This window comes from Zalophus californianus, chromosome 5 (genome assembly GCF_009762305.2).
Source record: "Zalophus californianus isolate mZalCal1 chromosome 5, mZalCal1.pri.v2, whole genome shotgun sequence".
Lineage (NCBI taxonomy): Eukaryota > Metazoa > Chordata > Mammalia > Carnivora > Otariidae > Zalophus > Zalophus californianus.
The window spans coordinates 18,352,244-18,496,422 of NC_045599.1; the positions used below are offsets into that span (position 1 = coordinate 18,352,244).

The window sequence follows — 144,179 nt, forward strand, 5'->3', positions numbered from 1 at the left end:
ACTGGAGACTTTTAAGTTTTTCCTGAGAGTGAGAGAGAGAGAGAGCGAGAGAGAGATGGAGAGACTCATGTCTCTTGATACAGTGTATCAAAACACAAATATGTTTGATAAATGAATTTTTAAACAACGCTGGGCTGTGATTGTTCTTCATGCACACCTTTAATGTCTGACTTTTGAAAGAACTTTAGACAATAAGTAATATTAGGTAATAACAATTAAAAACGTATTTTCGGAGTCCTCTGCAAATGCCTTCACGGTGGATCGATTTCCACAGCGGTTTTTCAAACTGACACATCTTCATCCCACTTAACCATCTGTAAAGACAGAGTATGGAATCTTCTGCCTTCTCTGTGTGGGCAGATGGGACTGCAAAGTGGAGTGAGAAAACACGGGTTCCACCTTGTGTTCTACAACTTGATAACCTGAGTGATGTTTGGCCTCTCGAAACTTCAGGAGGTTCATTTAAAACACTGAGATAGTAACTATCACGTTACACAGTTCCAAGGACTGATTACCTGAGCTCACAAATGGAGTTCTCTATAGACCGTAAATGGGATGCAAACGTGAGCCACAACTCAGAGTTCCAAGCGGCTGCATCCCTGCTGTAGCACTGAGGTCACAAAAAAGTCGGAAAATGTCAACCCGGTGAGGTCACTCCCTTAGCCAAGGGCCCCAAAATTCTGCACCTGGAGGGCTGTGCTCGGCAGATCCTCGAGAACCTGACTTGGCACAATGGCGCCCTTAGACTCTTTGCTCACCCAAGCCACGGAATTTTTGGTAGCTGTCCTTAATCACGGGAGCATTTTCTTCCAGTTCCCTCCCAGAGACCTCACCAAGCCTCTCCTCTCCTAGCCTCGCCCAGGGAAACATACCCGTATCCACTATTACTCCACGCTCCCCCTCACGCACCGCTCGTGCGGAGGTGGGGATGGAGGAGGGGCTTGGCTTTTATACGCCTTGCCAGCCAATGAACGTGCTGCCTTTCTTCCGGTCGGCGAGCCAGCCAATCCGAGCAGGTCGCTGTAATCTTCGGCTCTACTCGGCTCTTTTCGCTGATGCGGGAGCTTGGGGGCCGCCGCCGCTAGAGAGACGCTTTCCTTTTTTATTTTTTTTCCATGTGTTCACTTCCGGGTCCGGCGCCGATCCGGATGCCCGAGGCAGAAGGATGTTTGACCTCCGGATAAGCGAGGCGCCGCTGTGCATTCATTCCCGGCTGCATCGGTGGCGACAGCAGCGGCCCGGGCGGCGACTCTCCGGCCAGAGGCGGCGGTAGGAGGCACCGGCAGTAGTGCAGGGAGCGAGTCCGAGCCGAGCTGCGTTCCCTCCCTCGCTCGTTCCTTCCCCCCCCTACCTCGCTCGCTCCCTCCCTGCGTGGCTCGCTTTCCTCCTCCGGTCGCCGGCGGGTGTGATGTGCCGCCGCCGCTGCCCCCGCCGCCGCTGACTGACGGAGCAGGGGGCGCCGCCCGCGCCCGGGACCGACCCCGCAGCTCGCGGCCGCGCCTCTGAGGTAAAGCCTCCTCCGCGGTGGCGCGCGGCCGGGTGGTCCGGGCCCGGCGGCAGCCTCGGCGGGGCCGCTGCTCCCCTCTTCCCGGGTGGGGCTGGGTGGGCTGGGGTCCCGGGCTGGGAGGGCTGGGGTGCGACGGGGGCGGCGCCGCAGGCGGGGGCCGCGGAGGACGAGGGGTGGGCGAGGACCCCGGCGGGCGGGCGGCGCGGAGGGAGGGGCCGCGGCCGGGGGGGAGGGGGGAGGTGGTGAGGGCGCCGAGGGCTGGGCGGCCGGGGAGGGGGCCGCGGGCGGCGGGCGGGGCGGGTGCAGAAGTTGCCGAGCGGTGCGGCGCAAGTGGGGACGCGGGGGAGGTGGGCGAGCCGGGAGAAGGCGGGGGCTTCTGCGGGGAGGGGTTTTGAGGTCGGGAGCGCAGCCCCGGCGCTCCTGATTGTGTCCAGACAATTACCCTCGGAGTGGGGGTTTGGGCAGGAGGGAGGGAGGCGTCGGGCTGCTGGAAGGAGGTGTCAGGGGCCAGCATTCATTTCAGGGGTAAACTTCCCGCTGGGGTGTCTGTTGGGGGTGGGGGGCAGGGATTTACCTATTTGATAGAGCTTCTGACTTAGCTCAAAACTTAAGGCATTAGTCGGGGGTAACAAAATTTCTCTGCTGACTACTGTTAAGGTGCTGGTTTGTTTGTTTATCCCACATGCAGGGGAAGTGACACACCGAAGCGTCGGTGCTCTTGGTCCACAGCTCCTACATTTCTTTTCCGTGGGGTGGTGATGGAGATGTGTGTGTGCTTGTGGGGTGGGGGTAGTTAGGCCTGTATTAGGATCATTCCAGTTTTCCCAGGAAAGGAGGAAAAGTTAATGGGTGGGAGAGAAAGAGAGAGAGAGAGAGAGAGTCTGTGTGGGAGATGGCTACTGTTGCTATACTGTGGGAATTAGTTGTAACTCTGCTGTAATGAGTAGGGAGGCTGGCCAATAAGTGACCCCCTTTTTAACCTTTTGTTTTAGAACGTCGACTTTAATTGGAAAATTAAAAACCTGATTTTTTAATAAGTTAAGAAAATAAGTCAATAGTTCTTGGGCAGTTACTGGTGAATGACATTCGCTCACAGTAAACGATGTTGAACTACATCTGAGTTGGAATACTTTTTAAAATTAAAAATATTTAATTTTTAAACCCGTGGATTTATTTTTGAGCAATATTTGCTTTCTCTCTAAATAAAAAGTGGAGGAAAAATAACACAAATTATAAGAATGAGTTAGGGTTAGAAAGATAGGAGGCCAGTTTAGGAAACCATTTTCCACCAAAAATCAGATGCAGTTTGTGACATTCTTAATAACTTTTTTCGGGGTGGGGTGGAGAGTTCTGCCTAGTGTATTTCATAACTCTTTCCAAACTTTGCTCCAGCTGTATTCTGAGCTAAGATAAAGTATCTTTTGTATGTATTAGCCCTTATCATTGCACATTAAGGTGAAAATCATATTTATTGGCATTGAAAGGAAGATATTATCAAATCAACTGCATGGCTTTGGCATAGATTCTCTGGAATGTACAGACACTTTGGCTTCCAGGAGCTTGCATTTCTGCATATGCATCAGGTATTAGTACTTCTAATTAGAACGGGGACAGAAAGATTAATTTTAATATTGATATATATGAGACTTTTTGGGGGGATCTTAGAAAGTGATAATCTTCAGTGATGATTTATTGTGCTCTACTGCCATTCATCAACTCAGAAATTAATGCATTATGTAATTATTGTTTTCATTGTTAGATTTACAAAGGGTTAACTCTTACCGAAATCTTCAACACATGGTATTCATTTATTCCTTCAAATAAAAAGACTGGAATTAAAATCAAGGGATAGTTCAGTTCAGCCCAGACCTTTACTCTGTGGTGAGGATGGAAGAGTAGTTAGAATATGAAGATGAATCAGACCTAGTAGCTGTCTTAAAGGGAGAAGCAGACATGCACAGAAATAATGGCAACACAGGACACCTGTGGGATTTATTAGAGGTGCATGGAAGCATGGAGTGTGTGTGTGTGTGTGTGTGTGTGTGTGTGTGTGTGTGTGTGTGTGTGGTGTAGAGAGAGAGAGAGAGAGAGACTAATTTTTGACTGTGGAATTATGAATGACTTCAGAGCTGCTAGCACTCCATTTGGGCATTAAAATATTTTAACGGGCGAATGAGGGCTTGGTGTGTGTGTGGGGGGGGGGTGCTTAGTTTTCTAGGCAAAGAGAACAGCTGGAGCACAAGCATGTTGGTTGGGTATTATGGGGACTGTTGAGCTGCACATGAGGCTGCTGGGCCAGGAGGTCTTTATGGGAGAAGAAGCTGTGAAAATAGGTGGAGATCAGGCAGTGGAAGTCCAGAATGCCTTGTATTTAAAAAATGAGTCAGTTTGAGGTATAAAGGTCCAAATGTCCAGCTTTTATGCTTCTAGGAAGTAGGTAGGCAAATAAGGATAGTAAGTTCAAGGAAACAAACTATAACAGAATAATCAACTTGTTATTATTTATGGTAATGGAGGAAAGCAGAGAGGTATACAATCTACAACACTCCATACCTGGCTTTATTATATTTCTGTACTTGAATTTGAATATGGGTGTGTCTGGAAATCTGGTAAGTGGTTGTATATGAAATGAATCCAGGGTGTAAAAATGAACCTCTGGAAGAAATGGGAAGCTCTCTGTTTATTTCTCTGTCCCCTCTGTAACCCCCTCTGGACTGGCAATAGGCTATTTTTCTTGTGTAGTTTATTGATTCAGAGTTTTTCAGAAGGGAACAAGTGGTTGTTTAAGTTTTGGAGGGTTTCCCAAAAGGATATTTCAAACTAAATTGAGGGCATGCTGCACTGTTAAACAACAAAACAAAACACAGATCATTGGATAGTTATATTATTGTTAATGCATTTGAACGTGAGATTCACTATGGATAAAGTGAAATGTAAGGAATCTACATACAGGGAGAATTGACCATGACAGTGGGATGATGAAACGGGAAATGTTCACGGTTCCAGATAATATGTAAGGTTTTTAGTTATCTTAAATATTAAATGACCCTAAAATAATTTAACCCCAAACTTTATCTCTATTAAAGAAGTACTTAGAGGGTGCCTGGGTGGCTCAGTCGGTTAAGCGTCTGCCTTCGGCTCAGATCATGATCCCAGGGTCCTGGGATCGAGCCCCGCATCAGGCTCCTTGCTCTGCAGGGGAGCCCACTTCTCCCTCTCCTCCCCACTTGTGCTCTCTCTCACTATCTCTCTCTCTTTCAAATAAATAAATAATACTTAAAAAGAAGAAAAAAAGTACTTAGAAAAAGACCACCGTCACAATGACAGTGTTTAAGTCTATGTAGACTCACCTTTCTGGGAAGATTGTTTGGTGGATTTTACTAATTATTCCCCTCTAGGTATCCAGAAAGGGTATATATATTATAACTGAATTTGTGAACCTGCGTATAACTGAATTTTCATGAACCTTCCATTTAAAACACTAATACTTGTTACAATTTATTTATAACAAGATTTTATTTATTTATTTGAGAGAGAGAATGAAATAGCACATGAGAGGGGGGAGGGTCCGAGGGAGAAGCAGACTTCCCACTGAGCAGGGAGCCCGATGTGGGACTCGATCCCAGGACTCCAGGATCATGACCTGAGCTGAAGGCAGTCGCTTAACCAACTGAGCCACCCAGGGGCCCACTTGTTAAAATTTATTAACTGCCTACTTTGTATGGCGACAATAGATGATACTGTCAAGAGAACTCTTCCTGTTAGATGGTGTATAACTCTTGCTTTTGACAGTTGGAAATAGTCATCTAGAGTTTAAGCAACCTTTTTAAGGTATAGCACAGTGCTTATTTAATTCATTTTTTTCCTGACTTCAGAGTCTTAAACCACCGATAATCTGTTGTTTTCGAATCTTCCGTCCTCTTCCTTTGTTTGTGTTTTCTTGAGAGGTTGGCACTTAGTGGTATTGATTGGTATTGTTAGTATATGTTTGAGTGTTGCTTCTTCAGGATGGAACTTTTTTGGAAATGGCAATTTTGGGGGTATCCGTAGTTCTTTAATTGTAGAGATTGCGTAGGAGCGGACAGTATGGTTCTAGTGACTAAAGCTACCTCAGAGTGTCCTTTTGTGATGATCTATAGGGCAGAACCATATTTGGGATTCTTAATGTGTAGAAATCAAGTGTGTATTATCCATGAATGTGAAGTGACTTGGGAGATGCTCTGCATTACTCAGAAAATAAGGAATGAGAGAGAGATAAAAGGACAGATGAGTTTTACACATACATTACAGGCTGCTATTAGCCATGTTTTTTCTAGCTCCCTTCTCAAAGCTGGGATTTAGAAACCATAAATGTTTCCTAAACTATAGGGTTTCCTCCTCTTATGGGACCTTAGGAAGGTGTGTAGTGATTTGTTCTTAAACTATAGTAAGTGATTGGTTATATTCTCTCCTGCCACTCCCTGCCCATCATCTTTGTTATGAGAAAGAATTCTTAATCAGTGATCTTGAAGCGTTTATGTATTTGGTAGAGAAGACACACACTTTGGTCATTTTCTTGGCTAATGATGGATCACACGGTTATAATTTAATTTAATGAAAGTCTGATTGCCTTTAGGATATAGCTCAGTTATATCCACATATTCCTAAATCACATCCACATGTTTTATAGCTTTCACTGGAAGTAAGTAAAATCTTATGATACACTTTTTCTTAAGATAATGATGAATTGTTAGAAGGTTGATTGGTGGGTAGAATAAGTAAAGACTCTTGGGAACAGCCTATTTCAAGAGACCCTGTTTTAACTGACCTATTCGACCCATTCAAAAGATTGATACTCTTCATTCATTTGCTGCTCGATGCCCATGCTATACTAAATGGCAGTATACTCTCTATAGTTTGTTTTGGAATTTTTAATCCCACTAGTTATTTTATACTTACCAAGAATTATTTGTGTTTGCCCCCAACAAATTGTTGATGGCACTTGTACTTGATCTTGTAATTACACAGTTTAATGAAACATTATTTAGTGAAATATGGAGGCAAAAAGTTATTTGTGTAAGAACCTCTGGCTCCTTTGAAAACAGGTGAGTAGCTAAAATAATTATAGTTAAAATAGATGTGGGTGAGATAACTTTAAACAATGAGTGAAATCCTCATTAAACCCTAAAAATCTAAAAAGAATCTGCAGTAAGATTGCTTTTAAGTTTTGCAAGATACCTACCTATCCATGTTTAAAAAACAGAAACTGGAAATCACAGGTGATGTACAATAGGTGTGGTTTTGCAAGAAAGACAGTAGAACTGTGATCTGTAGACCAATACTTGAAGAAAAGGCCGTGGCTTTGCATTAAAAGATTGTCTTGGGAGTGTACATTTTTTATGTTTTAGTTGCAATAAAATGTTCAAGATATGTAGATATTTTTATGATTCCCATTTCATGTTTTTTTATTTTTTAAAGTTTTTTTTAACTTTATTTATTTGTGAGAGCGAAGGAGAGCGAGAGCGAGAGAGCGAGTATGAGAGAGCAGGGGGAGGGCAGAGGGAGAGGGAGAGAGAGAATCTCAATCAGACTCAGTGCTGAGTGCAGAGCCCGACTCAGGGCTCAATCTCACAGCCCTCAGATCATGACCTGAGCCGAAACCAGGAGTCAGAGGCTTAACTGACTGAGCCACCCAGGCACTCCATGATTCGCCTTTTAAACTAACTTAGGAACTCTTGGTTAATAATATGTTAAAGAGAGTATCTGCTTCTAAAATATCTATTTTATACCCTGTCTTAGAGATTGATTTAATAGCATCATCTTATAAAAAAGAAATTCTGGTGTTTCTGACTGTATTCATTCATACCTTAGGGTGAATTGTTTAATTATCTAGTGAGGTGATCAATCTGTGGTTTTCACATATTTCCCTGTATGGTCGTTGATCTGATTTCGTTTCTACCTTTCAGCTTTTATATAGAGAGGAGCCTTTGTAGAATCCCAGCATCTCCTCAACCTGAGTAGGGACTGCTGGAGTCAATTGGTAGAGGAAATTGTCCCTTGGAAGAGGAAATGCCATACCCTTGATGTGTACCAGGAGTGTTTGAGCTTGGTGCAAAGCATGCTGGTCTAGCAGCTTAGAGGAGCTGCCCTCCTGAGCCCTCCTAGCTCAGCTCAAGTGAAAAGGAAAACTTTTAGGTTATAGGAAAGGAGGTCCAGGCGGGGAAAGGAAAGATAGATAGGTTATGCTATTTATCTTGGTGTTGCTGCATTTTAATGCCTGAAATGCAGTAGTTTCTGGTATGGAACACTAAAGTATTGAGGTAGGGCTAGTTTTTCAGAGCTTTGGTCTGCCTCTCTGTGATTTTTTTTGGCTCTGCTCTCCTCTTTGTGTTGGATTCATCCTCAGGCTTGTAGCAAGATCACATCTAGACATGCATTGGCCAGGAAATGTTTTGCACAAGCTTACCAGCATACTTTTCCTTTCATGTTTTATTGACCAGAATTAGGTCATGTGTATTTCCTAACCAGTCATGACAAGGGGAATAGGGTTATCATGGTTGATTTCTGTTAAATCAGGGTATATCCCCCTGCAGTTGGGGATGGGGTCACATTTTCCTGAGTTACATTGTGGAGGGAGGATATTTTTAAAAATTGTGGGAAGGAAGAATATGGGGGAAATGGATGTTAGAGAGGCAATCAATAGTGACCACTATATCTACTTGTTTTGAGAATGAAAATAAATAATGCATATAAATGCACTTTGAACTTTAAAGGGTTGTACAGATGTAGCGGATGAAAGATTAGAAAGCTGCTTCTATGTTGCTATCTTAAATGTGCTCAGGTATGAATATTTTAGGAGCTTAAAACAGTGTCAGTTTTTTTATTGACTAACTTTGCCTCAACGAAATCAGTTATTCAAGTTGTAAGATCATATATATCTTTTTTCCACGAAACTCATAAAGCTATTATAACTTTAAATTAAGAATTTCTACCTGTCAACTTACTTAAATTTTTTTGAGTTGCTGCGCTCCCTCCTTTCCAAAAATTGCCCATATCTTTGATCTTGTCGGGTTTCTTTCTTCTTCACACTTAGAGGACTGAGTTGAGGAAATGGGAATTTGTCAGTCAGAGGAAGGGTTTATTTTGAATCACGGAATCCTAGTGAGATAGGAGGAAAGGACAGTTTTTACCTATCTTGAGAGAAGCAAAAAACTGGTGGGGGAATGGGGAGACAGGGGAGAATCCCAGAATTTTGGAATTGAAATGAAATGGATCATGGGAAGGTTGAGGGAAATGCTCATGTCACACACCTGGTGGGTAGACTCTTAGTGTGGCGCTCTTTCTGACCCAAGAGGCGGGAGGCCACGAAAAGATTTGCTGGCTTTGCAGTTTTGCTTGAGACCATGGGGTAGTTCTGTAAAGGAGTCGGCCAGCTGCTGTTAGAACGATATATGTTTCCAGGCTTTGGAAAATTTTAGCTAGAGATTTGGTCTTTTTTTTTTTAGTAAAGCAAACTGACAGATTTTTAAATCTTCCCTCAAGCACAGCAACACACGCAGACGGACAGACAGACAAGTAACCTCAAACCTGTCCTGCTTAAATGAAAATGCAGAGGCAGAATGAGTGCTTGGAACAGCTTATGTATGTTTAAATTCAAGAAAGTTGTTATCTTAAAGATTTCTGTGCCTGTAGTATATGTAAAAGAAGGCATGTGTATGTGTGTATTATACATATATATTGAGATACATGCATATATTATATATAAACACAGGATTTTAATTGTAATACTTCTCATTGTAATTGTGGTGCTTGTAAATATACAGAGTAAATCCAGCCACCCTCTGCAAGGGTATTTATGTTAATGACAGTTATTTATAAACAGTGAGATTTGGGGTGATTTTTATTTTTACACTTTTTATTCTCTATATTGTTTGGATTTTATGCTCTAATTAATCATTATTATTTACCGTTAGGAAAAATAGTAAAGTTTTTTTTAAAGAGGAAGAAAAAGTAGAATCCTGGGGTAGGATGTTTTTTATCAACTTAAATTTTGTCACACTTCTGCTTTTATTTGTATATTACCTTAAATAAAGTATGTCTGGAATGCGGGGCTACTTTGCAATTGTCTTTACTTTTAGAATTGTACTTTTTAAAATTATGTACCTTAAAATTTTAAGTTGAAATTGGCCATTTGATACCTTTTGATACGAGTGTACTGCATAAAAGTAGCGGACTTATGAATATTTTGTAGTTATTAATCGTGTTACCTATTTTTAAGATTTGTTTATTTTTGACTTCAGGTGGTATACTTGGCAGTGTATTAGAGGACGCTGTATTAAAGTCAAAGTTATAGTCAGAGTTTCCTCTAGTAAAAAAGGGAAGTGACAATGTTTTTTTCCCTTAGAGCCAGTCTGTGTCATGTTTATTTTCTATTTTTGTGAAATACTTATATTCTAGCAATGAATGCTTTCAAATGGCAGGCAAATATAGTAGGTAATGTCATAGGTATAGAAGAGAGAAAATTGTGTTATTCTTCTAGATTTATGGTGTGCAAATTTCTGGCTACAAGGCCTTTTAATAAAAATCTTGATTTGAAAAACTAATGATGTATGGTGATTAACATAACATAATAAAAAAAGTAGTGATATACATATATGCTACAATTGTATTATATATGTGTCTGTGTGCATACACAATGAAATATTATTCAGCCTTAAAAAAAAAAAGTCCTGATTTGAAGTGCAAATATAACCTTGTATTGTTTTGGAGGTGAAACTAGTAGATGTCAGTTGTTGGTGACATTTTTAGAAACTGGTATTTGTAGATGCATATTTTTATAAGACATTATTTTATATTCTTTTATTCTAGAGACCTGAAAACAGTGTGAATCAAAAAATGTATACATCTTAAAGATGTGGAATCTTGTAATGCCAATTTTCATTTAAAAAACTGTAGATTATTTACTGAGTTTTTTTTCCCTGACATATGAATGTCTGGGCATATTGTGGCTCATATTCTTTTATACATTTGAGGTTCTGAAAGTATTTGTGGTTAGTGACATATCAAAATGTAACCATTTTTTTTTTTAAAGATTTTATTTTATTTGAGAGAGCAAGAATGAGAGAGAAAGAGTACATGAGAGGGGAGAGGGTCAGAGGGAGAAGCAGACTCTCTGCTGAGCAGGGAGCCCCATGCGGGACTTGATCCCGGGACTCCAGGATCATGACCTGAGCCGAAGGCAGCCACTTAACCAACTGAGCCACCCAGGCGCCCTGTAATCAACTCTTTAAAATCATTCCTTTGAGTATTTTCTGATACTCTGTTAAACGTTGGTAACTGAGTATGTGTCATATGCATGTTTATTGTATGTTCTGCTGTTGATACACATTTTAGTTACCAACTACTGATGAAGTTGTTTCTGAAGTCCAGTTGAAAAATAAAGTCCTGAGAATTGGGAATGAGAATGTGAGATAAGTCAAAATGTCTTTTACTATAGGCACTTGTTTAGAATCTTCCAATTGAAAATTAGTAAATTTTTTTCTGTGACAGAGTAAATGAGAACAAAAAGGGGTAATTTTTTAAAAAAGATTTTTGTTTATTTGAGAGAGAGAGAATGAAAGAGAGAGAGAGAACACGAGAGGGGGGAGGGTCAAAGGGAGAAGCAGACTGCCTGCTGAGCAAGGAGTCTGATGCGGGACTCTGTCCCAGGACTCCAAGATCATAACCTGAGCCGAAGGCAATCGCGTAACCAAATGAGCCACCCAGGTGCCCCTAAAAAGGGCTAATTTTAAAGATAATCCTTGCTGTCCTTGCTGTAAGGCTGGGAGTGCTACCACTGACTAGAAATAAGAGAAAAGTGTTTGTGAAGAAGGCTGTGTGTACCAGTGGTTCTCAGCACTGACTTGACATTTACATTTTTGGGGGACCTTAAAAAACATGAATAAAGGGATTTTACCCCTGCTAATTGATATTTGAATCTGGGCCTGGGGCACTGATATATTTTAGGGTTTCTATAGGTGATTCTAGTGTGTGGTAGGGTTGAAAAGGACTGATTGCTCCTTCTCTTTTTACACATCTCTTAGCTCTTAACTTTAAAGTTCTCTTTTTAATTGGGACGGGGTGTGAAAGTGAGACAAGATATGCATAGGAAACATTTGCAAGAGGACCAGGTTAAAGAATCAACTTCTCTTCATAGTTTCGTACCCAGAATCCTTAGTGATGCCACTATATTCATTGCTTATTAGTTTTTCCTACACAGCACCAAAATTAGAGGATTTTTGAAGTTTGGAGTATTTGTTAAAGGGAAATTTATCAAGAATAAATTAAAGCATCATCTCAGATGCCCCTGAAAATCTTAAGAAACCTAAAGTGATAAAAACAGTTGTATCTTAATGTTATATAAACTATAAGAAGGTAAGAATTGTTGCTAATCAAAAGTTTATTAATCATAGCTTATATTTATCATATTTATAATATCATTGAGTTGTATTTTTCCTGGAACATAAGGTTGAAATAGGCCTTAATAGTTTAGTGTAACTGCACGTGTACTGCTTTACTCTCTTTAATACCATTGTTGATGAGGAATATCTCTGTTTTCCCCTAAGTGGAAATAATTTACTTCAGTTATAGTACATTGTGTATATAGTATGTTGTCTATATCCTGTGTAGTCAGTAATTGTATACATGTAAGTGCACTATGATAATACGGTTTTGTGGTTATTGTATCTTGTCATTTATGACAATCAGCGTCTTTTTTTTGTGTGGGTGCCGCATTTGGTGTAGCTTCCTAGGTCACAAACACCCTTACCAGTTACAGTCTTTTGTGATACAATGAGAACAAGCCATTTTATGATGAGTTCAATATGCTAAATTCCATTCAAGGAACATTGTTTGCCTGGTGGCAAAATTGGGTTTGGCAGTTCCTCTGTAAATTTCAAGGGTTAGACTTTTGTAAACTGCCCTAGAAGGACAATTTGTGGTAAAGAAATTTAAGAGCGGATAGAGAGTAGAGGACATGTTCTGTGTGAACTTGGAGAAGACTTTTAGAATTATTTTGTGTTTCACCAAAATTCCACAAGAAAATCAGCACATGATAACAAGGCTCCCAGTAACACTTTGCACACACAGTGATTGAGCAATGGGTACTGTTCTTTAGGACCATAATTTCTTATCAACACTGTTTACATCCAGAATGCTCTGAAAACCAAAAATATTTTCTTGTATGTTTGGCACAAATTGGTTTTTTTCATAAAACTTGTGTTGAACTGTTATGTCTTTATTTCATGGATTTGTTGGTTTCACTGCAGGAATAGTCAATGTTTGATTATAATATACTGTTCCAGACTTCTGTGTGTCGTCCCAGCCTTTTTACAAAATATGTGGTGTATATACACTGTGTCACCTGTCAAAAATCCCCTAAAATTCCATATTCCAAAACATGCTTGGCTGCAGGAACTTTGGAAAAGGGCTTGTGGAAACTGCATTAATTTGCTTCTACTTCTTGTTTCTTCATAGAAGCTACTCAGCATCTTATTCCTCTGAAATGGAGTTTCAGTAAGATGCTAGTAAATTTTAGTTTTTTTTTTTTCTCTTGTAAATACATACATACCAAGGGGCACTTTATTTTAATCTGTATTTGTTTAACAGTTGTTGAAACTTTTCTATTTTTTTTGGCACTAAGTTATTAACCCTGGTCCTGTGGGCCCCAGTGTGGTCCCAGGAGCATTGTGTAATTAGGATGCTCGGGATGGAAAATGTTTCGGGTAACTGGCATAGCCGAGTATTCATCACACAGTTTAGTCCTTGGGGTTATATAATTTTACCTCTGCACATGGTAACTTCATGCCAGAACACCTGCAGGCAGTCCTCTTTTCACATATCTTGGCTTCCTTTTTTCACAACAGAAAGAAGCAGGGGTGTGGTTGTAATGCCTCTGTTTTAGTTTCCTTAAACTTCCTTAATTTGTTTTTTAAGACTTCACTGCAAAAATCTATATACTTAACTCTGGCTTTTTTTTTTCTTCCCCTGGACCATCTTTTCTGTTTTTTTTTCTTTTCTCTCCTTTTCTTTATTACTCCACCCTCCTCTTCTTTAAAATATTTATCTCAACAAGAGAAGTTCATGGTTATGGTATTCTGAATCAGAAAAAAATGCCCTGCTGGTGGGAAAGGTGACATAAGTCTGCATATTCTGGTATCTCTCCCCCCCCGCCCCCCTAGGAGGACCTTACTATAGGGGAGTGATTATTGTACTGCTTGATAGTGTTCTGTGTACATGGTCTTTGCTTTCTTTGCCTGCCTAGACACTGAGGGGTGATGGGGTGGTGTGCACTGTGGTACACGCTTTTTCAGTTGTGTTTTTGAATTCACCAAGATAGTGGGTATTTTACTGTGTAGTTACTAATGGAAGATTTAGAGCTTACATAGTTAGGTTATGTGCACTTGCTGTGTGCACTGAAAAGTGCTGTAATTCTCTTGTACATAGCATACTTTATATTATTGTTTGTTTAAGCTGTGTGATGTCAGGGATTGCGATTGTCTTGTGTGCCATTTCATTTCCTGTATTTGGCACATGATAGACCTCTTATAATTACTTATTTGTTGAATGAATGGATTAATCATTTCATCTTTTTTGTTAGGGAGAATTAACATGGAAGAACCTTGATTAAATGCCTCCTGAGGCACTGTGCTCACTCCAAACCAATTTAGTGTGCATCATCATAGTTGTGTGAGGTATCTCAAACAAATAAATTGGCCCTACTTTAAATATGCTAATAAACACAAGCATCTGACATAGTTACTCAGGCTTAAAAGTAGAGAAAAACTTTATAGAAAGGTTTTCTTTTTTTAAATAGCAGAAGTCAAAATTAAAGGCATTTATGGGCTAGCCAGAAAATTTGAAGGAAGTATTCAATTTTTTGAACATTTCACTTAATTATGATTTTGTCGCAAGGTATTTTTTTATATTAGATAAATTTTTTCCTGTTTTTAAATTTTTGCACACTAAAGTTCACTCCCCCTACTATTAGTGCACGAAACAATTCCATTAGCTCCAGATATTTCCCTCCTGCTGCCCGTTTGTAGTCAACCCCTTCTCCTACTCCCAGCCCCTAGCAACCCCTGATCTGTTCTCAGTTTCTGTAATTTTGCCTTTTTCAGTTTCAGAATAGCATATCAATGGAACCATGTGGTATGCAGCCTTTTAAACCTAGCTCCTTTCCCTTTGCATGGGGTATTTGAGATTCATCCAGGGTGAAGAATGTGTCATTTCTTTTTGCTGCTGAGCAGTATTCCCTTAACTGAATGTACCTCAGCATGTTTATCCATTCACCGTTTGAAGCATTTGTTTCCCGTTTTTGGCAATTAGGAATAAAGCTGCCCCAAACATTTGTGTGCATTTTTCTTCTCTTTTTGGTAAATTGAAGTTTTCATTTCACTTGGTAAGTTCCTAGGATTGGAATTGTTGGTCATATGATAAATATATGTTTAACTTCATGAGAAACTGCCAAACTTTTCCTAAGCAGCTGTATACTGTTTTGCATTACCACCAGCAATGTCGAAGAGTTCTAGTAATAAGCAGTTCCTGAAATTTAAATTTGCTATCTTGAATTACTTTTTAATAATTAGCTTGTTAATTTGGTTGCACACCAAAATATCATGACCATAATATTTATTCTGAACATGATCTTTTCATTGCCATAGACCTATCAGATAGATAGTGATTTAGGGGAACCTCAATTTTTAGGGAATGCAGTCTTCATGATGTTTCAGGGCTTTTCTTTCTGGCTCAGGTGAGCCAGCCCTGATCTCTGTAAGAAAAACTAGGCGCCTGGGTGGTGTAGTCTGTTAAGCTTCCGACTGTTGGTTTTGGTTCAGGTCCTGATCTCAGGGTCCTGAGCTTGATCCCAACATCAGTTGGGTTCTGCACTCAGTGTGGTCTGCGTAGGACTCTCTCTCCCTTTCTCTCTGCCACTCCACCCTACTCTTTGTCTCTTTCTCAAATAAATAAATCTTAAAAAAAAAAAAAAAGAAAAGAAAAATTAGGCCTTAACCCTGGTGCCCGTATTGGGACTTAAATTGTTTTTCAGTTCTGTGTCTTTGTCTTCTGGCTACAGCATTTACTTGGAGAAGGATTTTCGTGGTTTGGTCTGGGCAGAAAGAAATCCATAGTCTGGAGAAGTGGTAGTTTAAGCTTTTCTATCAACTTATTGCAAGTTTCATTCTAGAATCTTATAGAAGTCAACTTGGTTATTCATGATTTATTGTCGGTTATAATATCAAGTTCTTTCTATGATGAGAATTGACAATATCAGCTTCCTAAGTAAATTCTCAAATGTCAAATTCTTTTTCTTTTTAAAGGTTTTATTTGTCAGAGAGAGAGAGAGCACAAGCAGGGGGAGGGGTAGAGGGAGAAGCAGGCTCCCCATTGAGCAAGGACTCCAGGATCATGACCTGAACCAAAGGCAGACACTTAACCAACTGAGCCACCCAGGCATCCCTCAGATGTTGATACTCTTGAGTGAACCTTTTAATTTTGTGCCTTTGCCTTGACGTGACGGTTATTTGTAAATATATATTTTTACAAATTTAGGGAATTAGCACTGTAGTTAAAAAAATGTAATTTCATTATGAGAACTGTGTATGAAGCAGCTACTGACTTTTCTGAAGTACTTTCTCATTTATCTGGCATAATCAGTCAGCGACCTGTTAGATAAATTAGGAGATTGAATCTATACTAAAATATTTTATTTTAGTATTCTTTTAAAATGATCAGCTTTATGAGGTAGTACTCTTCTCAGTGTTTTCTAAACATACTCAGATCTTGCTGAGTCAGGGTTCTCATTCTGCACATCAGTTATAAAGTGTGCTGTGATGTATAGATTGTCTGAATTTATCGAGGTGTAAAGGTTGTCTTTGTTCTCTGTCATATTTTTACTAGTTACTTCAATTGTTCCTACTATGTTTGATTTTCTAAAAATAAACTTACTAGAATTATTTTAAGATTAAAGTAAAATATAGTTTAGGGGCTCTTTTTGTTTAATGAGCAAAATATGCATTTTGTGACTTTTAGTGCATTTTTTTTCTTCTGGTTCATAGCTATGTTTTGGAGATTTGAAACTACAGTATAGGGGCACCTGGGTGGCTCAGTCTTTAAGCGTCTGCCTTCAGCTCAGGTCACGATCCCAGGGTCCTGGGATCGAGCCCCGCATTGGGCTCCCTGCTCCCCCGGAAGCCTGCTTCTCCCTCTCCCACTCCCCCTGCTTGTGTTCTTGCTCTCTTTGTCTCTCTGTCAAATAAATAAATAAAATCTTAAAAAAAAAAAGAAACTACAGTATAAATGACCTTTGATTCGTGAAGTGTTATTCCACTTGTTGTATCTTCTTAGAGCTGTAAATTGCCTGCCTGTCCATACCTTTTTTCCTTCTTTCTTTGAAAAAAACATGATCTTATAAATTAACATTCCTAAACTTCTAAGTGGTAGTTTGTTCACTCATTCATTCATTCACTCATTTATTCAACAAACTTTTAATAAACATCTGCTATGTATTATGTGTTATAATAGATAATGAGGAGATTGAGTTCAGTAAAATATCCTTGCCCTTCAGGACATCAGATAAAATAAATGGGCTATCTTAAGGTTGAAAAGTAAAAACATTGTGCCTTGTCTTTCCTGTAAATTGGTTGTAAAATGTAAAGGTTTCATCAGGTTCACTTTAAATTTTTTTTCTTCCATCAGGAAGCTCAAAGGTTATCTTTTTTTTTTGAAGTTGGCAGCAAGTGATACTTGCCTACTTCTATTAGTTCATTAGGAATTGCATAGTGACAATATTTGAATTCTATCATTTCTTACTTATTAGATGGGAATATATTTAAAGAGAAAATTCCTCTCATCAGTTAGGGTTGATCCTCATTATTAACAGATTCTATATTTGCAGATTTCTCTGCTTGCTAAAATTAATTTGTAACCCCCAAATCAGCATTCTTGGTGCTTTTCCAGGCATTCATGATATGCACATGTTCAGATCGGCAAAAAATGTGTATTACCCAACATGCATGTTCCCACCCAAAGCTGAACAAGGTGATGCTCTGCCTTCTTGTTTTGCTTTTTTGGGGTCTATTTAATGCTTTTTTGGGGGTGATTTTGCTTTTTGAAATGACCCCCAAATGTAGTATGGAAGTGCTGTCTAGCGTTCCTGAACTCAACCTGTATGATTTGCTTTATTGAAAAAAATGTGTGTTACGTGGGCTTAGTTCAGGCATGAGTTTTAGTGCTCTTGGCTCTGAGTTCAATGTTAATGACTCAACAATACATATTAAATAAGGCGTCTTTAAACAGAAACATCCGTGAACAAGACTGTATATTAATCGTTTGATGAAAATGTTGTGACCAAAGACTTGCAGGAACTGAACCCTTTATCTTCCCTAGGAGCATTGGTCCATTGTTCCTGTTTCAGAGTTTGCAACTTTATAGAACATAACTCCTGGGAACCAACTGTTTTTAGTTTTGCTCAGGTACAGAAGGATATCCTTTTTAATCAATATAAAAAATATACTTCAGCGCCATGGGAGTCATGAAGTCGATAGGCTTGAAAGGGCATGGTGAGACCTGTTCTGGGACAGGTTCATTGCTATATCCCCAGACCCTTGGACCGTGCTTGGTACAGGGTAGATATTCAGTAGGTATTTGTTGAATGCAAATGAGTGCCCCAAAACAGAATATGACTTTCCTTGACAGCGTGGAGTTAAAATTTAATACTGTTCCTGTGATTGGGATTTGCAGCCATATTTGTATTCTTATAGTGAGATGACCTGCTCATAGAGATTGATATTGTGAATTTTTCATTAATAGAAGTTTCCTGTGACCTCTACTTGATTTTTCATCCCCATCATGCTTAAAGGGGCAGGAGATGAGGGTGAGGTATGCTTCTCTGGCTGCACATGTAATAAATGTTTAGGGGGCTGGACATTTTCAAATTAAACATTCCTTCCTATTCCAACCATTGAGATTCCTTAGCTGCGGTAAGGGGTATTACCAATGAGAGTATAAATTTACCTGTGAAAGTAAAAAGAGGAGGCACAAAAGATATTTTGAAGACCTATGATATAGTTGTATCCTAGTTACTAGAAGAGAGTCAGACCTGGATAGTTAGAAAATTTACTTAATTAGATATTCAGTAATGTTTATGTTTATTAAGAAAATTTCTCATTAAAAATTGACTCAGTTATAACATTATAATTTAGCATGTTTTGATACTCCTATGCTGTCATGTATTTATTACATCTTTCAAACTGAGAAATACTTTTTGACCATAACTCATAGAAATCTGTTTATCACAACCTGTAAAAATGTATTTTACATTGTGACCCGTGGATACATATACATGATATAAAGAACAAAAACAAAATCTCATTGAACAAAACTATTCTTTTTTTTTAAAAAGATTTTATTTATTTATTTGAGGGAGAGAGAGAGAATGAGAGATAGAGAGCACGAGAGGGAAGAGGGTCAGAGGGAGAAACAGACTCACTGCTGAGCAGGGAGCTCGATGTGGGACTCGATCCCGGGACTCCAGGATCATGACCTGAGCCGAAGGCAGTCACTTAACCAACTGAGCCACCCAGGCACCCTGAACAAAACTATTCTTTATGACATATGTGTATTCCATTTTATTTTCTGTATAATACTATTTCATTTTAAAAAGTGCTGCTCAAGACTTCTTACATTAGTTTAACAACCCACTAATTTAGGGTCATGATCCACACTTTGGAGAACCCTGCTCTAATAGAACTGGTGGCAATTTTTAGACTAGAATTTCCTGGATCTTGATAGGAATATACAGGGGGCATCACTGAAGTCAGGTTTCAAAAATGTAAAGTACTTTTGACTATAGTTACTAAATGTTTCTGAGACAAAATAAGTTTCTGTAGTATGTAATTAGAGAAATTAATCTCCATTTTTGACATTACAGTTAATGATTTAGCTTTTAAAAATAAGTGTTGAGTCTTTTCTTAGACAACCACAGTTGAGCTCATGCCAGAAACCAGTAACTGGGACACTTGCTGCTAATAGAAACATGTGATATACCGGCTAGCCATCACATCACAAATATTCTTACTCATTTAAATTTCAGAGAAGCCTGGAGACATATATTGTAATGTAATTTTTAGAGACTGAATAAGGCATTTGACACACTGAATGGGTCATTTCATATACTAAATATGGATTTTTTCATTTAAGTTATAAAGCAGTGACAAGTTATTAAGATATCAATGCTGTGACATGTAACATGTGAAAAACAATTTTTAAAATTTACATTACTTCTAATTTTGTATTTGCAAAAAACATTGACTAACATATTGAATAGGAAAAGGTAACCATAGAACATTTTCACACTTAATATTACAGATACATGGAACAATTCTATATGTATTGCAGCAATATTTTAGAAGCTAGATGGAGTATTAATAAGCATTTTAAAAAATTTAGAACTGCTCATTAATATTTGAAAGCTTTCGCTAACTCTGGGTGGTTTTTTGAGGTAGAACATACTATACTGATATGTTCTCAGACTACTTACTCTGTTTTATGTAGTTGCAATCTAAAGAAGGTCAGTTGGCTCTGTAATGTATTAAATTATTGGCCCATGAAGATTAGAGAATCTGATTTTCTCTTTTATGTTTTGAAGATTCATCATTGATCATCAAATTAGAAGTATGCCAGTGGCCTACATTTCTGTTCATCTAATCAGATTATGTCTAATGTTTTCTGTATTTAGCAGCTCTTTTTTTAAAATCTTTATTAGTGGATGTTATGACATCAAAATTGTATTTGTTTATGAAAGCAAAACAATTGATTATTTGTATTTGTATGTCAATTCTTGAGGATAATTTAAAAATACATCCCTTTAATAAATTATGTCTTTTAAATGTAGGTATTTAAGTCAGTATGCTGAGAATAGTGATAGAATCAAACCTAATTTGTAAATATTTTGTTACTCTTTATGCACACTCATGTAGCTTTATGCACATTAACTATAAATCCATGTCCATTCTTTTGGTTATAGATGGTTTAGGGTTTTAGTTAAAAGGGTAGTATCTCTTAAATAAAAGTTAAAATATCCTTAAGCCATATAGATCATTATTTAATTTGCGTTATCAGGTGTATGCTAGACATATTTGTATGATACTTTGTTCTCTCAGTTTTTATTTCTCTAGATGCCTGATTTTTAAGTTTTCAAGCTGTGTTTTTCCATTCTCTTCCTTGTAGTTTTTGAATTTAAAATTTCTCAGAGAAATTTTCTGTTACTATTGACTGCCTCTGTAGGTATAATACAGTACTAGGATTATTTGTGGGCTTTTAGCAACCAGGGTAATTTTAATGGTCATTCTGAATCTTGTATCTGCTTATATTTCTGTTTTTGCTTGACTGTTAGAAGTCAGAAAAATAAATTTGTTAAGTATGGGTACTGAACTGCATGGTATACATTTTGTATTTAGTATTACATGGTTATATTTCCAACATGACCTAGCTTCTTGCCTGATTCCTTACTTGAAATTTTTCTCAGTTGTTTTGTAGTGTGTGTATTGTAAACTGCCCTAAATACTTTTCTCTAACAAGGTTGGCTTTTAAATAAAGTACAGATATTATTTAGTTTTTAGGATAGATTGTTGCTAAAAATGTATCTATAATTTCGTGAGAAAATGACACACTTTTCAGTGGTTCTTAACTTTTTTGGGTAATATAATCTTCTTACAATCTGTGGAAAGTTATGGATTCTGTCTTAAAAAAATGCTCAGGAGGTCCATGGATTTCAGGTTAAGAATTCCACAACTGTTTCCAGTGTTAGTGGATTGTATTTTCATTCAAAGTAAAGTAAACCAAACCAAAACAAAAACTATGATTTGTAGAGGCACTTACTACTTTACTTTTCAATAACTAGAAATATTCTTACTGGATTTTGATGGTGATTTTTAATTATTATAGGGTGAAGGCTACTTATTTATTCATGGTAGAATTAACATTTTTATTAAATTAATGACTGCTAGAATATTAAAATAATAGAGAAAGATGTAAAAGTAATAGTATCTTACTTCATATCTCTAGTATTTGAATTTTTCAGTAGATAAAACCACTTTTTTTTTTCCTTGAGGAAGAATTAAAAGCCTGTCGTTAGGTCATAAGAGGAGAAAAGATTCCTTTGTAAAGGATCGTTTAATTAGGATCATAGATAAAAAAAAATTTGGTATTTAAAGAATGGGTCATTTTGATATTTTTCAGGAAGGAATACTGGGAAGCTGAATAGCAGTTCAGTAAGTTTTCACAGACCTTAATATTTAAGTATATAGATTACAAACTTTCCCATGACTGGTTCTAGATTCCTCTCTCCCAAACCCCTTATGTTAATTAACTATCTCTGAATCTGAGGATGTATGAAAGAACTTTTAATTATTTCAGTTTTAAATGCTTTAGGAGTTATTTCTGTAATTTAAAATAATATGCATATACTGTTCTCTTTAATTCTATGTCAAATTATTTTAAGTAGGCTCCATGCCCAGCATGGAGCTCAATGCAGGGCTTGAACTCACTACCCTGAGATCAAGACCTGAGCTAGATCAAGAGTTGGACACTCAACCGACTGAGCCACACAGGTGGCTTTTGCCCCTATGTGAAATTAATAATTTTTTTCTAATTTTAATTTTTTTCCAGCTTTACTGAGGCATAGTTGACAAAATTGTATGTAAACTGTACAATATGCTGTTTTGTAGACATTGTAAAACGATTATGACAATCAAGTTATTTAAATTCATTACATAGTTACCTTTTTTTTTTTTTTGTGGGTAGTAAGGATAGTCATCTACTCCCAGCAAATTTTAAATATACAATACAGTTTTATTAAAATACAATACAGTATTACTAATTGAAGTCACCGCGCTGTACATTAGATCCTCAGAAGTTATGGATCATATAACTGAAAGCTTGCCCTTTGACCTACATCTCTCCATTTCTCCTAGCCCCTGGCATCCACCATTCTACTCTGTTTCTATGAGTTTGACTTTTTTTTAGAGTCTACAAATTAATGATTCCCTATAATATTTGTCTTTCAGTCTGGTGTATTTCACTTAGTTTAATGCCCTCGAGGTTTATCTATGGTGTCCCAGTGGCAGAACTTAGCTTCTTTTTTTATGGCTGAATAATGTTCCATTGAATATAGCCAGTTTCCTTTTTCCATTCATCGGTGACAGACACTTAGGTTGTTTCCATATCTTGGCTATTAGGAAGTAGTGCTTCAATGAACATGGCAGTGCAGATATCTCTCTCAGATACTTATTTTAGTTTCCTTTGGATAAATACCCAGAAGCAGGATTACTGGATCGTAGGGTAGTTCTATATTTGATTTTTTGAGGAACCTCCCTATTATTTTCCATAATGACTGTACTAATTTATATTCCCATTAACAAGTGTACAGTGGTTTGCTTTTCTCCATATCCTTGCCAACATTGGTTAATTCTTATCTTTTTGATAATAGCCGTCTTAATAGGTATAAAGTAATACCTGATTGTGGTTTTGATTTGCATTTGCATGATAACTAGTGATGTCGAGCACCTTTTTTGTATACCTGTTAGCTGTTTGTATATCTTCTTTGGAAAAATGACTATTCAGATCCTTTTCCTATTTCTTAATCACATTATTTACTATTGAGTTGTATGTGTTCCTTATATATTTTAGACATTAACCCCTTATTAGACATATGATTTGCAAATATTTTTTCCCATTCCATAGGTTGCCATTTTATTTCATTGGTAGTTTCCTTTTGCTACAGAAGCTTTTAGTTTGATGTAGTCCTACCTGTTCATTTTACTTTTGTTATCTATGCTTTTGGTATCATATCCAAAACAATCATTGCCGAGACCAGTGTCAGGAAGCTTTTTTTCTATGTTTTCTCTTAGGAGTTCTGGTTTCAGGTGTTATATTTAAGTCTTTGGCCCATTACGAGTTAATTTTTGTGAATGATGTGAAATAGGGATCCAGTTTCATTCTTTTGCATGTGGATGTCTAGTTGTCCCGACACCATTTATTGAAGAGGCTGTCCTTTCCCCATTTTATGTTTTGGTGCACTTGTCAAAGATTAGTTGATATGTATATGGATTGATTTCTGGGTTCTCTGTCCTGTTCTATTGATTTATGTGTCTTTTTTTTTTTTTAATGCCAATACCATATTGGTTTGATTTCTGTAGCTGTGTAATACAGATTGAAGTCAGGAAGTGTGATGCCTTCAGCCTTGTTCTTCCTCAGGATTGGTTTGGTATTTGGTCTTTTGTGGTTCTCTATGAATTTTAGGATTTTTTTTTCTTTTTTTTGTTCAGTGATAAAAGCCCTTGGAATTTTGGTAAGGATTGCATTGAATATGTAGATCACTTTGGGTTATTTAATCATAACAATACTAATTCTACCAATTTAAGAATATAGGCTGTCTTTGTTGTATTTGTGCCTCTTCAATATTTTTCATTAATGTCTTAACACATTTCAGTGTATAGGTCTTTCACCTTGGTTAAATTTATTTCTAAGTATTTAATTCTTTTTGATCCTATCATAAATGGGATTGCTTTCATAATTTCTTTTTCAGAGCATTCGTTGTTAGTATATGGAAGTTCAACTGATTTTTGTATGTTGATTTTTTGTGTCATGTAACTTTACTAAATTTGTTTATAATAGCTAACAGTTTTTGATAGAATTGTCAGAAATACATCATACCAAAACTAATGGGATATAGCAAAAACAGTTCTTGGTGGGAAATTTATGGTGATAAGTGCCTATATTAAGAATAAAAAAAGACCGCAAATAAAGGAATCTAAGTTTATACTTCAAGGTAAAAGAAAAAAAACTAGAAAAAGAACAAACTAAGTTCAAAGTTAGCAGAAGGAAGGAAATCATGAGATCAGAGCAGAACTAAGTGAAATAGAAACTAGAAGAACAAGAGAAAAATCACAAAATGAAGAGCTGTTTTTTTAAGGATAAAATTGATAAAGTCTTAGCTAGAGTAAGAAAAAAAGAGAAGACTCAAATAAAATTAGAAATAAAAGAGGAGATACTGCAGCTAATACTGCAGAAATACAAAGGCTCATAAGAGACTCTTGTAGGCAGTTATATGCCAACAAATTGTGTAATCTGAAGAAATAAAGTCATAGAAACAAACAACCTACCAAGACTGATTAAGGAAGAAATAGAAAATCTGAATAGACTTGTAAATACTAAGGAGATGGAATTAGCGATCATAAATCTCCCAACAGCAACAACAAACCCCAGGACCTGATGGCTTTACTGGTGAATTCTACTAAACATCTAAAGAAGAATTAATACCAGTTCTTCTGAAACTCTTCCAAAAAATTGAAGAGGAAGTAATGCTCCTAAAGTCATTTCACGAGGCCGACACTACCCTTATGCCAAAGCCAGATAAGAGCACTACAAGAAAAGAATATCACAGACCAGTATCCCTAATAAATATAGATGCAAAAATCCTCAACACAATACTAGCAAACTGAATTTACTAGAACATTTAAAGGATCATACACCATGATTAAGTGGGATTTAAGCCTGGAATGCAAGGATGCTTCAGTGTTTGCTAATCAATAAATGTAATACACCACATTAAGAGAATAAAGGATAAGAATTGTATGAGCACCTTAATAGGTTCAGAAAAAGACTTTGACAAAATTCAACATCCGTTCATGATAAAAGTCTTGAGAGATTCTGTATAGAAAGAATGTACCTCAACATAATAAAGGCACATGTGACAAGCCCATAGGTACCATCATATTCAATGGTGAAAAGTTGAAAGCTTTTCCTCTAATACCAAAAACAAGACAAGGATACTCCCTCTCACCACTTGTATTCCACATAGTACTGGAAGTCCTAGCCACAGCAGTCAGACAAAAAAACAATAAAAGGTATTCAAATTAAAGGGAAGAAGCAAAATTGTCTTTTTTTTTTTTTTTGCAGAGGCATTGTCTTAGAATTTTCTACTAAGAGTGATGAAATTTTAGCTCACACATTTCCACTTACCCTTCTGTCTTTAAATGTTTGGATAGTTATTATGTTTACTTCCTCTATTATTGCTTACCTTTGACACTTTAACAGTCTTAACATCTCTGTTTTGTTCTAGCAAATTTTACATTATTATCTTTTTACTCGGTACTTTGTAAGGTGCAGATATTCTTATTTCTCTTGTTTTTTTTTTACCACTTCTACTTCCCCTTAGCAGGTGAGCATTTGTCAATTGTATCAAGGTTGGAAAAATTTATATTCTCTTCTGTAACATTTATCTTGCGTTTTTGGGGTAAGATTGATTCTAAAAGCTGAAAATCAATTAACCATGCTTGCGCTGTTAGGACATGCAGGAGGACCAAGTAGTATGCTAGAGAGAGTGAGTGGGAGAGAGAGGGAGCATGAGTGGGGGAGGTAGAGGGAGAAGCAGGCTCTCCAAGCAGGGAGCCCAATGCAGGGCTCGATCCCAGGACCCTGGGATCATGACCTGAGCTGAAGGCAGACACTTAATTGACTGAGCCACCCAGGTGCCCCAGTTAACATACAGTTTTATATTAGTTCAGGTATACAATATAGTGATTCAGCAATGCAGTACATTACTCATTGCTCATTGTGATAAGTGTACTCTTTCATCCCCATCACCTGTTGCACCTATTTCACTCATCCTCACACCCACCTCCCATCTGGTAACTGTCAGTTCTCTATAGTTAAGAATCTCTTTCTTGGTTCGTCTCTCTCTCTCTTTTTTCCTTTGTTTTGTGTATTAAATTCCACATATGAGTGAAATCATGTGGGATTTGTCTTTCTCTGACTGACTTATTTCGCCTAGCCTTAAACTTTGTCACTTCATCTGTTATGCAAATGACAAAATTTTATTTTTTTATGGCTGAATAACATTCCATTGAATATACCATATCTTCTTTATTCATTCATCTGTCGATAGACACTTGGGCTACTTCCATAATTTGACTATTTTAAATAAATAATGGTGCCATAAACAGAGGATATATTTCCTGATTAGCGTTCTATTGGCCCTTTCTGCTCTAGCCCAGGAAAATTTTCTTTGAAAATTTTTCTTAATTTTCTCTGTCCTCCACAATACTTAAAATTATTAGTTGGAAATTGGAGGTGTTGGATTGCTTCATCCTATGTGTTTTCCTTTATTTGTTTTCTTATTTTTGTTTTACATATTAAGATTGCCTCCCCACTTGGTTTTTGCTTTTTCCATTTAATGTAGCATTATTTTATCATTGTCCCTCTGTATTACTGTTCTTCTCAGAAGCCTCTGAGGATGATTGTTTTTATTTTTTGTAGTTTTTCTTTTACTTTGTGTGAGTGATCTCCTTTTTCCAGATTTTTCATTTGCTTTTTTGTTTGTATTTTTCTTTTGCATAATTAGCTTTCTTCACAAATACTGTAATTCTGGATTGTTGGTTCATTAGTTTCTTGGTGTCATGACAGACATTCTTTCAGCTATACCCAACACCAATAGACATGAGTCACAAATCCAAATGCCCAAACAAGTAAGGCAGGTAATATGTATGAGTGAACCAAGCAGAGAAGAAGACAATAAGGAATTCTGGGGACTACAGCAAACTAGAAAGCAAATACCCCACTTGAAAGGGGCAGCTATTACTCAGCTGTAAACACTGTCATTCCCATTCAGGAATCTAGACATTCTACTACAGAAGCCTTTCTTTTGGTGAAATCTCTGTAGTTGATATTTGTTGAGCACTTACTATACTAAGTACTTTAAATAGATTAATTCATCAATTCTCAAAACTGTAAGGTACTGTTATAATGAATCCCTATTTTTACCAACAAGGAAACTAAAATTTAAAGAAATTACACTGCATGACCCGCATCATGAAGTTAGTAAGTGGTACAGTGGGAATATGATTAAAAGAATTCCTGAGTTCATATTTTTACCCACTTTACCTCCTAATATTGTTTTTGCTAACTGACTGACCTCTCAAAATACAGACTGTACCTTTCTGTACCAGAAAATACAACAGGTGAGTAAGGAGGTGATCTGCCAGAAAGAAGTCCACAAAGGCTTCCTAAAGGAAGTTAGGTGAAATAGTAAGCAGGAATGAAAAAGAGGGAGGCAGGGGCAAAATGGGGGAATGGGAAAATTGTTACTATTACTATTTCCTATGTAAAACAAAACAAAACAAAATAAAAACAAACCTCTAAAGAAGCCAAAGGAGGGTCCAAAGGAGAATATGGGGGGGAGGGGAAATTATACTCTGGCATCACAGAATAAAACCTGTCCCCATTTGGCATTCTGAAGAATTACTTGCCTAAAGACTGGTTCCCTGAGTACTTATTCTAATGTGGAAACTAACAGTCAATAAGTACCATGACAAAAGGTATTTGCTTTCTAGTTTCCTGTAGTCCCCAGTATTCCTTATTGTCTTCTCTGCTTGGTTCACTCATACATATTACCTGCTTTACTTGTTTGGGCATTTGGATTTGTGACTCATGGTCTATTGGTGTTAGGTAAAGCTGAAAGAATGTCCTCAATTTTCAGAACTGATTTTTCTTTGGTACTAGGATGAATCACTGCAGAAGGCAGAAATGCAGACAGTAATAACAGAGTAAATCAGGCAAGGGAACTCCGTCTCATCCAGGAAATTCTTGGGAGCACGGTAGCACATCGGTTGGCATATGTGAATAATGCTCACGGAGGTGTTTCAGGTGAATGAAGAGCCTGATGTTAGGAGGCTGGTGATAAGTAGCTGGGAGGGCTCTAAGTAGGAATCATACACCTAAAACCTGGAAATGTTTAGAGATAGAAATAACTAATTTATTAATCTACAATATCTATTGACTGCTCTACATGCCCAGTAGTGTACTAGGTTCAGAGATCATGAAGTTACATACAAGAGTCGTCATCAAATTTGACAGGAAATTTTAATACTGTGCATAATTTGTAAGAGTATCCTTAGAAATCTCCTCGTCTAATCCTATTTTATAATTATTAAAATAAGCATAGACATATTAATCGTTGCCCAAGTCTTTGCTATTAGTTGTGTTCCAAGACTTCTTTTTTCTAATCCTCCATAGGGAGGTGGCATCAAAGAGGTCTGGAAGCACATAGGGTCCCCAGACCTGGGAGAACTGTTACATTAGAGCCGGGTACAAAGATTGGAACTTAGGTATGAGAAGAGGTTATATTACCTTACATAAAACTCATTCTTAGGAAATGGGAGTTAGAGATTCTTTCTGGGGACTCGAAGAAGTAAGTGGCTATGTTGGAGAGGCCCACATGGCAATGAGCTATAGGCAGCTTCTAGGAACTATAGGCATTGTGTAGGACGTGAGGGTGGCCTCCATGCCAGAGCCAGCAGAAAGCGGGGGCAAAAATGTGAATTCTGCCCATAATCTGAAAGGGCTTGGAAGATTATTCTTCCCTACTTTAGTCTATAAATGAGAATGCAGCCTAGCTGATACCTTGAATGAAGCTGTGAAGTCCTGAGCAAATGACTCAGTTGAGCTGTGCCCAGACTTCTGATCCACGGTAACTGAACTAATACGTGTGTATTGCTATAAGCTGTTAACTTTTTGCTAGTTTGTTACACAGCAATAGAAAGCTAGTACTTTTGGTCGTGTCCAAGTATATTGTATTCTTTAGTGTTATAATGAACATAGCGCTTTACCATCTAATTTTGAAATACCTTGTCCACCCTGTCCTGTGATTTAAAAGCATGACAGTCATAGCAGTTTGTGGTGTGCTGTGCAACAGTGGGAAATGACAAGCGTGCCACATGTGTTCTCTCACAGCTACTCAACTCATGTAGCATGAAGCAGCCATAAATATATGTGAATTAACATGGCTTCATTCTTATAAAAATTTATGAACAATAAAATTTGAATTTCATCTAATTCTCATGTGTTACAAAATGCTATTATTATTTTAATTTTTTCCCCCCAACCAGGTAAAAATGTAAAGACCATTTTTAGTTTGCAGTGTATGAAACAAGCCACAGGCTGAATTTAGCCTGTAGGCCGGAATTTGTGGCTGTAGTGAGTAGCCAAACTTGTAGGCGATACTGATACTGTTAGTAGATAGTTGCTGTAATTGGGAAGGTACTAGCGCTGTTTGAAATCCTTAATAAGAAAATATTTTAATAAAAAATCTAGTTTATAAAAATATTCTGAAGACTAAAAAATCTATTATGGGTTTATGAAGAGTTTCTTGAGTGTGGTGAACTGGATGGGCTAAAACAGAAAGCAGCTTCATTTCTCACTAACCAGTATTATTATAAATCTACTTTGATTATTTCTACTTTTGTCACTCATGGATGATATCTTAGCTTCCATTGATTTCTTGTCACATATTTATAAGAATAAGTTCACTTTTGGTAATGGACTTATTTTCAGGTATTAAAAATACCCGTTCTGGTTTTGATGTTCAGTGTTAAGCTAATTCATTGCTTCTTTCAACCACTGTCTCCCCACCTCTCACTTTCAGGCCTGGCTCTTGGTTCTGGAACTTTGGGGAAGGGGTTTGGTTGTCTCCTGACTCTGTCCCCCATTCATTACGCTGGCCCTTAATCCTCTACAGTTCGAATTGGGTGGAGGGATATGAAAGCAAAAGGGCAGAACTCCTTCATTGCTGTACACAAGTATGTGTATGCATTACAAAAAAGGTCTGGAGCATACGCACCAAACTGAAAGTAATGGTTATTACCTCTCCATAGGCAAGTGGGATGGAGGACAAGGGGTGTGGGTATCCCAAGAGGTATTTTTACTTTATCTTTATTATTTGAATTCTTATTACATGTAGATTGTGTTTTGGGTATTTGATTAAATATAAACAAAAAACTACATATTGAAAATAACATGAAAAATTGCAAAAGGAAAATTACTTCTAGAAGTAATAGAAAAAGTATAGAAGTATATAGAAAGGCCCTTTAAGCTTCTAAAGTAAAGTACTAATATGTTCATTAACTCTACGAAAAGTAACATTTTCAGATAACTTATGATAATGTTATAGGATGGAAAAAACATGAGCTTTCAGATATAGCATGAAGTTTTTTGGATGTGGGTTATTTCTAAAAGTCAACATTTTGAAGTGTCGTTGACATACAATATACATAGGTTTTAAGTATCATTTTATGATTTTGGGCAAATGTATACACCTGTGTAATCCTTTCCCAGTTAAGATGTAGAACAGTTCCTTCCCCCAGAAAGTTTCCTCATGCTAACTCTTCACTCAGATATCCCAACACCCTAGGCAACACTGATGTAATTTCTATCACCACAGCTTATTTTTGCTGATTCTAGAACTTCACGTAACTAGAATCATATAATATGTACTCATTTGTTCCTGACTTCTTTCACTCAAATATCTGAGAGATTTTATTAAAAAAATTATGTTCTTTTAATATATACAGAGCTATTGATATTTTGTTTCATCTTGTAATCCTGTGTTGGATTTTTAAAAAAATTTGTCCATTTCCTTTTTTTTTTTTTTAAGATTTTAATTATTTTAGAGAGAGAGAGAGTGCACAGGAGGTGGGAGGAGGGAGAAAGACAAGCAGACTCTACACACTGAGCTTAGAGCCCGATGTGGGGCTGGATCTCATGACCCCAACATCATGACCTGAGCTGAAATCAAGTCAGTTGCTTACCCGCCTAAGCCACCCAGGTGCCCCAAGAAATTTGTCCATTTCATCTGAGTTATGAAATTATTGGCGTAAAGTTGCTCATAATTGTCCTTTATCCTTTTAAAATTTCTAAGATCTTCAGTGATGTCCTTTCTTTCAGTATTGTTATTGGTTATTTGTATATTTTCTCTTTTTATTTTTGATCATTTTTTGCTAGGAGTTACCAGTTTTATTGTCCATTTTCGGAGAATGAATATTTTGGCTTTATTTACTTTCTCTATTGTTTATTTTCTACTTACTGATTTTGTTCCTTGGATAATTTCTTTGGATTTCCTTTCAGGTTCATTGACACTTTATTCTGCTTTATACAATCTACTTTTTTTTTTTGAGAGAGAGAGAGAGTAAGAGAGAGAGCACGAGAGGAGGGAGGGTCAGAGGGAGAAGCAGACTCCCTGCTGAGCAGGGAGCCCAACGTGGGACTCGATCCCGGGATTCTGGGATCATGATCTGAGCCGAAGGCAGTTGCTTAACCAACTGAACCCACCCAGGCGCCCTCCAGTCTGTTTTTAAGTGTATCCAGTGAAGCTTTTCATTTCAGATATGAATCTTTTTATTCTAGAGTTCCCATTTTTTTGTATGATAGTTTGGCATTTATCTGCTGAGACTACTCCTGTTTTCACTCATTAAGACTAGATTTTCATATAAGTCCATGGGATATTAATAATAGCTCTATTAAAGTACTTCTTAAAGTGATGTCTAATTTGCTCTTTTCTAACTTTTTAAGAAGAAAACCTAGATCATTACCTAAAAGTGTTTTTAAATGTAGGCATTTTAAAGCTTCTGATTTTATTCTAAGCATTGATCTAGATACAGTTTACAAAATTGAATATTTCATTATTATTTTGTTTTTTTCTCATTTCTCGTGATTTTTCAACTCATTATTTAAAAGTGTAATTTTTTTTTAAAGATTTTACTTATTTGAGAGAGAGAAAGAGAATGCATGAGCAGGGGGAGGGGGGAGGGGGAGAAGCAGGCCTCCCGCTGAGCAGGGAGCCGGATCCGGGACTTGCTCCCAGGACTCCGGGATCATGACCTAAGCTGAAGGCAGACGCTTAATGACTGAGCCACCCAGGTACCCTAAAAGTGTATTTAATTTTCAAATATTTGGGGATTTTCTAGATCTCATATAATTTTTGATTCCTTTTTAAATTCTATTTTGATCAGCGAATGTGCTCTGTAATATTTCAGTTATATGAGACTTAAATTATGACACAGCATATGATCTTTCTTGGTGAACATTTAAGGGAAATAGTCTGTAGTTTTTGGATGTTGTATTTTATAAATGTCAGTTTAAGTGCAGGGTATTGATGGTATTAGTTTAGATCTACTGTATCAGTATACATCCTGATATTTTTGCCCCCTTTTTAATTTTTTTAAAGATTATTTATTTTAGAGAGAGAGAGCATGCGAGAGTGGGGAGGGGCAAAAGGGAGACGGAGAGAAATATCTCAAGCCGATTCCCTGCTGAGCGTGGAGCCTGATGTGATGGGGCTTGATCCTATGACTCTGAGATCATGACCTGAGTGAAAACCAGAGTCAGTCCCTCAACCATCTGAGCCACCCAGGCGCCCCTTGATATTTGGTCTTCTATTTTATCATTTATTGAAACATTGTTAACATTTTCAATTTCGATTGTCTTTTTTCCTTTGATTTTCTTAGTTTTGGTTTTGTTAATTTTAGTTTTTTTAGTTTTTTATTTTGCTCATATGTATTTATGATTTTTATGTTTTTCAGTTTCACTGGTATTTTTGGCATTATGAAATGGACCTCTGTATCTTTGGAGATATTTCTTTGTTTTGCTTTGTGTGATAATATTACTTTGTTTACTTTGTATGATAATATTATAGCTTCTCAAGCTTTCTTACACTTGCAATTTGCATAGTGTATCTTTGTCTCTTCTTTTACTTTCAGTCTCTTTGTGTCTTTGTATTTGAAATTGTTTTTAGAGATGAATCTAGTTGGATGTTTCTTTTTTATACAGCCTGACAGTTTTCCCTTTTGAGAATATGGTCCATTTTCATAGTCCTTTGTGTGTTTTTGACTGTAGTGTCTTGCTCTTTGTTTTCTTTTTGTCTCATATGTCTTCTTTCTTTTTTGTTTTAATCAGATGTTGTTTATTGTTTTTATATTTTGTCTTAGCTGTTTAGTTATTCCTATTGCAGTTAATTTTTTTTTGGCCTAAGTATTAAAATATACATTCTTTACTTGTCATTGGCTACTTAATATTGAACCACATCATTCTCCACAAATATAACAATCTTAAAATAATGCAGTTCCATATACTACCCCCCCATTTTTGTTGTAATATATTTTACTTCCATTTTTGTTATAAATGACACTAAAAATTTATTTGTGCTTTAATCAGTAATTTATCTTTTAAGGAAATGAATACCCATGCATTTCTGATTTCCAGTGCTCCTAATTTCTTTTTGAAGTTTCACAGTTCCTCAATTTGTAGGTTAATGTTTTTCACTGAATTTGGGACAGTTTGAACCATTGTTTATTTAAATATTTTTTTCTGCTCTATTCTGTTTATTCAGTTTAATAGGACTTTAACAGCTAGTTAGTAGTTTTAAAGTCCTGTTTTCTAATTCCACTATCAGGATCATCTTGGAGTCTTGTTTATTTTGTAGCTTGGTTTCCTGGCTTTGGGTCACATTTCTGCTTATTTGCATGTCTGGTAATTTTTAATTGTATGCTAGATATTATAAGTTCAACATTGTTAAGAGTCTGGGTCTTTTGTCTTTTTAAGTATGTTGAGTTTTTTTATGGAATGGAGTGAGTTTAATTTATGCTTTTCTTAATCCTATCTAGGCTTGGTTTTAGGCTTTAGTTGAGTCCTGGAGGGTAGTCTTTACTCTAGAGTATGGTACTTACACTTTTTTTTTTTTTTAAAGATTTTATTTATTTATTTGACAGAGAAAGCGAGAGAGGGAACACAAGCAGGGGGAGTGGGAGAGGGAGAAGCAGGCCTCCCGCTGAGCAGAGAGCCCGATGCGGGGCTCGATCCCAGAACCCCGGGATCATGACCTGAGCCGAAGGCAGACGCTTAACGACTGAGCCACCCAGGTGCCCCTAGAGTATGGTACTTACTCTTAAGACGTGGTCTTTGTGGAGTCTCAGCTGAATTCCTGCAATATTAATGAGTTCCTTCCACCATGACTACATATGAACTTAAAGCTCTCCCAGCACTGTGCAGCCTTTAGTATGTTCATTATTCATTTAACCCCATAGTAGCCTAGGTATTTCAGAATATTGCCACCCACATGTGTAGTCTAGCTTTCTGCCTACCACTGTCTACCCCCAGAACTGTACCACTGCCTCACCTTGTGTACCACATCCTGCAAATTTCACTTGTTTCAGCAGTGACTGATCTGTAATCACTGTGTACGACCTGTGTTTCACCTCCCGGTACTGTTGCCGGAAAATTACCCCTCCCTAGAGAGCTTGGGTAAAAGTGGGACTCACCTTATGTGTTTGCTTTTTCTTGAAGATCACAGACCACAGTGCCTGTTATTCAATACCTGAAAACAGGTGCTTTATAAGTTTTATTCAGTTGTATAGTTATTTACAGCAGGATGGGAATTTCAGTATCAGTTACTCTATTATATTTGGAAACGGAATAAGCAGTATATGTAGAACTCATTCAGTTTTACGTATACCAAACAGAGGCTTACAGTTTTATCTGCAAAATATGAGTATGGCAGAAATAATAAGAAACACCTTAAGCACATCGGGTATTAGGACTAATTGCCTATTTGGGGGATTGCTGGGAATTAATCAGAAAATACTATTTGTTTCAACTCTTGTTGTGATTGCATTATATAATCAGTTTCAGAAATAGGAATAAGAAGTCCTTAATATTGATCCTGGTTTCTTTATTAGTGACTATATTTTGAAGTCATTTCTTTAATTGCAAAGAATAGGAATCCACTCAAAGTGTTCAAACAAAAATTGGAGAATTGCTTAAGCTTGCAAAATTGAGGTATGTTAGATGGGTGAATTTCCTAGAGAAGATGAATGGGGAAGACTCCTCCAAAAGCCTTTTTTTGAGCTTTAGAATGTTTTCATGTATATATTAGAAAATATAAAAGCACATCTTCTCCACCTGATAAGGTGGGTGCCAGTATTTCTTAACCTTGTGAAATTACGTTTTTTTAAAGGCGTAGTTTAGATGTTATGTAAGAATTGTTTCCCGTGATAGATGGCAAGAATGTTCTTTGCATTACCACTTTTGAAGTCCATTTCCACATATCGTTATAAATAATAATAAATATTTATTAATAAATAATATTTGAATTATTTCCTTTTTTTAAGAATTTTATTTATTTATTAGAGAGATAGAGAGTGAGAGCATGAGCGGGGTGGGGAGGGGCAGAGGAAGAGGGAGAAGCAGGCTCCCCAGTGAGCAGGGAGCCCGACGCGGGGCTCGATCCCAGGACCCTGAGATCAAAGTGGAAAATCTTATATTGACTTATTGGTAAAAACTGAAATGGCTTTAAGTTGTAGGGTCTAGATTAATGAATGTATATTGGCTTATGAAATAGCACGTTTTTGATATATTTTTAGTTTTTAATAAATTTCCTTTGTTTTTGTTATCTTTTTGTTATTAAAGTATAGGAAAGAGACTAATGGTTACTTTAAGTCTACTGTGGTTTAAGTGGGAATCAAATGACAATAATCCATTGCTTGAACTTATGGTATTAATATCCCCAAAATGTTTTTTAATTCTTTAAGTTGACTAATTTTCTTTTCTAATATTCTAGCTCTCTATCAATATCAGCTTACATCATTGAAAAGATAATTTTGAAGATATGTTTTGCTGAAAAGACAACTGAGAAAAATTTTACGAATGGGATGAACACGCTCCAGTTAACTGACTACCTACTGCAATTCGAATGTTAACAATTACCCACCTGGTACAGTTAACCTAGTGATGTACCTGTTCTCACAATACCCTATTTCATTGTGCTTGTCTTGATTAAAGAATTCAAAGTGGAGTACCGCAAACTTGATATGGATAATAAAAAGAAAGACAAGGACAAATCAGATGATAGAATGGCACGACCTAGTGGTCGGTCGGGACACAACACTCGAGGAACTGGGTCTTCATCCTCTGGAGTTTTAATGGTTGGACCTAACTTTAGAGTTGGAAAAAAAATTGGATGTGGCAATTTTGGAGAATTACGATTAGGTAAGACTTTTGTTTATTATGTTGGAAGCATTTTTTTTAAACTGAAAGTACTTTCTAATGAAAATGATATAGTTATTGTTTAGTTGTTTAATTGTGATAATTTAAAAGAATATAAATGTTGGAAATTTCTTTCGTACTTGTATTTTCATTTGTAAGGAGTTCCCTAGTATATGAATGTCTGTTTACTTGAGATCGTCCATCCGGAATATGAGAAAAAAGAAAGTAAATTAAAAAGCCCCAAAAAGCTGAAAAAAAAAAAAAAAAAGACCCGTGAGGAGCCATTTGCAGTGTATTATTTAAGAATGATATTTAGGTTGCTACCTTTTCAGATTTGAAAACATGTCGTAACTGACTACTTTAGGAGGGTGTGTATGGCTCAAAGTCAAGGTAATATATTGAAACTGCGTAAAAATCAGTGAAATTGGGGAGCCTAGGTGGTGTAGTCGGTTAAGCATCCGACTCTTGGTTTCTGCTCAGGTTGTGAGATCGAGCCCTTGCATTGGGCTCTGCATCCATTGTGGAGTCTGCTTAAGCCTCCTTTACTCTCTTGCTGCCCCTCCCCCCTTCTCTCTCTCTCCAATAAATAAACCTAAAAAAAAAATCAGTGAAATTTACATTGTAATTCCATCACCACCCACTCCCCAACCAAGTACCTCCAGGGTGGGGCTCTGAAATCTATATTCTTTTTTTTTGGAGACCCAGTGGGAGTGGTAGGGGTAGAAGCAGAGGGAGCGGGAAAGAGAGAGAGAATCTTAAGCAGGTTCCATGCCCTGCTTGGAGCCCTAGGTGGGTCTCAATCACACCCTGAGATCATGACCTATAATGAAATCAGTGTCTGATGCTTAATTCACTAAGCTACCCAGGCGCCCCAAGAAACCTATATTCTTAACAAGGGACACAGAGTACTGATTCAGTTTATTTTTGTAATCAGACTGCTTTGGTAAACATTGGTCTAATTAACCTCCCAACTCTACATTTAAGGCAATTGAAACTCAGTGAGGGAAGGTTGCCTGCTAGATGTCACACAGCAATTTAATGACAGACTCAGGACCAAAATCTAGGCTTTTAACTGCTAGTACAGTAGAGATATGGCTATCTTGAATGAAGAGAACTAACACGGCAGCATGGTTATATGGGCATATCAGTACTGAGGTTCCTTGAGGGCTTTGGTCAATGGACCACCAAGAATGGAAACTTGCGATGTAAAAAGGAAAATTTAGCTTTACAATTTTCCTTAGATATAACCCCACTTTTTAGAAATCCAATTGTATGTTTATCTACTCAATTACTTCTCCTTTTCATCTTGTAAAACACCCTAATTTGTAGTTAGTCCTTCATTTTAATAGTATTTTGTGTTGTTAATGTGCATTAAATCTTTTCATGAAGCAAGCCAATAAAAGGCAATGACATACTTTGTAAAGAACTGTGATTGATGTGTTTGGCAGACTCTTGCATTTTAGTAGGGACTCACATATTTGAAAGGGTGAATGTTTTACACTTTATTTTCTGAAGGATATTGAGTTGGATATTTTGAAATTCTTAAACTGTTTCTGATTTTGGAATTGGAAAACAAGGTTATTTACTTGTGTAACTTTGAGCACCCTTCATCCATCCAAAATGTACTGCATGTCTGTCATGTAGGAGGCATGATTTGGCACTGATAATACTGGAAAAATATAAAAATTGTACAAGTCAAGTAACCACTTGGGGCCTCAAATTCCTCAACTTTAAAATGGAATTATTTCTACTTCCTAGCTTATTGTGGAGATGAAATTTAGATGATAATGTAAAAGGACCAGCACTGTACCTGCATATTTTAGGAAAACAATGATTGTTCTGCTTCCTTAAAAGATGATATCAAGATATTTGTTCTGTTTTAAAATTAAATTGATGGCATGTTGAATGTACTTTTATTTAAATTTATATGTATAAATTAGCTCTACAGGTATATATTTTTCATATGTATGTATTTGTATTCTTCCTATCTCTGTGGATATGACTATATTGGCCTTTTTTATTTAAAAGTGGTTTCATGTAATTTATTTCAAAATAACTACATACGTATATGTTTACAAATACATTTATGTGTATGTATACCTCCGTGTGTGTGTGTGTGTGTGTGTGTCTGTACACGCAAAGCGAATCTAGCTGACCCTTTTCACCGGGACAATACGAGAAACTGTGTGTACCATATACAGAAACTGTATATGCTACATATGGTGAAAAAGCAGTAAAATACCCCTTTCTTTTACAGTCTGTGAATAATCAGGAATAGGAATAAAATGATTTATTAGTCTGTCCATCCATCCCTCCATCTATCCATCCATCCATCCATCCATCCATCCATCTATTTATCATCCACCTGGCTGTGTATCTATATCTAATCTGTCTATGGTTATTTATTGTATGTTTGTATATATTTGTTTAAATGTATGATCTGTACTCTGTGTATTTGTGTTTTATGTGTATTTATAATATATATAACATCTATACTTACATAGCTAATTTAGTCATTTTATTCCTTTTTATTGATAGGATACCAAAGAAAGCAGCATTTTACTCCTTTTATAAAGGCCCCAGATAATGTTTCTGTATAAAAAAAGTTGTTCAAAGCATCATTCTTTATATAGCTGTGTAAACATGCTAATGTTAATAGGTGGTTTGGACTCTAAGAGTGCTTGCTTTAAAACAACATTAATAGGCACATCTTGAATATTTGATTCCTGGCCCTAAAATTTTTGTGATTAGTATTGGGTGAGAAAAAATATAAGGTGTACATGTTATAGGGAAGTAACTTTCAGCAAAGATGCTGTTCTGTTGGCATTTTGGGCTGGATGTTCTTTTTTTTTTGTAGAGGACTGTTCCAAGTACCTCATGTTGTTTAGAACTCTCCTTCTAAACAACAACTTCATGTTGTTTAGAACAACTAAATAAAGGTTGTACCTCCACATACAACCCCAAATACCTTTCCCCTGCCGTTTTCAAATGCCCCAGGTATGATGCACCATTGAAACTGCTCTTACAGGTAATTATTAAGAAAAAAAAAAAAAAGTTTGAGATAAAACTGTCCAAATGCTTTGAGATTTAAAAAAAAAAGGTAAACATTTTAGGGCGCCTGGGTGGCTCAGTTGGTTAAGCGACTGCCTTCGGCTCAGGTCATGATCCTGGAGTCCCGGGATCGAGTCCCGCATCGGGCTCCCTGCTCAGCAGGGAGTCTGCTTCTCCCTCTGACCCTCTTCCCTCTCATGCTCTCTCTCATGCTCTCTCTCTCAAATAAATAAATAAAATCTTTAAAAAAAAAAAAGTAAACATTTTAAATAATGTAAATTACATTTATGTAATTGATAGTACATTTTTATTTGTTTTTTATTGTAAAATGATTAATGTATTTTTGGTTTTATTTTATCTTTATATGTATTGGTGGTAAGACTTGCCTTCTTCCTATTTGTAGATCTGTGTCTAGCTTAGACAGTCAACCGAAACCCCTAGAAATACTGGGGCACTGAATGAGAACAAACATAGCTAGCTAAAATACAGTGTTTTATTGTATATATTTCTTCGTTTTTCTTCTATTATGTTTTGACATCTTAAAAAAATCTTTCTGCCTGGGGAGAGACTACTCCTGCTGGGTCTAGCCAATTCTTAGAGATAGCAAAGGAGCGTGCCTTTGTTCTGCAGAGTAACTGGTCCAGAGCTATACTGCCTCTGTCTGGCCTGTGTATTCTAGGAGGCAGTCCTCTTCATTAATGATCCCATGGCTAGGTACGAGACGAGAGACCACCTGTATAGCCCAAAGACCCTGGAATTATTTGCCACCAGAATTATTCAAACTAGCAATCCTGAACTGTTGATCCTGCCAGGCCTTGGCTTTCTGCAGAAACTCCAATAAAGGCTTTGGCCTCAGCTCCCTTTCCTTTGTTTCTGTCTCCCATCACTTGACCAAAACATGATACTTTTCCTGTGACTCTCTGTCTAGGACCTGAGAGGATAATAAACTTTGTTTACCTGAGCCTCTTCTTTTTTTTTTTTTAAAGATTTTATTTATTTATTTGACAAAGAGAGACACAGTGAGAGAGGGAACAAAAGCAAGGGGAGTGGGAGAGGGAGAAGCAGGCTTCCCGCGGAGCAGGGAGCCCGATGTGGGATTCGATCCCAGGACCCCGGGATCATGACCTGAGCCAAAGGCAGACGCTTAAGGACTGAGCCACCCAGGCGCCCCTCATGAGCCTCTTCTCTGTCCCCTCTCGTGACTACCCCTGAATGACCCGTCACATAAAAGAACACAGAGCAAGGCTGTTACATATAGCTTTATGAGATACTATATCTGAAATAAGTTATTGTAACTTTTGACATAATGAAGTATACCACAGGAGTTTCAGTAACTGCTCTTATTTTTGTTTCTTTTCTTCTATATAGTTCATAATTCTTCTTGTTTGATTGCTTTTAAGAATTGTTTTATTGAAAATTCTGCAGGCCTTACAATATATATCAAATAAATATGCAGATTTGAGTGCATCCATCATTTTTATGCTTATTGATTTTCTACTGCTACTAACTGAAGCATATCATGGAACTTAATTGAGAAATGTAATAATAAGGAACAGATTGTGATGCTCTAACAAAGAGGTCCTAGAATATAGTGGTATTAAGCAAAATAGGTTTTTGTTGTTTTTTGTTTTTTTCATGTAACACAAACCAGAGGGAGAGCACCCGGGGCTGTCAGGGCAACTCTGCATCCTCAGTATATGGCTTCAGTCTGTGTGTGTAAGATCGCTCCTTTGGTTGCTGTCTCGCAGCTAGCCAGCCAGCAAGAAGAAGAAAATGGGCCAGGAGAGCACACATTCATTTTTGGAAGTGAGGAGGGACAAACCTTTGCTCATATCTGGAACTTAATCACCTGGCCACACCACCCTGAAAGAGAGGCTGGAAATGTAGTCTCTAGCCGACAGCCACTTTAAAACTGAGTCATTCTCTTATTATAGAATGGAAGGCTTGGATATTGGTGGGCAACTAAGTTTGTTCTGTAAACATATACATACCTTCTGTAGAACATAGTTTTTTATGATAATTACCACCCAAATACCACCAAATTGGTAAAACCATCTTTTCAAGTTCAGTATAGCACAAAGTTCTACCAGAAATGTCCTTTGAAATCGGATTAAAACATCAGTTAATTGGAACCAGCCTGCTTGGAGCCTTGTCTTAACTGGATTCCCTCTACACATACATTCCCTCCCTCTCACTCATATTATACACATAAAGACATACTTTGCGTGTCATTTGTTTGTTCATGCATGAAAACATTGAGTAAAAGCCAAGTGTGTGAGGCTCGGCCTGTGTTGGGTAACACAAATGCGTTGGTAGTATTGTTTCATCATTGTTCATGTTTAAAAAATATAATCCTCAGAGTTCAACAAAATTATTTAATGTTCAAAAAAAGATGATGCTTTAAGGGTTTAGTGCTTTCTGCTCTGACCTAAAAGTAGACATTTTATTGTATAAATGCCAGGAGAAACAGTACTTGTAGAAGAATTTGGTATATTTTGGTTCTGTGGATTTTGTATTTAACCTCACTTCTTGTCCTGTGGATAATTTTTCCTTGTGTACCTGTGACTAAGCATCATAGGCATAGTTGTGAAAAGATGATAATGTCTTGAGGAAATACAGATTCTGTCTTTGAACTCAAAACAATTATTCCTTTGTGAGACACCTGTTCCTCAAGATGAAGTTCCTCACTGTATCATTAAATGATTCACTCGGTGCTTACTCAAGGAAGCCTACAGTTTCATACGTACTGTATTCTTGAAAGTATAGATGAAGGCACATCTAAGTGTTGAACTAATTGACTAAAAATATTTTTAGTTTTCTCGTTTTTTTTTTTTTTAAATATATATGAGATCAGCGAACACTTGAATGTACAGTCCTCTTGAGTTCCATCCCTGTGCCAGCTGTCATGGGTTAGGAGCCCTATGCTACATAGCATTGGTACAAATCCTTGTTTTTTTCCATCTTTTCTTCATTTTTATAAAATAAGGACAAAATTCAGAAGAGTATTATCGTATTTGTATGAACAAACACTGCTGTGTGTATCTGATACTGAAATTTTGCCTGGTTTTACTGCCATTCATTAGCTACTGTAGAAGAGGAAGTTAGGGGTATTATGGTAGAAAATCACATGTGTGAAAGTTGATGATTGCGTATTCTGTGTTCAGTAGTTATGTGAACAGGGCCAGTTACCATCACAATAAAGAAAAAACAGCTATCATTTTTTCTGTTTTTCTCATTATAAAAATAATACAGGCTTATTGAAACAATGTTGGAAATTCAGAAATCACATTCTGTTTTATTCTTTTTACTGTACTTGTGAAGAAATATGTTAATTTATGTATCAGAGATATTAAATCTTTGGTTTGTTACTTACCTGTTGTTTGTATATGGTAAATTTTTTTCAGCATACAGACGTTTAACATATTTTATGCTTTCCAGTCTGTATAAAGTCTTCTTAACTTTTCCACCTTTTTAAAATGCTCAGAAAGGCTCCTATATATTGGGTGATTTTTTTTTCTTTTATGATCTATATCTACATTTTAAAATATTCAGAATTTAATTTGGTTATAAGGTAAGACGTTAAGAACCCTTGTTCCCCTCAAAGTAGTTACCTAGTTTTCAGATTCAGTTACTGAATAATGTTTCTTTCTTTGTTTCATTTTTAATATATTCCAGATTTTTTCTGTGTTAATATACTTACTAGATTACATATGAGCTGTAATGAGATTACATCTCATAATAATGAAGGATTTAAAATGAGATGGTGACTGGGAAAGGAATTTTGTATTCCTTTCTTTATATAGGAGTTCTGGTTTTGAGATTTATTTTAGCATGTGTTTGACTATTGATTTACTTTCTGAGTTGTGTGCCGTATTCCAGCAAAATAATAATCTTTCCATTTTTGTAAGTGGGCTAATGTATTTATTAATATTACCTTCTACCCTGAATCCGGGTGAAATGCTAAATACGTCATTGAGTTGATAAATTTAAGATTTCCTTGTCATTGGGGTTTTTGCTATATAGTTGGAAGCAAAGACTTTTGCTTTATTTGAAGATTTATTAGAGAGCAAGAGAGAGCACGCATGCGCATGCACAGGAGGAGGTGTAGAGGATGAGGGAGAGGGAGAATCTCAAGGAGGCTCCCCACTGAGCGAGGAGCCCAAGGCAGGGCAAGATCATAGGACCCTCAGGAGTTGGATGCTTAACCGACTAAGCCACCCCGGTGCCCCCCCCTTTTGCTTTATTTAAATATGTTATGTGCTTTTTTTTTTTCCACCCAGAGTAGAGTTTTGCATACTATCTCTTTAAAAATTAATTATTGGTAGAATCTGACGTTTTTTCTTTCTTTTTCAAGGGAAAAATTTATATACAAATGAATATGTGGCAATTAAACTGGTAAGTTCATGTTTCTAATTTTCCTGTTTTGTCTTTGATGATTAGCCTATATTTTAATTACTTTTCTGTTTTCCTATCATTTATAATTTGAGTGTTTACTGGGGAAGTGATACGCATAACTGGGTTTTTTTGTTGTTAAGCTGCAAGCATCAGCACGCCCCTCAAGTATGTGATAATGTATAGATGTCTGTGTCTTTCTGTGCCACGAAAACTCAGTCCCTTTACTTTGATAGCATTATAGAATTTCGTTTTCGAATTTTGGTACAATTTTTCATTTAAAGAAGCTGGCACATTGGCATTTTTAACTATTGAAAAACTAGAAAGCAAAATTTCTCTTAACGATTCAAGCATTTGGACAAAAGTGTCCTTAGTATTCAGGATTACATTCTTTGAAACTCTATTTCCAGGTAGCTTCCAAAATCTCTTTTTCTACTGATCTTTTTTATATGGTAATAACTGGCTCTTGTTTGACCTTCAGGGAATCAGAGATTATTGATGTGAGTGGAGGGTAGCAGAGAAAGCAAACTCCCATGGGACCTATCTAGAGTCCTAACTGTGCCAACTATGACAGCTGTAAGGCAGCTCTTCTTTGGAGGAATTGGGATCCGGGAATTTTTATGAGACCTAACTTTCTTCAGGCACAACTTTTCTTTCTGGCTGGCCAGCCAGGTTTCCCTGAGGTTAAGCACGGCTTTGTTTTTCCAGTCCGCTTGCCATTGTCAATCTTGCTTCTGCCAAAATAACCACTGTTATTAGGGTAATGTGGGATTAATATAGAAGGAGAGACTATTAGAAGAAGAGGCAACAGAGAGAAGTAGAAAAACTTTCAGGATGAGCTAGAAAACTGTACTCCTTAATTTTAAGTGTCTTTGTGATTGTAGACTGAGTTTTGTTTATTTTCACTGGGAAGTAAAGATGCACAATAGGGTTGTGACTCCACCAGGATACTGGCTGGCTGACAGGTCGTTTGGGACTGGCTTTTGCCTGGATGAGTTCACCATAGTTTTAAGGTCTGCTCCTTGGCTTTATGATAGCAGATCTGTTTGCTTTTAAGATCGTCACTGGCAATTAAAGGTGGATTTACGGTAACCGTTCAGTTCACCCAATCAGTCAAGCTCTCAGAGATGTAAATATTTGGAAGAATTAACTTCTAATTCAAAATGAGGTATTTTACTATTACACATCCACAGTGCCCAAATCAGTATAAACGTGTTTGTTTTCTGTAGGCTGATATGCATAGAAAGTAAGTTAAAATGACAAAGTTCTCTTCTGAGCATGAGATCAGAACAAGGGGCATTGGTTTGTGTGAATCACAATAGGGAGGCCGAGGTTGCAGGCATTGGACAGTCTGAAAGGGCATTGCTGACTTTCATTTCTTTGGAATTCTTCCTTTTTCCATGTTCTAGGCCAGCGGTCCAGGATCTAGACATTGTGTGGTGTTGGGAGTGGGGGTGGCACACAAGGACAGCAATGTGGCAACACCTGTATTTGGTGTTAGTGCTATAGCAGCGCCGCTCGGGGGCGTGGTTCGTGGTGCTGAACTGACAGCCTGGGGCATATCAACCACGGTGTCGCAGCAGGAGCCATGGCTCTAGGCTGACCTGTCCTTGTCTGATTCAGGCCTTAATTGGTAACCCTTAGGTCTTGTTAGTCTCAGATTTGGGACTTGTTTACCCTGCTTGCACCACTGGTGCCTTAGTAAACATTTAGTATGTCGTCTTTCATTCATATATACACGTGTGTACAACTCTTTTTAGTTTATCTTCATGCCATATCACTATCCCCTTAGTTACTGTTTCCCTCTTTTTTTTTTCAGTTTCCCTCTGCTCTGACTTACTCCTTTTTATAAAGCGCAGTGATCAGCACTACATATAATAATTGTGGTTTCTTTGTGAAACTGGCAGTTTTTTTGGATCTGTGTCTAGTATTTTGAGGTTTAAGTATGACATATAGAGTCACCTTTGCCTTGAATTCATCCAAAAATATATTGGTAGGACAGAAGACATTTCATATAAACTATTGGACCATAGTTTGGTACTTAGTTTATTAAATATGTTTGTATATGAAATATAAAATTTCCTTATATGTTTTCTTGTTTGTGTATATAACATATAATTTTGTTCAGAACCTGCGTTAAAAATAATCACTTGAAAATGTTATGTCTCTCTACCTTCAGTGCCATCTGATTTCTATATTTTGGTACAAATAGGGGCATTTTGATAACAGTGGTGTTCAGAGAGCAGATTTCAGTGACAACTTTCAGTTCTGCTATCTCTTAGAAAGGTTTTCACATTTATTTAATGTTATCCTAGTTCATGTTGATAGTTTGTTTCTGGGTAATTTGTTAATCTGACCTCAGCTGGTACCCTTATCTGTTGTTGTTTGCACTTATCTAATAACCTGGTGTTCATGAATAATGAAAATGTCAGCCTGTTAGACTTTTGTTATATGGTGGTGTAATAAAATTTTACTGCTAGTAAAGTACTGGAATCAAGCTGAACTGACTCACCTAAATTAGATCTGAGTTTGTCTTTTTATCTAGGGAGTTTTAGTGAGTAAGTTATATATTTAATTTCACTGGTGATTGCATAAGTGGGCATTTTTGATTACATACTATTTTTATGGTTACATACTTTTTTTATGGTTACATACTTCTGTAGAGTTAAGTGAAGAATTTATAGGTATAGCACTCACTATGTGGAAGGCACTGTTTTAAGTCATATATGTAAATGTATGTATATATAATATAAATAATAATATGCATGTATGTATAATGAAAAGGATAAAGTTTTATCCCCTCTTTTGTAGAGGAGGAAACTGAGATGTACAAAAAGGTTAAGTAATTTGCCAAAGCCACTCAGCTAGTCCGTAGTAGATTTAGGATTCAGACTCAGAAAAGTGTAGTTTTAGTGTCTGTCCTTTAACTATTCTGTCCTGCCTCTCAAGAGCTAAGCTCATTGTTTTCTCTTACAATAATGTTATGACTGTAATTGTTCCCCTGGGATTTCACTCATTCCTTATCTGAAGTCTTTGTCCTGGGTTATAGTTTTCATTATAATAGGTCTTGGTATAGATTTGTTTTTAAAGTTCTTTTGTTTGGGATCCACATTCCTCCTGAGTCTGTAGTTTGTTGTCTTTCATCAGTTCTCAAAGATAGCAATTACTTCTTCAGTTGTTGCTTCTGCTCACTTCTTCCCCTCCTGTCCTCCTGAGACTCTTATCAAATGTCTATTAGATTTTCGCAGTGTATTATCTAGGTCTCTGATCTTTTTTCTTTTTTTCTGTATTTTCCATTTTTCTTCTTTCATAATGCATTCCGTATAATTTTATAGAGGCATTCTACATCATTTTCTAGTTCTATAGATGTTTTCCCTTATATCTTCTAGTTTCCAAAATTTCTCTTCTATTGTGTTAATTTGCTGGCAGACTGAGTTTGCAAGTTCAATTATTGAAGTCTTAAAATTTTTTTGAAGTTCTTTTGATTTTGTTTAAATATTGTTACTTTGTTATACTTTCCTATTGGATCTTGTACAGATTTCCTGTTACTTTCCTGTTAAATAGTTTCTTTCTACAGATATTTTCACACATTTCTTGTTTATTACTTATATCTAGAGTCTCTTTTGCTTTTGTTTTTGTTGTTTCTTTGTGTGTGTGTATGTGTGTAAATCTTAAAAACATTATGTTGGGTGAAAGAAGCCAGACACACACATATAAAACATACACTGAAAAATGTCATTTATATGAAATAGAACAACAGATGAAACTCATCGAAAGGTGATAAAAGTCAACAAGGGACTGCCTCTGAGGGAAGGATGATGGGAATGTTCTGAAGGTTTTTTGAGGTGGTGGTTGTGGGAGTATATGTAGTTAACTAAGCTCATGGATGTAATGCTTATGAACTTCGTGTTTTATTGTAAGCTATACCCTAGTTAAAAAAGATTTTAAAAATATCTTGCTCCTGTCAAAATTTTCATATTTTCATCTTTGTTCTTTCTCCACTTGTCTATGACGTCCCTTTAACCTAGAACCTTTACATGAGAAATACACAGCTCAGAGGTGAATTCTTGGGAACGGGAGAAAAAGAGTAAGGGCCACCGTTTTCCCTAGTCACGAATGTTTGGAGTATAATTTTCTTCAGAGTCAAAGAGTCAAACATAGAGATTTCTTTACTGCTTCTTCTAATAGCCAGTTAACCTTATGTACATTTATGGTATCAGTTGATTTTAATTGAATGTAAAGTTGATTTTTATTTGGATCTAATGTTAGAGAAAGATGCTTAGTAGAATATTAAATTATGAGTTTACACCAAGATTTATAACATTTGGGATTGGGGCCTAGTGATATTTTAATAATTTAAATATTTTTTGTTATTTTTGTTTATTTTTTAATTAGGAGCCCATGAAATCCAGAGCACCACAGCTGCATTTGGAATACAGATTCTACAAGCAGTTAGGATCTGGAGGTAAAGTCTTGTATTAATTTTTAAATTTGTAATGAATTGTTATAATAACTCTTTGGTTTCAAAGAATAGATTTTATTTTTTTATTTTTTTAAAGATTTTATTTATTTGACAGAGACAGAGATAGCGAGAGCAGGAACACAGGCAGGGGGAGTGGGAGAGAGAGAAGCAGGCCTCCCGCAGAGCAGGGAGCCTGATGTGGGACTCGATCCCAGGACCCTGGGATCATGACCTGAGCTGAAGGAAGACACTTAACGACTGAGCCACCCAGGCGCCCTCAAAGAATAGATTTTAAATTTGGTTAAAATGAATCACTTCTTAAGGCTATCCTTACAAGACATTTCCTTACTAGAGTCTTAATGTTCTCATTTTATTTTATTTTTTTTAAAGATTTTATTTACTTATGTGTCAGAGAGAGAGAGAGGCAGGCAGAGGGAGAAGCAGGCTCCCTGCTCAGCAGGGCGCCTGATGCAGGACTCGATTCTGGGACCCTGGGATCATGACCTGAGCCCAAGGCAGACGCTTAACCTGATGGAGCCACTCAGGTGTCCCTCTTTTTATCTTAATTATGACATTTTTTGGAGCTTACTGTGTTGGTGCTAATATGAATAGAGAACATTGTGAAAAAATTGAATTTGAGAATACAAGATGCATGTGACTCCTATAGTCTTAGCCTTTTTGGTGATATTATAGTTGTTGAAATGACTTATGACATAGTGGTAGGTTGAAAAATGGCCCTGTAAAAGATATCCATATCATAATCCTTGGAACCTGTAAATTTACCTTTGCAGGTATGATGAATTTAAAGATCTTGCAATGGGTAGATTATTCTGGATTATCTTGGTATCTCCTAAACACAGTCACAAATGTCCTTGTAGAAGAGAGGCAGAGGGATATTTTATATACACAGAAGAGGAGAAGGCAAAGTGGCTACAAAGGCAGAGATTGGAGTGACAGAGCCGTAAGCAGGGAATGATGGCAGTCACGCAAACCTGGGAGCGGCTTCTAGGATCCTCCCTCAGAACCTTCAGAGGAAACTTGCCCCTGCCCACACCTTGGTTCAACCTAATGACGCTGATTTCAGATTTCTGGCCTCCAGATTTGTGACAAAATAAATTGCTGTTTTAAGCCACAAGCATGCAGTAATTACATTGGCTGTAGGAAGTTAGTACTGGTGAATTTTTTTTTTAAGTACAGGTGTATTTTTATGTAAACTCTAAAATTAGTGAGAATGGATTTTTTTGCCATTGGAAAAAAACTAATGAGAACATTTCCTATAGTATGTTGCATTGCCTTTATGTGGAAGCCTCTCACAGCTATACTTTTTCTGTTTACTTCTGTTCTGCTAACTGTAATGATTTTGTATGTGTAGTTTCTTATCAGGTAGGGATATTTTGTTTCCCCAGATTTAATAAAATGGAATTTTTTCATTTGTCTTTTTGTAAGCACATATGTTTACACTCTAGTTCATAGAGCTGAGCACTTCTTAATGCATTATTAATTTTGCACGTTCTCTTTTTCCAGCAGCATACTTTCCAAATGAGTAGTCACTGTGGGGACGGACAATAAGTTGACATTTTGTATTAATATTTTTATCACAGTAGGCTTCTTATCATGCACATCTAAGTCTGATACAGATAGCCGTCCAGGAGTTATCAAAATTATCACTGACAACTGAGATTTAAAGGATGGGGGAATAAAACTAATTATGTGTGAAACCATACATATTAGTTAGAAATAGCAAGTGCTAGAAAGCCTGAAGAAACTAAGTTAAAAAAAAAAAAGAGTTTATTGGCTCATCTACTGGAAATTCAGAGAAGGGACCTATTTATAAGATATTATTGTACCCAGGATTTCAAATACTGCCATCAGGGACGTTCTTGAATTTGTTTCTGTGCTCTGCGTGTGTGTGTGTGTGTGTGTGTGTGTGTGTGTGTGTGTGTGTGTGTGTGTGTGTGTGTGTGTGTGTGTGTGTGTGTAAGATTCATTTTCTGGTTGGCCCTTTTTATGAGATGGCAGAGGTAGTTACCAGTAGCCTAACTTAGCAATTATGTCATTTCTTTTCTTTTTGTTTTTTTAGTAAAGATTTTATTTATTTATTTGATGGAGAGAGAGACAGAGAGAGAGAGGGAACACCAGCAGGGGGAGTGGTAGAAGGAGAAGCAGGCTCTCTGCCAAGCAGGGAGCCTGATGCAGGGCTCGATCCCAGGACCCCGGGATCATGACCTGAGCCGAAGGCAGACGCTTAACGACTGAGCCACCCAGGCGCCCCTCTTTTCTTTTCTTTTTTTAAAGATTTTATTTATTTAGTGGAGAGAGGGAGAGAGAGTGAACACAAGCAGGGGGAGTGGCAGAGGGAGAGGGAGAAGCAGACTCCCCGCTGAGCAGGGAGCCTGATGTGGATCTTGATCCCAGGACCCTGGAATCATGACCTGAGCCGAAGGCAGATGCTTAACCGACTGAGCACCCAGCCACCCCTATAATGTCATTTCTTTCCTGAAAATCTAGCAAAAGTTCTAGGACCAAATCTTACTGTCTTATTTTGTGTCCCATGCCTTTCCTTGTTTTAATTGCTATTTGATTGCCCAGACTTAGATCTTTTGCTCATCTCAGCAGCTACCTGAAACTCTGGGACTAAGAATGGGGCAAGGTGGTTGCCTATTGGGAAACTGAGGTGTTAATCAGAAGGAAGATTGGATGCTGGGGAGATAAAAGGTAATTAGATTGGTCATTACTAACATAGTAAAGCTATCAGTTGGAAAAATAGGATTGAACACTTTAATTAGAGAAGAATGAATAAGTCAGTTTAGAGTTTAGGGAGTCATTGAATACCAGAGGTACACTTAATTTTATTATTATATTCTTTGCCTTTTTTAACTTTAAAAGTTATGTCAGAGTAGTAATAAAAAGGAAGTCTGCGTCTTTACCACTTGAATGCCATAGGGCTGCAGTGTTCCACAGTGACAGGGTCCACCATGTAGAAGACAGTCAGTATATATCAGGTGCTCCCCTCTGCTCCATGGCATAGCATTTACATAGGTCAAAATATGAATGCTATTGCATGGAGCTGACAAAATTGTGAATATTTTTGAGTATTTTATGTGAATCATGTGAATTTAGGTTACCGTATAGTTTTTTATCAATCATGAATTTTAAAAACATTTTTGAGTGTCCCTGTGAGCTTTGTAGAAAAACAAGAGTTCAGTTGTTTGGGGGAGGGACTGATGATTTTAAATAGTTTGAATTTGGGGCTGCTGGCTGGCTCAGTCAGTAGAGCATGTGACTCTTGATCTCAGGGTCCCAAGTTCAAGCCCCACAGTCAGCGTCTAGCCTACTAAAAAAAAAAAAAAAAAGAAAAGTTTGATTTTGGAATTGATACTTGAAAGGATTATATTTTCAGACTGCTCTTAATCATAAATAAGCCATTCAAAGTAATTTAACTTAGAACTCTCTTAAGGTACTTTAAGTTTTATTTAGGTAGCAGTTTGCTTGTTAGTATTCTCTTTAAAAATAGGTATAATTAATCAATATCCACACTATTTAATGAACTCCTAAGACTTGACCCCAAGAATATGGGCAGTCCACTTCAAAAGTGGGCAAAGGGCTTAAATAGACATTTCTGCAAATATATACAGATGGCCAATAAGCACCTGAAAAGATGCCCAGTATCAGTAATCATTAGGGAAATGTAAATCAAAAGTACAAAGATATACCACTTCATACCCATAGAATGGCTGTTATCAAACAAATGAAAGACAACCGGCAACCAGTAAACAAGTGTTGGTATGAATGTGCATTGCTGGTGGGAATGTAAAATGGTACAGCTGCAGACATTATGGAAAACAGTTCCTCAAAAAAGTTAACCATAGAATTGCCATTTGATCCAGCAATTCCACTTCTTGTTATCTGTACCAAAGATTGCATGCTAGCAGATACTCGTATACCCATGTTCAGAGCAGCATGATTTGCAGTAGCCAAAAGGTGGGAACAACCTGTGTCCATCAGTGGATGGATGGATAAACAAAATGTAATCCATACATACAATGAAATATATTATTCAGTTTTTTTTAAGATTTTATTTATTTGAGAGAGAGAGCACGAGAAGGGGGAGGGTCAGAGGGAGAAGCAGACCCCCTGCTGAACAGGGATCCCGATGTGGGGCTCCATCCTAGGACTCCAGAATCATGACCTGAGCTAAAGGCATATGCTTAACCAACTGAGCCAGCCAGACACCCTGAAATATTACTCAGTCTTAAAAAAGAAGGGAAGTTTAGACACATGCTACAATATAGATGAGCCTTGAGGACATTTTGCTAACTAAAATAAGCCTGTCATGAAAGGACAAATACTATGTGATTCCACTTATTTGAGGTACCGAGAGTAGTCAGATTGAGAGAGACAGGCAGCAGAATGGTGGTTGCCTGGGGCTGAGGGGAGAGGGAAATGGGAAAATACTATTTCATGGGTATGGAGTTTCAGTACGAAGTGATGAAAGAGTTCTGGAGATGAGTAGTGGTGACACTTGCCCAGCAATGTGAATATTTGCCTCATACCACTGACCTTTATGTTTACAAATGGTTAAAATAACACATTTTATATCATGTATGCCTGACCGCAATAAAAACAAAAATGAAAAGATGGATTTATTTAGAATTATTTATTGAGCTGTCTGTGAAAACATATATAATTTCTCTAGTTCTGCCTGTCTGGGTTTTGAACCCCCTGTAAGTCCATATGTCTCTCGTTCTCTTTCTCTAACTGCCCAGCGAATATCCTTGTTTTCTCTCTCATTTGTTCACTGAATCCATTCTATACAGACAGTGGGACCGTACAGCTTTAGTGCATAGATGAGGGATTGCCTCTCTCTTACTACTTAGCTTTCTGTAGGATTAGAATATTGTGTTTTATACCAAGATCACTTTCTGTAGTAGCAAAAATGTAATATTTTGAATAGTCTTGTCACATCCAGTCAGCATTTCCTGAGTCAGATAAGATCTAGATTTGGGAGTCATCAGCACATAGGTGGTTTCTAAAGCTAAGGGAATGGTTGAGATCCCCCAAGGGAGAGTACAGAGCGTGACATGAGAAGAGAAACAGAGACAAAAGCATGCTGACCATGGTGTTGGGCACAGATGACTTTGTCAGTAACAAAAATCATGATAGCAGTAGTTTACACAAGTGGAGGGATATTTTGTGAGGAAAAATCAACAAGGAGTTTTCAGGTAGACAATTGTAGGGTTGATATAGCTGCTCAAAAGTAAGGCACTGGCTCTCTTTAGCTTCCTGCTCCTGTTCTTAGTATGTGGCTTTCATCTTAAGAGCCGGAATTTTTTGAAACTGAAGGGAGGGAGAAAAAGATGAAATTGGTGTCTAAATAAGGATAACTTCCAATTCTTTATCTCTTGCCTCTGTTCTTAAAATTTAGTTACTCATGTATGTCCCTAGGGGAATGAGAAATTCTGTAACCTAGAATTTCGCTCCCTCCCTTCTTTTCTCCTTACTTTTCCAGTGATTTTTCTCTCTTCCCAAAGACCTGTTTGCTCTTTTGGATTATCTTGTGCCATCAGTGGCACATCCATTCAAGCTGAAAACATTAGTTGCCTTTGATTTCAGCCAATTGGGATGATCCCAAAGTTCTGTCATACCATTTAGCGTAAAATCCAAATTTCTTTCTCTTTATGCTAATCCACTTTTTGGTTGCTCTCAACTTACTCTTCCTTGAAAAGATCTTATTATTTTCATCTGTCTGTATTTTCTTTTGTGGAATGTCTTTCTTTCTCAATGAATTCCTTCTTTCTTCAGGCCCTAGCTAAATGTCACCCCTTTTGCAATGCATTTCCTGACATTGTTTTTTTCTTTGCAGAAATGCTTCTTCTTTGACCTGACATTATTTTGAATATATCTTTAGTTTTCTTGTATCATATTATATTACGTTATTATTTGCTTATGTCTGTCCCCTCCATTAACATTTGAACTGTTTAAGGGCAGTGAAATGATGTATTCGCTTTTTTATCCTTGAAACTGAGCAGAGCGCTTGACAATTGTAGTTCCTTGGCAGATGGTTGAACTGATTTCTTAACTGATTTCTTTTTTTTTTTTTTAAGATTTTATTTATTTGAGAGAGAGAGAATGAGAGATAGCACGAGAGGGAAGAGGGTCAGAGGGAGAAGCAGACTCCCTGCTGAGCAGGGAGCCCGATGCGGGACTCGATCCTGGGACTCCAGGATCATGACCTGAGCCGAAGGCAGTCGCTTAACCAACTGAGCCACCCAGGCGTTCTCCTAACTCATTTCTTAAATGAGAAAGACTGTTTTCTCTTACTAGATGTGAAGTTGTGATATATAATATATTCCATTTCAAAATTTCCTATAGTTTCTTTTTTTTTTTTAACTTCTGGGATTGGTGTTGGAAGTTTGATATACCAGTATTATAAAGATTGTTATATTATTAAGTTTTTAGTTTATTTCATTTCTGACATAGAAGCATAGTCATACCACTTCAAAAATTTTACTTGTTTTAATTTATTTCGTTTGTGTATTATTCTCTAATTAGGCAAATTTAATTCCTCATTTTAGGGATCTGGAAGTTGAAGGAAAAAAATCAATAAGTATTTTTTAAAATAACAGAAATGATAAGCCTAGACAATAGCCAGATAGTTACCTACTTAACTGAACTATACAGTTCAGCCATCTAAAAATAATCACTTTCTAGAGAAGCATAGTTTTAATTATTAGAATAATCCATTTTTTTATTTACTTGAAAAAAAGTTTAGTTGAATTGTTGATACTTGATGAGAATGCATGGACTATGTTTTGAAATTTATGAGGTAATTTTCTCTGAAGATCAGTGATTCTGAGTATTGCTTCTTTATGTTAATTCTTCATATCAGATGGTTTTCATAGGCTCTGCTGGGGAAAACTTTGCAATTATTTATTCCTTAGCATTTCTTTATTAGCTGATAATCTTTCTAACAGAAAGTAAAATAACCTTTCTTTGTCATAAGTTACTGCTTACCAAAGGAAGTAGAATAATCTTTTTTCTGTTATAAATTACTGTTGTTGGCAATCTGCAAATATAGGAGTGATATTAAACACCCTGTTTGAGACCATGTGTATGTTAAATCATTGTTTCTAAGTGAGTGCCTTGGCTTTTTGATGTGCCCTGAACTATGTAGTTCTAAACAATAATTTGATAATAGCAGCAGTGGCTCTTTTTAAAATTACACCTCTCCATGGTATTGCCTTTCAAGAGCTGTTAAAAGAGCTCCTCTCCCTGCCTTGTACTGACCCCTCTGCCTTCTTGGTTTGTGCTTTGTCAAAAAGCCAGGATTTAGGTGTTGCCTGTGTGTTTTGATCTGGTTTACAGACGCCTCCATTTTCACATCCCTCTTTTCAAGACAGTTTAGGTCTGTCTGCTAGCTAAATATGTGTTGGTGAGTCCATAATGTATGGAAATTTGATCATACTCTTTACTTTAAAGAAAGGTTGTAACAGTACAAAGCTTTTAAAGCTGGCCGTATCCATTTGTTAATATCTAAAGTTCCTTTTATTCATTGAGAAGCCTGAGTTTTTCTGTGTTGAAGAAATTTAAGAAATTCTACTCTTTCTGTGTATCTTATGTCTATTTGAGAAAGCTGAGAGGAAAATATTGTAAAAACCATGAAAGTGAAGTGAATATACTGATTAGAATGTCACCTATTGTATTTTGGTATTAACAAACAATAAAGAATACTGTGTGGATGAGCCAGTGGTTAGTGTAGACTTAATCTCAGCTCAGATAACCAACAGTTGATGTAGCAGCTTCTGAGAGTTCCCTTTTCTGTCTTAGCTGAATTGCTTTTAGAAGACCTCTTAAGTATACGTAATATTTCTCATTCCTTACGGAGGCCTCTCTGTATGGGAATTTGTCAGCTATGCATTGCTGAACTCTTACCAATTTATATGTGACTACCTACATATGTATATTGCTACTTTTTACAAAGTTTTTGTGTTAAAGTCCTTATAGTTGGTGGACAATGTGTGCATTTAAAGAATGCTATGTGTTACCAATATAAGAAGGAAGGGTTAACTGTTAGTGGTTTTAGTTTGGTTTATATGGTGCAGGTACTAGAATAGTTGTATATGATGTGGTAATTATAGTATTTTTAGTGAGAAATTAATCACATAAGAATCTTAAAAAAAACATACCTTTGAATAGGGTAGGACTAAATGGTGATGGATTTAATTTTCTAAAATGCAGCATCATTTTTAAATTTATGTAATCGTGAAAAGATTGAAAGTGTAAAGCCATTAAAAACAGTATGATGATTCCATATTTCACTTTTATTTTTGATTTATTTTGATTTAAATATAAAGTAGCACATTGTGAGAAAAAAATTTGCAAACTAGAAGCTTGGGGGTAAAAATGATACAGAGGATTTATTTTTTCCTTAATTAATTAGGCCCAGAGGATAATAACTAAATTATGAAAAATATAACATTATATAACGAATATAATTTTATTCAGTATTCGATATAATGAACAATACTCATTTGTAGGTGTTATTTTTTGAATGTTCTCTGAAATTTAAAATAGTCTCAATGTGTAAATAGAATTATCACAGAAAGGACTTTTTTTTTTCTTTTTACAGTGGGGTGGCTTTATTTCATTTGGGGTTAATTGGTAGAATTTTATTACTAAATGTGGGTGCTGGAATTTAATGGAACCACTGTTGGCCAAGTCTGGAACTAAGTGCACCTACTTGTTCACATCACAGCTTGCTGTTCAGCTTGGTCAGCAATTCTCAAAACTTTTGAGTCTCAGGATCCTTTTTTAGCCTTCAAACTTTTTTTTTAAAGATTTTATTTATTTATTTGAGAGAGAGAGAATGAGAGAGAGAGAGCACATGAGAGGAGGGAGGGTCAGAGGGAGAAGCAGACTCCCTGCTGAGCAGGGAGCCCGATGCGGGACTCGATCCCAGGACTCCAGGATCATGACCTGAGCCGAAGGCAGTCGCTTAACCAACTGAGCCACCAAACTTTTTGACGATCCCAGAGACCTTTTGTTGCTGTGAGTTATTAGCTGTTGATATTTACCATATGAGAAATTAAAACATAAATATAAAAATGTTGCTATATTAATTCACTTTAAAATAACACTAACATTTTAAAATCACTATTTTACTAACCATATTTTCCAAGTCAAAAAAATGTGAGAAAAGTGTCCTTATTTTACAAATTCGCACAGTTCTTTAATGTCTGGCTTACTAGAAAACAGCTAGATTCTCCTTATCTTCTTTGTTCAGTCTGTTGCCATATCACATGTCATGTAACCTCTGGAAAATTCGACTGTTCACTTGTGAGAGGAGAGTGAAAAAGGTAAATGACACCTTAGTGTTATTATAAAAATAATTTTGATGTCATTGACCTCCTAGAGGGTCTCATGGGCCATCCCCCCGCCAACTGTGTGCCTCCAGACCACATGTTGAGAACTGCTCAGCTAAGAGTATAAGCATTTTGTTAAAGGTTAAGAACGCCCCAAAGTAAAACTTCCTTGGAAAAGAACATAGCCTATGTGATACTATGTGTATAGTATTTCTAATCAGATTTTAGGTTTTCTGAAGTACATCTGTAAAGTCAAATTTCCTAATCAGAATGTTAATGCTTTTGTTCTAATCCTTCCCATAAGAACAATACCAGACCTGAAAAACGGAACGAAACAACATGATATTATTTCTTTTAATGATAATGTTTAACGATCGCCCAACTCTAAGGAACTCAAGTACTTCAATACTGGCACAAAGTACTAAGCAGTCTTTAAGAGTGCTTGTTAGACCTCCTGATGTTGCTCTGTGACTTAAATGTTTTGTCACTTAAATGGAAGGCTGAAATATAAAATGAAGTGTTTAATAAAATCAATTTTAGGAGACTAAGGGTGAGATTGTATTTTCAATAATATATGAATTTTTTATTTTTGCCCATTCTTCAGGTTTCTTGGGGAAAGATATACTTGTCTTGAAGATGAGGGTGCTAATAAGCAGCCCTGAAAATTAGTGATATTGGAAATTATCAGAACTAACTTTCATAAATTCACAGTGGATGGCTCTTTATAGTAGTCTCACAAAGAATTTTAAAACAGTTCAAATTGGGTGCAGTGTAAGTTGATAGTTGAAACTTCACTGGACATAGATCAAATACAAATCTTGTTCCTGCTTCTGAGTTGGTTTGCATTCATGCAATTCAGTAGCGAAGTACCTTGATCAAGAGGCATCGGTAATAATGTAACACCTCATTACTCTTCCTTCTAAACCTTCTTTCTGCTTTTCTCTTCTCTTTCGCCCTCTTTTCCTTCATCTCTCCTTCCATAAATCCTCTTCCTGGTGGTCTTGCCTCCCATATTCATATTGGCTGTGGTTGTTTTGTTTTGTTTTTGCTTGGGGTACTCCCTAGCTCCTGTTTGTTAGTTGCAATGTTTCCTAACTCCTAACAATTTAATTTTGTTCGTTCAGTGTTAGAAAACTGCCCAGACTTGTCCTGGGAAATGAAATTCTAGTTTGACCTTTAGAGTGGTTCTTGATTTTTTAAGACAAATTATAACTCTTGATTTTATACTTCAGTGACATGAAATTGGTGTTGAAATACATTATTAATACTTACCTAAGAAGTATACTCATTGATTCATAGAACAGTATGTATCTTAAAGAGTCATTTAGGGTTATCTTTTTTTTATCCCCCAACGATTTATGCTGAGTCATATTTTAAGGTAAAATTATGTTGCATGATAAAGCTGAAGTATTTTTGTTCAAATTGTAGACTAAGTGTTAAATTTACTCAGTAAAATGTAATGCTGTTTATCGAATTTAGCCATCATGAGTAGGGTAGAGATACATAATTTTGAGACACTTTGAAACCATTAAAGAAAGGAAGTTTTTGAGAAAACCAAAACAGTTTTTGTCCCTTTGCTGATCTTTCTCATGGTGTTATTATAGAAACTCAAAGGTATGTTATATAAATAGCTTCATTGAATGTGCATGTTAGGTACACGGTAATTCTCCTGGCAACGAGTTGGCTTATATGAAATAGAGCAGAGCATATTTACTTATGCATGCCTTTCCTCATCTGTGAGAAATTGTGTGTGAATAATTATAAATTTCATGTCATGCTTAATAGAGATAGTTTGATAAGAGGAGATTTGAAAGTTGGGTAAAAATTGAAGCTGGCAGCTTGGATGGCAGAACTAGAGTAGAAATTTTTGAAATGCAGCTTTAGAAGAACTGGAAATGAGGCAGAGTAAATTGTTACCTTTGAATAAGTCTGTTCCTTGTGTTAGTGAGGTGCACTGGGAAGGCCGGGGAAACCACACACGTTATAAGGCCCAGAGTCCTAAGGTCTACTTAGCTTTGTTTCTAGGAGCTCTGGAATGAAGCTAACAGTTAATAAGAGTAGCAGTACACCTGAATAATTTTCAATATTTGGGAGAATGTTTAAGAAATACTTGCTCAATGAGTTAATACATGGATTAAATAAATGTAGTCTAAATCATTTTCCAGTTCAAGATTTTGTTTGTGGTTCCAGAAAAATTTTAAAAACGAGCATTTTATTCCTGGTTGTAAAAATAGCATGTGTTCTTCATAACAATTTGGAAGTAGAAATCACCTGTGCTTCCAGTAATCTGTTAGCTTTCTGGTTTTTCCTTCCGGTATCTTTTCGTATGTGTGTTTAATGATTCATTAGAAACATTTTATTTTAAAAGTAATGTATGGTTGTTGTAAACAACAAAATTGATCACTTCATACTTATAAGAAGTAAAAAGTAGAAGTTTGTCCGTCACGATTTATTTCCACAGGTAATTAAAAGTCTATGTTATGTTCCACAGTGTGGGTATAATATAATTGGTTTTGTTAGTCTGGAGTTGATGAATGTTTAGGTGGTTCCCATTTGGTTTCTTTTTCTTTTTCTTTTTTTTTTTTTATTGTTACCAACAACAGCTTCGATATAATTGTACGCATGTTTTTGCTTGTTTTGAAAGGTTAGGGCAGTTTTCCTCCAAAAATGTCCCAATTCGTATTTCTCCAATAAGATTTTAACTCACAGCTTTGTTAGTCTAGGCTAATTAATTAGCCTTTAAATTGTTAATTTTGGCACTACACTAAAACTTGTCCGGTGGTAGTTTCTTAAAGTTGCAGTATAGAGTTAGAAGCCATATGGAAAAACCTTTTCCTATTCTCTCTTACATTAAAATCCATTATACTTTAGATTATTTACCTGTGCATTTTTTTTAAGATTTTATTTATTTATTTGACAGAGAGATAGAAAGCAGAAGTAGGCAGAGAGGCAGGCAGAGGGAGAGGGAAAAGCAGACTCCCCACTGAGCAGGGAGCCCGACGCGGGGCTCGATCCCAGGACCCTGGGACCACAACCTGAGCCTAAGGCAGCCACTTAACTGACTGAGCCATCCAGGCGCCCCTTACCTGTGCATGGATTTACAAACACATGCCTTGGTCGCTTGGAAAATACTGGTTTACTGAATTAGATTTTCAGTTATTGCTATATTTATTACCTAAAATTAAGTCATAATAGTGTCACCACGGTTTATCAGAAAAGGTATTGTATTTTTCTCTTTTTAGTATTGGGAAGTTTTCAAAGGTCATCTTGGCAGGTACAGATTTAGCCAAAATCTGATTTTTATGTGAAAGCTTAAATTTTATTATTGGTAACAAATAGGAACAAGTAAATTATTTCACTTTTTCTTAAAGTAACAGACTCTTTGTTCATTTTTGAGAATGCCTTTTATTTTTTTTGCTTCATTGCACTGTTGAATAAAAGAGGTGAAAGTGGATATCCTTGTCTTGTTCCCAGTCATAAATGGAAAGCATTCATTCTTTCACCGTTAAGTATGATGTTAGTTGTGAGTTTCTTATAGAGGCCCTTTACCAGGTTGAAGAAGTTAACCTTCAATTCCAGATTTGCTGAGAGTTAATGTCACACATGCTTTTTCCGTATCTATTAAGATGATGTCATGGTTTTTCATCTTTATTCTGTTACTGTGGTGAATTGCATTGGTGGATATTTGGATGTTAACATAAACTTGCATTCCTGGGTTAAATTATCCTTGATCATGGTGTCTTGTCCACCCTTAATCCATAATGTCCCACCCTGTGCATAAGGATGTAGTGGATATTCTGTAAACATTCATTGAATTACTTAAGACAGTGAAAGTTCTTAAATGATTTTGTTTTTGGAAATCTTTGAAAACATTTGAATAAATCAGTCATTTTTTTTTGTTTTTTTTTTTTTAAAGATTTTATTTATTTGTCAGACATAGAGAGAGAGAGCGTGTGCACAAGCAGGGAGAGGGGCAGAGGAAGAAGCCGATTCCTTGCCAAGCAAGGAACCCGATGTGGGACTCGATCCCAGGACCCCAGGATTGTGATCTGAGCCGAAGGCAGATGCACTTAACTGACTGAACCACCCAGGCGTCCCTAAATCAGTCATTTAATCAACCAAAGTATATTGCTGCCTTATTGAGAGGTCATTTCACAACAACTTCAATTATTAGGAATACAGATAGTGACTCAGAAGGAAGTCAAAAAGCCCTTTGACAGTCCTTTCATGGAAGAACCTCAGAACCTGTTTATTTTTACATTCCATATATAGTTCTAACAAGCTTGATGATCTGGTTTGCTTGCATCCTACAGATCAGAAGCAATAAACTGAAGAGAAGAAGTGAGTTATTAGAGATTGCTAAATTAACAGCATGAAAATTAACTTTCAGTGGTAGAGTGGGGAAAACAAGGCATTGTGGAAATAATTTTAAAAACTTAGTAGCTGAGAAGTTTTAATGTCTTAATTGCAGCTCCAGGCTCTTAGTAGCGTAATAAAAGCAGTGTATAGCACAATAAAAGTAGTATTTCAGAGTTGGAATAAACTTTAGTGAGCTTCTCATTCACTATTTCTGAACTTTTTTTTTTTTTACTTTTACACGTGTGAGGGGTAGATCTGACACATGGATGCAAGACAGGCTCTGATAAGAGTGGCTTACACTAAAATAGTGATACCCTGTGATGAAGGGAAGTACCGTGTGTGTGTGTGTGTGTGTGTGTGTGTGTGTGTGTGGCGGTGTGTGCTGACATACACACATGGAGGGGTTGGACGGGAATCTCTTTCTGGGGAGGGGGATCGTGTATGGAGTTTGAACTTATCCCCTTTTCCCCACTCGCACCATGATTTATTATCTTGCCTTCCCATCCCCAGATGTTTTGCTGCCTCACTCATTCACATCTGAGGAAAGCTGGTCTTATCCAAACCACTAATGTTATGGAGAAGCAAACTGAAATGTATTTAAAAAAATAGGACAGTTTAGAAAAGAGTAAGAGAGTTTTATCTTGAGAGAGTCTTTTCCCTTCTAAAATTACTAAAACAAGCAAGCAGGAAAAACAAATCACTTGGAAGTAAAAGTGAGACATTGAAGGTGGAAGAAGTTTACTTTGTACAAATGAATAAATAAATACATTGTTAAGATAAATTGATCACTGATGATATGTTAGTTTATTGTGAAACTCTTAGTTCTAAAAATCAAATACAGATTTCTGTGCATTTAGACTTCAAATTTGGAGTTTGTATTATTTTATATTATCATATAATAAATTACTTAGTATTTAGTGGCATAGTGCAAGAGACTTCCTTATCTCCCAATTTCCATGGGCCAGGACTCCAGGGTTGGGTGAACTGGGTCTTCTGTTGAGGGTTTTGCCAGGCTGTAATCAAGGTGTAAGCCTGCACTAGAGTCTGGCTTGAGGCTCAGAGTCCTTCTCCAAGCTCACTGGTTATTTCCAGAGTTCAGTTCCTTACGGCTACGGGATTGAGGCCCTCAGTTCCTAGAGCCTGTCCACCATTCCAGGGCATGTGGTGTCTTCTACGACAGGACAGTATCCTTCTTAAAAATCAACAAGAGAGCTTCTCTGCTGCTTTGAATATCTTCGACTTTTAGACCCTCTTTTTAAAAGGGCTTACCTGATTAGGTTAGGCCCACTGATGGGGCCTTATTTACATCACTTTTGTCACATAACGTAACCTAATCACAAGAGTGAAATCTGGGGTCTTACCTGCACTCACGGGGAGGGAATTGTATGGTGTGTGTACACCAGAGGACGGAATCTTGGAGGGTGATAGAGCATTATGCCTCCCTCAGACTTATTCAAGAGAGCAGCGACTTCTTTGTTAAAAAAAAAAAAAAAATTGAATTTTTTCAGTGCAGCAAGTGTTTCTGTAGGCCATGGAAATATGAGGCTAGAAGGCCCCGTTCCTGTCTCTGGTGAGGTGTTGCAGACCAACAAGGAAGCACTGTCTGTGATGTCGTTCAGTAATGCACCTGCAGGACAGGTGTAACCAGACTGCCCTGTGAACATGAAAAAGGTACGGGGAGAGAGAAGGTTGGCTTAGGAAAAGTTCATTGTGTGTATGGAAAAAGTGCAAATAGTGCTGCACTTCTTAAAACAAAAAATATTTCTTAAATTGCTTATTAATTTTCTAGGAAGAAAAGTTGGATATTTAAGATGAGGAAAAGATTAAAATCCTTTTTCTTTCCCCCCAGATGGTATACCTCAAGTTTACTATTTTGGCCCTTGTGGTAAATACAACGCCATGGTGCTCGAACTGCTGGGACCTAGTTTGGAAGATTTGTTTGATTTATGTGACAGGACGTTTTCTCTTAAGACAGTTCTCATGATTGCTATCCAGCTGGTAAGTCAAGTAGAAGGTTCTGAAAGTGTTTGAATGGTTGTATGGTTCTTTTGGTCATACATTCATATTGAAAGTTTCAAGTTTTGTGGTGTTATCTTTACAGAACATTTGATCTAATGAAGTTTCTATTAGGATGCATAGAACTTAAAATAACTAAGCCAACTGTATTTTATTTGGGTGAAAGAATTAATACCTTACTGCTTTAAGATCAGAATGTCCTCAAGTTTGAGAATTGTTTCTAGCCCTATTTTCATATAGAAGATGAATGCTTAGAAAAGAGAACCCTCAGAAACATGGATTTATAATGTTAGTAATAAATTCTAATGGCCTAGAAAAAGAAGAAACAATGAGGGAGTCTTATAAAATATTTAAATTTCAGGGAACCAATGGGGAAACAACTTAGAGGATGATTTAAGGCAGTTTTGAAATCTCTGCCAATAGTATGTTGCAAAATCTTAAAGTTGTTTTTCTCCATTGACTCATTAATTCCACCTCTACAAATATATCCAGTGGAACTCTTCACATACACTTAAAGTTTTTTGTGCAAGGATGTTTATCATAACATGGGAAACAACCCAAATGTAGAGAAATTACAGGATTAGTTGAGTAAATTATTAGTAGCCATAAAATAATACGTAGCCATTAAAAAGTGTGTATTAAAAGAATGTCCTATAACCTGGAAAATGCTCAACATATATCATTAAAAGTATGGGTCCTAGAAATGCTGTATATTATTATGATCCAGAATTTGTCAACAAATGAAAATGGCCTAAGTGACTGTATGTGTACATTGTGTTGTCTACCTTTATTATGGCTAAATGAAGCAATTTTGTTTTCTTGTTTGTAATGTCCTATGTTGTGATATTTTGTACAATGAACATTATTTGAGAATATGTAAAAGAATTGTTGAAAATGTACTATATTATAATTAAAGTGGTCTTCCAAAATTTTCTGGTTTTAAGATCCTTTAAAAATGTTTAATACCTAAGGAAAGACATAAGTAAGTTATAAAAAGGAAAAAGAAAGATATCTTGAAGGGTACTGTGTTGTTTTTATTTAACAGTTTAGACTGTAAGTTTCTTTAATATAACGGTAACAGTTGCTTGATGATTGAATTGATAAGGAAGAACAAATGGTGACTTTATGAATATGTCTCTTTATATGTCTCAGTTCAAGACTTGGTATTAGTAAATAAAGCTTTTTGATTGTCTGAGGTGGCATCATCTGTAAGTGCTGTCTGAATCCGGCTCACTGGTATGAAAGGAATTCATGAAATTCAAATACTTTCTTCTATAAGTGACCATTACAGTGAAAGCAAAGACTTTTGGTCATAATTGGATATATTTTTGAGAAACTATAGACTGATTATTATGTTACTTTTAAAGGGCTGAAACAGTTTCTAATTATTTTCTTCTTTATGTTGTTTATGAGAATTTTGTCATGTCTCTATCATGCTTTTTTATGCTAGTGACAGCCTAAAATTAAACTTACTTTCTTTTCTTTTTTTATTTTTTTGTGAATCAAGATCTCTCGCATGGAATATGTCCACTCAAAGAACTTGATATACAGAGATGTAAAGCCTGAGAACTTCTTAATAGGACGACCAGGAAACAAAACCCAGCAAGTTATTCATATTATAGATTTTGGTTTGGCAAAGGAATATATTGATCCGGAGACAAAGAAACACATACCATACAGAGAACACAAGAGCCTTACAGGAACAGCTAGATATATGAGCATAAACACACATTTAGGAAAAGGTATGTGTACCTTTCATAAGTACAGAAATTTGAATTCAGTAACTATGCTAACAGTGTGAGTTTTTATTTGTTACTATGGTTCAATTTTGGTTGGTTGCAGTTGCTTCTGTTGTAATTTTTATTACTCACATCTAGCTAGAGTTTACTTTGATTTATATTTAATACAATTCTTTTAAAATAAGTTGCTCTAGAGTAAATGAATGACAGATATCCTTATATTCACTCTGTCCTTTGTTTTATATGACAACTTGAAATGTTCAACTTTTATACAGTTAGGTAAAGTTTACAACATTTGAGTATATAATTTGTGATTTTTTGACATATGTACACATGTGGATAGCCCACAACCCTGTCAAGATTTACAACATTGTTATCATCCCCTAGACTTCATTCTTGCTTTCTCCCCACTTTCTCCAAAAGTAACCATTGATGTGATTTCTATCACCATAGATTAGTTTCGCTGATTCTGTTACTTCATATAAATGGAATCATCTGGCTTCTTTGGCTCAGTATGAGATTATTGTTTGTTTTTCAGGAATTGGTTTTTTTTTTTTCTTTTTTTAGAGAAGGGGAGGGGCAGGGGGAGAGAGTAAGAGAATCTTTTTTTTTTTAATATTTTATTTATTTATTTGAGAGAGAGAGAGAGAGAACACAAGAGGGGGGAGCGGGAGAGGGAGAAGCAGACTCCCTGCCAAGCAGGGAGCCCGATGCGGGACTCGATCCTGGGACTCCAGGATCATGACCTGAGCCGAAGGCAGTCGCTTAACCAACTGAGCCACCCAGGCGCCCGAGAGTAAGAGAATCTTAAGCAGGCTCCACACCCAGCACGGAGCCTGACGTGGGGCTTGATCTCATGACTCCAGGATTATGACCTGAGCTGAGATCATGACCTGAGCCGAGATCAAGAGTTGGACAGGACACTCAACTGACTGAAGCACCCAGGGGCCCCAGTAATTTGTTTCTTTTTAAGGCTCAGTAGTATTCCATTGCACAAATATACCACACAAGTTTTTATTTATTCTAATGTTGATGAACATTTTGATTATTAACAGTGTTTTACTATTAGGAATTTTTATTTTATTTATTTATTTTTTAAAGATTTTATTTATTTGACAGAGAGACACACAGCAAGAGAGGGAACACAAGCAGGGGGAGTGGGAGAGGGAGAAGCAGGCTTCCTGCCGAGCAGAGAGCCCGATACAGGGCTCGATCCCAGGACCCTGGGATCATGACCTGAGCCGAAGGCAGATGCTTAACGACTGAGCCACCCAGGCGCCCCTTACTATTAGGAATTTTTAAATCTTTCAGTGGGCATATGTTTTCAGTTCTTTTGGGTAAATACCTAAAATTGGAATTGCTGTTGGGTCATATGGTAGGTATTGTTTAACTTCATAGGAAACTGCCCATCAGTACCCACAAGCATTCTTAACCATTTCCTGTTTCTACCAGCAGTGAATGAGAGTTGTTTCTTTCAGTCTTGACAACATTTGGAGTTGTCATTCTTTTTCATTCTAGCAGTTGTAGTAGATATGTAGTAGTTTCTCTTCTGAGCACTGTTACTTGTGCTTATTGACCATTTGTATATCTTTTATGACGTGTGTCATTTAATTGTTGATTTGTAGAAATTCTTTATAAATTCTGGATATAAATTCTTCCTAAATATGTGTACTGTGAATAGATTCTTCTAGTCTGTGGCTTACCTACTCATTTTCTTAGTGGTGTCAATAGATGTGCAAAAGTTGTAAATATTTGTGAAATCAATTATTTATCAGTTTTTTTGTTTTATGGTTACTACTTTTTGAATCCTAAGAAATCTTTGTCCCCAGGAGATGAAAGACATTTTATGTTTTCTTCTACCGTCTACAATTAATTTTTACATGGTGTGAATTAGAGGTTGAGGTTCTTTTTATGATACCATATTCTTTCCCATTGAGTTACCTCTTTGCTTTTCTAAAAAAATCAGTTCTAGGTTATGTTTATAGTAGTTGATTCTTAAGTCTTAAACCATGGTCGGTTTTCATATGGGAGAAAGTCAAACTTTATTTTCTGCTTTTAGATTCCATCCCTGACATCTCACTGACAAGGAAGAATAGACAGAAATGTAAACCAATCAGTACTTACCCATCATCACTGCTTAAACATACCTTGCAGTATAGTCACTTTTTGTTCAAGACCTTAGCAGTCATCTGACCCAGGCTTCAACTCCTGGTCATAGCTTCTTCTCTGACCATTCTTCTCAGACTTACCTGCTATATATGGCATGTCCGTGCTTCTTCCTCTCAGTCAGAACTAATAGCACTTGCTCACTAATAGCATTTTCCCTGATAGCTCCTGATAGTAGAGCCATGGTATTTTTTCTCCTCAGGTGTCTGAAATGCCTGAAAAAATGTAAATCTGCCTTACTTTAAGAAAAGTAAGTTTCAAATATCTAAAATTAGTTGCATTCAGGTAGTGTTTGTGGGGGGAGTGCCTTTCAGATACACAGCTTTCTTCAGGATTGTGTCTTCTGTTAAAGTCAGGCACACCTGTATTTATATGAACAGTGTCTGTGAGAGATTTTCATTTCATGGTAGTTGTTAACAGACTATTTCATAACAACTAACAAAGGTTTGCCACCATTTTATTGTGAGACATGAAGTCACAACTTCCTTATGGCCCGGTGTTTTTTTATCTGAACAATGGTAAATGTAACAGCATTCTATTTGTAGAAATGGCAAAGCGAATCTGATACGTTTGTCCTTGTTAGGAAAAGCCTTCAGAGCTTGGGAAATGGCATTTAACTATTACAGTAATCTCTTTTTGCTCCTTTTTCAGGAAGAAAACAAACAAAACATTTCTTTGACAAGTATTGCAAAGAACAAAAGCTTTAATCCTTACTTTCTCCTATTTACAGAAGCCCTGCTTCTCAATTTTTATGTAGTACTTGGGAAGTACATGGACAGTATTAACAGGGAGAAAATTTGTTTCCCAGATTACATGATTTCCTGTTTTTTAAGAAATTAAGAGTAAGCTAAAGTCACATGAGTTTAAGTGCTGAAGAGTTAAAGCATTTTTATAAGTGAGGTGGCTGTGAACATGGGCTTATTAGTGATGTTTTGAGTTTAAAGCACCAGCTTTGTGAGTAGTCAGGAACAGATAGAAAAGAAAAAGTAGTGAAAATGGGATCTTTTAGTGGTGATTTTATTTTGTGTATATATTTTTTCCTTTCCGCTTTGCCTGGACTTTGGTGATTACTCTTTTAAGAGGAATTAAAGCTTTCTTATTCATTCATTTACTCTTGTGCATTCAAGGACTTTCTACACACATGAGCATTTCAAAAGAGAGAATTTGGCCAGACAGACCTTTATTCAGGTTTATAAGTATTTTTCTTTTGTGGAGATTGTGCACTGTATTGGATTTAAAAAGGAAAAAGCTGGAAGAATAGTGTAAAATCACAGTGTGGATTTTAGCCTCTTTATACCTGTGGTATATATATATCTATTGATGTTCGCTGGATGATTAATGTTAAGAAGGCAGATGTTGTGATTCATTTGTGTACCTCTTATAACTTCTTAAGTCACCGTTCAAGGTGAAATCTTACTAAAGCTGTGTGTGACGTGGATTTCTGTGGTCTGCTGTAGTGGAAGCCTTCTTTATTATGTTGAAATGTTATTTTAAACTCTTTCTGCTTGAGTGTCTTATTTTTAATATCTTTTTCAAGACTTTTTTTGGGGGGGTCAACTGCTTTGAACCTCATTTTATAATCTTCCTTTAGATCACTTTTTTTTTTCCTTTCATGAAAAAACTCTTCCTGTTGAAGTCATTTGAAATAAACACTCTGCATTTCTCTTTACTAAGTAGCATTAGAATTGTCTTTTTTAAAAATTAGTATCGGGTATTCATGAACTAAGAGACTAGGATTTGAGGAATAAACTGCCAGTTGCTTTGTAAGTGTTAATAAAAATCTGTGTTGCATAGAAAAATAACATTTCAAGCCTTTAAGTGGTAAGCTCTCTGAATAGGGTGAAGGGATCATAGAATTTATGGTTTTACAAAAATGCCTTCTTTCTGTGCTGTGATTCTTATAATTTCTAAGTTAATTGCCCAAATTCCTGAGGACAGCTCTTAGACTCCCAAACAGCTTCTAAGCAGTTTAAAAACATGTATTTACATTTTATAATTACATTTTAACAGCTTAAAAATGAATTGCACAATTCCTTGCTTTCTTAAACAAAATATGATGAGCATAATTTACATTTTCTGGATGATTCAGCTTCATAAGTTTTGTATGATTACTATTATATAGTGATACCTTCAAGTTTAATTGGAGCATATTAGGATGTATACCTTGATCTAAATAAGTTTAGAGAAAATGCATTTAAATAGTAGTGCTATTTTAAATGTAATTTTTTAGAACAGTTTTTGATTCATAGCAAAATTAGGTCGAACGTATAGAGATTTCCCTAATACTCCTTGCCCCAACACAGGCAGCACCACCCCCACTATCAACATCCCTCACCAGAGTGGTACATTTGGTACAAGTGATGAATCTACACTGACACATCATTATCATCTAGAGTCCATAGTTTACTTTATGGTTTACTCTTGGTATTGCACATTCTTTGGGTTTGGATACATTTATAATGACATGTATCAACCATTATAGTATTATACAGGAGAGTTTCACTTCCCTGGGCATCCTCTATGCCCCACCTAATTATCCCTCCCTTTCCACCTCCCTCCTTCCAAACTCCTGGCAACCACTGGTCTTTTTATTGTCTCCCTAGTTTTGCTTTTTCCAAAAACCATATAGTTTGAAATAAACAATATGTAGCCTTTTCAGACTGGCTTCTTTTACTTGATTATATGCATTTAAGATTTCTCCGTGTTTTTCCATGGCTTGATAGCTCATTTCTTTTTAGTGCTGAATAATACTCCATTGTCTGGATATACCACGGTTTATTTACCCATTCACCTACTGAAGGGCATCTTGGTTGCCTCCAAGTTTTGGCAATTATGAATAAGGCTGCTATAAACATCCATGTGCAGGTTTTTGTGGGACATAAGTTTTCAACTCCTTTGGGTAAATACCAAGGACAATGCTGGATCATATGGTAAATATATGTTGTAAGAAGCCCTTAAACTTTCTTCCAGAGTGGCTATACCATTTTGCATTCCCACCACCAAGGAATGAGAGCTCCTCTTGCTCCACATTCTTGCCAGCACTTGGGATTGTTAACATTTTAGATTTCCACCATCCCAGTAGGTGTGTAGTTCTTTTAGGATTCCTGGGATGAATTCCTGTGTAGAGAAGGACTTTTCCCCTCCACAACACCAAGTACTTCTCAGACACCAGCAGTGTGTCTGAAAATTCAACTTAAATTCTGACACTGTCTTCCTGGAGATAGCATCAGATCCCAAGGTTAAGGATTCCGTCCTACAAGACTGCTCTCCACCCCCTACCTCAGATAACACTTGCAAGTTCTAGGCTATTACCTGTGCTTCTCACTGATCAGGTATAGATTAGAGGCTCCAGCTACCTCCTCCTTAAGTTCAATTTATTTGCTAGAGTGGTTTTGTAGACTCAGGGAAGCACTTACTTAGGTTTACGAGTTTATTACAGGTCATGATAAAGGACACAAATCAACAGTCAGATGTAGGATGAGATTCCAAACAAAGGAGCTTCTGTCCTTGTGCAGCTTGGGCCCTGGCTTGGTGATATATGCAAGTGTTCTGGTTTCCCAAGTGTGGAAGCTCTCCCAAAAGGGCCAAAAAGCTGTCCTCTTGGGTTTTTATGGGGCCTTCATTACATACTCATAATTGGTTAATGCATTGGCCTTTGGCTAATTCAACCTCCAGCCTCTCTTCCCTTTCTGGAGGTTGTGGGGTGGGACTGAAAGTTCCAACCCTCTAATCATATGGTTGGTATCCCTGGCAACCAGCCGCTGACCTTGGGTGGGTTCAAGATTCACCTTCATGAGTAACAAGACACCCATTTCACCTTTATGGCTCTGAAGTGTTTTCAAGAACTGTGGCTAAAGACCGAATATATCTTGAGAAATATATTCTGGTCATCTGACCAAATATATATTTCTTATAAATCATTATGTCGCAGTAGTGTTATCTTGTTTTAATTTGTGTTTCCTGATGACATAGGATGTGTAGCATCTTTTCATATGCTTACTTGTCATTTATGTATCTTCTCTCGTGAGGTGTTTTTTAAGGTCTTTGGCCCATTTTTAATCAGGTTGTTTGTTTTATTATTGTTGATTTTAAGAGTTCTTTGTATATTTTGGATAATAGTTCTTTATGAGATGTGTCTTTTGCAAATATTTTCTCCTAGTCTGTGACTTATCTTTTTATTCTCTTGACAGTGTCTTTAGCAGAGCAAAAGTTTTAATTTTAATAAAGTCCAGCTCATCAATTATTTCTTTCAAAGGTCATGCCTAATGTGTTATATCTAAAAAGTCATCTTGAAACCCGTGGTCATCTAGATTTTCTTCTATGTTATATTCCAGGATTTTTATAATTTTGCATTTGACAGGTCTTTGATCCATTTTGGTTTATTTTTGTAACGGGTGTAAGATCTGTCTCTAGATTCATTTTTATACATATTGATAACCAGTTTGACTACTGTTTGTTGAAAAAACTTAACTTTGCTCCATTGTATTGCTTATTTGTCAAGGTGAGTATATTTATGTGGGTCTATTTCTTGACTTTCTGTTCTGTTCATTGATTTGTCTATTTTTTCACAAGTACTACAGTGTATCAATTACTGTAGGTTTATAAGTTAGTCTGAGAGTAGTTATTTTTTAATAGGGTTTTTTTTTTGTATTTAAATGTCTTGTAGCATACTATTTGTTATCATGTGTAGTACTGTTGCTGGCAGTACTTTTCTGTTCTCTTCTTTTGATTTGCTTCTCTTGATAGCCAAATTTATTGGATTTTATCTAAATTAAGAGAACTGGATTTCAGGAGGACTTCTTTAGGAATCAGATGAATGCATGTGCTAGGTTCCATTGCTCATAAAACTTTTTTTCTTTATGCATTCTTGTTATTGCCAGATAGCGTGTCTGGATTGGTGAGTTGTTGCTGCACATTGTCTTGCATAATTGTGCTTTTTCTTTTCCTAAATAGGTTTGTGTTTTTATTTAACAAAAACCATCTTAATTATGTAATTTTGAAAAATGTAAATGAAGAAGAGTTTTTTTTTTTGTTGGGTGTTGGGGAAAACTAATTGTCGACATTTTAGTAGGAAATATAAAGTGAAATCTTTGCTTAGTAATTTTTATTTTTTTATTTTTTGGTTTATATATAAAGAATGATTTCAGGGAGAGGTATTTTTTTGTTGGTTTTTTGGAGTTCTCTTGTCTTGCCTGTATTTAGTTTCAGGAAACATGTCTTTTGGACTCATTGTTTTTCATTTTTGTAGGAAAATGAAGTAATGAGTTTATTTTTTGCAAATACATATGTGTATATTAGAAAGTTTTCTGCTTCTAAGCGTTTGATTGATTTTTTTTTTGACAGAGCTAAACTTGAGTAAATGAGAAACGGAATTTTTTTTGTTTCTGAAAGTTGCATTGAAATTCAGTCAAAATAGAAACAGTTCTAGCTGTGTGAGGAATAAAGTCAGTTTTAAAAAAAGGAAAATAATGTTGAGACAAAGAGTAGAAAAGCATTGCAGAAGGTATACAGTAAACACTTGATTAATTGATTAATTGGTTCTACTTTGCTTTTAGAAATGAAAAAAGTGCATACATGTGGTTTAGAAGTCTGCCTTTCTCTTTTAGGTGCATAGTTTTGGGCTAGTCTCTTAACCTTTCTGAGCCTTTGTTTTCTTATTTGGGTTTACTGTTGCTTTAAGTGTAGCTAGAATTTTAAATGATCATCAATATGACACACTGACCCATGCTGGTTGTATGTATTTTATGTGATACTTATATTCTTTTTTTTTTTTTGATGTAGTGTTCCATGATTCATTGTTTGCGTATAACACCCAGTACTCCATGCAGTATGTGCCCTCCTTAATAACCCATCACCAGGCTAACCCATCCCCCCCCCCCTGTCCCCTCTAAAACCCTCAGTTTGTTTCTGAGTCCATAGTCTCTCATGGTTTGCCTTCCCCTCCGATTTCCCCCCCTTCATTTTTCCCTTCTTACTATCTTCTTTTTTTTTTTTTTTTAACATATAATGTATTATTTGTTTCAGAGGTACAGGTCTGTGATTCATCAGTCTTACACAATTCACAGCACTCACCATAGCACATACCGTCCCCAATGTCTCTCACCCAGCCACTCCATCCCTCCCACCCCCCACCACTCCAGCAACCCTCAGTTTGTTTCCTGAGATTAAGAGTCTCTTATTGTTTGTCTCCCTCTCTGGTTTCATCTTGTTTCATTTTTTCCTCTCTTCCCCTATGATCCTCTCTCTTGTTTCTCAAATTCCTCGTATCAGTGAGACCATATGATACTTGTCTTTCTCTGATTGACTTATTTCGCTTAGCATAATACCCTCTAGTTCCATCCTTGTCGTTGCAAATGGCAAGATTTTTTTGATGGCTGCATAATATTCCATTGTATATATACACCACATCTTCTTATCCATTCATCTGTTGATGGACATCTAGGCTCTTTCCATAGTTTGACTGTTGTGGACATTGCTGCTATAAACATTGGGGTGCACGTACTCCTTTGGTGTGATACATATATTCTTAAAAAGCAAAATTTTAATTGACTCTTTACATAACTTTTAAACTTATTGGAAAACCTATTTAAAAGATTCTTTAATGATACCTATTGCAAAGTAAATCATCACTTTCTAATTTCTTAGTTGTTCATAGTAAGGGTTCCTATAATAGGGATTCTTGGCTTCCAGGGAAACATCCATTTTCAAACAGACCTTTGTAGTTAAGTGTTTTATAAAATGTAAACAGGGTTTAATAAGGGCCAGATTACCTTTGGGAGATTACCCCCCCCCCCCATGAAACAGAGCCCTGAGGAGGTATTCTTTAGTTACTGTGTTTCAAAGATAAAGCCTTCCTCACGACTTCTGTTACTCACTGCGTGGTGAAATTTACTTCCAGATTTGTCAGCTGATGAAAGAACACAAAGAAAAGAATTATGAGGGTAAGGAACGTTTCAGACTGAGTTGCAGAAGTGGTTTATTTTACTAGCTTGTATTTATGACTTGAATTTTTAAATACTGTGTAGGTTTTGAGACTAATACTGCTTTCTGAGACAACCATCTAGGTAAGATTACCTTATCATCATGGCTTGTTGGCACTCTGGTAACTAAAGCCCCACACCTTGAATTTAGAGGGCAATTGCCTTTTATATTGTGTTCCTCTCCTTAGCAAAGAATGCTACTTGGGAGGGGTCAGTATTAGCATATCGTACAGTCTTTTAAATTTATCTCTACAGTATTTCATATTTTTTGATGCTGCTGAAAATGGTATTGCTTTTTAAATTTGTTTTCCAGTTGTCGATTGCTTTCATAGAAGTACAATTGATTTTTATATATTGACCTTGTATCCTGTATCCTTGCTAAAACTCATATACTAGTTCTAATAGAGTTTTTTGGTAGATTACTTAGGATTTTTCACGTATGTGATCATATGGTCTTGCAGAGAAAATTAGTTACACTTCTTTATTTCCAATCTGAATACCTTAAAAAAAATTTTTTTTTTAAACTAACAAGGGCTTCCACTACAACACTGAATAATGAGAGTGAACATCCTTGTTTTGTTTCTGATTGTAGGGGTACCTTTCGTCATGTAAGAATTACGTTAGTCGTAGGTTTTTTATAGAAGTCCTTTGTCAGAAGAAATTTTTTTCTATTGCCTATTTAATGAGTGTTTTTTTAAATCATAAATGCATGTTATGTTTTATTAAGTACCTTTTCTGTATCTTTTGAGGTGATCATATGATTTATATCTTTTATTAACATGGTGAATTACATCAATTCATTTTTGAAAGTTAAACCAACCTTAAATTTATAGGATGAACCAGTCATCATGTATTAGCTTTTGAAGGATTTTGCGAGTGTTTTGATGAGAAACCTTTCCTGTACTTCCCTTTGCTTGTAAAATGCCTTTGGTAACATCGTTAATGAAAAGAGTTGGGAAAGATTCCCTTCTCTTCTGCTTCCTGAAAGAGTTTGTGTAGAGCTAGTATCATTCCTTAACTGTTTAATAGAATTCACCACTGATGCCATTTGGGCCTTTGGTTATATTTTGGGAAGATTTTAAATTATAAAATAAATTTCTTTAATTGGTATAGAACTATTCGCATCTTTGTAATTTGTCTTTCAGGACATTTGTTCATTTCTTCTGAGTTGTTTAATTTACTGGCATTGTGTTCATTTATAATATTCTTTTTACCATTCTTTTAATGTCTGTAGGATCTGTCCTTGTGCCCCCTTGTAGCTCCTGATGCTAGTAATTTGTGTTTTCTCTCTTTTAGCCTAGTGAGACAATTAATTTTATTGAATTTTTCATGTAACCAGCTTTTGATTTTGTGCTTTTCTCAATTGATTATCTATTTTGTCTTCATTGGTTTCCTCATTTATCATTATTTTTTCCTTTCTTCTTATATTTGGTGGTATTGGCCTAGACATAGATAAATGGGTCACATTACAGAGTCCTGAAATGGACCCCTACACAGATGCTCAATTGGTTTTTGAGAAGCGTTCAAAATTAATTCAAGGGGGGGAGGATAGTATTGTAAAGAAACTATATGATAATAACTAGGTATTGGTATTGAAGAAAATGACTCTAAAACCCTAACCCACATGGAACAAAAAGAAGAAAAATTACTTCAAATGAGTCCTAGATTTAAATTTAGTAACCAAAACTGTAGAATTTCTTGAAGAAAAAATAGAAAATCTTCACGACCTTAAGACTAGTCAGAGGTTTTCAGATAGGACATAAAAAAGCATAAGCAAATAACAACAAAGCCCTGATAAGTAGGGCTTCATCAAGATGTGAACTTCTGTTCTTTGAAAGATACTATTAAGAAAGCAAGCTACAGTGTGGGTGAACGTGTTTGCAAAACTTATATCTGACAACCACTTGTTTTTTTTTTTTTTTAAAGATTTTATTTATTTACTTGACAGAGATAAAGTGAGAGAAGGAACACAAGCAGGGGGAGTGGGAGAGGGAGAAGCAGGCTTCCCGCGGAACAGGGAGCCCGATGCGGGGCTCGATCCCAGGACCCTGGGGTCATGACCTGAGCTGAAGGTGGACGCTTAACGACTGAGCCACTCAGATGCCCCACTTATATCTGACAACCACTTGTATCCAGAATACATAAACAACTCTTACAACTTTATAACAAGACACATAGTACAACTTAAAAAAATGAGCAAAATATTTAAATAGACACTTCACAAAAAGATGTATGAATAAGCAATAACACAGTTGAAACCGTGTTCAAAAATATTAGTCACTGGTGAAATTCAAATTAAATCACAGTGAGCTAATACCTCACAGTCACTAGCAGGGCTGAAATATAAAAGAGTGACCATGCTAAATGTGGGATGGACACTACATCAACTGGAATTCTCATACATTGCTGATGGAAATATAAAATGGGACAAACCCTTTGGAAAACAGTATAGAAGTGTCTTAAAAAGTAAAATCTACACTTCCATATGAGGCAGTAATCCTCCTCCTAAAAATTTACACAAGAGAAATGGAAACATATGTCCACACACAGACTTGTACGAGAATGTTCGTAAAAGCTTTATTCACAATAGCCCCAGACTGGAAGTTACTCATGACCCATCAGTTGGTGAATATATAAATATATTGTAGTATACTACTCAGCAATAAAAAGTAATGAACTACCAATGCACACAACAACATAAAAAGATTATGTTGAGTGAAAGAATTTGGACCCAAGGGTCCATACTATACTGTGCTTATCATATGAAACGCTATAAAAAATCAGATTTAATGTAGCCTGACAGAAAGCAGATAAGTGGTTGTTTTGAGGCCAGGGGAGGGGAGAATAACAGGCAATGGGCCATAAGGGAACTTTTTGGAGTGTTGGAAATAGTTGTTGATTGTGGTGGTACTTAGGTGTACATTGTTAAAATTTTTCAAACTGTACCCTTATAATGGGTGTATTTTATTATGTGTAAAGTATACTTCAATAAGAGGAGTTTCTTTTTTAGGGCTTTTTAACTCTGGCTGTATTTCAGAATCATCTGTTAAGCTTTTTTAAAATGCACATTCTTCTAGCTCATGTCATACTTAAGGAATCAGTCTCCAGCATTAGGCCTGCTCATTTGAGGCATTTAAAAGTTTCAGAGGTGATTCTGATTCTTAGTGGGACTTCAGAAATAATTTTTTTTTCTTTGCATGACTCTTTATTCCTAAGGTTCCCAAGATCTAATAAAGTCAAATTGTATGTATAAAATACATTACTCATTTTTCTCATGTTATTCATATCCCCACTTTTACTAATGGCTTTAAAAAGACCTTGAGTCTATTTTATTTATTTGGAAGTTTTCTGTTTTTAATAGCCTATGCTTACATTGTTATAATAGAAAATAGAAGCAAAAAAGAAAAAAATTTGCCATTATACTGCAGTTTTGAGTATATGAAATGAGAAGGTTGGAATGTCCTGTCTAATCGTCCAATCTCATAAACCTAATTCCTAACAATTCAATGCATTTTCTTCTGGGTATCTTTGTTTGCTTGTAGGAAAGGGACACATACCTAGTATTATGTATTTTCAGATATTCATTTTTATATTTAAATAGTCTGTGTTGAGTGCCTGCTCTGTGGCAACCATAATACTTGATCCTGGGGATAATGAGCCAAGAGACATCTGCTGTCCTGTAATCTGCTGTCTGGTGGGAGGCTAGATAAAGACCAGATAATAACACTATATATATATATATATATATATATATATATAGTAGCAAGTGTTACAGAAGACAGTTGTGGAATGAGATTACATAGTAAAAATTAAAACCTTTTCTGTCCCGTTCATGCTAGTTGAGAGCCATGCTTTGAAAAGTTTGCTTTTTCAAAAGCATTCAGTACTGCTTAGGTAGTATGATGATGACTCATTTGGATAAAACATTTTACACATTTATAATTAAAATACTATTTTTTCCTCTTATTGTTAGAGGTTTTGTATTTTAAAATAGTAAGAAATCTTAAGCATTTGACTTCAGTGACAAAAAAATTGAAAAAAATTTCACTTAGCAAATATAAGTACCTTTTCAAGTTTTCCTTTGTAATTGTCACTCACTTATGTGCTATACAACATTTTGTTACTAAAACAACAGTAGTAGTTTGAAAATGGCAGTTTGTTCTAGCAGCATGTTTTTGATGGTGGCAGAGGGGTTACTAATGTTGGGATGTGTCAAATACAAATGTTTTTAAGAATATATTACACAAAATCCTACTTGCAGTTAATATTAATGGAGAGTATATAGGATGGACGTTGTGTGCTTGTGTAAGTTCAAGAAACGCAGGGTTAAATGAAGTTAAACATTTTTATCTCTGGGACTTTTCCTAAACCTTTAATATGTTACATCCTGGGTCTTTAAGATAGGGCTGTAGTACACAGTGACTCTGTATTTGACCATGGAACCCTTTCTGACTTGCTTTATACTTCTATGGGTAGATATCTAAGGAGAGAAATGAGTGCCCAGTAGAATCTTAAAAAACAACAACAACAACAAAAAACCCCAAAAAACCGTAGTGGCATCTTTTAAAGATGCACAATAATTTTAATGTTAAAAACATTGTTTAACTGGACATGATTTGTGGCTTATAAGCGCTAGATATTTTATATTTATATACTGAACGTTGGGAATTAATTTATATGTAACAAAATCAATTCTCCATTCTTAAATCCTTAACTGGGAGAGGAAAGTGAAATTGATGTTTCTCTTACGTTTCAGAACAAAGTAGAAGAGATGACTTAGAAGCTTTAGGTCATATGTTCATGTATTTTCTGAGAGGCAGTCTTCCTTGGCAAGGTTTAAAGGTAATTGTTTTTGTGTTTCCTTTTGAATTTTATAAATTGCTAATATGTTAAGGTTCTATCTTCCAAGTAGTTAATTTTAAAATCACCACCTTCTCAAGATTTTTTTTCCTTTCTGTTTTAGGCTGACACATTAAAAGAGAGGTATCAGAAAATTGGAGATACAAAACGAGCCACACCAATAGAAGTGTTATGTGAAAATTTTCCAGGTAATGAATAACACCACAGTGGTACATGTGTTTATACACAGAAAACCAGAGCAGTTAACTTCCATTGCTCAAGTTTATGACTGTTTTTCATGCTTAAAAAAAATGAGTTCAAAGTATGATTTAAAAGATGTCAGTGTTTGATGCATAGACCACAGGGACAATTTGTTTATTTGCTCTGTTAAGATGGATTTAATATAAGAAAATCCCATTTTTTGATAGTGTTGACCAATATCAGCTAAAATATCAGTGACATACTTTTAATAAGTTAAAATACTTGCTGAGAAATGCCAGCTATAAAGTTTTGGTGCACAGTGTTAGTCATTTGAGTCTCATTGTCAAGCTCAAAGGAGGTGTGTGATGTTTGATTTACTTTTCAAAATACATTAAGATCTTACAAACCTTAGTACTTTTTGGCTAATGTTACATTGGGGAGCTTTATAAAAATAGTTTTACTTCCATGGGAAGTTTTGGCAATTCAGATTAAGCCAACAAAAATTTACTTAAGATTCCTAAATCAATTAAGAAATAAGAATATTGTGTTGCTAATGTTGTTAAGTAAAAAGTGAACCAAACTGGGAGGTCCCAGACTGAGTTCATACCTCACTTCAATATTCGCACGTCTTCCTGTCTGTTGCTGGGCATCACTGCTGGGGTGCAGCAAGCAGCATGATCTCAGGGAGCCCTTCCTCAAGTTTGCTTCTGTTATTCTTGGACAGCAAACTTTAATTACATATTTTTCATCTTTGCTGTAACATCAGAACTGGAAGATGAAAAATGTATTGACACTAGCAGTGTAGGTGTAGGCAGACTTGGCTGTGTGTTATTAGGAAGCGTATACACATTTCTGCAGGATAAAATGGGGGTGTCAGAGTCACTTAACCAGGTAATTAGCTAGAACGTGGAATAGTGAGAGTCACCCCATGAGGAAGGTCACTGGGTGCCACTCTCATTGCCTGTTGGGCAGTGCATGATCCTGTTCTCACTGGCCACTGTCAGTGAATTGAATCAGAAAAACACGTGAGAGTAACCTTCCATTTCTCACTACAGTGATTTCCTGTGCCCTGATGGTGAAACCCTGTTTTACGAATTGCTCACCGTTTTACCTGTTGATTTTTATGGCTTTTTCTTTCTTTTCCTTTAGGAAAGTAGGATCTTTAAGAAAAATACTTATCTCTAATACATTTGGGAATTACAGTGGCACAGAGAAATTTATGTATTACCAAGTAATTGTTATATGACTGGAAATTCGAAGAAAAATTAAACTCTGCTGCTGTGTTTTATTTCTGAGATCTCTTAGCTTTATTTTGTTTGGTTAGAATTCTGCTCATGGCCCAAATTAGGATTTTGAATCCTCTGTTGGTCAGTTCCTGACTATGTCTGATGGTAAAAGAAATCCATCAAGCTAGTGCAGATGCTTTCATATATAAATCAATTCCCATTAGTATTTTAAATAAATTTTTAAGTTTATGAGCGGAGTATGGTGCTTGTGTTTAAGTAATTATGCTTTATTAAGTTGCTAATTCAATCTTTAGTACTATCCAAGGTTTCTATTCAAAATAACAATGTAAAATAAAAATTTTAGCTTTTCCTAATGAAATGAAGCAAATGTATTTGTTAAATAAAACCTCTTGTTTCTCCCTTGACCCTATTTTTTTCTTCCCTTCTCCTTTTTAATTTCTTTGTGATTAAGTTCCCAAAGTTTCAAATTGCAGTAGAATTTTGTTACTTTTTCATATTTTTATAACACTGTGTTTTTAGACATTTAAATCATTTTATTATTAATGAGTATATAGAGATGTATAGTCAATAATTTTTATTCCTTTCTAGAAGAAATGGCAACATATCTTCGTTATGTAAGAAGGCTAGATTTTTTTGAAAAACCAGACTATGACTACCTAAGAAAGCTTTTTACTGACTTGTTTGATCGAAAAGGATATATGTTTGATTATGAGTATGACTGGATTGGTAAACAGTTGGTGAGTACTCTGTGCTATATAATGAAAGATTATTTGTAGTACTTTTTTTCCCATAGTACAGCTTCTTCAGTGAAAAGAGTTGAAGACAAATAATTTTTTTAAAGGATTCATTTTATTTCATCTTCCTGGGCATTTTTAGGCAGCATAATTCTAAAATTATTCTTTGAATTTTATAAAAACCCCACATTTGGATCCCCCTGATTTTTGAAGTAATGAGTTATTTTCAACTTTTCATCCCTGATTTATTTCTTACTATCAAATATAATTATTTTTGGGGCGCCTGGGTGGCTCAGTTGGTTGGGCAACTGCCTTCGGCTCAGGTCATGATCCTGGAGTCCCGGGATCAAGTCCCGCATCGGGTTCCCTGCTCGGCAGGGAGTTTGCTTCTCCCTCTGACCCTCCCCCCTCTTACGCTCTCTCTCTTTCTCCCTCTCATGCTCTCAATCTCTATCTCATTCTCTCTCAAATAAATAAAATCTTTTAAAAAAAATAATTTTTTTTTGTATAATATCCTGTTACTTTAAAAGATCAGTTAGTCCTTTGTTTTATTTCAGCCATTTCTCAAAACATTTGTAAAATAAAATTATAGGTTTTAATTATACTAGTAGTTTTAGGTTATGTCTTGAATAGACTGATACTTAAAAATTGGAGCATGTTTTGGGTTTTTAAAACTGTTCTAAGTTTTTGTAACTTAAAAAATTAGTCTTGACTATAACTGTAGGATTGGTGCTCATCACTTAAAGGGACACATCATGAAATTCTTTGAAGAGACAACTTTTAAAATATTTATTCTCACTATTTTTTTTAATAAGTTAGAATGTCTTACAAAACTTTCTTTAATTGTGACTTGCTGTTGGCGAATTTTTGTCCATATTTGGAACTACCAAACTCAGATTCATGTATTTTTGAACAACTGACTTATTTCAATGTTTAATCTATATTTTTCTTAGATCCAAAGTGAATTGACTATATAAGTCTCTCCTGAGTCAAAATATTGACAATAAGCCATTTTATTAGCTTATTTTAAAAATCATTTCCTTATTTTCTTAAAATGATTTATTCTGTTTATACATTAGCTTTGAAAATGAGAGACATAAATAAATACACTTTCATTTTTCTGATATGAAAAAATAACCTGAAAGTAAAGACTCCATTAGAAAGTCTTTTATTGATATAAAAGTGAATGCTTGATAAAGTCTTTAAACATTTTTGAAAATAATGTAAAAAAGTAGCTATGTTCTCTTGTTTTAACTTATTTTTAGTGATATATTTCAAGAATGATATCATTTTGTAAGGCTTTACTTTAAGTATCTTTTATTATTTCCTTGATTCCATGAAGCAGCTAAGTAATTTTGAGTACGACTTCTGAAATAGAATGTATTGATGCTAATTCTTGTACCGTAGCCTACTCCAGTGGGTGCAGTTCAGCAAGATCCTGCTCTGTCATCAAACAGAGAAGCACATCAACACAGAGATAAGATGCAACAATCCAAAAACCAGGTTTGCTGCCCTTTCAGATATGAAAGATCTTGATTTGCTTCTGTATTACTTTCTGACAGTTTACAAATCAATTTGGTTTTTTACCATGCCCAGATGATAGGTTTACAGGTGTGCCTATGTGTATGTGTGTGTGGGAGCACATATTTACACATGTAGATAGATTTTGGAGGATTGAAATACATTTTTTTCTTCAATAGATAAAACAGATGATATACACAATCTTATCAAGGATCGAGAATGCATAGATTTACAGCAAATAAACCATTTCCCCCTCATGTTCACTCTTTACTAGTTTAAAAATCACATGAAAATGTTTAATGATAAATTTCTAATTAGTGGTATAAATTAGTATAAACTTTGAGCAATATTTGATACTCGTAGAGTGCAAGTGTTTGGGTATCTTGTTGGAATAAATTATAATAGCAGTTGATCTTTCTAACTGCAGTCTAATTTAGCTCAATAAATTATTTGCTGGGTTTCTGCCCTCTGAAAGCTACTATTCTGCATGTTGCAGAAATGCACAAGTAAGGAAAACAACATAACCTATAAGAAACTATTTTGTAATGAGTGGCTAAGAGCTCACTCAGTCTCTGGAATCAGACATACCTGGATATGACTTGATCTTGGACAAATTACTCTTATCTTTCAAAGCCTTAGTTCTCTCATCTGCGAAACAGAAATAATGTCTGTTAATTCCTATAAGCATTCAGTAAATCTCAACTCTCATGGCTAGTGTTATTGTTATCAGAATTACTACAATAAATTCACAAGTAACTATATTACCAAACAGTGTAACCTCTGTCACATGAAATATATTAATAAAGTGCCATGGAAGATCATTGGAATATGGGGGATCTGGAAAGATTTTATGCAGAAGGTGGCTTTTGAGTTGAGCCTGAAGAATGAATGGGATTTTTTAAAGACAGATGAAAGAATAAGGGCATTTTGGGGAGGGTGAACAGTGTAAAATAGGAAGCAGAAGTTTAAAAATGTAGTTTGAGGAATAGTGAGCATTTCAGTTTGCTTTGAGCAGAGAGTAGGTTCTATGCAGACAGTAGGCGTAGCAGATAAATAGAGAGTGAAGAATTTGTATTTCCTGGGTAAGGTAATTGAAAGCTGTTGAAATTTTTGAGTGATGTTCTTGCTTTTCTCTTTTTTGTAAAAAGCTTGATTTAATCCATCTTTGACATAAAACATTTTCCTCATTGGAAGTTAAATAGCATCTTTAGAATTTTCAGTTATAACCCTTTCTGGGGAAGGATAATGTGCTATCCTTTTTTACTCATATCTTTTATCCCATCGGAGTTCCAGTGAGTTAAATAAGAGATGAAAATCAAAGGAAAGAACACAACACAATAAAAATCATAGCAAAATAAAATGCTCCATTTAGGGGATATTGAACAATAGTAAGCTTTAAAGTACAGCCAATTAAGACAGAGTAGTTTTAGAATTTTGCCTTAGAAAAATTGGGACAATAAAGGATCTTAAATACAAATTTCTTCAGATATAAATTAGTACTAGTTGATAGTTTGAATACTATGGTAAGATGCTGCATATAGAAAGAAATGGCTCTAAAGTGAAGACTTGGAGTTTGTGTTTTATAAATCAGAATTAATTTTTCAGTTGGATGAAGATCAATAATTCATGTTCTCTGCAGATGTCCTCTTGGGCTGTTAGGTACTATAATGAGAAACTCTTCTTTAAATGTTAAATTCAATTATAATTCAAATGTCTTCAAGTTGAACTTTCTGTGTGTTTCAGACTTGTCTTCCTAGCTAGATTGTGAGCTCACTGAAGGTGGGAACTATGTTTTATTTGTGTAGTCCTTGTTGCACTAAATGTAGGGAGTCGATTTTTGCTTTTCGTTTTGTGTTTTTTCAGGAAACCCTTTAGGGTAGCTTATGTATTAAGTTTGAAACCTGGATATGCGGACTGTCACCATAATAGAGAAATTGTATATCTCAAAAACTTCCTAAACATCAGTGAAGCAGTAAACATTTCAGGTGTATGAGAAACTTGAAATTGACAGTCGCAAAAGAACATTTAGTTAAATGACTAAAATGTTGCAGTGTCCCCAGGTAAGCAGTTTTACCCTAGAGTTGGTTGTTGAAGTTCAGGATCCCGTGACATCTCAGGGAAGGTGTTAGATGCCTGTCACGATTGGTTCTGAGGAGAGGCTGGGGAGTTATCTTCTTAAAGAGGTCCATGACCCTTACATGTTACCTGTCGCTCTAGGCAGTATTTAGGTGTTTGTCTCCATTTTAGCACCATTTTCATTCTTTCATCTTCTTTAGATTTAATCTCCTCTAATTTATCTTAGTTTAAGCTACACACCTGCTAAATTCTGGTCCTGAACACGGAGGGTTTAACGAAAAGACCTAGAACTGTCGTAATTGCTGTGATGATAGACTTCATGATGCTTCATACTTCTTACGTAATTTTGCATTGTACAGTTTAATTTGGGAAGCTTAGTGCCAGAACATTTATTCATTGTGCCTGTTTGGACTTAACATCTCTTCTCCCCTAGGCCTACTCCGGCCACTGATGGGTTCAGGCTCCCAATGGCCCAGTATACTTGGCACTTTGTGGCAAGTTTTTTTTTTTTTTTTTTTGGCAAGTTTTTCTTGACTTCGGTTGAAAAAGAAAGAAAGTAAAGAGCACCAAAGACTTTAAATGTATGTCATTGTATTAAGGAGCTAGTTAGTACTACTGGCAGAGCAGTTGGCTCTTGAGTTTGAATCCCTGCTGTACTTCTTGCAATGTCTTTGACCTTAGTCAGTGTTTAGTCTCAAGCCTCTTCATCATTGAGGTGAGGATGATATTGTCTCTCTCAAAATGGGATAGCACATGCAAAGCAGCTAATGCAGAACCAAACATGTAAAACAATCTTAAAGATTGTATTCCTTCTTTTTATTAATGCTGTCCACATTTTCCTGAAACCTAAAAACTGACCCCTACAAAGCAGCTACTCCTAATTCTGCTAGTAGATTATTATTAGTTTGTGGTTATTGCCATGCCAATTTGCCAAGTCCTATAAAAGCATCAAGAATTATCAGCCTATCATGGGAATGGGTTCCTTAATTTGAACCAGATAAAAGGAGATCAGGGAAGCAAAGGGATTCATATAAAGTAGGATTGTCACTTAATAAAAAAAAAATTGCTTGTCATATCCTCATAGTGTTCTTCTGTATAACACCTGTCACTTTTTAAAGGACTTTCTGTTTTCTCATATTGACCTCACAATCAGAAACATGGTACTTAAGCAAGAGAGAAAAGTTTTCTAGGATCTAAGTACAGCTGTTTAAAGACTATTTTTGTTTAAATCTTGCTAGAAGTAGTTCCTCATCAGAAAACCAAGGGGGACCTCTACTGTAAGAAAATATAGTAGATGGCATTTTAGTACTTTGGTGATTTATTTGGAATGCTTTCCTGGGCACATCATTTTTACTTCCCTTGTTCTTTGTTAACTTCATTTATAAAATTGGAGGGTGGAGCGTATGATATCTAAAGCCCTTTCACTTCTAAATTCTATGGTTCTGTTTTATTTTTGTGGTTGATCATTACCTAATGGTAGCCATGTGACGAAAACCTCTCCACATCCAGTATGCAAAGATAACTGCATCTGTGATTCAGAATAGCCAGGGTATTTTAAATTTCCTTTTATACGTTTGTTTTCTATATTATAAGGATGAGATGTTTAACATATTGGGTTTTTCTTCTTCCATGCATGCCACATGCATTAAATAAATGGCAGTCGGCAGACCACAGGGCAGCTTGGGACTCCCAGCAGGCAAATCCCCACCATTTGAGAGCTCACCTTGCAGCAGACAGACATGGTGGCTCGGTACAGGTATTTTCTGATTTTTGCATGAGTGATTATTTCCCAAATTTATACAACTAACCCTTTTTTGGAACTCATGGCATGACTTCATATCCTAATGAAAAACTTGTTGCTGAACTCTCCATAATTCTCTTCCTTTGTATTTAACCAAAGAGTAAAATTAACATGGTCTAGGAAGACCACCAGGGATACTATGATTTTGCCTTTGTTCATTTTTGCAAGTATATGCAACAGTATTTAAGTTAAGTCATACTCACAACAGGTTAGAAAAACAAACTGTATTACTTGAAATATGTGTTAAGCTTGATTTTTCAGTAATAAGTTCAGACTTTTTTAATGCTGTAAGTAATAGAACACTTTTATAACTTTTCCCTTTCATCAATCATTCCTTCTTTAAACTTCAGTCAATTAAATAGATAGGAAATTTTTTATCCTTAGTACTCAGAAAATACTTTCTGATTAATTGCTCAAATAAACATGACCCCAATTGTTATAATGGTATATTTTGTTTCTAGAAAATACCAGATGGAGAAAATAATTTCAAGAACAAGTATTTATTAAATACTCCCCTCAATTTTCTGGCTATTTCTAAAAATTTAAAGCAGTCCTTTATTTTTTTGAAGTGTTCATTCCTCCTTCCTTCTCTGTACCCTTAGAATACTTTATCTTGCCTTCCCATGCCCCCTAAATTTTCATCTTTTATGTGAATGTAGAAAGGAGAAGGTTACCAAGTCTCTTATTTCTTTTAAAATGCTAATTTAAGGTAATTTAAATGCTGGTTTAAAATAATTGAGATAATAAATGTTATCTCCATCCATTTCAATTTAGAACTTTCTTTTAAAGTTTTGATTTTTTTCTCCACATATTTCCACTTGACTAATTTTCCATTATGTTTTACCAAATTTGCATTTTTCTTGGTGAATATGTAGATATATTTAGTCTGTTGGATCCCAGCTCTGGATTTTATTCTTTCTTGATTTGAATTCTAAAAGTCAGTTCTTGATTAAATCTTATAAGTTCTCATGTTTTTCTCACCATTAAATTTTAGAGGTCATTTAAAGTATGTAATCAAATATTTTTATAGGACTTTGTAGTCTGTGGACCTTTCAGTCCTGTGTAACAGAGGTATTTGATGAGGACTTAGAGGCAAGGGTGCCTGAATTGTAAAAAAATTTTTATGACTCCAATTCATGGCCTTGGAAAAGTTAATAGAGCAAATTATATTTAGTTTCCTAGCACAGACTGGATGGTGTGTGTGTCTGTATACGTTTACTCGTTTCTAAGTGTTGTATGTTACAATAGCAGGTGTCTTGCTCAGTGTTCAGGGATATCTGCAACAGTTACAACACTATTAGAAAGCTCTCCGGCCATCTGCACCATTATCACAAATGTGTTATTTTCTTAGTTTCTTCTTACTCTGTGGGATTCGCAGTGGTGGCTCATGGGATCTCCAGACTATCACAGGGTGAATGAGTTTGATTATTGGCTCATCACTCTAGTACTGTATGTTCTCTTTTTTCATATGTTCCCCAAGAGACATTTCCACTCCCCTCTTCTCTCACCATCTCTTTAAAGCTGCTCTGCCTTCGGAGACTACATCTGGCTTCATCCTAATATTCAATACATGATCATTTTTACTTACTAGAATTTTAGTAATACATAAGTAAAACAAAAAATTTTACACTATTTTCATTGACTTCCTGAATATATTTTACACCATTAACTAACCTGACATGACAGACATTAAGCAAGCTTCACTCTTGTGAAAAATTTACTGACAGCCTAAGTGGGCTCATGCCTGAACATTGTTCTTTCCTAAAATATTGACTTCATTTATGCCTTATATCCTACCCGTGTAAAAAGTTTGAAAAGTTACAATATGACACTTGTATAATTGGGCTCATAAAATTGTAATTTAAAGCTAGTAATAAGAAGAGGAAAGAAAAGTGCCTAAAATCTAAGCTAATGTGATCATTATTATAAATATAATACTACATTGGATTCTGAACAAAGGAAGGGAAACAATGTATTCAGTTATTCTCATTGTCTGATAAAGGGAAAAGATAAAGAGAAAATAAAAAATTAGCCTTCAGCAAATACTAAGGCCCTGTTGTCGAATAGTTTCTTAGGAAAGACATTACTGTAATAAGTTGATAGCTATGTGGTGAGAAATAAATATGGTACAGATTTAGGATATTTGGAAGCAGAATCAGGAGTTACCCCAAATAAGCGAGTTGGGGCCTGTGGCATTCGTCCCTCATCTATCACTGAAGTGTTTTCCTGGAGCTCAGAATGGCTCTCAGTGCGGCACTACAAAGCATTCTGGGCTGTTTCCAGTTGACCTGCAGGATGAAACCTCTTGCGGGGCGCCTGGGTGGCTCAGTCGTTAAGCGTCTGCCTTCGGCTCAGGTTATGATCCCAGGGTGCTGGGATCGAGCCCTGCATCGGGCTCCCTGCTCGGCGGGAAGCCTGCTCTTCCCTCTCCCACTCCCCCTGCTTGTGTTCCCTCTCTCGCTGTGTCTCTGTCAAATAAATAAATAAAATCTTAAAAAAAAAATAAAAAGACGAAACCCCTTGCTATTTTGACTTATAGAAGGTTCCTGGATATTCATTATTTCAGATGTGTTTTTAATAGGAACTGAATGGTGGAGTCTAAATTTGAACTCCTTGTTTTTCCAGAATTACTATATGTATTACAGGTCAGACATCTGGTTTGCCAAGTTGATCTCATTGTGTTTAAGAACACAAGCCCTAGAGTCAAATTCGAGTTTAAAATCTATGCCATAGATGATTCATCAGTAAAATGGAAATTTTTTTCAGGTTTTTAAAGATTATTTATTTGAGAGAGAGAGAGGGAGAGAGAGAGCAGAGTATGTGAGAACATGAGGGGCAGAGGGAAAAGCGGGCCACCTGCAGGGCTCGATCCCAGGACCCTGAGATCATGACCTGAGCCGAAGGCAGATGCTTAACCGACTGAGCCACCCAGGCGCCCCAGTTAATGGAAATATTAATAATACTTCTACCTCATGGTTTTGTCGTGAGAACTTAATTTAAAAAGTATTAGCATAGAAGGTGGGCCTTATGAAGTACAAATACTAGAATAATCTATTGCTTTTTCAGATTAAGAAACTTGATTAGTCTCTGGGAAGTAAAGTCTAGTGGTACAGCCCAAAGAAAGCATTGTCAAATTGGAATTTATCTAATTTTATTCTGTATCTTTAGTGTAATCATGTTAATCCACTTACCAGAAGGATCCAGCTACACGTTTGATAAATTTTTCCCACACACGAGATTAAAAATTATATTCAAATATCTGTAGACGATATTTTGAATTTGTTCTTGGCTTTTATGTGTTTTGGAAAAGCTCCCAGGGCAATCAGATGTATTCCTCTCTGCTCCCTTTAGAATCCTTGGTAATAAATATGGCTGAGAAACTTAGACCTAGCACTTTCAGTTTCTTGGCCAGTTGTTATTCAGCAAATATACATAAATGTCTACTAAGAGGTACTAGGCATTGTACTGGAGTCTTTGAATAAAGGGAAGAATGACAAAGATAGGGTGCCTGTCCCCATGGAGCTTTCAGACAGTGGGGGAGGTTAATTAAATAGGCATTGTGGTAAGCGGAGAACATATAACGTGCTATGAGAACATATTTAGAGGCACCTGACCTGGATTTAGTGGGTTCAGATTTCCTGGAAAAAGCGAAACTTTTTTGTATTCTGTTTTTTCACCTGTTTCTAAAGTGAAGCATCAGTAGGAGGAGTTAGCAGATGGAAGGGGTCTAGAGAGGACCGTCCCAGGCAAGAAAGCAGCACACGTAAGGTGGTGGAGGAGGGAGAGACATCCTGAGCAATTGACTACAGTCCAGTCAAGCCGGTGTGTGTATTGAGAAATGAGACTGAGGGGTAGGCAGGAGGCAAGTCCTGAAGGACCTAATAGGTCTCATTATTACATTTGGACTTCATTTGAGGATATTGGGTGGCCGTAAAGAGAATTAGATAAGCAAGGTAACTCTATTAGTGTTTTTTCTAAGGATGGCTTTTGTTGGAGACTAGGCTGAAGGGAGAACAAGTCTAAGGCAGGGACACAGCTCTCAGAAGTCCAGCTGAGGGAAAGTGATGGGTAGCAGAGATGAAGAGAACTGAGAGGATTTTCAAGATAATTAGAAGGTAGAATTTAGTTTGGTGTCAGGGCTGAGGGGGAAGGTCATGTCACTTGTCCCTTTTTGACGTGTCTCTGCCTGGCAAACCAGGATGTCCAAAATGAGGTTTTTAAAATGTACCGCTGATGGCAGGTAGTGCTCATCTGGAATCACATGGGAACTGTGCCTTTCACTGGAGCACGGCTCCTTTGAGCTCAAGGTCAGCTGAAATCCCGGTCCTGGAAAGCGGAGAGGCAACTTCGAGCAGAGGGAGGAAGACAGATGTTAGGGGCACTATCGGAAGACTACTTCCCATGAGATGGTGTAGGTCCCGATCGTTGGGAAATCTCCGCTAGTCGTACAGCCTTTGGTTGCAGTTAAAGGAACACTGTTGAGTCTGAGCCCCTGAGGGGAGAAGGGCGGCCTCACAGACGGTGCTGCTGTGGCGTGCAGCCGGGCACCGTGTGTGGAAGTGAAGGACGAACGTTACCTGTTGTGCTGGGCACTCTGGGATTTTCTTCAGTGTAACTGGAGACATACACATGCAGGTGAGGATAGCAGAAAAGAGTGAGACGAATGTATTTCGAAATGGTAAGGAAACATGCGTAGTTACAAGTCAGAGGAATAGCAGGTGCCACACCCCAGCCCGTCCTCCATTGTGCTCATCATTAAAACTCCCCTTTCTAAAACATGGCCAGTAACCGCTTTCACTTTGCTTTCTCACATCTTTCAAAACACACAGGTACTCACAAGGGGGAGAATCAAATGATGAGTACAGTCATGTCTTTCTGTTCCATTTTCCAGGGCACTGAAATCTGTAAAAGAGAGTTTGTACAAGGAGAGTAGTGGGGTGCCATTAGCAGATAAGTCATGTCCAGCTCAGCTCTGTCAGTTTAGCTTAGTAAATGCCTTGTCCAGGTGTCACTGCGGTAAATCAGCATTACAAGTTTATTTTCATATCCTTTTACAGAAACTTTTACAGTAACGTCTCAAAAGGCTAGAATACTCAGAGTATAGTGCTCTGCTTTGTACTTCTGTAAGTGAAAGTAAAACCATTTTGGTTTATCTTTGCTGAAAGTCTGAGAATCTCACTGTGCCTTCAGGTCATCAGTTGGAATATCAAGAGGATCAATTATAACCCCAGTTCTAGGTTTTAGAATATGTAAGAAAGTTCATTTCATGTAATACGTGTGAACCCTAGCAGGGGTCCAGAAAACTCTTTGGAAATTACTCTTAACTATATCTCATTTATTAGTGTGCTTTCTTATAGATGGCTTTTAGAAAAAGCTTAGGGCATAAGTAAGATATATAACATTTTAGTATTTCTAATATATTTATTGGATAGAGGGCGATCTGGTTGATTAAGATAGTGAGCCTCTGTTGTGCACTTGGTAGCATGCTTACAGTAACTCAGATAGAAATTAGAAAGGTGGGGGCGCCTGGGTGGCTCAGTTGATTAAGCGACTGCCTTCGGCTCAGGTCATGATCCTGGAGTCCCTGGATCAAGTACCCGCATCGGGCTCCCTGCTCGGCGGGGAGTCTGCTTCTCCCTCTGACCCTCCCCCCATCTCATGTGCTCTCTCTCTCTCAAATAAATAAATAAAAATCTTAAAAAAAAAAGAAATTAAGAAGGTGGTACTATAACTCATTTGTATGAATTCATTGTATTTGGAAAGTGAATTAAATTAGCCTTATAAAGTCATTGACTACAAAGATACCGTGTGTTATCTTTGTACTCAGAAGTCTATGTGAGTGACTTCTTTTGGAATTAGATGCCGCAGGCAGCCATCATCACTTCTCTCCCGCCCTGAGCTGCAGCCTGTTTCCACACCCTCCCCTTAAACTCTGGTGCACTAAAAGTGACACCACATCTGATGCCTTTTTATTTATTTATTTATTTATTTATTTATTTATTTATTTATTTATTTATTTATTTATTTATTGGTAACACCTTAAAATAAGAACTGTATTAAGTTTCTTACCAAAGTGGGAATATCAGAGAAAATTTCTTTAAGATTTGGTAATATCAGAGAAAATTTCTTTAAGAACAAGAACAAAAGCCCTGTAAAACACCTGAATTATTTTTTTTAAATGTCAAACCTCAAAGCAGCTGTCATTTTTTAGATGGACTTTCATTAGAAAAATCAGCTGATGAACACCAGTATTTCAGAGACTCCTATATGTTCCACTTCAAGTTATAATTCTAGAAATGTTACCTAAATGGGATCATTCTTTAGAATTTGGTTGATAAAAATGATTTGTGCATAGTTGTTTGGTTGATTTAGGTGTCTAGGAATATGATGACATGCTATTTATAATAATGTGTCTTTGTTTTTTCTTTGTAAAATCCCTTCCTAAAAGATACTAGTTTTCTTAAGTGAAAACAATTTTAATTGTCACCAGTATTAAGTAGGCCGCTTCTATAGGAGAACTCTGTCATTACGTTGATTCTCTTCTTAGCCCGGGATGTTAGCCTTTACTCAGAGAGTTAGGGAATCTGGGAAACCAAAGAGAAATTACATTAAAAAAAAAATACATAAATGAAGATACTGTTTCTTTCTGGTCTGGTTCTGGTCAACCAGGTGGAATGAGATTTGAAACATTTCACTAAAATTAAACTTATTAAAGTCAGTTATGACTTTGTGTGAACTGAAGTAAGTCAGATTATATAATTACCATGTTCATACAGTTGCTCTTGCTGGAAATTTAGAATACTTGGGTTATGAATTTTCAATAATGCCGCTTAAAGTAAGGGAAGGCACGTTGAAGGAGCTGCCTGTAGTTTGAGATGGGGTCCCTCCAGCTTTCTCGGGCCATTGAAGACGAAGGAAGAAAAGAAACCTGTGACTATCACGTTGAGGGAAGAACAATGGAAATTGTTGAGTGAACTCTTATCTTCTGCATGCAAAACATACTGCTAATTACAGATAGTGGCGAATACAAAAGTGTAAGATAAGAATCCTGCTTTCTAGCTCCTTTCCAATTCAGCGAGGAGCTCTGACGTTTTAAAAATTAAGAATAAAGAACCAAATTATGTTTGATAATTAGGACAAATAATGATTGTTAATTAAATACTTTCAGAAAGAGGGAGAAATGAAAAGAAGAAATTAACATGGAACTCAGTAGAATGCCAGAGAGGAGGAAGCAGGTGCCCCCGAGCAGAGTAGCAGATTGAGACACAGTGGTATTCCTCTTCTTGGCTTGGTTGGCTCTAACAACGATCGAGGCAGTTCTGTGTGTTTTCAGCTGTGGGCACAAATGCAGCATTCCTTTCTAAGTACTTGTTCTGCATAGGATACAGGAAACTCAGCCTCCATAATCCTGTATTCATCTAGATTTGTTGGTTGACGTCTAGTGACTTTTCTGGGAGTTGTGGAGTGGACTGTCAGGCCCACAAGGGCAGGGGTGTTTTTCTTGTGGTTTTCCAAGTTCCTGGAACACTGCCTGGCACGTTGTGGCCTCTCGGTTAGAACATGAGAATTAGTTAAGTTTCAGTAAAATGGGGCTCTGCAAGCAGACCTGTTAAGTCTCATAGTCAGCTGTCAATCTGCTGTCCAGGCCTTTGATATATTAGCATTTTCTTTTTCTTCTGATGAGCTCGGATAAGGAAAGCAGCAGAGGTCTGGCAAGGTGGTAAGGGTTTACTAGAAACTGGAACTGTGGATAGGAGGAGTGACACATTTGAGAGGAGTATGAGAAATTCAGTTTTGGAAGTACTGAGTGTGAAGTACCCCACGTGGTCTAGGTGAGCATGTGGGTGAGCGGTTGGGCTCAGCACGTCCTTTACATAGAGATTGTAGCCGAAGCCGTGAGTGCAGGCAAAACTGGCTGAGGAACAAGGGCCACCACTCCCGGAGCTCCTAGAATAGCCCTGTCATTGCCCTTCACACTGATTCCATTTCCTCCTCTCAGTCTTGCTAAATGCGTACTCCTGTTTCCCATTGCGTAGTTGAGAACACTGAGCTTTAGCACGATGAGCTCTTTTTCCTGGGTCACATAGCAGGTGAGGGTGAGAGCTGGGCTTTGCTTCTGGACCCATCTGCTCCCGAGTATCAGCTGGCGGCAGGTGACGCTGAAACGTACAGGAAAAGGAAGACTGAGCAAAGGCCACCGGGTATATTTTTCTAGGAATCATTGGTAACCTGCAAGCGTGCTCTTACTAGAAACCTGATGTAGCGACAGAGTACAGATTGCAAAGAATTAAGGAATAAATGAGTGGAAAATTTTATAAAAAATGGAAGCGATAAGTTAGGACTATTGTTCTGAAGAAGTTGCAAGGAGAGCAAGAAATAGGGCGGTAAGGTGACTTTATAGATCAAAGAGGACTTGGGAGAGTGCGGGAGTTTTGCTATGATTTTTATTTTGTTTTAGGATTTCATTCATGCATGCATTCATTTATTTCAACAAGTATTTATTGGTTGCCTGTTCTCTGCCAGGTTTAGCGGGGAGATATAGGGGGGCAACAGTCCAAAGTTCTTGCTGTCATGGAGCAGGAGGAGGTGAGAGTGGGTGTCAAGAAACACAATCTGGAAACCAGTATCTGGATAAATTCTATACAAAGAGCTAACAGTAGAGCCTAACATGACATAGTGTGTCTGTATGGAAGTCTCAGATTGTATGATAGAAAAGGGCTGCTTTAGAGATGTTCTCTGAGAATCTGAAAGATAAGAATATAGCCCATCAGCAGGAAGAGAGTTAGTTCAGGCATTGAGAATAGATAATGCCAAAGCCTTAAGTTGGGACTAAGTTTGACATACTGGATGGAGGGCAGTGAACACCGGGGCAGGTAGTATGAGATCAGAGAGGTAAGCAGAACTCAGATGTTGTGGGACTTTGTAAATTGCGGTAAAGAATATGGATCTTTATTTTAAGTGAAATGAGAAGTTGATACTTGAAGAGATTTATGCAGGTTAATTATACATGATCCAATTTCTGTCTTAAAATGAGCACCCTGGTTGTTGTGTGGACAATACATTAATGGAGGGTGGGGGCAGGTGAAAGCAGAAGACCAGTTCATAAGTTGTTGCTCTTATTCACACAAGAGATCATGGTGGCTTGAACTAAAGTCCTGGTAGTAATAGAGGTGGGGAGAACCGATTAGACTGGGGAAGTGTTTTGGGGGAGGATTTAACCAGCCCCGCTGATGGATGAGATGTGGGGTTTCAGTCAAAGAGAGGAATCACCGTGATTTCAGGATCTGGGCATGAACAACCGGGCAGATGAATGGGCAGTATTCGAGGGAGACATAAGCATGGTTACACACTGAAATGAAGGATCCATTGGAAGGAGCAGGACTGAAGTTTGCAAGGGAAAGAATTCGTGCCATAGCAAGGTGCCAGTGGAGATGGGCACACATTGCGGAGCTGATTTGAGACAGAAGTGTAGGAGTTGGCCTTACACAGCAGAGGGAAAGAGACAAGACAGAAATTTCAAGATGAAAAGGAAGTTAAAAGCAAAATTGGATGGCCTTGAATTTTAATAAAATATTAGACCTATTACTATATTCAGTTATAAACAGCTCAACTACATACTAATTGTTTTATGTTCTGCGTATTAACTTTCTAATTTAACCTTAATTTTTATCATTGTATAACCTGTCACTTTGTGCATATATAATTTTTTTTTCTTTTGGCAGGTTGTAAGCTCTACAAATGGAGAGTTGAACACAGATGACCCTACCGCAGGACGTTCCAATGCACCCATTACAGCCCCTACGGAAGTGGAAGTGATGGATGAGACCAAGTATGTATTTGTTTGACTTCTTTTAGTAGCTTTTTGTGCTTCAGCTGTGAATGTTTGAGACTTATAGTCATGTACAATTATTCCAGGAAATTTTTTTCAGGGAATAGGTGCATGCACAACAAGTGATATTTTCAGTTATTTTAATCACTGAGTTTAAAATAGTGCTATTTCAGTAAATATTTTATAATACAAAAATATTCATTTAAGAACTATGCTCAGTTTCTTACTTAGAATTAACAGCATATTTTTGGCTTTTTATTTGTAGGAGTATTGATGCATGAAAATTATTTCTGTAGGGTAGATGCTCAGTTTTTTTTCTTTGTAAGCATAAGAATAAATAATTATTAATTTTATAGTATCCTGCATGTATTCGTATTAGTTTTAAAGTAGTTTTTCTGTGAATGTAAATGATAATGCTGCTTGGAAAAAAAAAGTAAGCATGAAAAACAATGATAATTTCAATGTGGGCTATTTCTGATGATTTCTCCCTCTCTCTCTCCCTCCCTCCCTCTCCTTCCCGCTCCCACCCACCCGTTCCCACTCTCTCACTTTCCTTGTATTTTTCTTTTTGTGTGTGTGTATAGCTGCCAGAAAGTGTTGAACATGTGGTGAGTTTTCAAGTGTAGGCAGGCAGAAATAGCTCCCTTGATTGTAATTTCAGAGATTTAGCATCATTTTGCAAACGAAATTACAATTGGTCAAAGTTGTTCAAAATATTTGGTGTCATTTACAGTAGGTCTGAAAAGCAAGAAATAATTGTTTGAGGAGCTCTTTTGCCTGCTGCAACTTTTTTTTTTGTTCAAGTGACATAGATTTGGGGGCACTTTTTAATTGAGTAGTTGATAACACCCACTCTGCTTGTGCTTGTGCGTTTGTTCTGTAACACAGAGGCTTCATTTGCTATTTTAAATAGAAAGACAGGATTTTGAGTTTTAAGCTCTTTTTTTTCCAGTTCAAAAAACTATTAAATACACATAGCAGATCCTTCACCCCCACCCACCCCAAGAGCATCACTAAGAGAGTATTTCATTGGCTAATTGTATTGCCGTTGAGTACACATGGAATACGCTGATACATGTATGATTAACTATAGTGAGAGAGTGCTATGGAAGTCCTCATCTGAATAGTTCCTGCTCATTGCAGATTTATGAAAAATATATTCCTGTTAAGTCGAGTTAATGTGGGATTTAAACTCTTCTCTGATCTTTGCCTCTAGTTGTAATGCCGTGTTTCATATGTTCCTCTCAGTTTCAGGACAAATCTTGAGTGAGCCTGGGAGTGAATAAGGAAAGTTGCTTAGATTAGCAAGTTTTGGAACATTCTACTCCTGTCCAAAAGGAGCCTTACATGAATTCCAAAATAATGCTCATTTGCTGGTTGCAAGATGAGGAGACTTTTGTTGGGGATATTTCTTTTTCAAGAGCAGTGATCAAGTATCCATTTTTATCACTTTGGCTATGGAATTTATTGACAGTATGACCTAGTGGATTTGAGGATGTAGTGAATCAGCTACATACTTGTGCATTTTTACATCAAGAACAAATACCACCATCGATGTTTGCTTGTGCAGTCGTAAGTGGAGTTCTGAAAGTGGTGTGGCCGAGTGGGGCACACAGGTCCTGTGCGTCCAGCATGGGTCGTAGAATCCTGCTTCTACAGCTTAGGGTGCCTTCTTCAAGCTTGTTTCTTTCTCTCTAAACTGAGGCTCATAATAACTGCTTCGCAGGTCACTGAGGAAATTAACTATGATAAAGCACTGCTTTTTTGTCTGGCCCATGGCAGGTCCTCAGGAGCTATTCCCACCCTGTTTATTTCCTGGGGGCCAGCCACCTCTCCCATCTTTGTTCTCCTCAGCCTTGTCCCTCCAGCAGGTGTCCCCTGTTTTTCCTTCCACACCCATACTCTTCACTGAGACTTGGTGTTCTGTGTCCACTTCGTCCTAGACACCTGCTTTGAGCCAAATCGATTCCCCTTTCCCATGTTTTCAGTCACTACTTACACCGCTTGGGTTTTAGCAATAATCTGAACCCACCCCAGCCCTTAAGTAGATGGCTCACCAGTAGGGAAGATGGCGGTGTATTAACACACGTTCATGGATGCGGTTTCAAATTTGATAGTGGTGATGGATGTAAAACTCTTTGAATGTATTAAAAACCACTGAATTGTATACTTTAAAAAGCATGCATTTTATGATGATTTGAATTATATTTTAATAGAGCTGTTATTTTTTTAAATATGGAGAGCAGCCCATAATTTCGGTAAAGCCTGACTCCAGATGGGTTACAGAAATCCTCTGACCTTCCCTGCCTCTTCACTGGTTAAAGACTTCCAGCACGTCACATTTGGTTTCCCTTTAATCAGGGTGACTCTTACATTCCTGCAAGTTTGTTATTGCATTTCTCATACCTTCTTAGATTGTGGTGAGGGACTGTGAGTGTGATTTTTTCCTAAATTGCATCTTCTCTCTCCCACCCTTTTATAGGTCTATAGGAACCCGCCAAGAATTCCCTTTCAAAATGTTTCCAACTCCCTCTCTTTCTTCTCACCTGTGATTGGCGGAGGCCCCTCTCACCCACCCCCTTAATTATAATGTATTTCACATTGGACATTTTAGAGGCTCAGGCTTCCTAGAATAGTACCTTATAGGCCCTGATCTATAATTTCCAAGTGACGCAAAATATTCTGTTGTCCTGCATTTAAAATGGCTCATCCATTAATGAGATTTTGCCTTCTTCACTGTGGCTGAGAATTTTCTTTTTGTTCAAGACAGGTGATACAAGTGGTATCACCCTCATCATTCCTTCCAGGAATTTAGGAAAACAAGGCTTCCTTTGGTTTAGTTACTGAGTTTTTAAGTAGTATGTAATTATCTTTTCTCACCTTTATTTCTCTTTGTGTTCGCTTTCGAACATTGCTGAACAGTTACCATGCATTTGGTAACATGATGATTACGAAGATAAGTCAAGGCCCCTGTGCTCCCTTAGAAAAAATAGCAAGTACACCAGTAACTTTTACATAGTGGTCCTCAGTCCTGGCTTCCAATCACAAGCATCTGGGGAGTTTCAAAAATATGCTAACACCTAGGCTGTGCTATTAGAGTTTCCAATTTAATTGTTCTGTGGTGGGGGTCTGGTTGACGATACATATTTTTTTAAGATTTTATTTATTTATTAGAGTGCGAGCATGAGCAGGGCGGGGAGGGGCACAGGGAGAAGGAGAGGGAGAGGGAAAGCAGGCTCCCCGCTGAGCCAGGAGCCCGATGTGGGACTTGATCCCAGGCCTCTGGGATCATGACCTGAGCCAAAGGCAGACGCTTAACCAACTGAGCCACCCAGGCACCCCTGGTTGACAGTATTTTTAAAAAGCTTGTAAGGTGATTCTGAGGAGCACCCAGGATTGAGAATCATTGGTCTAATACCAGGTATTACAGGATTAGCTCATAGGATACAGTGTGACTGGATTTAAGAGACTGGAATGTGCTCTTCCAGCTGGAAGATCAGAGGCATCTTCACGGGTAAGGGTACATTTGCCCTGGTTCTTCAAGATAAGCAGGCTTGGCAAAGGAGTTGGGTGCAGGAGTCCGAGAGAGGAGGCTGAGCAACATGTGGAGCAAGGACAGAGTGAGGCAGGTGTGAGAAGTGACCCATTCGTGTATAGCGTGTGCAAATGCATCCTGGTGGGAGCTGAGATAGTCTAAGTGCCCAGTCTCAAAGGCCCTTAGTAGCCAGGTGAAAACAACAAAAAAAAGACATGATCCTTTCTCAACACAAGCAAGCAAGCTGTGGGTTTTAAGCCAAGAAATGGTATAATCAGATTGAGCCTTGAGACAATTAGTTTGGCAACACTTTTGAGGCTTATGTCATTTCCTGGGGTTCATTAGATTACACAAAATCTATCCGTCCTCCCCTTCTCTCCCTTCTGTAGTACAGACTGCCTGGAAAGGCAGCTTGATGCGAAATGACACTAAGAGGAGAGGGAAATAGATCGGAACCAAATTTGTAAGAGCTGTGTGTGTGGACCCAATGCCTTAGACTGTGGGAGAACCAGTGGTGAGATTTAAAAGGCGGAGTTGGCAAGGTCATATCTTGGTGGGGGCAAGTTGGGATGGCGCATTGGAGAGAGGAAGACACTTAGCTGGACGTTTGTTAAGAGGCTCTTAGCAGTGGGGGAGGCCAGAAGTTCTGAAGTAAGCCAGCATTAGAGGATGGGACAACTTTGAAAGTCGTTTCAGACTTGAGGGACTAATTGCATGTGGATGGCGAGGAAGAAATTGAGGATGAGGTTGGATCTGCGGGTTCCCAGTTGGAGTAGTTATGTGGATAGTCTTGGGCTTCTATCTAAACTCTTCTTGCTTGACTGATCAGTTCCGCATTTTTCACACCAAGAGGTCCGGAGATAAGAAATTATGTTTTCATGTATCGATTTGAAGGGGGCAAATCCTTTGTCAAAGAATTAAAGATAGATACCTTAAAAGCTGTTTTCTGTATACTCATCAACCTAGATAAGGAGAGGCGAGGCTCGGGAGTCCTGAGTGGGTAGGGCCTAGCCGCTGTGAAGCAGTCTTTCAGCCAAAGGCAAAGCCAGTGAGTCTTTTCAGAGAAGACAGACAGGAACTTCATGTCCAGACAGAGACCCGTGTGTCAGTTTCAGGTAGATGGCAGAAGGAAGGCTAAGACCTGCATCCAGGAAGATAGTCAAATCCTAGAGGCAGGAAAAGGCCACGAATGGAAGGGAAGTGGTGCAGTGTCACTAGCAAAGCCTCGGCCCTTCTCCTGTGTGTTTTCTACGTAGTTGAGGACTTGGATCCATTATGATCTCCTGTTTACCACCTTAACAGTTTTTACAGCAACAGCCCTCAAGATCATCAGAAGCAGGGTTTAACCATTTATTTTGAAAGAATTTAAGAGTAGAGCTGTGGTGGAATGCCCGGGTGGCTCAGTCGGTTGAGCATCTGCCTTTGGCTCAGGTCATGATATCAGGGTCCTGGGGTCAAGCCCCATGTCGGGGTCCCTGCCCAGCGGGGAGCCTGCTTCTCCCTCTCCCTCTACCCCTCCCCCTGCTTGTGTGCTCTCTCTCTCTCACTCTCTCTTTCAAATAAATAAATAAAATCTTAAAAAAAAAAAAGAGTAGAGCTGTGCCTTCAAAGCTTTTGGGCTAGCTACGGAATCCTGTCAGAGGCATGGACATGACTTGTGAGCGCATACTGGCTTACTGGAACCACACAGGCATAAGCAAGAAAGAAAAGCATTGACAAGAACATGATTTAAAAGTCTGGTAATCTTAATCAGTTACCCCAGGGCTGTCAGTAGTCTAGATCTGAAGAGACCCCAAATGAGGCATCAACTAACGAATAAGTAAATATCGCCACTGAGCAGCTTGGAAAAAAATGGGTTTAAAAATTTTAAAGGTGTGGTAATTTTCTAAGATCAGGTAGTTGAATATAGTGATCACCTCACCTGTGGGAACTTCGTCTGTGCTCATTCCTGCACTATTTGCTATTATTTGCTGTTACTGTTATCAGTAACTTTTGTTCCTGTTCGACTTGCAGCAAGTGTCAGAATTACATTGTTTCCTTTTATACCTTGCTCGCACTCTTGTCAGTTGATAGCATGGTGGCCCCTCAGTATCTGAGGTCCTCAGCTCACAGCTTCTGGGACAAGGACTCACTGGAAATGGAGAAGCCGGAGGGGGAGGCCAGGCAGGTGCACGTAGGCAGAGCAGGGCTTCTTGGGTTTAGACTCCTGTAAGAATCTGATGCAAACCGATTTTCTCCAGGGAAGCTTCCACAGGCACTCAAATCTGCATTTTGTGAGATTTCACTAGGGCCTGTGGGCCCTGGGGTAAGAACTCTAGCTTTAGAACATGGTGTAGAATTTTGACTAGGTTCTTACTCTAGGGGTTGCACTTATGAGGAAAGTCACTCATTTATTCAATAAATACTAAATGAGTACCAACTCTGTGCCCATTTGTGGGATGTATCTGGACAAGCCCTTATGAAGCTTACATTCTGTGTGGAGGCAGATAATCAGTAAATAAATAAGATAAATTCAGATTAGTCTGAGGACCGAGAGGAGTATAAAATAGTCATGTGACAGAGTGGCCATATGGGAGCCACTCTGTTTTAGATGGAGGGTAGTTGATGGGAGACCTAATTTCTTAATCACAGACTGTAAATCAGCTGCTTTGTAATGAGTTTTAAGAAACCAGCCACAGGTTAAATATCAATTTTCTTCTTTTTATAACTATACTCTATTTTGAGAGCATCTCTCCTTTAGTTGGATGCGTTCCTATTGCCTAGAGCAATGCTGTCCTCTGGTGGTAGTCAGTTTAATAGCATGCCAGCTTCCCTGGCAAATCGGTTTCAAGGGTATACTCTATTTGGTGGGATTTATTTCTAACAAATAGATGCCTTTTTTTTAGATTGCTTTTTAATTTAAAAGGCCTCTACAGTTATGATTCATCTGAAAGTTTCATTTAATCTCAAGTAAATGCTTGGATTGGTTTTCTGTGTTAAATAATACATAATTGAAGAAAAGATGACATAAAGAATAGGAAGGACTCTGCTGTCTTGAGCTGGAAAGCAGATTGATGATACTAGAAAAATAAGCCAGACAAGGTAAATTGCTAATACAAGTGTGGAAAATCTGGAACTTGTTGATCAAAACATGTATTACATTAAACCCCCGTTCCAAAAGGCTTATTAAAACACTTTTTAACAAACACTTACTAAAACACCTTTTCAGCAGAAAAATCTTAAAAGATTGTAGTTTGGAATTTGAAGAGACAAATGATAGTATTTGGAAACAGTGAACATTATTAATATAACTTTATGTTAAATAATAGGTCTCCATTGAAATGTGATCATATTCTTAAATTTAATATTCTAAATATTTGGTTTTTACAATATGAACGTTTTATGACTTTTCTAAGTCCTTTATTGGAAGGTTTTCTTTTTTTTTTGAATAATGGTTTTCATCTCTTAGAATCTGAGTTAAATAATTTTTTTCATTGTTTTATTTTAGAAAATTTATATAACAGATTTGAGAAAGTATTTAGGTAGCTGACAGTTACAAATAAAGTTGACTTATTTTTATAAATACAGGAAAAATTGATTGTATCCAGAATCATCCTTTATAGAGGTAGCTCTTTTCAAGGCCCCTGTTGGGTAATTTGTTTCTGGTTGCTCTGGTGGTCACCTCAATAAAAGTAAAATTCATAAAGATTGATAGCTGCCCAGATTTTCAGTTGAGTCTGTAGCAGCTGACATATATAGGTTTGAATTATTCACACTCCATGGTCTAATCATTATGTGCTGTTTGGGGTTAAAAAATCCAGTTGTGTAATTTGGTTTTGAATGCCCCATAGTGATTTCATAGTCATGGCATAAATCACAGTAAATGGTCTGAAATTATTTTTGACTAACGATAATGTGGGTGGAGAGATTGTGTAATTGAGCTGGGACAGTATGGGTTTCTGTTTATATTTCTTTCACAGAAAGACATAAAAGATAATCTAGCAATTATTTCATCTTCCACAATCTTTTGCTGGAGAGGACACTTAAAGCTAGGTGGTCTCCATTATGCTTAGCTTGAAATGACTTGTTTAATAGCCTTCTTTGCAGGCAGGCTGGTAAGAATTAGAGGAACATCGTTATAAGGTCACATTCTGTACGAGCTTTGAATTGGCAGCATTTTGTTGATTGAATCACCATGCATATAGATATTTTTTTAATTACAAAACAGGATTTACATATTTACATAAGCACACACACTAGGCTTCGATGGAAAAGACAAAAGAGCCTCTGTGTGTCGCCTGTCTTCTTGATACTTTGATAGATGGACTTACCTTTAAATGTGGAAGGGGAAAAGAGCCAGACCTGTTTTTGAAGGAATGCCAGACTTTTAGAATAGATATATGCATGTGGGTTTGTATTTTTTTGTGAGTTTCTGCTCAGTGATTCTCCTCTGTGAGTTGGCACCAGCCTCAGCATCACTCCCGACATGCTGCATGTGTTTCATCTTCTCATGACTAGGGGAGAACTTAATGTGGAAAAAACCAGGTCTCTCAGGCATCATCTCTAGATTTTTTTTTTTTTTTTTACTTAGGAATGAAACTCCGAATGCTTTTCCCTCATAGACTGCAAGACTGAATCACCTTGATTATGCTATTTTAAATGTTAAGCACAATTTTTACTTTCATTAACTTAGGATCTGTTTGACCTTAACTTTTTTTTTTTTAAGATTTTATTTATTTATTTGACAGAGAGAGGGAACACAAGCAGGGCGAGTGGGAGAGGGAGAAGCAGGCTTCCCGCAGAGCAGGGAGCCCTATGCGGGGCTTGATCCCAGGACCCTGGGACCATGACCTGAGTGGAAGGCAGACGCTTAACGACTGAACCACCCGGGCGCACCCAGTTTGACCTTAACTCTTAAAGAATTAAAAAGTGCCAGTATTGACATGTTAGTTAATGCATTTTCTCTCTTCCAGTTTGTAAATGTGGTGGAAAATGTTTGTTGAAGAGTCTATTTGGGCTTTCTCTTTTTCTTTCTGGAATCTCATCCTTGGTGAAAATCAGTTCCTCAGTATTAGGATAATTATTGCTTTTCTAACAATGACTTTAATAATCATATGTAAATATCAGGAAGAAAGGGAGAGAATGCATAAGATGAATTTTATAAAAGCATGCCCCTGCCATAGGTTAATGAGTATTCAAAATAAAATACAGTGGGTCAGTGAGGATTCAGAATTCCACACCTCCTCATTTAGTCTTGGTGCAAAGCCTTTTCAATTTAGTGGCTCCTTGTAATGTTGCATAGAATGTTTGGCTGTCTTCATAAAAGGCATGTTGATGAAACTGTAGTAATAACTCTGCCCTAGGTTCACTAATACATACGCTTCACTGGCATGTTCACTGTGTATCTTGCATTAGCCTGTTGCTTTTTACGACCATTGAAATTAATATGCTAAGCTCAGTCTTTACTTTGTGACCCTTTAGTACCTTTATAATACAAGAAGTGTTTCCCTCCATCTGCAGGTGCTGCTGTTTTTTCAAACGAAGGAAAAGGAAAACCATACAGCGTCACAAATGATTCTGGACACAGACAGATCATGGGGAGTTACTTACGTGTTCATCTGCTGTCTTGTGATTAAAATCATCTCTGTAGTGACCACATATATTTCCAAGGACTCACTCTTAGAAACAAAATGTCATACTTTCATACTTCATTTTGTGGTTGTCTTACATTCATATTTTTTTCTAATTTAACTTTTATGGAAGCTTTAAAGTTTTGTCCAAACATGAGTGCTTTGCCCATCAATGAATGGAATGGACCAAGGAGGTGGTACTGACGGATACATTTCTAAAGACATTTTTCAGAAGCTCTCCTCCTGTTGTAGAAAGCAGTACAGTATCTTCAGTGTCAAACAGTTACATGCCTAATCTGTTTTTTTTTTTTTTTATAACTTCTGTAAGAGCATAATCAAGCAGGAATTTTCTCCCCAGTGGATAATGCAACAGAGAAGACGCAGTTGCCCAAATATGTAAAAGAAGTTATTTTGTGAGAAGTTCATTTCCCTGTGTGACATCCGCATTGATTTCAGTATTACTGATGGTACTGCTAGTCATGAGTCATATTAACAATTCTCTCTGTGAAATCATGGTACAGTCACTGCCCAGAGGTACTGAGGAAAAAGCTCTATGGGTTCGGCAGACGGTAGTGGTCAAACAAATCACCAGTAGCGTGCTAGATAGGAGCTCTGCTTTTGTGGCACCACGACGTGAAGTACAGTGTTGCTGAAGTGGCAAAAGCGCCTTTAAAAAAAAAATGCAAAATATTTGTATAATGTAACTTTATGCTTCCAGATAATAATGTATGTTAGACAGCAAGAAATGAATACTTTGAGAAATTAAATATGTTGGAGTTTTTTTTTTTTTTAAATACACTAAGGAGAAGAAATAAATGTGAATCTCATTGCATTGTGTAAGGTTGAAGTCTGAGGAGATCCCACTGAAACCTGCTGAATGATTACATTCTCCCTTAAGCAGAAAATTTTGGATGTGCCATGCAGTGGTGTCTGTTTATTAATTATTTGCTCTTTGATAAAAAAAAAAATAAGGACCCCCAGCAATAAAAACTGGGTCACTCTATTGCCCTCTGTGCACATTAGTCTCTTGTATTCAACTTTGCTGGTTCTCTGAAATTTTCCTACTTTTTAGTATAATTTTGATGATTGAAAACTATTTTGGAAAGGATGGGTCAGGTGCTTTGCCTCCATAGTCTTTTGAAGTGCCTGCATATGAACAAAGTAACAGTTCTGTAAAAAAGGAAACCCATTCCACTTTTTAAGTATGCTTTGTTTTAAGCCATAAAGACACAGGTGTACTTTAGTCGCATTCTACTAGCCAGATTCTTCAAGAAGAGTTAAGACATAAAGACTGGCTAGAACAAGAATGATGTTTTTCAAATCTCATCTTCACCTTTCATGTAGAAGATTGCTACTTACTCTTTCCATGAAGCCCTTTCTTTGTCTTTAAGTGCATGCCTTCCGGCGTGCTTATTTATTTTTATTGTCTCAAGGTAACATTTAAAATGTGTAATTAAAGTAAATAAATTACATTTTTGACTTCATTATTGCATTTACAGGGATTTAATTGTACTTGGTAATTTATTTTTTCTTATTAGCCAAAAGTTCAGCGTGTTGTTTTTGACAAATTAGGCGCCCATATGAATACTGCAAATCAGGACATTGTTTATCATTGTTGCTCTGAATCGTCTGAATGATCTTTTCAAGTTCTTGATTTTAAAGGCCCACGCTCAGCCTAGAAGACATTTGCTGTATAATTTGGTCAACAGTTTCCATTCTGTCTATTTGTATACTGTCATGATGTCTTAAACGACAGGAGTTACATACTGAGTTTTTATTTTTTGTTTGCCTTGAGCAAGGTAGATGGATGTTTTGGCCATTATAATGTGAAACCACTTTTTTCTTTACAGTATTTGACCAAATTTATGTGTCTATGATATTTGTAAATACATGCGATATCTGTATTTCTTATCATAAGCCTATTTAGTTTTATTCTCAGTAGGGTTTTTGGACTGTACAGTGTTTATATGATCTGAACTCCTTATACATAAGAAGGTGTGTATATTAATCCAACTATGGACTTAAAATATTTTAAAAGTATAAATACCCTTATTTGCTGCAAAGACCAGTGTGTAGACATTTGCTTTTTAGCAATATTTTTAAGTGCTCCATTTTAATGCCAAGGAATAAGTCTTTTGGCAACACAAACTGGTCAATAATAGGTAATGCAGGTATGTTCAGGTTAAGCCAACAATGTTTTGCATTTTTATGCTTCTTTTCTGTCAACACTAATGAAGTCAACATTGCCTGAATGTCTGAATAATGAAACACATCCCTGTTTAAAAGTATGTAACTGAAAAAGAAATAAAAAATAAAGGTAGTTTTTTTAAACTCGCTTTTTCCCCCTTCCTCTAATCACGGGTGAAGTGATGCTACTCATAATAACCTAAGGTAGGAATTTTAAAAATCCGGTTCATTTAGTTTTGTGTATGTGAGAAGCCGAGCTAAAGGAAGACGCTTTTGTGTTTTGTGTTTCTGTTTGGATTTTGCTTTGTGGGAGCCCCAGCATAAAGCGTGCATACCTGGAACTATCTGACCTTTCCTTCAAGAAAAAACCTTTACACTTCCCTGAACCATTTAATAGAGCAATTAAAACTAATGCCACCAATAAAGCAAGGAAAAGAAATAATCATTTTATTCCTTTTAAAAAATGAAGTCATAACTTGTGTGTGCACAGAAATGAAACGTGATTAATCACTTTTTTTTTAAAGATTTTATTTATTTATTCATGAAAGACAGAGAGAGAGAGAGGCAGAGGGAGAAGCAGGCTCCCAAGGAGCAGGGAACCCATTGTGGGACTCGATCCCAGGACCCTGGGATCATGACCTGAGCCGAAGGCAGACGCTCAACCATCTGAGCCACCCAGGCGCCCGATTAATCACTTTTCATTGAATGACTTTACCATTGCAGATGGAGAGCATGTATCTGGGACAGACTCTCACAGCTTATCCTGTGCCAGGTGCTCTCAGGGGAGTTTCCCAAAATGGTATTAATAATGCTGTGCTTACTGAAAGATGGTCCAGGTAAGGTAAGGCGAAGCAGCACCACTGACACCAGCATTCAGAGGCGGTAGACCTGGAGATGAAACATAACAGTCAAAAGGCCCGATGTAGAAAACTCTGATTTAAGATGGGGATTCAGTCGGAACGACAGTGCAGCTGCATCAGCCAGCACCCTCTGAATTGTGAGTGGCTTACACAGTGGGGGTGTACGTTACTGTGTCTCACTGACAAGGCCAGTGGAAGGGCCGGCTTCCGACGTGCTTGATCCTGGTGTAGACTCAGGATCTCCCTGTGTCTCTCTTTTGCTTCCTCCTGGGCTGTTTTCATTGCCAGGGACACTTCTTCTGTGTGATAGTGAAGTGGCCACCCAGCAGCTTCCGACTTCTGCCTTCTTCGTAACCTCAGCCAAAACGAAGAGCAGTTCCTCTCAGCAGTCCTAACAAAATCCTCAGACTGACATTTATTGCTTCCTCGGTTCACAGGCCCACCCCTGAGCCAATTACTGTGGCCAAGGGAATGCTGTTTTCCCACCTTCAGAGGACACACTGGACTGAGACATGAGGTACGAGGTGTGTTAGCCAAGAGGAAGTGAGGGCATGATTACCAGAAGTCAAAGCAAACTGACACTGCCGGGGCAACATCCATAGGTGGCCATCGTCTTGATGAGAGAAACAGGAGAGAGCCGAAAGGCAAACCTAATCATTTTAAAGTAAAAAATGTTATTATTACTGGACTTTTAGTAGTCTGAATATGTTATTAGAAATTATATATAGCAAGTGAATACATTTGAAAAATGTTCTAGACTCAGGTAAAAAACGGAGAGGTCCTCTACCTTCTTTGGTGTGTTTTTGTTTTTGTGGAGCGTTACAGGTGTTTGTGATAGAGCTGGGTTAGTAGAGTAAAAAGCTGATTTTTCTGCAAGAGTACAAATAAGTGGAGTTACAAAGCTTGGCTGATGTTCAGAATAACTAGTTTCCCCTCTGCCTAAATCTTATACAGACCCACATGTTATTTTCTTAGGAAATTTACTTAATGAGAATGTGTGGATCATAACCAAGGGAAGAACTACATATTATCAGGTTGTATTGCTGGGATATAAAAATGCTTTTGCTAGAAAGAGCAGTTGTTCACAGGAAGGTTCACCATATTGCAACTGTATTCAAATGGAAAAACTGGTCTAGACAGAAGGTTGGCAAACTTTTTGTGGGCCAAGAGGCAAAACTGAGGCTCTTAAATACTTGTGTAACTAGAAAGAAAACAAATTTCCACTAATTTTTATTAATGGAATCCAAATTATATATTAATGCCTGAGTACAATTTAAAAAAAATACAAGTCTAGTAATGATAAAATTGAATTATTTTGAGGGGATAATATTGCACATAGCTGGGGTTTGAAATCCATGGCAAATGTTCATCTGTTACACTGATTGGTAATGTGACTACATATTTCATCTTCGAGAATGTCTTCCCGCAGATAGATACTACCAGATACTGTTATCAGTCCTTACATGTATGATTTTCATTGAACATATTTATCATTTGGAGGGTACTTACAGAATTCCATTAGATTCCACTCGATATTTGCTCTTTGGTATATCATTTCTTTGCAGGTATAATCACTTCCAATTGAAGGCTAAGTAAATATTCCTCAGTTGTACAATTACGTGGATTTTGAGATCCCAAAGTCCAGCTGGAACTGTGGTTGAGTTTGGAAGATAGATGCACTGCAAATTTGTGTGGGAATGGAGCTCTTGTTCCCTTTGAACTTGACCATGTGGGAAGTTGTGTAAAGCAGCTTGACATTACTCATGATTTAAACATGAGTTGTAACCGTATTGACTTTGCTGCAGTGTAAGTTTCACATTATAAGTGCTGTTCTGCCTTGTAATTTTAAGTTGAATTTATTAAGAAACATGATCAAATCTGCAGCACAAGCAGAATTCAGGGTTCATCTATAATAGGCAGAGGTGATTCTCATTTAGCAAATTCGCAGTCTTAGTCCTGAGCTGAAAAAAAAAAAATGCAGTAACACTTTACCTCTGCCCTCAAACTGCTGTATGGTTGGGCCGGTCAGGATCCTCAGTTTCTATTTCTGATACAACTTCACAGAAGTGATGATGGCTAAGACCATAAGGGTGAAGGAAATACACCATTGACTACGAGTTCAATAACCTGACAGATTCAGGTATATTCCACAAAATACCTGCTGACAAGTAATACAGAGTATAAACATTGACTTTAAACATCTTACATTTTGACCAGCTTTGTAGGTTTGTCCAGTATCTTTCTCCACTCCACGCGTTTTTAACCACCATCTGTTGCACCACACCTTAGCAGGTTCCACTTCATTCTGCACTGAATTGGTGTTTTCTCAAGTTCCTTGAAAATATTCCTTAAAATGGTTGTTCGTGAGAGGCTCTTCCTAAAGACTAATTCTCGAGACCCTTCAAGCTCAGCACTGACTTCTCTACTAAACAGAATCTGGGCAGTATCGCTAATGTCTGTTGGCTCATCAAAAGCTAAGGAGAGCTACTTGGAATTATTTACCTTGCTTTTTATTTGACTGTTGGTGTCTTCGAGTCTTCAAGCACCCGTCCTTGCTAAAAAGCTAGTCTTCGACAAATTCATTTTCTCTGCGCACACTTTCTGGCTGCTGCAGTCAAATACAATTAACCTTAAGTCACCATCAGCAAATAGCTCTGCTTGGCTAACAGCCCCTTGTTCTCACTTTTGTGTGTGTGTGAAAGAATTCTACTGCGATGAGATACTCTGTTGTAAGTTTTCTACCTGTTCTGACTGTTGCTTTCCTGTGAGCTGGGGATATTGTGATGAGTGCTTAGTCTGGTAAAGTCACAATAAATTGTATTCTTTTCACATAGCTAGAGTGTCATTGCGTAATAAACACGATGCTTTGCCATATAATTGTATAACATGATCCACATTCCACTGTGCCTTAAAAGTGCTATACTTAAAATTCACTTTACTTTTTTTTACATGATTAATATGCACTTGTAGTTAAAAAATAGTAAAATATCTAAGTGACAATATGTGTGGCACTTGAAATGCTGTTGAATTATAAGTGCATCATTGAGATTTGGAGTGTGCTGAACGGCAGTGTGTAGCAACGTGAATGCCACAGATGGTCTCTGTCACACTTACTCACCTCAGCCATAGACACTATGTAAATGAATGAGCTTGGCTGTGTTACAATAAAACTTTATTCATGGACAGTGAAATTTGAATTTCCTACAATTCTTACGTGTCATGAAATACTCTTTTTTTTTTTCTCAGCCTTTTATTAATGTGAATACCATTCTTAGCTCTTGGACCAAATAAAAGCAGGAGGTGGGCTGGATTTGACTTGCAGACCGTAGTTGGCCAACCTTGGTTCTAGTCCACATTGGATGGATTTGGATATTTGAAGTAAGTTATTTTGGTACCTGATTGAGTGTCACTGCCTACCAAAAGATAACTTACCCTCCCTTTGTAAAAGGAAGGGCCATTTTTAAATAGCATCAAGAATTATGATAATGGTAAAGAAAATAACACCACAGTGCATATGGGAGTTGGAAATAAAGCCAGTAAGGTATCTGGCTCCCATACGAAGTTAGATGTTGAAGCAGGAAAGAGCCTGAATTTTGAGATCAGACAGATTTAATTTGGTTCTCACTTCTTCACTTAACTTGTAAGAACAACGGCAAAGTTATTTGACTTCTTGGCATCACTGTCCTCCCCTGAAATTGCGGATAATGCCTTCTCTGGAGCGTGGCTCTGAGGGTTAGCGATAATATTTATAATCACTCAATTCAAGGTACCTTTTACCATTCCCCTTATAATAAAGTAGAGTTTAAAACTGAGCAACACCTTGACTTCTCATGCAGAGAGTGTGCTTCTGCTCCGAGACAAGAATAAGGCCTGGTATTTATCAAACTTTGTCTTGGATGGAAGCCATCATTCCTATCTGTTGAGAAATATTTGTACCTGATCCTGTCACATTGCACCATTAGCTATCTTGCCTTCCTTAATGGCAATGATAAATTCAAAGCCATCAATTCTATACCTTTATTGATAAAAATGTCAAACTGCAGAGAGCCAGGGCCAGACTCTGTGTCGAGTCCCTGTATCCTAGCTGAAGGTCAGTATCAATTAATTGAGCCAATACCACAATCTCTATAAGCGTTCAAATGTATGACAATCCTCCGCATTACTACCATCAGCTTCTTACAGATGCTTTGTGGAAATCCAGGGGAACAATCTAGTTTATTTCCTTGGCCGTTTCCATTATCCCATCAAAAAAAAAGGGAACTGGATTTAGTCTGATAGGACTTATTCTAGTGATTCCTTGTGTATTGCTAACAATCACCATTTCTATTTCTAATATTACAAATTGCCTTTTAACTAATTCAGTCTAATCTTACTTTGAATCAACATTATTTATCAATCTGTAAGCTACATGATCCATCTTTTAATTTTTTTTAAATAAAAATTTCATTTCCCATCTCTCTTCTATCTTGCTCCATTTTATCACCCTCACGGTCTTTCAGTATGAAATCCATCCAGGTCTGGATACTCAGTTTTCCTTTTTAAATATCTGTACCTGTGATGGGCTTCATTTCCTTCTTGCCATATCTCCCCCCGCCCTAACTTTCCTGGCTGAAGGTTGTTCTTGATTTAAAAAAAAAAAAAAAAAGGATACTAGAAAAAAACTGCAATAAGCTAAGCCTATATTCTCTTTGTCATCACCCTGTAGCCTATTCTCTTCATCTGGCTCGACACACAGTTTACAGAACACTTTTTTTGTTGGCTTTAGTGTTTTTTTTAAAAGAAATCTTCAACTAATTCCTCAACTCAGATTTTACCTTTTTTCATATTCATTGGCTATGCACACAGTTTCAGCTCTTGCATGTATGCTTTTAAAAGCTGAGCTTGTCAGAAGAGACTTTTTTTTTCTTTTGGCAAGCTTATTCCTTTTTTCCTTATCAGGATCATTTTTAATAGCAGAGCTAGAATCACAGTCTTGAGCTCCCTTCGTGAGGTATCAAAGATCTTAACATGAGTTGCTCACATTCTCTCCAGGTGCTTGACACTTCCACTTTATCACTCAATTCCTTCTTGCTGGTCATTTTTGTGGTCTAGAGTAGATTTTTGCTATCTCTACTTCCTGGGAGATTAGCTTTCTGGCATGGAAAAAATTGTCAGATGTTCTGCTTTTAGAAAAAAAAGGTTCTGTGGACATTTGGAGTTCTCTATCAACTGCTAAAATGTATTCATGTATTTAAATTGTGAGTATTATACACAAAAGATAAAGTTTTCCTAAATTTGATGTTAACCAAAATGAAAACAAGGAAAATGCACATAACTCTATTGCTTCTGATCTTGCTAGTGGAAGAAGAAAATAATGGAAAATAATTAAGTAGGACAGAAAATTAACTTGATTACTCTGTTATATACTTACTATTGATTAAAAATATACCTTTAAAATTTCATTTTATCTCAGAAAAAAACAAATTTTATGTTTTAGTGAGCTAAGGTCTGAGTCACTGAGACAAGTAAGTTTTGTATATATGTCAATTCACATAAGAAATTTCCTCCTCGGGAGAGAATTAGATTTTACTTACCTCTTTCCATCTTTTGTGCTTCAATAATATACTTAGAGTCAATAACACAGTGTGTGGTGCTAAATAAAGGTAATACATTTAGGGGTCAAAAAGAATATGAATGCAGATAAGTAGTGCTCTCAATTGCTAATCTAAAAGTGTTCTTCCTACTAGTCATTTTGTCATTGTAAGGATACTATTCTCGGATTTAAAAAAAAATCCTGAAAATAGGCCAACTCTTGTAGGTTTCTTCTATGTGAACATAGATGTATAATTCTTTCTATCTATCTATCTATCTATCTATCTATCTATCTATCTATCTATCTATCTATCTACCTACCTACCTACCTACCTACCTATCATTGAGAGCAAATTCACATTGCAAAAATTTATCATTTTGAACATTTTAAATAGTACAGTTTTGTGGAATTAAGTATATTCACAGTGTTGTGCAACCAACACCACTACTTAATTCCAGGACATTTTCATCACCCTAAAAAGAAACCCCGTACCCACTATGCTGTCACTTTCCATGTCCCCTGATACCAGCCTCTGGCAACCTCTCTCCTACTTGCGGTCTCTATTGACTTACCTACTCTGGACATTTCATCTAAGTGAAATCACTCAACCTTTTGAAAATAGTTCTTTCCCTCAGCATCATGGCTTCAAGCTTTATCCGTGTGGTAGCATGTATCAGTACTTTATTCCTAATTTATGCCTAGTAACATTTCATCATGTGATCATTTCTGTTGATTTTATTGCATCTCAGCCCCGGAATCCCTATACTACACATGTTACTGAAGGTAGTGGCTCTTCTCTCTGTAAGGGTAGCCCCCTTAGGAGATGATGGGTTGTTAACTTGCGGAAAGTTCTCAAGAGACTTCTTTTTGGATTTCTACACCCAAATGGCAATGATGACCTGCACTCCTCTTTACTTGCCTTCACCAAGTTGAATGTACCATCATCATATGCCTTAACAATGCAGCTTTCTTCTGCAAATGTTTTCAGGACAAAAAGACATGGGTGAATGAGTACGTCATTTTCATGTGAGCTACATTGTAGGCCTTAATTTCTTTCTGGCTCAGATTAAGTTCATGTGAAATTATGGCTTCAAGTTTACTTTGGGAGTCCTGACACCTAAGGAGGTATCACCACAAGGACATGACAAAGCTCTGCCTTGTGACTGGGATCTGTTCTCATTAAGTACCTGTGAACTGATTAGGAAAATTAAATATTTGTGTTAAATTGGGCCACACAAGAGTTATTTTGGCTGTGATACTTGTATTTGGGGGCCTCAGCTATACCAAATATTTTTCACAGTTCTTTCTAATTGTGTCTTGAAATCACAGCATCTATCTCAAGTAAAGGAGATCAGATTTGATACTGAAGTGAATTCTATAGTTCCATAATTTTCTAAACCATATTTTGTTTTTTAGAGTAGATGTAATGAATATAATCCTTCTGTTTTCACAACCTGGTATTAAGATATTAGGCCATGGACTCTAAAATTAGCTCTTTGAAAAATGATATATTAGAGCAGTATAATATTACTCTGGCTCCATGCATCTTTTATAATTAACCAAGTATTTCATGACTTAGGTTAACCAGTCCATTGTTACTGTAGTCCTGGGTCCCAAGAAGTGAAGCTCAGCACCCAGCTTGTCTGGCTACCTGTGCTCCTTGGAGCTTCTAAGTATCCTTTTATTAATTCAAATAGCAATATATGCCAGTGATGGAAACCCATAGAGTACAGATGTTTGTGCAGGGAAAGGGAAGTCTCCTTCTGATGCCAAATGAGCAGTTTACCAGACTGCCTCTCCAGAGGCAACCCGTGTTAAGTTTATTGCCTATCCTGAATAGAAATGTTCTATGCACGTGTAAACTTTATACATATTTTATATCGTATATATATAAAATGTATATATATGTATGTATACACATTTACACAAACATATCATATATCTCATATTTCTCTGTATAAGTAGACACATACTGGACATATTGTTTTGTCCCTTGCTTTTTTATTTAAAAATAGATCCTAGAAATTATTTCATATTAGCATAAGGACTACTTGTCAGCATATAGGTAAGTTGGACAGATTTCCAGAATTGGAATTGCTGGGTCAAAGAATATATATGGGGTGCTAGGTGGCTCAGTTGATTAAGTGTCCGACTCTTGGTTTTGGCTCAGGTCCTGATTTCATGGATCATGGGATCAAGCCCCGTATCAGGTTCCACGTTCAGTGGGGAGTCTGCTTAAAGATTTTCTTCCTCTGCTCCTCCCCTACTCTGCACATTCACTCCCCCTCTCTTTCTCTCTCAAATAAATAAATCATAAAAAAAAAAAACAACCCCAACTGTGTATATTTACAACTTTTAAAAATTTTTTATCTACTTGAATTTATTTTGATAGGAGTGAGATAGGCATCAGCCTGATCGATTTCCAGATGGGTGCCAGTTTTCCCCAACACTCTCTTTTGGGGAAATCTTTTTCTACTGCTCCAAAATATATGTTTTTTATCATATTCTAAATTTCATATATATATATTCCATGTGTGTGTGTATAAATGGACTGTATTCTGTCCAATCACCTAATTTTTTCAGCTTTTTAATTACCATAGCTTTGTAATATGTTTTAATTTCAAATTAGGTTAGTTACCTACATTTGCATGTTTACTTTTTCTTTTTAATGGTTGAATATTTTTTAGCGAGGTTAAATTTGTTGAGGTATATAATGTGATACTAGTTTCAGATGTTCAACATAGTTATTCAATATCTGTATACACTACAAAGTGATTACTACAAGAAGTTTACTTACTATTCATCACCATACAGTTGACCCTTGCGTGTGTACACCTTTGAATTCATTTTTTTTAGTGTAAAAAAATAATTCTTTATGAGGTTTCTTTTTCTGGACTCACTTAATTTATGGGTTGATTTGATGGAGATTTAAAATAAGTTGAGTCTTATGTAATAACAGGGTATGCATATTATTTTAATTTACCTGGTCGCATTATTTTTTGTATCTTTAAAGTGTTTCCCTTTATATACTAAAATAAGATTATCTCCATTGCTCCATTTTCCAGCTTTAAACAATATCTAGTGATAATCTTGCTAAATTAGAAAAAAATCTATGGCTTATATTTCCTTATACCGTATTCGTTCCTTCTTCTTCCTCTGAGTATTCATTAGATTTTTTTCAACACGTTCATGATGTATAACATCTGTATTCTTTTCTTTGACCAAAGTTTCCACAGTTTTAAAATCTGAATGGAATCAATTTACTTCACTAGTCCTTCGGCTGTGATTTTTCAAGTTATTCTTGAGTCCCGTCACATTTGAGAATTTATGTTATTTGCCTTTATTTGTGAAAAATAGCTTGGTAGGTAATAAAATTTCTGCATCAGCCTTTTGCCGCTGGGCTATCTAGCCCTGCCTCATTGTCTTCTGGTGATGGAAGAAGCTCCATGGAAAGTGGACTCAGTTCCTTTTGCACTCCACCCCCCAGAGGAGACTTGATGGGTTTGCCTGGTGCTCATAGTATCTTTTGAGTTCATCTTTGAAATTTTGGGGTTGATTTTTTTGTCAGTTTTAGAGGAGAAAAATACACCTTTTTTTCCCCTTTTTTTTCTAGTGAGAGAGAGAGGTGTAGGGGAGAGGGAGAGAGTGAATCTCAAGTAGGCTCCATGCCCACTGTGGAGCCTGACATGGGGCTCGATCTCATGACCCTAAGATCATGACCTGAGCTGAGATCAAGAGTTGGAGGCTCAACTGACTGAGTCATCCAGGTGCCCCCAAAATATACCTTTTCAAACTTTTATTTCAGGAAAACATTTTTTTTTCTTTTTTTCTCTTTTAGCCAGCTTCTTATTTGTTTTGTTTCCTTTTTCAGCAACATCGATTATTCCTGTCTTGGAACTCTTTTGTCTGTTTGTCATTTTCTTTCATTTTCTCTTTCCTCTTTGTGCATTGTTTTCTCTTTTTCATTTTATTTTGCTCAGTGTTATCAGTGTGGTTCTCCCTATTCATGACTTTGTTTTCAGTCATGTTAGGGCTCTTTTTTGATGCTTCTTGTGTTTCATACATTTAAATCACAATTTTATTTTTTCTGTTTATTTTATTTCATTAATTTTATATAAAAGCTCCCTATGACCTTCATCTGTGTTTTTATTTGCTTGTTTTGTGACATATATATACGTGTATATATAGTGACATATATATGTGTGTATGTGTTGTATGTGTGTGTATATATTATATAGTATAATACTATTATTATATATATAGTACCATGGCATATATATGCTTTGTGGTATGGTGTTTATGGTACTTGGTTGTCTTCTAAATTTTCTTCTTGAAGTGTTTTTAAATATATTTTAGCATTTTCTCTTGGAATCTCTCTCTCTCTTTTTTTAAAGATATTTATTTATTTATTTGACAGAGAGAGACACAGCAAGAGAGGGAACACAAGCAGGGGGAGTGGGAGAGAGAGAAACGGGCTTCCCGCTGAGCAGGGAGCCTGATGTGGGGCTCGATCCCAGGACCCTGGGATCATGACCTGAGCCGAAGGCAGACGCTTAGCGACTGAGCCACCCAGGTACCCCGGAATATCTCTTTACATATTTCATGTTAGCTTATTTTTAGTAATTATCTCGGAATGAAGGCTTTTAAAAAAAAGGGGAGGGAAAACAGAGTCACTTGGCACGATAAAGAAGAGATGGGCCTTTGAAATAGGAGTGTTGTGAGGAGATGAAAGAGTACTAAGGCAAAATGATAAAACAGCAGAGAGAGATGAATAGGGAACTGGTAGAGCTCAAAAAGAAATGAAAGAGAAAAATAAAACCCTAAGAGAAATCAAGACAACATTAGATGCTGCAAAGAATAGACAGCATGAAAATACAGTCAGTGATGAATAGAACAGGCTTGGGATTCCATTTTGTTTTTAGTGAGCTATCTATTTCTTTGAAGATAAAGTAGAGTGAAGGGCCACAAGAGTGAGCTGGATTAATTAATTGTCTCTGTGGGCTTCACAGGTGAAAGACCAACACCCCTTGTGAGTTGGATTACACCATTATCTTGCAGAACTTCTTGATGTGTCGTACTGAACTTTCCTGTGCCACAGGATTTCTTGCAGACTGATTTCCTGTGTGCATCTCATCACACCAGGTACCGGTTCCTGTCCTCCATCTCTCTTGTCTTTTCTTACCCCAGCGGTAGATTTTTTTTTTTTTTCAGTATGTCACTTTTTCCTTACTTAGCTCCATCCCCCTTGCCACAGCTGGTTGTCAGGTGGGTACAGGGACTCTCCAGTGCTCTGTCATGCCCCCAGTTCTTGCCTTTGCAAGGAAGGAGTTGTTGATTTCACTCCTCATCTGATGACCTCTCTGTAATACTGGAGATTTACAAGCTCCTGTGGCTGCCAGTCAGCCTTCTCTCTCCCTGAGGTCTGACACTCACTGTCCTTGTCACCTCCTAGAAGGGAGAGACTGAGTTAATGACATGATGACACTTTGAGTCAGAAACATTGGAGTCTGAATTTATTTTTACCACATTTTGTTGGCCATGGGAAAGTGCCAGGGAAGCATGAGAGGCAACTCCTTGCTGGGGAAGATGTATTGGCTTGTTGCTCCAGGCACAGACTCTCCCAGTGAAAGACCTGGGTAGTTCTCCTAATGGCTCCATACTTCTCTGTTTCCTGACAGGATCCTGAACAAGGTGAGATGTTAACGGTCTCACATCTATTGGTTGGTTAAGACCTGGAGTTAGGAGTGCTGTCCAAGGTACTCAGTGGCAGACAAATCCCAGAAACAGCTTCCTACTCCCCATCTTATATGAAATGATTAGACCATACCCATCAAATGTGGTCCTCCATGAAAGAGCTGCTGAATAAAGGAATAGTTTGATTCTGTTCTAGGACTAGAGTCAGGCTTCCAACCTCGCTGCTTCTCTGGGACCCTGTAACCATGCCTCCCGTCTCATGGCCTCCCACACCATGTCTCCGCTTCTTCTCTGTCTGTAACAATGACATTGTCGTTGGATTTAGGGACCACCTGTTCAGTCAGCATGATCTCATCTTGAGATCATTAACTACAGTGGAAAAGACTTTTTTTTTTTTTTCAAATAAGGTTGCATCCACAGGTTTTGGGTAGATAGATATTTTGGGAGCCACAATTCAACCCACTGTGGAAAACACATATTGGAGAACATTCTCATGTCTGTATATAATAGGATGATGTATGGGAGGGTTATAAGCTGGATGTATGTGAAATTCTTGAGGAGTTAGTGACAGCCCCAGCTCCTTCTTGCCCTCTGATCTCTAACCTAACAGTGAATTCTTACAGCGGTGGTTGGAAACCAGTGGACGATTGTCAGGCCACTTAAATGCCTGTCTTTGAAGATCACTGGGATCTTACTTGTTGCTTTGCCTCACTGTCAAGGTTAGAGCCACCCGATTTTGAGCCTTGTCCCAAACCCATCTAAGCTTGCTATGTTCTTTTGTATTTTCCATTGCCAACCCTGTGTGTGGCCACAGACTTTAACACATGCTGCCTGGTCCTATAGAACTTCCCTTCTCATATTCCAAGGGTCCTGACCTGATTTCAGAGCAAAGTGCCTTTTCAATGCAGAAAATATTTGCAAATTCTGCAATTGTACTGAGGTGTATTTTGCCACAATTCCGTAAGGAAGGGGGCAATAATAATAAAACAGTGGGCATTCATTTTGTTGAGTGCAGCACCAAGGAGGTTAGGTAGCCTGTCTTCTGTTCCCACAGCAAATAACTGACTAGTACTAAGTTTCAAATCTGGGTCTTTCTGAATCCATGCGCGTTGAGCCACTATGCTGTAAGGCTCCGTTGGAAAACAACCATTTAAATTGGGAATGGGCTTACATCACCACTGTGTGCAAGTTTAATTGGAAACCAACAAGAGGCAATTTGTGAGATCATCTGACTCCTCAAAATAGTATAGAAGATGAAATAATTTATTTTATTGAAGGGATTAATTCCTTGACTGGGGAACTTTGCAGAACTATTTCATGAATGTAATTCTTGCTTTCTGGTAACAAAGGCTGTTTTTAACCTAAATTTTTGATGCTGTGCATGTTGTCTATCTCCTGTAGATGGGAGGGCATTAGAAGTCACCTTGCTCAGTTTAAAAGGCACTGGGGAGAGGGCAGAGGAGAACAACAGAGAACACAGTAAAATGAGCACCGGGTGAAGGCACTCCCATCAACAGCAAGAAAAGCATTGAAATTATACTGCACAGCCTAAAGACACAAAACATTTCATTTCCCTTTGCATGAAACTGGTCTGACCTTCACCCATTCTGAAATAACAGGAAATATTATTTTTCTGGTAGCTGTACTGAATTTTAGGCGAGTAGTTCAGCAGAATGCTCAGCATGAATAAATATAGTTAGGAATTGTTAGGGCAGGTTTCTATGAAGAGTGCATATTAAGCAGTAATATAAATGTAAGAGCTTGCAGTAAAATGAAATTCATAATGTAAAGGTCAAACCTGCCTAAGAGAGACTTTTAGGTAAACTATCAGTTGAAAAACCGATTCCCATTCTGTTTTAATAGTTAGCGACGTATGGTGGCTGAGGTGATCTGTTTCAGTTGAGTGGATCTTGTAGCATTATCTTGTGCTTGATTCAGCAGAAATGTGCATGACTTCTGCGGGGCTATGAAAAATGGCTGAATTCCCTCTTCCTGAACCTGAAATTAATGACTAGAAATATCAACCAGGTAGGTTGTCAAAAAAATAGTGTAAGCACTTTATCTAGAGATGGTATATTCTCCCTTAGATAAATGCTGGGGATTTTATGGGATCCTTTAGGAGGGCCAATTTATGTAATATTGAAGTTAGCCACAGTTATTAGCTAAAAACAACTGGAGATAAGAATCAGAGATACTTATTTACTTTTTAAAAAAAGACTTGTTTATTTTAGAGAGGGGGTGAGGGGCAGAAGAAGAGGAAGAGAGAGAATCTCAAGCTGACTCCCTGCTGAACGCGGAGCCCAATGCAAGTCTCACAATCCTGAGATCAGGACTGGAGCTGAAATCAAGAGTCAAATGCTTAACCGACTGAGCCACCCAGGTGCCCCCCTATTTATTTACTTTTTTATCTCCTGCCTAATTTTTGAATTTGAAGTATATTGTTTGGACTTGTCCCAAGTGAGAAGGCTGGTTGGAGCCCTAAGCACTTGTAGGAGAACCAGAAGATCATTAATATCATATCTGGAAAGGTGGTTGAGTCATCACAGGTAGTCCTCATCCTTTGCAGAAATTTGTACTTACTTATTTAATCCTTACATTTGTCACACATTTATTAAACCCCAATCAGATACCAGCCACTCTTCTAGAGATAGAGAGATAAATGAAGCATAGTTATTGTCTTCAAGTCTGTGTGGAGAGGGTGGGCATGGTGAATGAACAGGTACACTAATTAAAAATCAGAGTGCTTAGGGAATGCTGCAGTGGGGATTTGGGGGAGCCCAGCTGGTGCTACCCAATCCTCGGAGGAGAGACATTCAGGAAAAGCTTCTTGGCAGGTGTGTAATTTGAGGGGAATGTAGATGATACTCAATCTCTGGCCTGTTTACTCCTCTGTAAAATATTGAGAAAGTAGCACCTACCTTTCAGGGGTCTAGCAAGGATCACATAAGACAATGTATGTGAAAAAGCCTGGCACAGGTAGGAACTCCATGTTTTCTTTACGATCAATGTGGATGGGTTTCTGCTCTCTCTCTCTCCCTCTCTCTAGTCCTGAAATGCTTGAATCCCAAAGGATAATTTAATCTCAGTATTAGAGTTGTTTAACTCTTAGGCCAGATGTAAAAGCACAATGTAAATTATTAGGCACTATAAAATCATGATTTATCACTCTGAATGAATATGGAAAAGAAGAGATATGTATTAGTTTCTTATTGCAGTTGTAACAGATTATAATAAACTTAGGGTTGAAAATGACACAAATTTATTGCCTTCCTTTTCTGGAGGACAGAATTCTGAAATCAAGTTCACTAGGTAAAATCAGGTTGTTGGCAAGGCTGGTTTCTTCTAGAAGCTCTAGGAGAGACTCCATTCCTTACTTTTTCCTGGGTTCCAGAGGCTGGCCCTTATCACTTGGCTGGTGGCTGCATCTCTCCCCTCCTTGCTTCCAGAGTCACATTAACTTCTCCACCTTCTGATTTCCTAACTCCCTTTCATAAGGACACTTATGATTACATAGGGTCCACGTGGGTAACCCAGTAATCCATCTCAAGATGCTCAACTGATTATCCACAAGGTCCCTTGTGTCATATAAGAGAACATTTACAGGTTCTGGGGATCAGAATAGGGATGTCTTAGAGGGATGCTCTTCAGCCTGCCATAAGGTGAAAAGACCAGAAGACACTGTCCTTGCTTGCACTGTTACCATGTTTTGCCCTTGACACAGTTTAACTGCTCCCAATGTGAGTATGAGCCATCGTACAGAGATAGGGCTGGCCTGTAAAGGGAGATGCCTACCAGCGCCATTGACTATTCACATCCACCGTGCTGGTAGTCAATTTCAGCAAGTCCATAGCAATCATAGTGATTCACCTTGAATTGAGATTCTGTCCCACTCTCACATAGATTCCATCCCACTGCTATTAGATAACAATATTTCTCTTTTTTTATTTTTTTATTGTTATGTTAATCACCATACATTACATCATTAGTTTTTGATGTAGTGTTCCATGATTCATTGTTTGTGCATAACACCCAGAAGCTCTACACAGAACGTACCCTCTTTAATACCCATCACCAGGCTAACCCATCCCACCACCCCCCTCCCCTCTAGAACCCTCAGTTTGTTTATCAGAGTCCATCGTCTCTCATGGTTCGTCTCCCCCTCCGATTTACTCCCCTTCATTCTTCCCCTCCTGCTATCTTCTTCCTCTTTTTTTTTCTTAACATATATTGCATTATTTGTTTCAGAGGTACAGATCTGTGATTCAACAGTCTTGCACAATTCACGGCACTCACCATAGCACATACCCTCCCCAATGTCTATCACCCAGCCACCCCATCCTTCCCGCCCCCCAACCACTCCAGCAATCCTCAGTTTGTTTCCTGAGATTAAGAATTCCTCTTATCAGTGAGGTCATATGATACATGTCTTTCTCTGATTGACTTATTTCACTCAGCATAACACCCTCCAGTTCCATCCACGTCGTTGCAAATGGCAAGATCTCATTCCTTTTGATGGCTGCATAATATTCCATTGTGTATATATACCACCTCTTCTTTATCCATTCATCTGTCGATGGACATCTTAGCTCTTTCCACAGTTTGGCTATTGTGGACATTGCTGCTATAAACGTTGGGGTGCACGTACCCCTTGGGATCCCTACATTTGTATCTTTGTGGTAAATACCCAGTAGTGCAATTGCTGGATCATATGGTAGCTCTATTTTCAACTGTTTGAGGAACCTCCATACTGTTTTCCAGAGTGGTTGCACCAGCTTGCATTCCCACCAACAGTGTAGGAGGGTTCCCCTTTCTCCACATCCCCGCCAACATCTGTCGTTTCCTGACTTGTTAATTTTAGCCATTCTGACTGGTGTGAGGTGGTATCTCATTGAGGTTTTGATTTGGATTTCCCTGATGCCGAGTGACGTTGAGCACTTTTTCATGTGTCTGTTGGCCATTTGGATGTCGTCTTTGGAAAAATGTCTGTTCATGTCTTCTGCCCATTTCTTGATTGGATTATTTGTTCTTTGGGTGTTGAGTTTGATAAGTTCTTTATAGATTTTGGATACTAGCCCTTTATCTGACATGTCAATTGCAAATATTTTCTCCCATTCTGTTGGTTGTCTTTTGGTTTTGTTGACTGTTTCTTTTGCTGTGCAAAAGCTTTTTATCTTGATGAAATCCCAATAGTTCATTTTTGCCCTTGCTTCCCTTGCCTTTGGTGATGTTTCTAGGAAGAAGTTGTGGTGGCTGAGGTCGAAGAGGTTGCTGCCTGTGTTCTCCTTTAGGATTTGGATGGACTCCTGTCTCACGTTTAGGTTTTTCATCCATTTGGAGTCTATTTTTGTGTGTGGTGTAAGGAAATGGTCCAGTTTCATTCTTCTGCATGTGGCTGTCCAATTTTCCAACACCATTTGTTGAAGAGACTGTCTTTTTTCCATGGGACATTCTTTCCTGCTTTGCCAAAGATTAGTTGACCATAGAATTGAGGGTCCATTTCTGGGCTCTCTATTCTGTTCCATTGATATATGTATCTGTTTTTGTGCCAGTACCATACTGTCTTGATGATGACAGCTTTGTAATAGAGCTGGAAGTCCGGAATTGTGATGCCACCAACTTTGCTTTTCTTTTTCAACATTCCTCTGGCTATTCGGGGTCTCTTCTGGTTCCATACAAATTTTAGGATTATTTGTTCCATTTCTTTGAAAAAAGTAGATGGTATTTTGATGGGGATTGCATTGAATGTGTAGATCACTCTAGGTAGTATTGACATCTTCACAATGTTTGTTCTTCCAATCCATGAGCATGGAACATTTTTCCATTTTGTTGTGTCTTCCTCAATTTCTTTCATGAGTATTTTATAGTTTTCTGAGTACAGATCCTTTGCCTCTTTGGTTAAATTTATTCCTAGGTATCTTATGGTTTTGGGTGCAATTGTAAATGGGATCGACTCCTTAATTTGTCTCTCTTCTGTCTTGTTGTTGGTGTATAGGAATGCCACTGATTTCTGTGCATTGATTTTATATCCTGCCACTTGACTGAATTCCTGTATGTGTTCTAGCAGTTTTGGGGTGGAGTATTGTGGGTTTTCCACATAAAGTATCATATCATCTGAAAAGAGTGAGAGTTTAACTTCCTCCTTGCTGATTTCGATGCCTTTAATTTCTTTTTGTTGTCTGATTGCTGTGGCTAGGACTTCTAATACTATGTTGAATAGCAGTGGTGATAGTGGACATCCTTGCCGCATTCCTGACTTTAGGGGGAAAGCTCTCAGCTTTTCCCCATTGAGAATGATATTCACTGTAGGTCTTTCATAGATGGCTTTTATGATATTGAGGTATATACCCTCTATCCCTATACTCCGAAGAGTTTTGATCAAGAAAGAATGCTGTACTTTGTCAAATGCTTTTTCTGCATCTATTGAGAGGATTGTATGATTCTTGTTCTTTCTTTTGTTAATGTATTGTATCACGCTGATTGATTTGCGGATGTTGAACCAACCTTGCAGCCCAAGGATAAATCCCACTGGGTCTTGGTGAATAATCCTTTTAATGTACTGTTGGATACTATTGGCTAGTATTTTGGTGAGAATTTTTGCATCCATGTTCATCAAGAATATTGGTCTGTAATTCTCCTTTCTGATGGGGTCTTTGGTTTTGGGATCAAGGTAATGGTGACCGCATAAAACGAGTTTGGAAGTTTTCCTTCCATTTCTATTTTTTGGAACAGTTTCAGGAGAATAGGTATTTATTCTTCTTTAAATGTTTGGTAGAATTCCCCTGGGAAGCCATCTGGCCCTGGGCTTTTGTTTGTTGGGAGATTTTTGATGACTGGTTCAATTTCCTTAGTGGTTATAAGTCTGTTCAGGTTTTCTATTTCTTCCTGGTTCAATTTTGGTAGTTGATACATCTCTAGGAATGCATCCATTTCTTCCAGGTTATCTAATTTGCTGGCATAGAGTTGGTCATAATATGTTCTTATAATTGTATTTCTTTGGTGTTGGTTGTGATCTCTCCTCTTTCATTCATGATTTTGTTGATTTGGGTCATTTCTCTTTTCTTTTTGATAAGTCTGGCCAGGGGTTTATCAGTCTTGTTAATTCTTTCAAAGAACCAGCTCCTAGTTTCGTTGATCTGTTCTACTGTTCTTTTGGTTTCTATTTCATTGATTTCTGCTCTGATCTTTATTATTTCCTTTCTGCTGCTGGGTTTAGGCTTTATTTGCTGTTTTTTCTCTAGCTCCTTTAGGTGTAGGGTTAGGTTGTGTATTTGAGACGTTTCTTGTTTCTTGAGAAAAGCTTGTATTGCTATATACTTTCTTCTTAGGACTGCCTTTGCTGTATCCCAAAGATTTTGAACAGTTGTGTTTTCATTTTCATTGGTTTCCATGAATTTTTTTAATTCTTCTTTAATTTCCTGGTTGACCCATTCATTCTTTAGTAGGATGCTCTTTAGCCTCCATGTATTTGAGTTCTTTCCGACTTTCCTCTTGTGATTGAGTTCTAGTTTCAAAGCATTGTGGTCTGAAAATATGCAGGGAATGATCCCAATCTTTTGGTACCGGTTGAGACCTGATTTGTGACCTAGGATGTGATCTATTCTGGAGAATGTTCCATGGTCACTAGAGAAGAATGTGTATTCCGTTGCTTTGGGATGGAATGTTCTGAATATGTCTGTGAAGTCCATTTGGTGCAGTGTGTCATTTAAAGTCTTTATTTCCTTGTTGATCTTTTGCTTAGATGATCTGTCCATTTCAGTGAGGGGGGTGTTAAAGTCCCCCACTATTATTGTATTGTTGTCAATGTGTTTCTTTGCTTTTGTTATTAATTGCCTTATAAAAGTGGCTGCTCCCATGTTAGGGGCATAGATATTTACAATTGTTAGATCTTCTTGTTGGATAGACCCTTTAAGAAGGACATAGTGTCCTTCCTCATCTCTTATTACAGTCTTTGTTTTAAAATCTAATTTGTCTGATATAAGGATTGCCACCCCAGCTTTCTTTTCGTGTCCATTAGCATGGTAAATTGTTTTCCACCCCGTCACTTTCAATCTGGGGGTGTCTTTGGGTCTAAAATGAGTCTCTTGCAGACAGCATATCGATGGGTCTTGTTTTTTAATCCAATCTGATAGCCTGTGTCTTTTGATTGGGGCATTTAGCCCATTTACATTCAGGGTAACTATTGAAAGATATGAATTTAGTGCCATTGTATTGCCTGTAAGGTGATTGTTACTGTATATTGTCTGTGTTCCTTTCTGGTCTATGCTGCTTTTAGGCTCTCTCTTTGCTTAGAGGACCCCTTTCAATATTTCTTGTAGGGCTGGTTTCGTGTTTGCAAATTCCTTTAGTTTTTGTTTGTCCTGGAAGTTTTTATCTCTCCTTCAATTTTCAATGAGAGCCTAATATTCTTGGCTGCATATTTTTCTCGTTTAGTGCTCTGAAGATATCATGCCAGTCCTTTTTGGCCTGCCAGGTCTCTGTGGATAGGTCTGTTGCCAATCTAATGTTTCTATCATTATAGGTTACATATCTCTTCTCCCGAGCTGCTTTCAAGATTTTCTCTTTGTCTCTGAGACTCATAAGTTTTACTATTAGATGTCGGGGTGTTGACCTATTTTTATTGATTTTGAGAGGGGTTCTCTGTGCCTCCTGGATTTTGATGCCTGTTTCCTTCGAAACATTAGGGAAGTTCTCTGCTGTAATTTGCTCCAATATACCTTCTGCCCCTCTCTCTCTTTCTTCTTCTTCTGGGATCCCAATTATTCTAATGTTGTTTCGTCTTATGGTATCCCTTATCTCTCGAATTCTGCCCTCGTGATCCAGTAGTTGTTTATCTCTCTTTTTCTCAGCTTCTTTATTTTCCATCGTTTGGTCTTCTATATCGCTAATTCTCTCTTCCGCCTCATTTATCCTAGCAGTTAGTGCCCCCATTTTTGATTGCACCTCATTAATAGCCTTTTTGATTTCGGTTTGGTTACATTTTAGTTCTTTTATTTCTCCAGGAAGGGTGTCTCTAATAACTTCCATGCTTTTTTCAAGCCCAGCTAGTATCTTTAAAATCATGATCCTGAACTCTAGGTCTGCCATCGTACTAATGTCCGTATTGAGTAGGTCCCTGGCAGATGGTACTACCTCTTGTTCTTTTTGCTGAGGAGATTTTTTCCGTCTTGTCATTTTGTCCTGAGGAGAATAGATGAATGAGAGAACAAAATGCTAACAGGTTAACCACGTCCCCCGCAAATATACTCTAAACAAATCAGAAAAGACCTGAAACCAGGGGAAAAGAAAGGGAAAGAAAGAAAAAAGAAAGAGAAAAAAAAGAAAAAGAAAGAGATAAAAACAAACAAAAGCAGAATAAAACAACAACAAGAAAAAACAATATGATCAAATATGATCAGACTAGTGCATAGATCAGTGCCAAACACTAGATTTTGGGTGTCTTTTGGTCTGTTAGAAGAAAGTGCCTCCTAAAACTTTAAGGAAAGAAAGACTTATATATGTACAAAATAAGTGTTGATACAATGAAGGGATGGAAGATGACTGTAAAGATGAAAATTATAAAAGATTTTATAAAAGGAATTGATAAGTTGTTTGAAAAAATAAAGAAGAAGATTTAAAAAAAGAAAAAAAAAGGGAGAGAATGTGATCAGGCAGGAGACTAGAACAAAGCCATATACTAGTGATTTAGGGTATATTTTGATCTGTTAGAAGAAACTGTATCTCACAGTTTTAAAGAGAGAACAACTTATATATACATATATGCCAAAAATAAGGGTGACTACTATGAAGGGATAGAATATGACTCTAAAAATGAAAAATAAAAAAAAATTTTTTTTTAAAAGGGATTGATAAGATGTTGGTTGAAAAAGGGAAAAAGAAAATAAAAAAAAAAAAACAGTTAAAAAAATTAACTTTGAAAAACTAAGGAATCATGGTAAAAAAGCCATGAATTCTATGTGCAGTATTCCCCTAGCTCTGGAGTTTGGCTGTTCTCATTGATCGGTAAACTTGGTCTTGGCTGGCTGTTCTTGCTCATCTTCTGGGGTAGGGGCCTGTTGCCGTGGTTCCCAAATGTCTTTGCTGGAGGCGGAATTGCCCCGCCCTTGTCGGTCCGGGCCAAGCAATCTCCTCGGGTTTGCTCTCGGGAGCTTTTGTTCCCTGCACGCTCTCGGTACAGCTTTGGAGGACGAGAGTGAAAATGGTGGCCTCCCAATCTCCACCCGGAGAAACCGAGAACTCGGGGCCCTGCTCCTCAGTGCGCCCCCAGAGAAAAGCAGTCAGTCACTCCTGTCTCCCCGGTCTCCGGCCACACTCTGTGCTCACCTAGCCTGTGACCCAGTGTTTCTATCTCTGGCACCCGACTTGGTGTGGAGTCTCCAAACCCAGCAGATCCCTGCGGTGTGCTCCCGCGCAGCTCCTCCCAGGGGAGGAAGGGGGGGTCTCCCTGGATCTGCTGCTTGTTGGGTCCCTGCTGGAGGAGCAGTGGCCCGACTGTGCCATGGATCATGGTTTATGGCAACCCCGAGCTGAGAGCCCACGCCTCGGCTCCGTCTCTGCAGCTGGCTTCCCCCACTCCGATAACTGGGAGTTCTGCCGCACTCAGGCACCCCCGGTCTTTCTGTGACCCCGAGGGTCCTGAGACCACACTGTCCCGCGAGGGTTCCACCCCCAGCTTAGCCACTGGAGCGGCGTCCCTCAGCAGAGCCGACTTCTAAAAGTTCCGATTTTGTGCCCCGTGGCTCTATCACTTGCCAGAAGCGGCCGACGGAGGCCCCCTCCCCCACCGTCTATCCTCCTGATTATCGCCTCGGATTCACTTCTCCGCACATCCTACCTTCCAGAAAGTGGTCTCTTTTCTGTTCAGAGTGTTGTTCGTATTCTTATCTTCGATCTCCTGTTGAGTTTGTAGGTGTTCAGAATGGTTTGATCCCTATTCAGCTGAATTCCTAAGACCAGACAAAATCCAGGTCTCCTACTCCTCTGCCATCTTGCTCTGGCCCCCGATAACAATATTTCTTAACATTTAAATTTGTTTAGTAGCCATGTGGACAGTGTCCAAACAGAATGGTGGTATGCTAAGACTGTAAGGTAACAGTTAAATTAAATGCGGTGATGTTATTTGAGCATAACACATTTTTGCTGAGGGAAGGGTTGCGTTGACTGTATGATTGAGAAAGCCAAATGAGGCAGAGATGTATTTGTTCTATAACACTCATGCTCAAGGTATTAAAATGTATTAAGTTTTGTTAAAATTATCTTAAGTAGAAGATAATAAAATATCATATCGTTTTATTTTCCTAAATCAAATTAAATCTGAGCCTCTGCTTACAAATGTTGGCAAGATATCCACTATCAGTCATGAGGGGGAGGCCCTTCCCAACTCTAGGGTTGAACAAGTGCTTGCAAGTTCAATCAGGCCAGGAATCTGGGGGTAAGGGCTCTGGTCTTCCATGAAGCACAGTTGATCAGACACTGCTCATGGTTTCAGGACAGTTAGAACATTAAAAAGGGAATTAGTGTGCTATTCAGAACATCCATTTCCCCTATGAACAACTAACCCAGTAAATTTTTGTCTGTGGTCTCCTAAGGCCAAAGCTCCTAGGGTTCATTGTTCCCACACTCCATTCTACCAAGGTACTGTGTTGGAGGAAGATTCTGGTCTCTCTTATTCAAGAAGACCATTCTCCCTAACTTAGAGATTTCCAGTCATTCCCCAGCCCATCTTCAACCTCACCCCTTAAATCAAAACCCCATTTCCTTTTCAAGCCCTTGAACTTGCTCATTGTGGATTACCTGCCAGTAGCATGTGTAAGAAGGCCTGCCACATGGAGGTACTCCATGTTTTCATTATGATCATCGTTTGCCACTCGTCTTAGTATTTACAAATTAAAGCTCCTTAGCTCTCCTTTGAGAGAAGGAAAACCCTAAAACTTGAAAGCATGAAATCCAGCTAGCCTTCTCTTTTTTGTGTGATGAGCTGTGTGAAATGAAGGCATGGGTAATTTCTCAAGCAGGTGATTCTGATAGGAGTGTTCATGGCTTAAAAGTGAACTGTTGGCTCTGTGCACATCTAGCTGGTAAGGAAAAGTTAAGTGTTTGTTCACTGTTGAGACTGTTGTCTTTGATGTCTCTGCCTTTACTCTTTCTGTGTCCACCTTCCCCTTTAAGTATGCCTCTTGGGTCCCTTGTGCTAGCGACAGCAAGATACGTAATGTTCCCAGCTAATCTCACACAGGATAACACCCAAGTGATGCATTTTCAAAGTTCATTTAGATATGATCCATCAGATCCTGAAAGTAGCGTGAATACCGTTGTCATGATTTTATTAGAGTATCGTAAGAGATCAGCTTCTCTTGGTGATTCATCTCTGTTTTATGGGGTCCAGAAGTCACTCAAAACCTGCTGGATCTATTTTAGTGGAAAGGTTGAGATGAATCTACTTTCAAATGTTAGAGCTTAACTAGAAAGAATTTTAAGAGCTTATGGTTAGGTATACATAACTGTAATATTTATTTACTTAGTAATTTAAACCAACTGAGACCATTTACTACTCTCTTTGGGTACGTACAGTACGTAATAGAATTTTCTGCCAAGACTAGTATGCCCAGGTTTGTGATGTTTGTGGTTTCTTTCGAACTTGCCACCTCCCTGGGAAAACTTCACTCACTCATATCCTAGTGGCTTCCTGTTCCGGCTCCAAGTGGTGACCTAGATTGTCACTTGTAGCTGTCACTTCCTCAGGAGGAAGACCCTTCACCCCCAGGTTAGTGGAGAATGAGATAGCTGTTGCTGGGGGTCCTGTGGTTCTCCTAGTGTCAGGAACACCTAATAGTTTCCATGAGTCTTCCAGTTCTTTAAGGCTGCTTGGAATAAAATCAGGACATCCTTTCTTAGAAGTTTATACCACAGCTTTTTAGGGGCTGTACACCCACTCCAACTCTTTGTGAACAATCATTGAAATAAGTTGTGAAAATCATGCAAAGGTAAGAGGAAGGATGTCAAACCCAACCAGATACCATCACCTCTCAGATGAACTCCTTTCTCCTCTCCTCTGTCTTGATCCTTGTGCCAGCAAAATGAGAGTTAAAAAAAATACACAGTTATATAAAAAAGGGTAGTATTTTTGTAAAAGCCACCCAAAAGGTGACTATTGAAAAAAATAATCTTTAAAAAGTTCTGAATAGACTCATCTAAATTCTCAGTTTAAATTGACTTATTAATACATTTATAGTGAAAAGTGTTTTTTGTTTTCTTTGGCACTATTAATTCTGTTGAATCAATGTCGAATGAGGCAGTGAAGTGTATTGAAATGGGGCAATGATTTACTATAATTGTTTAATTTTGGTTTCCCAGTCTGGATGATGTACCTCCTGTAGGAGGGAATGGGCTTTCATCACCCTTACCACGGAGGAAGGAAGAGGAAAGCCTCCCATCTCTCCAGGGACATTTGCTGGGATTTCTGACCCCTCCTTGACCAGCACTTTCAGGTCTGTCTGTTTACTGTTCTTTCTTTGCTTTTTCTTTTTCTTCGGTCTTTGTGGAATCACTCCGTCCCGTAGCAGGTGATTTTTCCTTTTTGATCTAATAAGGAAATTAGATATAGAAATATAGAGGGTACTTTTTGCTTTTTCCCATGTAGCGTCTTGACAATCATGTTTTCATTTTGAACCTATCATTTTTTATGATCAATTTTAATTTTTTTTAAAAGTAGGCTCCATGCCCAGTATGGAACCCAGTGTGGAACTTGAACTCACAACCCCAAGATCAAGACCCTGAGCTGAGATCAAGAGTCAAACGCTCAACTGACTGAGGTGCCCACGTGCCCCGATCTGCTTTTAGTTTTTAATCATGTTTATTTGCCACATGGTCTGAGGTATTCATATTTTTCCAAGTGTTTATATATTTAAATCATGATTTAATGAGCTGTCACTTTAAGATTCAATATCTATTTGACTCCTCTTCAAAGAGATAGAGAGATGAGTATGTTTTCTCTTTATTCCAACTTCCCCTCCTACTTCTCCTTCCCTTATATCACTTGAGGTAGATTGTAGTGTTATTTCTAAATTGCTGTGGTCCATTACATTTATATCCTGTTCTACGTATAATTCTTACAATCTTTACAACAATTTCTCCATTTATCTCTAAATTTATGGGTTATCATACTGCAGACATTGTTTTAAAGAAGACCTCAAAGGAGATGTGTTCCTGATTTCTTGTATGTTTCTTATTGTCAATGACTTTATACTTGAAATGATAACTTGTTTAGATTGAATATTCTTGGTTTCTATTTTCCTTCCCTGAAGACTTGGTAGATATCCCTCTGTTGCCTTCTATAGTGGCCTTTTTTTTTAAAAAAATTGGAGGCCAGCCAAATTTTATTCTTTCTTATAGGAAAAACTGATTCCTGTCCCCTATAGACTACTCTAGCATTAAATTCCAGTAACTTTCTCAGGTTATATGCTGATCATTTTTATAGCAACTGTTTTTCTGGTATGCAGTGCCCTCATTCTTATCTGCATGTTAGAGTCTTCCTTTATTTCAGGAATTTTTCTTTTATTGTATCTTTGAATATTTATTGTTATGTTTCTTATTTAGGAATGTCAATTATATACATGTTGGATCTCCTTTGGCTCCAGAACAATAATTTTCTTTCAAATACTTTAAAGAAATCTATGCTCTTCTGTATTCTGTGCTTTTAGAAATGGCTTTTTTTTTTCTTTTAATGCCTTTATTGTAACCATCATTTATGTGATAGTTGCATTTTTCTCTTTTTTGACTCTGACACATCACTTTTCATTGTATTTATTTTGTGATTTTTTTTCCTTGAGTTCTACTATGTTTTGTCTGAAGTCTTGTTTCAGAAGGGTTGTGATTTTAAAAATAACTTATTTAAAGAACACGGTGTTTTTCATTTTTGGCCTGATGTGTGTTATTGTCTTGCAAATTTTTATCTGCCTTCTGCTTGCCATATTCTTTTTCTCAGGCTTTTGGTACTACTTTTGTATAAGCTCCAGCTGATTTTTTTCTACTGTTCATCTGTAACGCACTCCTGAATCAGCTCTTTGATGATGGATAGTATAGAGGAGGCCCAGGTAGAGTGCAGCAAGATGTTTGAATTTTATATAGACCATCGCTTTTGAGCACATTCCCACTAATGTTCTACCCTAGGTATTTAAATCAACTCTCTTTGAGTTAGCCAGAAGTTTCTCGGCATGCAGTGAAGCCACAAATGTTTTTGGGTTTTTTTTCTTCTTTCTTCTTTTCTTTTCTTTCTTCTTTCTTTTCTTTTTTTCATAGTGATTTTCCCTGCTTCACTTGCAGTAGCTCTTGAAGAGATGGCATGTCTGCATGTGTTCTTATTCAGCTGGGTAACATCTGCTACCCTGTCATATAAAGTAAGGTTTACTGAGGGTCTTCGTAAACCCAGTTGGCCATTCAGGTGAAGAGTGATTCTTTCTGTCTTGGTTCCACCCACCTAGTGTGACAAATGTCTCACTCAGCTCAGGGCCTGTAGTGGCTCGTGTCTCCTCTGGAGCCCTCACCTGTGTTTGTATTACTTTCATAGTACTTGGCAGCAGTTGTGGTTCAACGTTGTGATTGTTTCTTCATATGTTGTGATTTAGGGTTATGGTTGTTCCTTAGTGTATTAATGATCTGTTGTTATGTAACAACCACCCCAAACCTTAGTGACTTGAATCAACCACAACTTATTATGTCTTCTAATTCTGCGGGTTGCCTGGGCAGTTGTGCTGGTCTCTCCTGGGTTCATTTATGTGGCTGTGGTAAGAAGGAGACTCCGTTGTGATGGCTGAGAGAGTTATCCTGTTTGGGCCTCTCCACGTGGTTTTCATCCTCGCTCGCTTCATCACATGGTGCCCTCTGCATTCTGTGAGGGTGAGGAGCTTCAAGACCTCTCATGGCTGAGCCAAGGAAGTCTCAAAGCAACCCTCGTGCTGTATTCTTCTGGTCAAAGCAAGTCAGAAGACCAGTCCGGTATCAAGGGCTGGCGAAGTCACACCATGTCTGGTCTCCAGTTTCAGAAGGAATTATTATTCCTCTCTTTGAGCAAACAGTCTGACATGTGGAGGTTCATCTTTTGATTTACATTTCTTGACCTTGTTTTTGTTTGGTGTCATAGTAAATAAAGGAGTGGAGACCATTTTGCACTGTTGTCTTCACAGAAAGGTCAGCTATTATTAGTTTTAATGGTGATGAATAATGAGAAAGGAAAACTTATGCTGTTATACCTTCATGTTAATAATGTAGTTCCTTTTTTTTTCTTACTGAAGAGCATAAGACATACTTACGAAGTGTCTCTTCTATATATAGTCAATAGCTCCCTCTCATAATAGTGCAAAGATTTTGAGATCTGACACGGGAAAATATTTCCCAGTTTATATAGTATAGGATAATGAATTTTGGACTGGCAGGCAGGAAGACTGGTTTCTGTTTCTGACTCTAATCCTAACTTTGTGATTTTAAGAAAATCAGTTCATTTTGGTCTCTCATTTACTAAAATGAGGAGGTTCTTAAACTTTAAGGTCATAAAAGTAACTTAAGGGATTTGTTAAAAATTCAAATTCCATCCCTCTCTCCCTTGGAATTCTGAGTCAGTAGGTCCAAGATAAGGTCTAAAAATCCCATTTTTTAAAAAGGTTTTATTTATTTATTTGAGAGAGCGAAAGTGAGAGAGAGAGCATGAGCAAGGAGAGGGGCAGAGGGAAAAGCAGAGTCCCCGCTGATCAGGGTGCCCGACGCAAGGCTTTGATCCCGGGACCCTGGGATCATGACTAAGCTGAAGGCAGATGCTTAACCATCTGAGCCACCCAGATGCCCCTAAGAATCCCATTTTTAAATAAGCATTTGATGTGATTCCTTTGCAGGTGGTCTCTTGACCACAATTTGAGAACTACTTTATGCCATAGGTTTTATAGAACTTTGAAAACTTCAGAACCAGCTCTTCCAAAATTCTGTTGACTATGAAATGTATATATAAGATGTGTCTGTTCATTGAGCAGTGGTGAACTATCTAATTGCCTGTATCACTTAGAAGGTCTTTGAGAATAAATATGCACACTTCGGCTCAGTGCTGTCACATACACCATTATGTAAATGAAAGAAAAAAATGAGTTTCTCACGAACATCGTTAAAATCTGTTGATTCAAAAAAACTGCACGTTTTTGTAATTCTCACCTCTATTTCGTACTTTTCTTCCCCACCATGCAAAATGAAGATAAGTTAATGTTACAATTAATCGTACAGATATGGGGACCCATCTTTAATACATTAAAAACCTATACCTCCCACCACCTACTATGGGAATATATCAGGCTGAGTTCCATGCAAGCCGTTTCTCATCACTCAGACATCCTATCTACTTCAAAGTTAATTATAGGCAGTGAACAATGAAAGTTCTTAAAACCATTTGTCCCTATTGGGTGCTAGGATTATTAAAACAATTTCTTTATTAACGTCAGAAGATAGAGTTCAATGCCTTTTAACATGTAATAGTTCAAGTTCAATGCCACCAACATATAACGTTGCTTTAGATTGGTTTTGGGGTGAGGGCATATGATTTAGTAATAAGCTACTAAAGCTAATACCCTAAAGAATATTCACTTGTAGAGTATTGTAGTTTTTTGTTTTTGACTTTGTGGACCACATTTTTAGCCTGCGGGCTGTTCAAAAACAGGCCATGGGACACCTTTTACCCAGCGGTCGTAGTTTTAAGGCCCCTGTTTATGATAAAAATGCTCGTCAAACTCAGTAAGATTGATTCCAGGTTTGAAACACTGTGTTAGCAATTTGGTTGACAACTTTATTTTTTGTTAGGGCAACTCTCTGTTTGGCCACTTGATGGCAGCATTTACTACGTGCTCACGTTGAACATTCTTATTTCCCCCCACCCCAGGTTGTTCAGCCTCGTTTAACATTGGTAGTGGAAAAGATTGATAGCAATGCAAATGTATTTATAACCACAAGAGATAGTCACCTTCCACCCCGATTAGCCTTTGCATTGATTTACTGAGGAAAAACATCTATTACCGAAAAAAGTCTTAGAGATTAGTATTGCATTATTTTGTTACAGTTGAAATATGTAGGAAAAGTGATCTCAGAGAAGATACGCTTTAATCTAACCAAAAATGTACTTTCCCAATAATTAAAAAAAAAGATACATCATTGAGAATGCAGCTCCTGTTCAGAACACTGTACCACAATTTCCCCCCCTTAAAGCTATATACTTAGTTATTTGAATATTTTCTAATAATGAGCTTGTGTCACATTTTAGATCTGTAAAAAGAGATTTATTCATGAGCTGTTGCTTGGATAAAGCCATTGATCTACCAAAAAAAGAAAATCCCATTTCTCAATTTCTTTGTGAAAATATAATTATGGTTGGAACTAAATTTTTTTTTTTTAATGAAAAGGTTTACTGCTTCCTGAAATACATTTTTGTACCCCCTCAAGACTGGAACCGCAGCCACGACTTTTTCTTTTTCTTGCAGAGAAAAATGTATCGGTAATGATTCTATAAACATCCTGCCAAGCACTTTCTAGCGGAGGGTGCAGTAAGAGAACTCCTGTTAGAGATTTACATGGAGCACAAATTGGTAGAGATTTACAAGGCAGTTAAGATTTAGTGCTATTGGCTTGAGAGAAGGGAATGTTATTTTTGTTTGTTTTTGTTTTAAACCATCTCGTCTTTTCCCTGGGTCCCTTATTTCTCTGGAAAAAATCGTGGCATTTGGAAAAGTTTGGTGAGTTCTTATGTTCTGAGCTGTTACCAGAGAAGACTCCCCGTATTATAATTTACTGCCATGTGAACTGATCTGCCAGAGTGAGGTTAAGATGCTCAATATAGGGTTGTAAAGGAGACTCTGCTGGAGCGTCAGGGCTGCATAAATGGCAAGACAGTAACATGAGAAGTCTCAGATGGCGAGCCTATATAAATATCGTTGTGCGTGTATATAAAAATATTCTGGGGAGGTGATTCCAGCTCTGCTAGTTTCACTAGCTCAGCTCGATTTTCCTGAGCTCCGTGTATGTTTATTTACATAAAATTGTACATTTCCTTCTGTTTATATACACTAGGCTATTCTGGGTTCTGTAAGGAGACCTCCGTTCCTTACATACTCTTCCTGCAGCTCATGTCATGCTCGTTTAAAACTTTTCTATTATTTTATAACAAAAGCAGTGTGAGGTTACTATAGAGACCTTGGAAAATAGGCATGTGAAAAGTACATAAAAACATCTCTCTCTCTCTCTTTTTTTAAAGATTTATTTATTTATTTTAGGGAGAGAGAGAGAGAGAGAGAGAGTGGGAGGGAGGGGCAGAGGGAGAAAGAGAAAGACAGAATCTCAAGCAGACTCCCTGCTGAGGGCGGAGCCAGACTTGGGGCTCCATCCCAAGCCCCCGAGATCATGACCTGAGTCCCAACCAAGAATCCAATGCTTAACTGACTGCACCACCCAGACGCCCCTAAAAACATAACTCTTACCATGCTCTTCTTTGAATTTTATAGTCCTCTAGTTACATATATAATAGATAGAAAAATATTATAAACGTTGGATCCCACATTCGTTTTGTACAAGCGTTCCCAATCCAGCTGAATACAACTTTTATTGCCACACAGTTTCCTGAACTTCCTTTTTTTCTTTCTTTTTTCTTTTTTTGTAGATTTTATTTATTTATTTGACACAGAGAGACACAGTCAGAGAGGGAACACAAGCAGGGGGAGTCGAGAGGGAGAAGCAGGCTTCCCGTGGAGCAGGGAGCCCGACTTGGGGCTTGATCCCAGGACCCTGGGATCATGACCTGGGCCGAAGGCAGACGCTCAACGACTGAGCCACTCAGGCACCCCCTGATCTTCCTTTTCTTTTCCACATAAGCACGTACTTCTCATTTTCTGTATTTATCGTTAGGAGAAATGCTACCTGGCTTGCACCCTTGGCGGAACCCTGAAACGAGACCCCTCTAGTCACCTGCCAGGTCTGACTGTGTACATATGGGGACCCGTAAGGAAGACCCAACTCCAGATGGCCTGGTGTCAACAGGGGATACTTTCCAAATCGTATAGGAAGTTTCAGTCTGGATTTGACAGGCATAATTGCTGATATGTTCAGTCTCAGATGAAATCAATGTGGAAAAGAAAAAGGAAATAATAGCCCTGACAGCTTTTGCTGTATGAAAAGTGCTGTAAATTCGAGCAGGCCATGTAGAAAGGAAGGAAGAGCTTAAGTGGATGCACTCGAGAGGGGTGGGGGTGGGGGTGGTACTTTTCCCTGGAGAGCCTGGTTTTCCTCTTGCCCGTGTATGCTCTGAAACCCCGAGCGCCCGCTCCACAGGGCTGTCTTCCTCCCTGGTAATGCAAGGTGTTGTAAGCCACCTGCCCATAAATACCCACTGGCTGTCAGAACCACCACAGCAACAACCCTCTCGTCGGTGATGCAGGGGTATGTGTGTGTGCGCACGTGTGTGCATGTTCCTGCGCATATTCCATGCACGCTGACTTTTCCACTTGGCATGGTTCAAAGCCTGGCTGCTGGAACTTGAGTCAGTGGTTGGGGGGTAACTACCCACCTCAACCAGTGTGCCGCCTCTGAATACAGGTAACCAGACTAGAGTGAGGACTGCTCCATCTGCTCAGCGGGGCTTCAGCTAGAGCAGAACAGAAGCATCTCCAAAACGAGAATGAAGCAGAGACCGTGCTGGTGGTTTATTCTGGGGGAGGGGGCACTAGGGGTGTATGGAGAACCAGAGGAAGTGATTGAGGGGCCCTCACCTGTCATAAACATTTGGGAAATCTCCCTAAAGCCTAAAGCACACTCAGATCTGGCAAGGTTGCTCCGTGGCTTTGGTCAGCCCTGGATCCAAAAGCTTGTTTCTGGGTTTTCGTGCAGTGGAGCTCTGTGTCAGATCTTTATTTTGTTTTATTTGTTGTTTGTCATTTGCAAATGTTCCGTACCTGTGAAATTTTTGTCCGGTAAAAAAAAAAATAACGCAGAGAGTTGAAATTGGCATTGATTTTTAATTTATGCAGGAGTTATTACAAATATATATCAGTGTCAATTAAAACAGTTCCAGGGCCTACAACATATAGGAAATCAAATCTCATAATTGCTTTTACCATGTGGGCAGTAGTACTGGTTTCAGAGTATAAAGGTCATTGATGATTAGGCTCTGAGTTTAAATTAAATTGCCTTACATATTTTCCTTTCCCTCCTAGATTGCAAATGTGACAGACAGGAAATAACTGGCAATCATTAGCATTTTCTAGAAAGAAATGTGATGCCTATTTTCTGTTTGCCTTCTTTCTGCCATCCCACCCTCCGTAATTGCGAAGATAACTTGCAGGAAAAGATATTATTGTTTGAACAATGAGAACGATAATACCACCTTGTATAATAAAATACAAATGGGACCTTCGGCTTTGATTTATAAAGGCGACACGAAGAGAAAGGTCGGTTCTCATTTACTATCATATGGTAATTTAGGTAGTGTTCTCAAATTCATGTGTCCCCAGTAAATTGCTTTGTAGGATTCTTCCCTAAGTTCTGTTTCCCCCTCACACCTCTCATTCTCCATCCTCCCTTGGTCACTACCAAGTCCTTAGTGTCTAGGAATCTTGTTCTTTTTTTTTTTTTTTTAAGGTTTATTTATTTGAGAGAGAGCATGTGTGTGCAGGGGGGAGGGCCAGAAGGAAAGGAAGAGAGAGAATCTAAGGCAGACTCCCCGCTGAGCATGGAGATGGGCTTCATCCATGACCCTGAGATCATGACTGAGCCAAAATCAAGTCAGTTGCCTAACTGACCGAATCATCCAGGTGCCCCACAATTTTGTTCTTTTTTGTAGCATGTGCCAGTAAGGAAAAAAAAAAAAAAAACCCTCAGTTCCCTATCAGTCTGTATCAGTAATCTACACTGGTTCTAGAGGGTCATTACGTGCATGTCAGTTTTCCAGGCCAACACTTCAAGTGCAAAATGAGGGTGACGAACTATTTGACATCCTGGGTCACTTTTAATTTTAAATCCTGTGGTTCTTAGTTTCATTCCCCTATGAAGACATTCAGAAAGAGTTCACTTTGCTTTCTATCTTTTTTTAGAAAGTATGTACAGGGAGGTCTCTTCCAGCCTGCATTTTTATCAACGGAAATAGAAATGACGTTTTTTGTTTTCTGGGGGAACATGATTTATATTATGGAAAATGCTGTTCATCATGATGTGGTAACTGCCGGAATAAAGCTGTTGCATGAGCAACTCAGATGCTTTTAGTGTTCTAGTGGTTTCTTTATCATAACAATGGGTAATACATATGGCATGATTGAGGTGATTAGTGGGTGTGAAAGGGCTAGACTAGTAAAATTACTGGCCTTAATGGCCAAGGGACCCTATTGATCTCAAGCACTATCTAAATTTAAATAAGTTCTTGATTTGCTTTATGATATATTGAATTTATAGTCGTACAAAACATTTTTATAACAAAAATGTCTGGAAGACATTAACTTTATTATTGTGTCTAAAGGTCTTTAGTATAGAACAAAATCAAAAGCTGGTTGGAAACAATTTATAAGAGACAAACCTCCAAGAGTGATCTAAACTAGACAAGAAAGACAAAATACAGAAAAAACTTTCAAATAATCACAGATAGCACAGATTTAAAATAATAAAAATATTTGGAAGAAACATATACATTCAGTTCAAAAAGGGGAAATGAGTGATTTCTGAAAATGCCAAAATTGATATGAGGAAGGAGCATATGAATAGGCCAATAATCATTTAAAAAGAAAACAAAAAAAAAACAAACCCAGTGGAGATCAAAGACCTCCTACCATTAAAGTCTCATACCCAGAATACTTAGTAAGAGAATTTTACCAAGAAACTGAGTTATAGAATCTCTATATTATACAGTTTGTTCTAGAAAATAGACATTAAAGCTACCCAACTCACTTAGAAGCTACTACAACCTTGGTTACAAAGCCAAATAAAATTATAAGCCTATTTCACTTATGAGCCTGGATGGTAAATTCTAAGTAAAATATTAAGAGCATTTAGTAGTGTAATCAAAACAATAATAGCTGACATTACATTTATCTTAATAGAATTAGAGTGTTCATATTACAAAAAATCCGGAAACACTGGGAAAAGTATAACAAATCACCCTAAATGCATAACTGAGCTCCAAAAAAGTAAAGGAAATCATTAGAAATACAAAATGGAGGTGGATGGGGGATGCTAAAGTGGGGGAAACAAATATGAGTTGATGTTGCAATTGCCTTAGATGTGGGACAAGTCTCATTAACCAAAGGACTTGGTCTTAATGGTCAAACCAAACATGCCAAATGAGGTAGGAAATTTCAATTTGGAGGTGTTTAAAGTCTAAACCCTTAAAGAGCTACACCCTGAGTACAAAATGGACTAGAAAAATTCTTGCATTTTCTAGTCTTTTGTTAACTCACCAGCAGAGAAGGAAAAAAATTTTTTCACAGGAAAAATTCTTCTCAAATAATTTTTAATTATGAGTGTGCTATAATTCATGTGTACATTTTTAATTAACAC

At 37.4% G+C, this 144,179-nt stretch overlaps 1 protein-coding gene across 8 annotated transcripts; it reads left to right on the forward strand.

Annotated features, from left to right (window-relative positions):
- The first annotated feature begins 1,383 nt into the window (after positions 1-1,383).
- On the forward strand, positions 1,384-108,682 carry CSNK1G3 (casein kinase 1 gamma 3). Of its 8 annotated transcripts, none has more exons than XM_027605455.2 (14): positions 1,384-1,507; positions 35,970-36,397; positions 43,800-43,840; positions 48,233-48,302; positions 63,870-64,018; positions 65,544-65,778; positions 79,678-79,763; positions 79,885-79,969; positions 81,797-81,945; positions 83,350-83,445; positions 87,200-87,295; positions 97,063-97,169; positions 97,754-97,777; positions 106,204-108,682. In XM_027605455.2, the coding sequence occupies exons 2-14, from the start codon at positions 36,220-36,222 to the stop codon at positions 106,256-106,258; spliced, it is 1,371 nt and encodes a 456-aa protein (XP_027461256.1). In that variant the 5' UTR covers positions 1,384-1,507; positions 35,970-36,219; the 3' UTR covers positions 106,259-108,682. The 8 variants fall into 8 exon arrangements, with proteins under 8 accessions (XP_027461256.1, XP_027461258.1, XP_027461260.1 ...); XM_027605457.2 differs by having other exon boundaries at positions 81,800-81,945; XM_027605459.2 differs by lacking the exon at positions 97,754-97,777 and having other exon boundaries at positions 81,800-81,945; positions 106,204-108,679.
- Positions 108,683-144,179: the final 35,497 nt, after the last annotated feature.

Coding starts and splice junctions, on each gene's coding strand:
- CSNK1G3 (XM_027605455.2), top strand. CDS start 36,220: ATGGATAATAAAAAGAAAGACAAGGACAAATCAGATGATAGAATGGCA. Junction 64,019..65,543: donor TCATGATTGCTATCCAGCTG/GTAAGTCAAGTA, acceptor TTGTGAATCAAG/ATCTCTCGCATGGAATATGT. Junction 87,296..97,062: donor GACATGGTGGCTCGGTACAG/GTATTTTCTGAT, acceptor TTCTTTTGGCAG/GTTGTAAGCTCTACAAATGG.